The sequence below is a fragment of the Manacus vitellinus genome, unplaced genomic scaffold (assembly GCF_001715985.3).
Source record: "Manacus vitellinus isolate BGI_N305 unplaced genomic scaffold, ASM171598v3 scaffold_1_pilon, whole genome shotgun sequence".
NCBI classification, from domain to species: Eukaryota; Metazoa; Chordata; class Aves; order Passeriformes; family Pipridae; genus Manacus; species Manacus vitellinus.
The window spans coordinates 45,246,350-45,390,528 of record NW_021939396.1 but is presented as its reverse complement, the minus strand read 5'-3'; the positions used below and the strand labels follow the sequence as shown (position 1 = coordinate 45,390,528).

The 144,179-nt window shown below is 42.3% G+C and overlaps 3 protein-coding genes across 5 annotated transcripts in view; 1 reads left to right on the top strand and 2 right to left on the bottom strand.

Annotated features, from left to right (window-relative positions):
- The window catches only part of TAF4B (TATA-box binding protein associated factor 4b), a 71,605-nt gene extending 44,746 nt beyond the window's left edge, over positions 1 to 26,859 (top strand). Inside the window, 4 exon segments of the mRNA XM_029959458.1 lie at positions 203 to 328; positions 1,272 to 1,328; positions 13,730 to 13,849; positions 24,897 to 26,859. Of these exon segments, the coding sequence (XP_029815318.1) occupies positions 203 to 328; positions 1,272 to 1,328; positions 13,730 to 13,849; positions 24,897 to 25,064 (471 nt within the window). The 3' untranslated portion in view covers positions 25,065 to 26,859.
- Positions 26,860 to 53,543: 26,684 nt separating this feature from the next.
- KCTD1 (potassium channel tetramerization domain containing 1) lies at positions 53,544 to 122,064 on the bottom strand. Of its 3 annotated transcripts, XM_018080766.2 has the most exons (6): positions 121,985 to 122,064; positions 88,505 to 88,628; positions 87,872 to 88,050; positions 60,344 to 60,488; positions 57,747 to 58,052; positions 53,544 to 54,515 (listed from the first exon to the last, which is right to left on the bottom strand). In XM_018080766.2, exons 2-6 carry the CDS (start codon positions 88,517 to 88,519, stop codon positions 54,357 to 54,359), a joined length of 804 nt encoding a protein of 267 aa, XP_017936255.1. In that variant the 5' UTR covers positions 88,520 to 88,628; positions 121,985 to 122,064; the 3' UTR covers positions 53,544 to 54,356. The 3 variants fall into 3 exon arrangements, with proteins under 3 accessions (XP_017936255.1, XP_017936263.1, XP_017936246.1); XM_018080774.1 differs by lacking the exons at positions 88,505 to 88,628; positions 121,985 to 122,064 and adding an exon at positions 93,499 to 93,703; XM_018080757.1 differs by lacking the exon at positions 121,985 to 122,064 and having other exon boundaries at positions 88,505 to 88,761.
- Positions 94,547 to 121,157, bottom strand: LOC108640148. Its single transcript, XM_029959382.1, has 2 exons — positions 119,478 to 121,157; positions 94,547 to 94,724 (listed from the first exon to the last, which is right to left on the bottom strand). Exons 1-2 carry the CDS (start codon positions 121,155 to 121,157, stop codon positions 94,641 to 94,643), a joined length of 1,764 nt encoding a protein of 587 aa, XP_029815242.1. The 3' UTR covers positions 94,547 to 94,640.
- Positions 122,065 to 144,179: the final 22,115 nt, after the last annotated feature.

Here is a 144,179-nt window from a genome sequence, read left to right as displayed (position 1 = left end):
AGTCACAGACACCTAGAAACATGCTTCAGTGGAGAGGAGATGTGTAAATAACTACCTACCACCTGAAGTCTTTCTAAAACAGGCTACACTTTTCAACTTTGAAAAATAGTGTTGTTCTGTTCAGATTGTTCCCATTGGGTTTATTAGCTTTAGTTGTGTATATAAAGGCCTGGTTGTCTATAACAAACTTCTTTTTTTCCAGGGGAGTGATAAGTACATCGTATGTAGTGACACCAGAGCACAGCTGAGGTTTCTTGAAAAGCTTGATCACATAGAAAAGCAGAGAAAAGATGAAGAGGAACGTGAAATGTTGCTTCGAGCAGCCAAGGTAAGATTCTTGCTTTCCAAGGAAGTAGTTGTGTCCTCTAGATTGGTGAACATCTTCAGGTTTCTTCTATTTCCGCTTTCAATGTAGTAACCATTTAACCCTGTTGCTGGAAATTCATAATGTTTAGGACAGTTTAGGCTTTACAGAAAAGGATTTAGCCTATTTGCATTTAAAAAAAAATAACAGGAGTTCTTTGAAATGTGTGGTGGGGTGAACTCTGCTTTTGAGATTATTCCTACTGGTCAAAATTAAATAAAAAGCCAAAAATATCCTTCCTGGATCATTTTTGGCTTTGAAACTGAAGCCTGGTGAGATCCACCACCCTGCTAGATGTATTTATTTTCTGTAGTCAAGATCAGAGGGCTAGCCCAGCATCCTTGAAGCCCTGATGGAGCTGTTGTAGTATAGAATAAGTACCTTTCTTCTCCCTTCTCTTTGCTCCAGAAGAGAAGCAGAAAAAAAAAATCTGTAGATGTTGCTCTATCAGGTGTGACTTGATCATCTGTTTGGGTTTTGTTTGTTTGTTTGTTTGCAGTCCGAATTCTGGAGCCCCTTGGATGGAAGCCTAATCTAGAGTTGAAAGAACAGTGTTGTGCTTGCATGAATACAACTCCCTTTCTTTCCTGTACTTCCTGTCCTTTTTAAGTGTCTGCTGCTGACATGAACAACATCATGCCTAGACTGGACCTGACTGACAGTGTTAGCATCATTTTCAGCTTAATCTTGCTTCAGGCTAGAGCAGAGGCAGCCGGCCCAGATGAGGAGGGGTGTGCACGTATGTGCATGGAGGGGGATGGAAGCCAGTCTGGATTGAGGCATTCACCCCTGGAGCTAAATCTTTCAATCACCAGAGAAAATTGTCATTTATTAAATATTTAACGGATACGATGGTGTTTGGATGCCAGTAATTTCTGTTCAATCTTTTTTCCTCTTCCTTTGCTAGAGCCGTTCCAATAAAGAAGATCCAGAGCAACTGCGGTTAAAGCAGAAAGCGAAAGAGGTAGGACTTTGCAGTTACCATGCTTGCCTTTGTGTGTTGAGAGAAGGTTGGCAGCCCTGTCCTGGCAATTAGGTCAGGGTTTATTTTGCTGCTGCATACCATTTGCAGAGGCCTTGGGGAAGGACAGGAACTGCCACAGGCAAGGGCAGTGCTTCAAATGAGGTCAATGAATTATGAGCTCTCTTTTTTTAACATTTTATTTTTGCAGTTTCAGTCCTGTCTAGAAACAGTCCTTTGTAAACTGCAGCAGTACACTTGTTAGGAATATAATGTGGGATTAGGAAAAAAAAAAAAGAAGAAACTTTGAGATTTAGCATCTGGGACTGTACAATAGGCTACATTTTTCCAGGGTAATTGTTCGTTTTGTAAATCTGATACTGCTTATAATTCTTTGGCTGGGAGGCGGTACTGGGATTTAGTTTTAAATGGAAAACGCCTCTGGCTTTTAATTTTCTGGGCCCAGCAGTTTTCTGTTCTGGAATGGAGCCCTTGTTTCACACAGTTCATGTTTAGCTGCAGGGGTTTTAGTTTATAGCTTAGACTGGTTAAGCTTTTACTCCCAGAGGCCTCTGCATAGCAACTGTAGAAATCAACAAATAAGTTCATTTATGTCTGCAGCCTCCTCTCAGTAGCTGACTTTTTACATTTCCCAATATCCATTTCCTGACTTTTCTAGCCTGAGAGAAAAAAGCTCCACTAATTGGAGCTTATTTTAATTGAGCCTTAATATTGGATCTCACTGGAGTTGCCCCCAGAGCTACTGGGAACAGAATGAAATGAAAGTACCTAAGGTTGAAGATGTGTGTGCGTGTGTATGTGTGTGTGAAATTTTTCACTTGACCTACAGATTCTTTTCCCTGCTGAATAAATCATCAAGCCTGTTCACATTTCTGATTAAGGATCTGACAGCAGACGATAATAAAGACAATTGAGGTGTGAGACGTGTGATACAGAGCTGAAGAAATTGGTTTCTATAGTTACTTGACTGATTTCATGCAATTTTTAAGGATCTTTGTGCTAAATGAGAGTGATTTTCTGAGCAACCTTTTTCCTTAACTGTGCCTCTTGAACTATGAAATTTGTTGTTGCTTAACATTGCTGCACTTGGCTCCTAGGTGCCAGCAGCAGCAGCAGGTTATTTATGAATGCTTTAAAGGCCCTTATTGTTTGGATTAATGTAGGAGCCCAGGCAAAACAAATGGAAATCCAGTAAAATAGTATTCGAATCAATGCTCTGGATTTGCACCGTAGTAGAAGAAATTTGTAAAATAAGAGGAGAGAAGGAGCTTGCTTTACTATGTTTTAATTCTTTGTTTTCTGCTTACAACTCTTTCTTCATTCCTACAATCTGTGAGTACAAAGTTGCCCTAAAGCCCTTCCCAGTTTGCCTCTAGTGCCACCAGGATCAACAATCAGTGGGTGATGTTAATCTGTCTTGTTTTGTAGGTGACTTTACCTCTGCATCATCTCATTATTCCTACGCTTTCTTTCTTTTATTAAAAGACAGCAAAGTAATTTTTTTATGCAGCTTCTTTTCTCTTGTTCTATTAACAATAATATGTAGGATCTTTAAAAATACTCTGTATAGGTATGTGTTTTGGGTCTCTTTTTAGATTAGTTGATATTGTTAGAGATTTCTTTTAAAAAGTAGCATATAGGTGTACCGAAAAGGAGCCAACAAGAGCAAAGAAGGCATGTAAGTTAAGTGCTTGTTGTTCTACTATGTGTTGAGTTCACCTCCTTCATCTTGTGTCAGGCTAACACAGCCTGCCTCACACTTGTCCTGCATGTTTCTCCATGCTGTACTGCTCCCAGAGTGAGAGTCTCCAACTGCTTCACCAAAAGAAGAGGAGGCAAATGTGCCTCTTGGGACACAGATCTTTGTGTTGGTATTCCCTTGCCCTCTTCATTTTCCAGAGAATGAGTCAGCCAGAAGCTTCTCCAGGCTTGTCATGGAGAATAAACCCACCTTTTGTGCCAGTGATGTTTTCTTATCTGTAAGCTTGAGTGGAAATGAGGGCAAATGCAGCTGGAAAAATTTAGCACTTTATCGACAGTTTGGAGGTAAATGGTCAGCACACATTTGCATTAAAAAAATGCAAACACAAGTAGAACTGGAATAAGAACAAAATAAAAATCAACAAATATTTCAAGACTACAACTGGTAACTAAAGCATGGTGAATACTGGGATCAAGGTCTGAAATGGCTTACCCTTGTCTGTCTGTCTTGTCATGTTGTGATTATAGTCTGCTCCTAAGAAACCAGACTTGAAAACTTTGATACCTCTGTCAGCTGGAATCAGATCTTTTCCAGGTCAGTCTGGTTCAGTATCCACTGGAAAGCCTGACCTGATTGTCCGCTTGTAGTTCTTTAAGAAGGAATGTGGACCTGCCTTCATCAAAGCTGTCTTTTATATCTTTATGGTAACCCCCGGGGAGAAAGGAGAGTGTGTGGGGTAATAGCACTGTAGCATGTTCTAAAGCAAAGTTTCCCAAAATGCAGGGTGTACATCCTAACAATGAATACTTATAAATCCAGGATGTGCTGTCATCCAGCAGCTGGAGGCAATGTCTTAACATTGCTGGAAGTACATCCAGAGACTCTGCAGTGGATTCTTTTATCCAAAAGGCTGTACATAATTGCCGTGACCTTTTCATCCCTTTTTGCATGACCTATTGCCTCAAACTTCCCCTACACTAAGTCATTTACTTTCCTGTATTCTTAGTCTATGTAGCCTGCTATGAATTAAGTCTTTATTTACTTCCCCTTTTCACCTGTTTCGGCAGATTTTAATACCTATGGAAAGTGCACATTTCTTCAGAGACAGCTGCAAGGTTAGCCCCAAACTGCTGCTTTGTGCACTCAAGAATTTTGTCCTTACTCTCCTCATGGACCAGCTCTTTGTGCAACGGTGTTCCTGAAGTCTGGGTAAATTAACCCTGTTTTTCATTGTGTGCCTTATCTGCCTCTTCAGACTGACAGGATACAGTCCTCTCATTGTCCCTGATGCTCGCACTATTAAACCATAACTTTTTTAGGTGGTTTCTGCTATTTGCTGTTCTACTTTCTACAGTACTTTCAGTTACAAAGAAAATGTTCAGTCAATGCAATTCTTGAAGCTGTGTTTATAGTTCATCTGTGGCTTCATCCCTTTTGTGAAATGAGCTTACTTAAATTGAGTAGTTGTAGGATACTGTCAAATGTGCAAGCAAGTCATATGAACAGTGCATCCCAGAAGACCTGTAAAAATGTCTGTATTAAACAGTGTGTACTATAATTTTAAATATAAACCTGATCTCTTAGAATCATTGTGGTTGGAAAAGACCTCGAAGATCATCAAGTCCAACCAGCGCTGCCAAGTCTTAGACCACAAGTAAACCACGTCCCTATATGTGCCACATTTACACATCTTTTAAATACCTCCAGGGATGCTGACATAACTACTTCCCAGGACAGCCTGTTCCAATGCTTAACAACCCTTCTTGGTGAAGAAATTTTTCCTAATTTTTTTCTACTTCTGTCCATCATCTTCAAAGTGAGTAGTGCTTTTGTAGTATGGCTTTGGGAAGCTTAAGGCTGAGCCTGGGCAAACCTTTCAGAATGTTTGTGAGCAAGGTTGCTGCTTTGGGTTGAGCAGGTGAACAGGTATTTTACTGATAGCATCTTAGCTTATTTCCATAGTAGCTACCTTTATCTCTGCTCTTACTCTGTGTCACCTTGCAGCACCTATCAGTGGATAAAGGTGAGCACTACATCTCGAGCAAGGGGAAGAAATGTGTGGAGCAAGCACCTGGTGGGCAGCAGATCTGCGTCCTCCATTCCTTGCTCTGTCAGCATCTCTGTTCACTTATGTCTGCATAGATCTTCCCACTCATTTGTTCTCGCCTGCTTGATGTGCTTGTGCATTTTTTTGACACAGATACAAGACAGCAGTAGATGAGATGCTGAGAAAATTCAATACCTTTAGTATCAACTGACTGGGAGGAAAATAGCAAACCCTAGGGTTTTTATAGAGACTGAACAAACCTATCAAAAACATCAAACAGAGAGTCAGCATGATTCCAATGAGTTCTGGGTGTTACATAGTAATGACTGAATTTTAGTTGTTCTGTAGTATCTTTTCAACAGTCATCTTTTTTTCCTGTTTCATGTATCCATCCTAACTCCCTTATTTCCTGTCATATTCTCAGGTAACAAGTAACTGTAACCTGATTCTTTGCTGCTCTCTCTACCACCTCCAACCCAGATTTTCAAGCTCTTTGTTTCCTTTCCCCCCACACCTCTTGTGCTGCTTCTATATTTAGTCTTCTGGACCTAATTGTTCAAATTCTTTGACTGTTCTTGTGGCAGGGGAAAAGTTAACCATGACCTCTCAAAAAAGCAAACACAAGATGCTGCAAGCAAAATAAGATCTCATTGCTTTTTATGAGCCTTCAGTGACAGCCTGAGAGCTTCTGCTTAATTACCTGATTTATATTATCTTTATTGTTCTATAGTGTTTCTTGCCTGCTTCTGCATGGTTTTAGAGGGAAAAAAAGCACTATTATTGAAAAGACATATATTTTGTTAGCTGCAGTGTAGTCCTACAAATAACAGAAGGCTATCATCAGAGATTTGGTGTGCTACAAGTCTTGCAGAAAATCAGGGATGGAAATCCTGTAAAGCGTTAGATTATTGAGCAAGCTAAAAAGCAAACCAAATGCCTGTTTATGTGACATTCATATTGGTGTTTTGAAGAAACCTAAGAAAAGAGCAGCTGAGACACTGCATCGAAAACCATCTGGCTGAAAGATGATAACAACTATCTTTAGTGAAAAACAAACCCCCACAAAACTCCATTAAGCGTGTTTTTGCATTTTCAAATAGCCTTTTCTCAGTTTCTCTGAGAGACAGAAAATGGACACATAACCAGCTGTAAGTATGGCCTTACATTAGAAACTTGCTAATAGAGGAAATGTTAGGGCTAAAAGTACAAAAAGAAAATGATAATGGAGATCCAGAGAGTTTTGTGCCGAGAAGGAGTGTTGGGTGAAATGATGAGATGGAGAGGCTGGCAGGTGGAAGAAAAACTTAAACTTTCTCTAGCGTGGAGACCTCGTGAGTGAGTGAATGAATACAGTGTTACAATACTGTGCCTTTGGAAGAACTGTGATTGGTCTTAAAGTAATGTCTAGCAAGGGCTGGATAAGGCATGTGGTGATAAGGCAGATCTGGTCAGGGTCATTGAGAAGTCTTCTCATATATGATAGTATCTGACCCAGAAGCTATGGAACAAGGTTTTGGTGTGGTGTGCTGTAGTCTGTTTCTTGGCCTTTCAACAAAAGTAGCCTAGACAGTTCCTGAAAATGCAGAGCTTGATCCTGGATGCTAGACACCCAAGAAGTTCCTTGGGCCTCCAAGTAAGGCAAGCTGATGAGACCGCACAAGGGAAAGCATGCTCCAGGTGTTCTGGAAAACACAGGAATGTATCAGTAATTGTTAAGCAGAACAAAAAAACTGGTAAAAGGTAATACATACTCCACACAGAGGAAATTCTTAGCAAAAATGGGCAAAATAAGGAGTCCCAAAGTCACTCTGCCCTGGATTTTTTTTCTTGTGTGGAGTTCTTTATATATTAGGAAATGTCAAATATCAGCTGAAATATTATTTTTTTTTCCTTCTTCTATGGGTAGATTACTTCATGGCTACTCTGGAAAAATGTTCTGTTGTTTTCCGAAACATTTTATTGCACCCTTTAATTTTAGACAGACAAGGCATCTGGGCTTGGGGGACACAGCCACAGCAGGGACTGTTCTGCCACCAAAGCATATATGTGGAATATTATCCTGAAAGAATTCTACAGTATTACATACAGTTCTATTATAAGTTAGGACTGCGTATCAAACCAGGGCATGCTATTCTGCCTTTCTGCTGTTAAATCTAAATTACAACAGAGGGAAAAGTCAGTGGAAACTAATTGTATGGCTAATTAAAACAGTTTGAAAGGAAGCAATTGCAAGAAGAGAAATTGCATTATAGGCAAGAGGAGAGGGTGGTAAATGTTTAAATATGCAGCCTCCAAGTGTCAGTTTTCCTCAGAGAATGTCCCCCATATGAGAAGTCTGCTATTCAGCTGCATTCAACCTGTAGGGCAGAAAATTTTGTATAGGGAAGGTAGAGGCTGGAGGCAGTAATGCTCATTGAGTTTTATGACAACGAGTGCGAGAGGCTTGGGATTGAAAACAGATTTTTAAGGTTTATTTTTAATTTTCTTCACAAGTTCCTTAAAATGCTTAAAGGGACTGTGAAAAAATTGCAGTGCTTTCTTGCAAAGACAATGAAGGGAGAAGCAACTGAGAAGAGCAGACAACTTTCAAAGCATTAAATGGAGGACACAATGAATCCCAGTGAAACTTTGCTTGAAAAAGCTGGTCAGAAAAAAAGAATTAATAGAAAAAGAAGCCATTTCAGTGGAATAAGTGGCTCCACTAAAAAGGTACTTCAGTATTTAGTTCTTTAAAAATATGTAGTTAAGGGCATATGTAGGTCTTGAGGTTCCTTTTTCACAGATGCAAAAAATGGTAGATGTTGAAATTTGGTCACAGTTTCTTTTACTTACTTTGAATTTTAATATTTGTTAATTTATTGTTTAGTTTCTTTGTTGTGGAAGCTGATAGAATTGGGAGCTTCTGCCTCTTTTGTATGCCCATATTCCTTGCCTTTTTACCCCGCAAGTCTTATACAAATTCTTGTTCATCTACTTTAGTGCTTTTATTACTCCTGATCTACTTATTGCTGGATAGCACACATAACCCTTAGGCATACATTAACTTGTCTTCAGCCTTCCCTAGTTTCCTTTCCTGCCAGTTCTTCTGTTACGTTAAATATTTATTTAATCTGTCCTGTACTTTATCTGCCTATAATGTCATATGTGAAGACATCCCCACTTTTTGCTTGATATTAAACCCAGTATCTTGTACATATACTTTTTAGTCTTTCTCTTGTATTAATTATATCGAGCCCAGAATTGTGGTGTTTAGCTTCCACATCTGTCTTGCCAGCATTTCTTCTGAACTCATTTACATCCATGGGGCTGTTATTTGTTTGTTACTGCATTGCCAAGACAATTTTATGGCTTTTTTTTTTTTCTAAGTGTAAGTTCCTCCAGCATTGTGCTGGAGGAGTGCCACCTGTTTGGCTTTTCTTTAACCTTAGCCCTATTACTGCTCTGTGAGCCCTGAATAATACAAATTATCTCATCTCTGCCTTTAGAAAAACCTTCCCTGGTAAAACCATTCTTGAGGATCTAGTGAGTAAATGTTTCATGGTTTTTGTCTGCTGTGAAAGCTTTTACCAAATACGTGAATCCTGTGCTGGATGCTTTGTGACCAGACACGAGGGCTTTCATTTAGTCCTTTTCCAAGGTGAACATGTGTTCAGCTAGGTAGCACTCCTTTTCCCCTTCCTTTGATTATACAGCCACCCTCTGCTGTACACATCATGGATTAGCTGGTGTGAATTAGTTGGCTTTATTTGTAGTAGCATATACTTTTCATCAGTTGTGTCCAAGGGATTCTTCCTGTTTAGGGAAAATATAGAGATTTGCATAACTTCAGTTAGTGGGGCTTTGATAGTTCGGACAACCACATAGCATGTACTTTGTAACCGAAAGAGTTTAAAACCAATCTGCAGTGTTGCTTTAAGTAAAAGTCTCAGCATCTCATAGCATCTCATAGCTGAAGTACTTCTTGTCTTCTTACACAACTCGAAATTTATTTTTTAATATTAAAATGCCTCAAAAATGTCACTAGTGTAATAGTAAAAATAGATACTGCACATTTTCTGAAATGCAGAGTATGAGACATAAGTGAGAAAGAATTTCTGTGAGCAGAAAAAGAAATATTTTTCTCAGAGGACTGAGTGAAGAACAGAGAGGTCAATTTTAAAACCTTTCATTTTGTGTGATTACAGCCGTGCTGCAAATGCCATTTCACTATAAGGAAGGACTTTAAAACATACCTTATTTCTTGATTTGTGCTGCAGGTCAGATTAACTAAAATGGTTATTGTGTCACCCTAGAGATTCCTGCTTGCTGCAAGACCAGACTTTAAACCCTATTTTTATTATTAAAAAGGCCAGCAGCAACAAAGACTATTTTACAGGTTCTGAGACGTTTTCATAGCAATTTGATCTTTATACACAGGGTTTTAGAACTCTTTGTACTGCAATTCTTAGCATATGTGAAAATCGGAAGGGGGGGAAGGAGCATGAACGTTCATTTGCCACTTGCAAATGAGACTGTCCCCTCTCAGTGCCCTTCTTGAGGAATGAATTTTGAACAGAGCATGTGTTGGATTCTTCTAGTGGAACAGCAGCATCTTTCAGCAGACAAAGTAGGTCAGGTTGAGGGGAAACCTGGTCCTTTGGGGGTCTGATGTATGATGCAGCTTCGCCCTGCTCCTCTTGAATTGCCATCACAGCCTTTTGTCTTCAAGGAAAAAATTCAAGATGGGTATGACATTATGATTTCACCTGGGTGTGGCAGTTTCTATTTGTATATTATTGTAGTCAAAGACACCAGTGTTAATTAACTGACCTCTAAAAGGCAAAACAATAGATGCAACTTCTCTATGTTGTATTTTGATGAAGTGTATTTACTACTTTTACTGTCACTTGCTGCAGTGATTTTTCTTCCCTAACTTATGTGCTACAAACCTAACTGTTAAAGAAAGATTTGACTCTACACAGTTGCCTTTTGCTCTTTCCTAATCTTGTTTAGGAAAATCTGGCAGTAATTAGCCAGCCAGTATCCTTGGGTATCCCTTGGCATTATCTGCCTGTCTTCTCCTTATCCTGTGCTTTTAACTGCTCACACAATGTTTGGACATTTAATCTCACACTTTTTAATGGAACAAAACTTGATGAAAAGATGATTTTGCTGGCTTGAGCAGGGTAATTTGGATGCCTGCCCATATCACTTAATGGGGATCTGTTGAGTCCATTGTGGAGATTGAGTGTTTAAATTCATTTGTCTTAATTATGTTCTCAGAAAAATCCCTGGGATGTGTAGAATGCAATAAGACTATGAAGTTTTTTTTCTTTTGCTCCAAAACCCTGGTGAGATTCTGTATTTTTTGAAAAATCCTTTGACTGGTTATGAGGTGGAAAATGTATCGGAGAGAGTAGACGTTAGTAATGACATGCATTTCCAGCATTGTCTTGGGAACTGCCTGGTCAAAGATGCAGCAGTTCTGTTTCTAGAAAGTGCATACCATCCCCCAAGTGTCATCCTCTCCTTTGTTATTGGTGGGTTCTCTGCCAGCACTGCCCTCCAGCAGCAGTGCTCACTCCTGCAGGATGTCTGTGCCAACAGTTTGCTTTGTCTGCTTGAATTGCATGGGGTAAAAATGGTGATGGTGCAAAGGTACTACCCATCCTCAGCCAGAGCAGCATTCTGGTACTCCCCTATCAGAGACTTGACCTGCCCAGTCCTTTCCACCCCATGCTGATGCCAACCCAAAGCCCTCTCGCTATTTAATTCATAGCTCTGCGTCTTCTCCTCAGACTTGACCATGGCTGCCCATCAACATCAGCTGTTAAAAGGAGAGGGGGTCTTGTTTCAATGCTGCTTCAAGCCAGAAGTGTTCAGCAGCCACACGTTTCTGACATGTCTGACTACAGTAGAGCTGGTTGGTATACATTTTGTAGGGTTGAGAGAGAAGGGGGATATGTTTTCTAATGACTCCCAGGGATGGAAAAAACGTTAGGCTAATAAAGGCTTTTGTTTTGGTTTTGCTTTAAGTTTAATGGTTTTAAAAGTCCTTTTACTTTAAGTGTAATGGTTCTTAAAAGTAAAGCAAATTATCTTTCGCCTTCTGGTTTTCTTTGTCAGTGGAGCCTTTTGGAATTTAATCTTTCCCCAGAGGGATTCTGTGTGCATGGCATGTTTTAATGCCTCTTCTCATGGCAAGAAGACTGTGGTGTACATGTGACCATTGTGATGACTGAACTACATTGCTAGCAGGAAGGTGTACTTTACTTCTACAGGGATGCTCCATAGCTCCCTGTAAGGAGGAGTGGCTCCAGGTGTTGGAGGCCTGGGCAGCTGAGGCTGGGAGTCAGCACCTGCCTCTGCCAAAAAATCTCAGCATTTTGTTGCTGAGATTTGGTGCTTATTCTAAGCATTTTATTGCTCCTGCTTCATCACAGGGAGTGATGAAGACGTCACATAAAAGTAGTTTCTAAGCCTCAGCCTTTCACAGAGTCTGTGAAGTTGCAAGTTACTTTTTCAGGTTTAGTTTTACTTTCCCCCATCTCTGATTGGTTGCAGTGTGGTCCTGAATATAAAGATATATATTCAAGACTGAGACTAAAGAAAAGTTTATCTTAAACATTTTATGAAAGTAGGCTGGCTAGAGTTAACCTCAGACGTTTGCAGAACACTAGTAGTCTTAAAATCTGTAGTATGTAAAGTATTCTTGAAAGCAATACTGTATATTTGGAAAAAAAAAACCCAAGCAAAACACCAATGAACTCAGTGAATTCTGATAAAGAACCTTGTAAGTGTTTACACTGCACACAAAAGCAAGAATAGTGTGTGTGGTAAGTGAATGATTGTATCTGGCATTGAAAAAGTACTACTGTGTTTCCATAAGCAAAAGCCTACATAGTGTGATCAAAGCTGACTTGCAAATAGTGTTGCTTTCATAACTGAAACATCCCATCTTCAAAAAAAAAAAAACAATGAACACCAAACCCCCCAAAAATTCCACTCTCAATATATCTGTTAAAGTCTTGCTTTCCCTGATTTCTGCTAAAAAATATTGAGCATATGGATAATTTAGTCTTCCAGGGAAGAATGCCCTTTTAGGAAACTTGCCCTGAAATACTGGTTTTTTAAATAGCCTTAGCTGCTGCAGTACTTGATGTGAAGTTGCCAGCATTACTAAAGTCTACTTATCTGAAGTAAAATAAGACTTGTAGAAACAGCCACCCAGAAACCACCCAACCAAAAACTCTCCTCCCCAAAACACTCCCCCAAAACCCCACAGTATTTCTTTGTTGTGGATTCATCTTTAAGTGGGAGCAAGTAGGGGAGTAATACCATGTAGGTGCTGCAAGCTCAGTTGTCGTCTGATTTTTCTCCTCTCCAAATGGGATCTCTGAGAGATGAAAAGCAAGCAAAATCATAGTGTGTTGCAAACTTAATAAGCAAAATACCTGTATTGCCTGGATGAGGCACTCCAATTAATTAATTGTTTTTAGAGTGGGAGGGGGGAGGAGAGGAGATTTGGATGCTTTCCTGCCATGGTATTGTTGTACTTTTAATTTTTTTAAGATGTGCACACATACACATGCAGAGGAATCCCCATGTGAACAATTTTAAGTCCAGTGAATGGGGAGAGAATGGACTAAGGAGCCATTCTAGTGGCAAGTCAGATCATTTAAGGGTTAAGATCAAACCCAGAGGTCTCTGTTTGGAAAACCTTCATTCTCCACCTCACTCTCCAGAAAGAGTGTTCCCCTCCACCTATGCTCCAAGATGGACAGCTGGTGAATCTGAAAGTGATGTGGTTGTAATAGCAAGGTGGACAATCCAAGCTAGGAAGTCTGTCAGCAGACTTGACTGGATTGAGCTCCAGAGCAGCTGGCATCTATAGTTATTGGATAGATGAAATAGTATGGACCTTGAAATGCAGGCATAAAGCTTATTTTTTATTTTAATCCTCTTTGCTGTAGGTTTCTATTCTGTCCCAAGTTTATTTAACCCAGGTAAAGGTTGTTTCTAACGATTTCTTTGTTTTGAATGGTTTCTGGAGGTGAGTGAAAATAAACATGCAGCGTATCTCTCTACCTTACTTCAGATGTTTCTGAACATTCAAATATGTACTGGGAAAAGAAAGACTAGCAGTCAGTGGCAGCATCCTGTTCAGTTGGATGTTTCACAATGGCAATATTGAGTGCTGGGTTCAGGTAATACAGCATGAAGAAATTGAGTATCTTGCTTGTGTAGTCATGAATTGAGATTTTGAACTAAGAACGTGCCCAGTTCCCAGAAGTTGGTAACTCTGTTTTTTTAACACTAATCCGACTTCATAAACCAATTCAGATAAATATTTTCTGGTAATCAGAAATGGCAAAGCTTGTGAGCTGATAAACCAGCTGCAAGGGTCCTCTTAAGGCTGCGTTGATACCACAATATGGTCTTCATAAAAGGTGTTACATGGCGCGGTCTATAGTGCTCTAAGCATGACAGCAGTACTGGAGTCTGTCAGAAGTGTCTGTAAAGACAGGGAAAGATGCTTTGAAGTACATTGTGTCAGTAGGAACTGCAGAACTGTCTGAAGCTGCTATAAAGAGAACAAGATCCTTAGGATAATGTATGTCATAATTAACGTAGATTTTTTTTTTTTTAAATTAGATGCAGCAGTTGGAGTTAGCACAGATGCAACAAAGAGAAGCCAACCTCACAGCTTTGGCAGCCATCGGACCGAGGAAGAAAAGACCTTTGGATTCATCAAACATTGGATCTGGGCTGGAGGTACAGACATGGCTTGCAATGACTTGCGTGGTGTTATGTCTTCATACTGAATTATGTTTATCTTTCCCTGTAGGAAGAAGTGAAAATTCTTTCACACAAAATGGTTTGTTACATTCTGTAAGAAACCCAGTTTATGTGTTAGGTGCTGGAAAGGATTGTTTCCGATAAATTTGTTGGGGTGTTTAATTGTGTGTTGAAGGAAGAACTGTGGATAAGAGCACTGTGTAAAGGATGGAATGAAATGATGACTCAGAGAAATTTCCATCTGCAGCAGAGGGTAACGAGGCTGTGGTGACCTTCCACAGCAGGTAGATGTTATAGCCCCTCAGTTGAACTCTCAATGGAGTTTTGGATGACTTCTGAAATGGATCTTGATTTGACATTTGATGTGGACATTTATCCATGCACAATGCATAGGGACTCTTTTCAAATATTCTGTGAGCTTGCCTTGGCTAGACCCTCCCAAAAAGCAATAAATAAATAAATAAAGCCAGACTATTCACTTCCTGCAATGAGCCAGTTCTGGTTCACGTTGAATTTTAAAAGTGCATTGAAAGTGCTTTTAACAACTCTTTTCTGAACAAATCTCTTAATGTGCTGGAGATTAACTGTTTCCAGTACCTGGGAAGCTTTCGTGGCTGCGGAAGTTCATTCTAAGGAGACTGGCAACCTACTGCTGTTATTGTTCATCATCTTTGCTGGAGATGGGAGAAATGTGTTGCCGGCTGTCGTTCAGGTGTTACTGCCGGTTTTTCCCCTCTTTATCAGGAAACCTCGATACTGCTCAAGTGAAAGGCTGATTTGCTGCTGACACAATCAGTGAGCAGAAGCCTGGAAAGTAACTCTCATGTGGAGGAAGTGATGGTAAAGTTGTCCTTTCTGATGCACCTAAAGTCTTTTTCATTCTTGTGGCCCAGGAAGCTTGAATAGATGCTAGAATTGAAAATACTCTGTAATTTTTGCATAGTGGAGTCTAGGAGGACCTTGTATAAAGCTCAATTATTTGCAGTGTAAATGAGGCAGTGATGGCATCTGTCCTGTAGTTTTTTCTTCATCCTGGACTGTGACAGGAGACCTCACTAAGCAGGTGAGATAGACTTGTTTCACTGATTCTTTTTCTTTTTTTTTTTTTTTTTGTTCTCCTGACATGGATATTACAATTAGGTCTTTCGGTGCTCCCTGTTTACCACAAGTGAAGGGAAGGAATCTGTCTCTAAACAAGCTGCAGAAAGCAGCGTTCACAGCTTTTGAGCTGCTATTCTTCTTTTCTTTGAAGTTTTTTAATGCACTTTCACATGAAGCTCAATGTATAGTTACTTTTTTAGAATACCACTGGAAAAACTTGAAAAAATGAGTCTAGCACAAGAACAGTTTTCCCCATCCTTTTCTCATCTTCCCCCAAGCTTCTATCGAGTAACTATTCTTGTTCTTCATAGTGGTTTTCTGTAATTACTGCCGGATTTGTTTCTGAATATTTAACAAGTCTGCCTGTTAGGTACTTTTCAGTTACTTCTCATCATCTGTGTAATGTCTGCTTTATTAAAAGCTTTGTGAGATTGTGCCAAAGCGAGACAGACAACAGTGTTCCTATTGAAAAGTGGTGATCCATTATTTACATTGGCAGTTTGAAAAAAAGTGGGCATAACACACCTAAAACTGGCCATAACGTTGATAACATTTCATTGTCACAAATTTACCTGCTGTATTTTAAGGTGCTTCTTGCCTAGGTTGCTCTACTGGACTGAGTTGTGAGGGCAGTAGGGGAAAATAATTCTGTCAGTGAAACTATTTTCATTTCTTGCATGCAAGCTTGCGTTCCAGTACAGAGTACTTAGGCTTCATGCTACCAGAAAGCAATTCTCTGCAGACTTTTTTTTGTTTTCTATTTTGTGAAATTATGCAGGATAGAAAACTTGAGAAGGATGTTTAGACTTAAATGTTTTAAGTGTCCCAATATGGCTGAGCAGGATTTATAAAAGGCTTAAGACTTCTCATGTAGAATAAAGAATGGTTTTGACAAACACTCTCTAGTTCAAGAAGCAGAACATTTGTAATACATTCATGATAACATGGCAAAACATCCTGAGCAGTAAACAACATTCCATTCTTCAGAGATGAAAGGAGGTCTTTGAAACTGAAAGCAAGTACAATATGGCCTTAGGCTGATACACATTTGGGCATCTTTAAAATCATCTTTTTGGGCAACCTGTCTGAGAAAAATTTAAACAGGCAGGATATACTTTCTCGTTTCAAATTGCAAATACAGACAAAATACAGACAGCTTTACTCTCAAGTAATCTTAAATGTCAGGGCTTCCAGACTCTGCAATGGCAAGGAGTAAATCTGTGCATAATACTCCTGTGACCTTTTTTTTTATTTTTAAAACCTAATATCTTCATAGACAGATATTATAGAAGAAATTATTCCTGAATACGAATGATCCTTTGACATTATTGAGTGAAATCAGTGGTGGTAACTGTATTAAGATTTTTAACTAAGACTTCAACTTTCTTTGGATAATGTTCTTTGTTTCTATCTCTTACATCCATGTTACAGCAAAGTTGAATCTGCACAGCTTCTTTTTATGGTTGTCTGCTGCAATAATTAAAGGAAAGGAATTGTTTCAAGCAGTTATTGATATTAACTGAAGCCCTAAGGTATTTGGGGAGACAGGGAAGAAATAATCAGTTACAGTTTGTATTAAAAAAGTGAAACTCTATAAGCAAACCTGTCACATATTTGTGTTTCTTTATTCAGTACCATAACGTAATGGGTACTGGGAAAGTTCAACTCACCAGACTGGGTCAGTTGGATCTGCTGCCTTCTTTTGCAGCGAACGTGAAAGGCTAAACCCAGCATTTTGTTAGCATACCACACTTCTTTTCTCCACAAATGAGTATCTGTGTTTAACTGGGATGATTCTTCAGCCCTAGGTTTTTGTTTCTTCACACTCTGGCACCTGGCTTTGCACCTCGTCTGAAAAGTCTTTTTCCTGAAACAGTTGAATGCCTGATTCCTGCACATTCATCATTTTAATCTGGGAGCTAGATCATGTGGTGACACAAACATGTACTTTACAGCTAGAAGGCTTACCAGGAGCTGCATCACCTCATAGTGTGGCAGGAAACAACTAAGGAAAGAGGTTCTTGTCCAGATGAGTGCCTGCCAACTAGTTTGGACCTAAAACAATATAAAAAGGGTAAACTCTATCTTGCCATGATTATTGCTTATGTATCACTAAACCTGAAATAGCAGTAGGGACAAATCCCTGATGATCATGGAATGAGAAAAACAAGGCTAATTCTCTAAGCCTAATTCAGAAAAAAAAAAAAAGGCATCAGTATAATGGGAATTCTTTTTTCCTTCTTGTTGGAAACACTAGTTTGGGTAGTTTTGCATGTTCTCTTCACTGCAGCTTAGCATTTGAATGGTATTGTTCAAAAAGAGTAATTTGAGAAAGCCCTGGTAAGAAAATCCCTGTGTTGTGAAAATGTGTTAATTGGTGCTACTTGTATTCCAGAGGTGGCAATATCTTCATCTCTCTCATTCTGGTCCCTCTGGACACTTCTGGATACAAGAAGGGGGGAGACGCCTTTGGATTTGATTTATATGTGTTTTGGGGTTTGCACATTTGTTACCCACCTCTTCTCTCCCAGTTTGAGGGCATGTAGTAAACAGTAATGAACTAAAGGGTGGGAAGAATTGAAAAATAACTTGTCTTGAGAAGGGAGGACACTTATAAAACAAGTAAGAAAAAAGTAAACTTGAAACCACAAACTCATTTTTCCAGTTCTGTGTTCTGTTTCATGTTTTTATTGGTTGGTAACATGCCCCGTAATGCTTTCAATGCTGATACATAGTCAAGGATGGTTTTTTATTAAGTTTTACTGCTTTTCTGATGACAAAACCATTTTGGAAACAGCTTTATCTCATTCTCACTGTAACTGGAGTCTTAGAAATTTGAAAACCATTGTAGATATTTAAAGGTTTTTTTCTGTGAGAAAATAGACTACAGTTCTGAGTCCTTAAACTTTCTTTCCTTCTATCCAAAAGTGTCTTGGGTGCAGGGTCATCTTCAGCCCTTAACCGAGAGCAGTATATTTGTGTGGCATTGTGCAGCAGGGAGGGAAAAGGTCTACATGCGTTTTTGAAAGTAGAGTAAGGACAGTAGCTGTTATGCTTACGATCAGCTTCTGAAGACTGTGGTTGGACCATTCTTCTACTTTGTGCAGGAAAACTTAGTTGGATGCCTGTACTTCTGTGTAATTTTTTGGGGTACACTGCTTGCTTCTCATTAATTTTCTGGCTCCATGATAACGCCCTAAGTACTTAAAAACAATATCATCTGTCCTGCCCCGAAGTGCTGTTGGTGTTGTGTCCCTCACTTTCCTTCTTCCAGGTTGGTCCCATTGAACTGATTCAGGGTTATATCTCATGTCTTTTCTTTCTTTTTGCCAGATCCAATGGCAAAGGAAATTTCCTCCTTTCAGATACTGCCTGTGTCTGTTCTGTCCCCTGCCAAGACTGGCTGCTCTGTTAGGAAGTGTGGATCTTGCCTTGACACATGTAGTCTGGCTTTCTGTGGAAACTTAAGCTACTGCAAGTAGTTGCTACAGAAGTAAATAATGCAGCTGATATTCTGGGGTCAGTGCAGAGCTATTCAAGTACTTTCTTTCTGTCAAACTCCTAGCTCTGGCCAACATACTTAAAATAATGTGGTACTTCCAGGGTTGTGCACATCTAATACAGCAGTCCGCAAATAAGCTTGCATTCTCCTTCTGCAAAGAAGTTTGGCAAGAAAAAATGGGAGAAATGTCTTGTTTACCACAGTGCTCATTGTTCCATTTTTAGTATTGATTGTGGATGGAACTTGTCCTCTTCTCTTGTCTCTGCCACATCTGATCATTGTTAGCAGAACTTAAACTTACCCTCCTTACTTTGCAGCTTGGGGTGCCAGTATGCATGGTGATTAAACATATTCTGTACATGATGCTTATTTAAGCTTTGGAAATGCTCTTTAGGCTGACCAAGGGAGAACTAAGCCTTTGAACAACAAGTCCTTTCTGCAGAATGAAAGAAAACTCAACCCTTCCAAATGACTGGGGAAGAGACATGCTTTGTTTTTTCCGCTATGTGACAATCAAATGGCTTTCTTTCTTTCTTTTTTCTTTTTTCTTTTTTTTGACCATTTGCAGGATGGGCATGTGTAATTAAGGGGTATATGGCTTTATGCTCTTAACTGTAGAAGTTACTGCCACCTTTTTGGCCATAAGCTCTTCTGATGAGACAACATGCAAGCATAATTCATCAGCTTCAGTACTGGTGCCTAAGGGTGTGACTGTGTCTAAGTGTGAACTTAAAGGCATAAGTTGGCTCTGTAGCAAATGATGATAGGTTTGCTACTCCCAGTATATCCATGAGGTGCAATGGGGCTGTGCCCTGGTTCTTGGCATTGGTACATGATAGTCTGCTGAAGTATTTTCTTAAAAGCTCCAGAAAATTAGTTTAAAAGCAATCACTTCAAATTGGACCTAGATTACTTGCATATAAGTAGGTGATCATATCCAGGCTACAAAATCTCCTTTCTACATTTGAGCGGTTTCCCTCGCTTTCTCTGTGTCTCCTTCTGTCTGTCACCCCTTCCCCCAGCTCATAGATCTAAAGTGATAGAGGAGGGTGGGGGTTTTCTACTTTCCATATGCTTAATGTATGCAGACTCTTGATTTCAATTTCTGGTTCTTATTTAAGCTCCTGGAAAATTGAAGCATCTACAACATGGTCACACCTTTGGGGAAGAAGGGAACTAAAAGTTACTGCAATTATAAAATATGGCTTCAGTATCTTAGTTATCTGTTTCAAGACCTAACTAAGCACAGCCCTGTCAGCTAGAGAGCTTTAGTTTCCATGCTGAATTTCCTGGCTGCTGTCAGTCTAGACCATACACTTGATCTGAATTTTTTCCCCATGTAAATAGGCAAAAATATTCTCAACTGCCATTCACAGACTTCAGAAATACAGTTCATTGGCCCATATCGTGCTTTCTCTGTGCCAGAGATGAACTTAATTCTTCTTATGTGTGAAAGATATCTGCAATTTAAATGACTAATTGCATTGTAGCTTTAGGCTGAACATATTGGTAACGCGCAAATGTTGATGACATGTGAAGGGTCAAGAGATTTATAATTTAGTTGACAATACATTGCTTAAAATGATGTGGCAAAGAGCCAGAAAATTTCAGCTTAATAATTGTCTATTAACTAACATGACATATTTGTATAGTATTCATTACCTCCAGGTACAGATTAAGCATCTGATGTACCCATACGAAGTGACATGCGTACATGAATCTTGGGCATAATAGTGAATAAACTGACATTGCATTCGCAGTAATTTGTTTCAATATGTAAAACATGTTGTTGCCTACATTTGAAAGGACTTGTAGGAATGTTGCAATGAAATCTGAGGAAAAATGTGTAGCTGAGTAGAGTTCTCTATTACATAGATGTGACGGCTTCGTGAGGCTTTTTTGTAGGCTGCAGGTATCATCATAAATACACATTTGTTTTCAGCTGCACAAGAAGCAGCCTGAATATAGAGATCTAAGTCTTTCAGAATTGGCTTGATCTACAAGGTTAAAAAAAATAATCCCAAAACCCCAACCTAACACAACCAACTTTATTTTTAAAAAAGAATCATATAAATATTGAGTAATGTAATATGTTAGTATTGTTAATGTGGGAGTATTTCTGTCAGACCAAGGTTTATTAGAATAGGCACTATCAGTAGGCTGCCTTGTCACCAAACTAATATCAGCTTCTTTCACTTTGTTTTCTCTGGCCTAAGTTAGGCACTTGTTTGTACAAGCAAAACTGTCACAATTCTGACAGGGTCTGTTCCTTTCCCCCTTGCTGCTGGGGGAGACTCAGGAAAGTGTTTGAACACTCCACAATGTGTTCATTGCTTTTTAACCTTTTTTCCTTCTATGAGACAGGAATGTGCTTTGTGTTTTACAGCTGGGAAACTAATGTACAGTAGACATCAGTGACCTCAGTGTGACCACAGGTGACAGAGATGGGGCTTTAACCTGGATGCTTTTACTTTAACTCACCAGGTGCTCTTATGACCTTTCAACAACATCTCTGCTGCACACAGCTGTAATTTTTCAGTGCTTGGAGATGTCATTGAAAAGTGTCTCATGACCTTGCTTCCTTCTGCTGGTGGTATTTTTATAATGTGCAGCAGAGCTGCGATAATAGTTTGCTCTCTTGGGATCTTGGCTCTGGGACTAGGATGTGTTTATGCCACACCAAAAATTGAAATGAGAACTCTTGGCTTGGCTTTTAACATTTGACTGAACACTTTGCTCTCTTAAAGTGTACCACTCCCAACAGTTTAAAATTTTGAATGTGATTGGTGTGAAGCCATTGAATTTTAGAAGGGAGCATGTACTCCACCAGGAGCAGCTCGCTGAGCCTGACCCAAACTTGGTGAGAAGGAAGGTGTCTGCTGACCTCCCTGAGCTTTGTATCAGGGCCTGTAGAATAGCTCTGAGCAATTTTGATATCCGTGTCAGTACCCATGACTTGCAGATCACAGATCTCTTGCTTCATATACCTTGGAGACTAGAAATAAGGTGGTGATGGTGGCTCAGGTAAAGGAAGAGCTTCGTTTTGAGCTGTGGCTCTGTATCAACTTCACGCTTGCCTTTTCAGAGTTGGTATTTAATTCTCCATCCAACCACTAGAGAGAGCTCTAGAGATCTTAAAACAGGTTTCCAGAGGAACCCCTCAACAAAACTAGCTGCCCAAGAGCACGGGACTACAGCAGGAGCTCCACGATGTCTTCTGCTGCCAAGATGAGTGAGAGTAACCGATCTCTGTCAAGTGTGTATAAAAGGCTCTGAGGATCAAGAAGGGGTGACAGCATGCTGTTTTGGAGAAGTTGCTGACTGGACTCAATTCTGAATCAAAAGCAGGGCTGCTGCTATCGTTACTTCCTGGGACTGATTTTAAGCGGGCTGGTGATCTCGGTGCTGAGAAGGGTGGTTTACAGTGGTGCAGAGTTACATTGCTGCAGCGCCCTACCTGGTTTACTAACAGGGTCTGTCAGCTGTGATACCAATTTTGATATACTGATAGTTAGCCCTCCTGGGCTGCATATCTCTATGTCATTTCCCTTTTGGAAGGAAGGCAGGGCTGGGGGGTTCAATGAAAGGCAGGAAGTTAAGGGTAACAAAAAAAAAAAAAAAAGAGGGGAAAAAAGAGAAATTGTTAGTTAAAGCACTAATGATCAAATGTCACATAAGGAGGATAGAGGCTGATTGCAGTACCCTTTGCTAGAATTAATTGTACAGGGATGCATTTTCTATTCACGTACTTTATACTTGTCTGTGGCCTGGTTAAAAAGCAGCACTTTTTCAGTTTCTCTCAAAAGAGACTCACAAAACTGTCTTGGGGTAGGCTGAAGACCAGCAGTGAGGAATCTCACAAAATAGCAAGATGCAAGCGGTTGCTGCCCAACTGGGAGAAACATAATAGAGATGTCTGGAAGCAAGGAGTGGGCTGGTATTTTTCAGGTCTCAAAAGCAGTGTGGTGTAGCTTCTGTGCAGGAAGGGGTATATGAGATGTGTTTTAAAGAGAGGATTATTGACTGCTGCTTAGGGCCAGAGAAGGTCAACCTGCTGCCCAACAGGGTTTTGCTCAAGTGGAGCCTCTGAGAACTGAGAGGCAGAGGATCTTCCCGTGAAGTGTCCCTTGTGTCAGCTGAGAGCTCAGAGGTGGGCACTTCTTAAGTAAGGTCTTGGACATTAGCAGAGGCATCTGTGATGGTTCATTGTGGTGTGCAGAACTTGGACCACTGCTCGGTCCAAATTTCAAAACAAAACCATGAAAAAACAGTGTTTCAGTAAAACTATAGAAGACAGTACCTAAAAGGAGTTATTGCTCAACACTGCATAAATTTACTTAAAAGTGAGTTCCCCAACATCATCCCAATCTGGACTGGACTGACCTAGACTGTTTGTTGGCTGCTTTAATTTTAAAAAACCATCATGTACTTTGAGAGAAGGACCTTTTCTTTTAATTTGTGCTAGCAGCTGTTGGTTGTTAAAAAGCTCCTGGCCCCTGAAATGCTGTACTCAGTAGCTCTGATAAACCATAGTGATGCTATGTGAAACTTAGAAGTATGAACTGCCTGTCTTAGAAAACAGGACTCCAGGATAAGCTTTGGCTTTGGATGTGGTGTTACAGCATAACATCGCTTTACGTCTGCACTGGGCACGATGGGTAAGAATTTAGGAATAAACAAATCCATAACTCTGTCTTAAATGCAGGCACTTTGAGGCTTCTGCCCTATTGCAGCCAAAGCAAGCTGGGGGATTTGTGCCATCTGCCTCCTTTTTGTAAGGGAGTGAACAGGATTGAGGTGGTTTTGTTTGATGTCTTTTTAAAGGTAAGACTTCTAGTCTAATGACTTATTTAGAGAGAAAATACTTTCACCTCAGTAAAGTTCTTTGAATTATAAAGGACATTGCTGTTGGGTTACTGAAAACCCTTGGGGTTTGTTTCATTTATAACATTGCCTCAGGCGTTCTGCTGCATCCTGTTGGATTGACCTCCTTTTCAACCCGTGCTGGCAGCTGCATTGCAGAGCTATCTTTTCCCTGGATCCTTCAGGGTTGTCATATGACAGACTTGAACTGTGACCCTTTTGTGTCTTACCAGGACAGCAGTGCCCTCTGTGTGATGTGGCCAGCAGTCTTCCCCACGCACACATTTGTTCCAAGCCATTTAACAAACTGAAAGTTTCAAATGATGGCATTTCATAGTGTTTAATAGTATTGACTGTAAAGCAAATGAAATGGTGCTGAATACCCTGCGTGCTGCTTGTAAGAAATACAGCTTCCATTTCTGCAATGTGCCCTGGGTTTTCTGTGGCTAGCGTGTGCTCTCTGGTGAATCTCCTTATATTTTTTAATAAATTTCAGTGCTTCCCTCCTAATGACAGTAGCATTCACCACTACAGTCCAGCAGTGGTATTTGTTTCTAATATATGGGGGGTTTAAACAGATTTCTCTAAGCAAAGTGGGCAAAGTCATTTTGCTGAAGTCTTGCAGAGAGTGTTAGGGTAAGAATTGATATAGTTAACACTGCATCTAAGCAACACCATCTCCAAGTGGTGTTGATGCTGGCAGGCATTGCCTTGCTGAAGTTACAGAGACTGAGTACTCATATTTGTACAAATTACATTCATTAGCAAGAACCCTCCAGTAGTGATAAGAGACTAGCTGTGTAGCATAGATTGGCTCCAAGATAAGTAGCCAGTCTATTGTGCAGCTCATGGTACTCTGCCTCCTCCCCACCCCTAATAATAAATCTTGGGACATTTTGGAAAGCGTGGGGGTTGCTCATTCCAGTAGCCTGAATGCATAACTACTAAACACCATCATCTCCTACCAATTGTGTTTTCATAACCAAGTGAGGCAACTGACTGAGAGAGATAGGCTCAGATACCATGTTCTGAACATCTGGATGCTTTGACAGAGTATTTTTTGCTCCCTTAAAGGACAGATCACAGAAGATGGCCAGGATGAGAGTTTCTCCTGCCCATGTTCCAAGGCCTAGAGCCCACTCACAGTGGTGTTTTTCTTCAAGAAGAGATGGAAACATCTGGAGCTTGGGGGCTTGCAAGTGCACAACCCAGGGCTCTGTGGTAGTACCTTCTTCATAGTTAGCTTGTCCTTTCTTAGTGCAAGTGTCTGCGTAGCAGACTTCAGTGAAATAGCAGTTATTTATCTTACCATATTAATATAACTTCAAAGAAAGACAGAACTTTCTGGTTGCTTTGACTGAAATAAACCATCAGCTGGCAAGTACTTGCTTTGTCTTCTGAAGTATATAATGTGCAAGGACTTCTGGATTGCTGGTTTTCAACCTGTAAAGCTGAACATCAGCAGGATAGTTTTATACAAGTAGGCAGTATAATCCAACCAGTTTGGTTAAAACTTGTATTTACATGGAATGTTTTTTTTCTCTCTCCCCCATTTAGGGTTTGAATGGCAATGGAATTGCTCCTGGATCATCAGGTTTTAGCCTTACAAAGCCGATGCTCTGTCCAAGAGTAACCCGTGTCTGTCTCAGGGACTTGATATTCTGCATGGAACAAGAGAGGGATATGAAGCATTCTCTGCACTTGTACCGTGTTCTTCTGAAGTGATTTGAATTTTACATTTGACCTTGCTGTCTACTGCCAAAGAAAACACTGAAGCATTGTTGCACTGTCTTGAAATTCCGATTTCTGGAAAATGATCCGTTGTAAGGATAACTCTTGTTTACAGATAAACATTTTTATTAAATACCTAACTGAGCACCTGTCAGGTTTTTAATAATATTTGGCTTCAATCAGTCTGTAAACCAGTGAGAACACTGAGCTGCACACAACAAGCACCTGACTACCTGCTTGCATTTAACTGTCTTGCAGGCTCTGAGGGCTTGATAAGTGTCCCTAGTTTATGTATGTCATTTGCTTCAGTACTCCAGAGTCTGCAACATCTGTTCTATGTGTGGTGCCACCTTCTAATCCAACCTTATTTAGGGAAACAAATAACACTTTAATGGCACTGCATAGCATGGCAACTGTATTTAATTATGAACCAGCTGTCAGTCAACATGCTAATGTATTGCCTGTCTGACTCAGCATCTTCTTAAATTTTCTGGGTTTAGAATTAATGCTGGATGCTCATTTTTGGAGAGAAAGTAGCAAGCAAAAGGAATGAGGGGTCCTTTCTACCCTGCACTTTGCCTCAATTGCCCTCACACTTTCCTCTGAGAAAGTGGCTGAGGGAAGGTGAAGAAATGGGTTGCTCTTGTGATTGAAGTACATCAGACAGTGTAGTTAGGGCATACCTTGATGTTTGGGGAAAATTCGGAATTACTAAAAATACAAAGAGTGAAAGATCCTAAAAAGGAAGGGTAAACAGAAGAAACAGTCTAACTTTCTCTAGATATAAAAAATAGCATTGAACTTGAGTATAGATGTGAAAAGAAATGAACAAAAACAACCTGTGATGACTACAAAAAATGGGAGAAGTTGAAATGCATTAAAACTCTGCATCTGGAGACTCTATTAAGGAGAGGAGCAGGGTTTGCAAAGCACGGGATTCACTGCTTTGGAATATTGATTTAATACCTTAACGTGGTGTAACAGGGAAACTACTCAAGTAGAAAGTATTTATACAGTTGCCTGGTTTCCATTCAGTAAGGAGGAGGACTCTGGATTATTAAGACTGCTAGAATAGATTCAAAGATTTTTTTCCTTGCTGGTAAAGACTGCCTTGTGGTGGAAGGAAAACCCTCTGGGTTGCCCTTCTCCCCAGCCTCCAAGCATTTTGCCTTCCATGACACAGCGCTGTATAGCATGGCTATTTCCCAGGACTGGTGGGAAAGGCACTGACTGTATTCACAGAATAACAGAACACTCTGAGTTGGACGAGACCCTCAAGAATCATCAAGTCCAACTCTTAAGTTGAACGGCCTGTATGAGGATTGCACCCACAACGTTGGCGTTATTAGCACCATGCTCTAACCAACTACTGAATGGCTTCCTGCTGAAACTTTTTTCTTTTAAAGAAAAAGCTTCCTATGGTTATTTGGCATGCTGCTTCAAAACTTGAAGCGATAATTCATGCACCCTCCACTGTCAGAACCACTGCAGATAGTTACCAAATTCACTGTTTTGAATCAGTTATGTTGGTTTTTGTTGGAACAGTAGTAAACAAATCTAGTAAATGAATGCTGTAAATTATTTATATATGTATATATGGCATATATATATATATATATATAAAAGAAAAGCAGTACTTTAACTAAGCTATAGTTTGCAAGATATTGATGGCATTGGGCAAAATTGTTTTGTATAATTAAATGCTTAGCTTTACTTTTTATGTAAAGTGCAGCATTTTCCATATTTGTGTACTGTATCTTATTGATCAGATGTTAAAAATTATTTTAAATACTGCATTAAAGCGATTATTTTATTAAAAATAATAAATCAGTAACTTTGTTTCCTTACGTGAGCAATTCAGCGTCTGAAGCTGTCAGCACCATGACTAATGGTTTGACTCCGAGAGCGAGCCCCAGCTGTCTGCCCATCACAGGAGTTGGCATGGTTGCCTCACGTGACATATTAATTATAAACATCTTATTTGAAGGATTTTTAAACAGAAGTAGGTGACAGAGCAAAGGATTTAAAAGAATAACTTGAAGCAGGGGGTGGGCAGTGAGAAAAGCAACCTCTTGATTTCCCTCTCCCAGTCAGCACAGAGACTGGGTTGTGGGGTTCTTTAACAGCTGGGCAGAGGTAAGCGCTTTGCACGTGTTCTGGGAAGTGAAAACACGAAGTGTCTCAGACTTCAGCAATGCGCTGTGGAAGCACTGTCCTAAATTATTTTTAAAGCAGCTCACAATTAATTAAGTGCAGGCTGGAGAACCACAGTGAGCATCTGCATATTGCCTGCCTCTTCATCTTCTTTAACCCAATGCAAAATGCAAATGAAAGATGTTGGAGAAAATAATTTAATTGATAGATATATCGAAAGTATGATAGATGATTCAGGTGTTTTTGTGGCCTGTGATGCAGATCATGTGCTTTCATTGCTGCCAGAGCAAGTTGTCTCTCAGCAGTAGATTCTCCCTGTGTCCTACCTCTTTCCCCTGTGTCCACACCAACCCCAACCCCAAAACACCCCTCAAACCCAAAATTTCTATGCTGTAAGGAGTAGCAGATGTTTTTAGAAAGGTTTTTCTGCAGGTAATTTAGGCCTAATTTCAGACAGGGACAGGTTTGTCCTTGGTGTAAAGACTGAAGATATTTGTCTCCTTAACAAGGGTTCATCCCACCTCTCATTTGAGCTCAGCTTTGCTTCTAAGAATAGCGTCCTCTAAAGTGGCACTTAGGAGATACCTGGGCTTTGCTCAGCCACATCAGGAGTTAAAGGAGAGATGACCAGAGGTTTTCTTCCCCCCTTCTCTCTTCCTGCCCTTTATGGGAATACTAAAATCCCAGTCATAAGGTGATGAAGCCAAAACCTGCCATCATGCTCCCTTGCCTTTTACTTCCTAGTATGCTCATGTTCAAGCTTGGGAACCTAGCAGCAGAACTGTCTGTGCCATCCGTGCTCGGAGGGCTCCAAGGCTTGCTCCAGGCACTTTCTGCTTTCCAGCTGGCCAGCTAACCTAGTGGCTGTTTCTGATGCACTGAGCTGGCTGGGCAACTATCCCTGCCACTCAAGTACTTAGCCTTTAGAGAAAACAGTATATAGCACTGTGGGGGAAAACTGTTGTTTGCTCTTGACTACTACTGTCTTAGCATCATAGTATGACAAGTTTTGTGTGTTACTTGGTGACAAAAGGGGCCCCTGTACTCTCCAACTGCTGCTTTTCCCCTTTATTGCCATTTTCAAGTCTTAGCACTGAATCCAGCCCTTTGCACTGTCTTTGACTCCAGCTTTTCCCTTCTCCCCCTGGGAAAGCCTAGCTGGAGTGCACTAACACACCCTGCAGCTCTGTTCGAGGTTTAATGAGGAAGGTAGCGGGGGACCATGAGACATTGCTAGATGATTCCTCAAAGCCATTGCACTCTCTTGGACACTTTGACACGAGTAGCTTAAGGCTACTGTTTGCATCGAGTTGTTCTAGGCCCCCTCTCTTTGTAGGCACCTGTGTCCTGCCATGTGAGTGCACTGTGCTGAGCAAAAGTGCTGTCAGCTGTTCTCCAGGTTCATCTCTTTACTCTGTTCTTTGCTTTCCTCTTCATTTGTAATCACTGGGGTGAAGAGAGAAAGACTAAAGCAAATGAGGATTTCCCAAAGGGGCAGACAGTCCAAATGATTGGACTTGGTGAAATGGGCTTGCTCCCAGCAACTTTTCAAATGAGGGCTGCTGGGTTTCTGAGGCCAAGCATTGCACACTCTGCACGTAGCACACATGATGTCTACACATGCTCTGAAAGCTGGATCCAGCCATTGTTACCCCAGGTCTCACGGCTGGAGCCTGCAGCTCTGGAAATAACTACAATCTGCAGTGAAGGCTTTACTCCTTTGAGGGGTGCAAAATTGAGTACCAAGACTGAAGAATGTAGCACACCAGACCTCTCTGTTTTGCCACTTTTGGCTCTGGGCTCATCACCATGTCTCAGTGGCTTGTCCCACTGTCATTCTGTAGAAAGGCTGCCTTTCTGCAGGCCACAGTGCCAGTTCTTCACTTGGTGCAGGTCTTTTGTAAGCTAGACAGGCATCCCATTTGGCTTTGTAACACTTTGAAGGAATAAGCAATAAACTTTGTCTTTTCAGATATATCGGTCCTTGTTCCTACTGCCTCTTCTTTCCTCTTCTATTACAGGTCACTTCTTGCCTGCTCTCTGTAGCTATTCTGCCAGGTTAGCTGCTAACTTTGCTACCCAATCTCTCCTCAGGATCCCCTTCTTCACAGTTCACAGATTCCCTTGAGGCAGCTTGCTTTCGAAAAGGTTTTTGCGTGAAGGAGGGAGGAAAAGGATCTCCATCCTGGACTTAAATGGTTACTCTGAAGTGGAAGGAGGTGGTGGCACAGGTCAGCTCACAGCACTGAGACTGCTGCTTTCTGTGCAGGGAGAAGGTCTTTGCAGGAAGTTGATGTTCATGGTGGCCAAGATTTCTACCATGAAGTCCTAATTCAGTCAAGGGTTTTCTACAAGGTCCTTGCATCAGTAGGCACTTCCCACCTTCCAAGGGATGTTTCCGTGGCAGAGCCACCTAAAGGTCCTGCTGGATACCCTATCAGAGGTAGTCATCCGTTCTCTTCCTCAATCCCCATCTCCCGCAGCTCTTCCATGTATCTCATTTTCAGCCTGTGTCAGTCTCAGAAGTAGTAAAGGATATAGAGCCATGTCCTGTGTGATTCAAGTGGTCACTGGGTGGTGCAGAGGCCCCAGGGGGTGGCCGATATGTATTTCACCAAAGTTTTGCCCATCAGTAGTGTCACTGAAAGACTACCTCCCCTGGGGCTGTGCCCTGGTGAGAGGGAGCAAAGGTGGGGGGTCCTCTGCGTAGGTACTGCTAATGCAGAAAAGTCCATCTCAGCAGCTCGGCATGCATGCTCCCGCTCCACAGGCTTTGCTTGAACAACTGCAGTTATCAGTAAGCATTCACTCTCTCTCTACCAGATCACAAGGCATATTATTTTTAAATCTATTTGAAATGAAAAGTTATCTGACAGATCATCTGTATCTGTTTTTGAGAGCTAATTCATAATTCCATGTAGTTCCCCAAGCTTGAGATATTTGCTCTTCCACTTTGAAGTATTTAGCATGACGGGGTTTATTATTTACAGTTATTTTAAGGTGTTTCTTATTTCTGCTCTTAGAAGCTGGAAGGGAGAAAGGAAGTATTTTTTTCCAAGTAATTATGTGTGAATATACATGTACTCTGTGTGTATAAGAATGGCTAAGTAACTTTTAAAAAAAAAATACCCTACTTCTTTTAAAGACTGAGTTAGAGCAGCTCCCAGGTGTGAAGCTCCAGCAACAAGCAGAGAGGGAGAGAGGGAGGAAGGAGATAAATTCTCTTCTTTCTTTAAGAGGTTTCAAGTTTTAATGTGTTAAAGTCCTTTGATACCTTTCTGCAAAATTGGGCAGAGAATAAAGACTCCTTAGAAAAACTGATCAGTGGGAAGTCTCAAGAAGGGAGGGTAGGAAAAGGAGAAGGCATTCAGAGGATCGAAAACAGAGCTCACTCCTCTCTCCAGGAGCTTCAGTGATACCCCTACATGTGTTCTGGCAGAGGCTTTCATTTATAGAAACGACAGAAAAGGGCCTTTCTAGAAACAAGGTGGGTATGTGTAGGCAGGCTATGTATTTAATGAAGCAGACTCATCGAGGAAGAAATCCTTGTATTGCTGCTTCCTTCTCAATGCAGTTTTCATTTTTAACTTCATGTCTCTTAAACTTTGGAAAAACCCTCTGTAATTATCTCATCTCTCTTTGAAGGAGTGGCAAGGACTATGGCCAGCTGCAGCCCCGTGCTGCAGTCCAGGCACAGAGCTGAATCACTATGGGATGCAGGACAGGGGCCACGTGCTGTCCATGAGATTTGGTGGCCTGACACTGAAACAAGAGGCTGGAATGAGCACAAGGTCTGTAGATACAGTAGATATACCAGGAGACGTGTAGATACAGTGGGGACTATTCAAGATGTGAGAGCTGAAGCTGTTTTCCTCTACTGATGTGAATAAACCACGGTTGGAGGCTTACAGCCCTTGTGAACATCTGCCTTGCATCAAGCTGAGCTGGTAATCAAGGTTGCTCTACTTCTTCTCGGGGTCAGGTCTGTAATTTTCAGCACCCTGCCTTTCACAAGCTGATTCCGTAGCCCTTTGCAGCCTGGCTGGCAGGTGGTGCGAACTCAAAGAGGCCTCATCTCACACAGCTCTCAGAGTCTTTGCTTCTAATTTGAAAGCTTTAGCCTTCTTTATTACAGGGGGGAAAAAATTGAAAGTGACCCAAACTTCAGGTACAGAGGGCAAATATTAAAAGTAAGGTTGTTTTTGCCTTTGAAATTCCACACTTCTTAGAGACTGTTGGTGAGTGATGCCCCAGAGCTGAGGAGGATGGCTCCAGAAAGAGATCCCCTCGAGTGTGCAATCAACTCTTCACAGCAGTCTGCTGAGGATGCTGAAACAGAAATCAGTTTCGAGTCTTTTTTCCCATGCAGTAAAGAAGAACCTGTGGGAAGGTTTTGCCTGTGTCCTTACACAAAACCAGGATATCCAGTAATTAGTGAGAGATACCTCCAGGGCAAGCTCAAATTTTGCAACACTTCCCAAGGCAGGGAAAATGCCCCAGGCTAGGGCAGTCTTGGGAAGAGAGTGAGTCAGGAAGCTTTTTTTTCTTACTTTTTTTTTTCTCTGTAGTCATGATCAAGTAAAAACTTTGTGGGGAAGAAAACTTTGCAGGGACCAGACTCTTCCAGACCTCCCTGTACCTGGGTGAGGCTCCTCTGTCTCCTGAGCTAGACGTCTGCCTTTTCAGGCTTTTTCTCCGTAACAGGCTCAGCTTTCTGCAGTCCCGAGCCACAGCTGGGAGCAGGGAAGCTGAGGTGACCCCAAGGAGCAAAGGAGAGATGACTCCAAGGGAGAAAGCCGGAGAGGTGCCACCCAGCCCTTGCAGAGTGGAAGGGGCAGGGTGCTGCCTCTTTTGGTGATTCTTCTTTTTTCTTCTCAGAAACACAGAGATGATACAAAAACGGGATCAAGAAGGGATTTACAAAATCCTGTATAGCTGTCACCTGCCTTGGGCGGCGCTTGACACATGGGAGAAGTCGAGGCAGCCCAGGTTTGGGGCAGGGTGGGTGGCACAGGGGCAGTGGATGGCGGGAGCTGGCGCTGACTTGCCGGCGGCTCCTGCGCGGGGACCCAGCCCCGGGCAGGGCGGTGGGGCGGTGCTGGCGGAGGCTCCCTTGAGAAAGCCTCCTGCTTGGCGCTGGGCCCAGAGAAGCCAGCACCCCTGCTGCCCCAGGGCCGCTGGGCATGGCCCGGCCCGGCCCAGCCCGTGAGGCTGCCGCGGGACTGCCCTGCCCCTCGGCTGTGCCAGGCTGCGGCCCGGGGGCTCTCGGCCGAGGCAGGGGGGCGCTGGCTGTGGGGGCTTGGAGCCCTCGCTGAGACAGCCGATTCCCTGGGTGCTCCTCAGGCACGTCCCTTATTGAGGAGGTCTCCTTGAGGAGCCAGTTTCCATCGTGGGTGGTGAGCCATACGTCAGGGGCTTGAGTTCTGCACCTGGGATGGGGCAACCCTGGATGTTTGTACAGACTGGGGCATGAGATGCTGGAAAGCAGTGCCACGGAAAGGGACCTGGGGGTCCTGGTCAATGGCAAGTTGAATATGAGTCAGCAGTGCCCTGGCAGCCAGGAGGGCCAACCCTGTCCTGGGGGGCCTCAGGCAAAGCACTGCCAGCTGGTCAAGGGAGGGATTGTCCCGTTCTGCTCTGCACATGTGCGGCCTCACCTTGAATATTGTGTGCAGTTTTGGGCACCACAAGATAAGAATGGCATTAAGCTATTAGAGAGTGTCCAAAGGAGAGCACTGAAGATAGTGAAGGGCCTTGAGGGGAAGCCATATGAGGAGCGACTATTCAGCCCAGAGGAGACTGAGGGGAGACCTCACTGCAATCTACAACTTCCTCATGAGGGGAAGCAGAGGGGCAGGCACTGATCTCTTCTCTGTGGCAAGTGACAGAACCCAAGGGAATGGCCTGAAGTTGTGTCAGGGGAGGTTTAGGTCAGATATCAGCAAAAGGTTCTTCACCCAGAGGGTGGTTGGGCACTGGAACAGGCTCCCCAGGGAAGTGGTCACAGCACCAAGCCTGACAGAGTTTAAGAAATGTTTGGATCATACTCTTAGGCATATGGTGTGACTCTTGGGGATGGTCCTGTGCAGGGCTAAGAGTTGAAGTTGATGGTCCTTGTGGGTCCCTTCCAACTCAGCATATTCTGCGATTCAGTGATTCTGAGTTCCTGACATCGGGATGCAGCACAAACACTCCCTGGCTCTTTGAACAAAGATCCCCAGGCATGTGTGGCTGAAATGCAGGTGCAGTGGCCCAGCTCCTCTTTCTGATTCTTGCCCTTCATCCCCTCCACCTGTTTTCTGTGTTGTTGGATCTCTATCCCACCGCCCCTTTGCCCCCACAGCTGCCTTGGGTTTGCATTTTAGTGGGCTCTGAGCAACCTTGGTCTAAGTGGAAGGTGTTCCTGCTCATGGCAGGGGGATTGGAACCAGATGATCTTTCAGATCCCTTCCAACCCAAACCATTCTATGATTCTATGAATCTATGATTTTTGAACATGAAGGGAACTGTCTACTTCCTCCAGGAACTCTCCAGGCTGGCTTTAACTTCTGTGCTCTGGTGAAACCTGAGTGAAATGCTCACAGATCAGCAATACCCAGAATGGGTGTTCCCGCCCTTGTCTTGCACAGCTTGTTGGGCACTTCTGCTCTGCCCAAAAGCTTGCTTTCCTCTTCAGCTTCCATAGCTGCTCCGATTCTCCTCCTTATCCCTCAAATAATCTGTTTCCCTTGTCTGCCATCCCCAATGTGACTACAGTGTAGGGACAGCATTTTCCTCCTGCTCCCTGGGGAGAAGAGCCCTTGCCCCATGTATCCCACCCCAAGGCAGAGCAAAAGCCATGAGGAGTCACTCCAACCTGCTGTGGTTGGTTTAGACTATAAAGTTGTGGGGGATTTTTTTGGTGTTATTTAGTGAGCAACTCACTGTGAATTTAATAGATGAGTTTTGCTATCGGTAACAACTCCCCTAACCCCCAAGCAGTTTATTTCATGTATACAAGAGTAAATAGGGAAAAGTAAGAACACCTCTGGGGAAAATAAGGGGTTGGGAAATCGCTGTAAGTGCAAGCACAGGATTGCCAAACCCACACGTTCAAAAAGCATGAATCAGATCTCCAGGAATCACAAGATTGGTGGTCTGGATTCCAAATACAAAATCTGGGCTGTTTCTGAAGGGTATTTCCCTCCATGTTTTCAACGCCCTAGGGGAAGCTGCATGCCCTCCATTGGGGAGAGAGTGCTGATGGGCTGGAGTTGAGGCTTGCACGTGCTTATAGGAACCCACCCTCCCTATGCTGGTGCCCAAGATGGTCATCTCAACCTTCAAATCCCCTAAGCCAGTCTTGTTGCAGTGCTGTCCTCCATTGTGGGGCATCACTGCCACTCTCTCACATCCCTGATGAGCTGCCTGGAAGGGCGTCCAAGCCTCAATACTCGTCTTGCTGCAGTGGGGAAAAACAGCCACTTGCACCAGGGTCAGTCTCCTGCCTGTGGATAGCTGGTGAGGAAGAGGCATCTCTGTTTAGTCTCCCAGACTTTGATAAGAGAGAGACACAGCTTTGAATAGTCTAAAGATGTGCATAGCCTGGTCTGTAAAACCAATGCAGCACTGCCTGAGGTAGGGAAAGTTGCCTGCAACACCTGTTTTGGATGGATGTGAATTGTTTTCTGTACTATACAAGAGTTTGTTATAAGATATCTGGGGGTATCTGGGGGTACGAATTAATATCTGCTCCCCCAAAGTTACCCAACCCCCCTAAAAACCTGAGAAAAAGAGTGCTGTGGCGAACTTCCCCAGTACTAGACTAAGTGGCCCAATTTGTTGGTGCCTGAGCCCCCAGGCAATGAGCAGCCTTCACCCACACCTCCAAATATGGATGTGCTGGCAGGAGAGGGAAGCTTCCTCTGTCTCCTGCCTCACTTGAGGGCCTCTAGATCTATAACTGATCTAAACTGCTGTTGCCCAACTCAGCCTTGCAAAGTCAGCTTTGCTGCAAGTCCCTTCTTGTATCCCTCTGGAGTCCCTCAGCTACTGCCAGCACCATGATGTTGGTCCTTGTGAGCAATTTGGTCACATGCAGCTTCTTAGCTATAGTTGTCCCCACTGAAGGACCAATAGGGTGGGAGAGGACTCCCTAGATGATTGCCTACACAGCACCATGAGATGGTCTACTCAAGTCTACACACATTAATGTTGCCTCCCTGCACTGGAACAAACATCTTTTCTGCTTCAGGAGAAGCCTCTCTCATCCGCATGTGCTGCTTCCTTGTTGCTCTTACATCTCAGCTCACAGTTACAGCAGCATATCCTTCAGGACTCATTGGTGTGAAATGTGGGGAAATCCCAGGCTGCATGGTTCTTCCTGATCTCCTGTTGGATAGGCAAATTACCCATCACAGGGAGAGGATTTAGGAGTTATAGGGAATTGCATGCAAATGGAAAGAGCAACCAAAGAACCCCAGTTCTCCCAGATCTGCTGATGCTGAAGACTGCAGTTGGCAGTGCACCTGCTTCGGTGAGGGGTGGAGCTGTGGCTGTGCAATGGGTAGAACCTCACAGCCTTTCTCCTTCAAAGCCAAGCATCATATTTGGCTCCAAAGCACTTGTACCACCCACCTGTGGAAGAGGAGTACAGGTGACTTCCAACTGGGTGGGCAGCGACCAGTGGGTAGTGAAAACAGTCACATCTAACAGTACTGCAGCTCTTGCAGCGGTAGATGATGAGCAAAAGCTGGTCAGCTTCCAGGGCAGGAATGACTCACAGGCCATCTGTGATTACCTGTGAGTTGTCACGTCCGGCTCCGGGCTTCTCAGGGCCTGGTGCAGCAATGTCTGCTCCCTGAGTTCAGTGAAAGGGAAAAGGTGCCTCGCTCCCTATTGATGAGCGTGGATTAATCTGCACTTGTCCTAGGTTGGAGGTGATACCAATAGCACCAAGCACTCCCTGCTGCTGCATAACAAGCAAGTGCGAGAGTATCCTGCCCTGAAGGACCAGGCGTGTTAGCCTGACCTGTAAGTGAAGTGTCTACATCAAAGAAGAGGTAAAAGTAACGTGTACACACACAGGTCGTGGCAGCAGCACATCATAACTGTGCCTGCTTGCCTTGTTAGAGGCCCTTTATCTGGCAGATGGACTCATTTGCCAACATAAATACACACTTGCCAGCAGGAGACAGTGTGTGTAGCACAGGAGAAGCTGAAAGAGCAAAATGAGTCCAGCACACATGGCGATCCCAGGAAAAGACACTGTCAGAGCCCAGGAGGACAGACCCAGCCATACCACAGTGTAGCTCTTGCTTCGATTCCTCTTCTCCCATTCTCTCTTCAACCACAGCTATCTGAGTGGGAGATTAAAAAACAGATGCTGACTGGGGTCACATAGGGTACATCAGCCTACACTGTTCTGGATCAAGGTGATGAGAGCTTTGGCTGCTCCCAGGCTGACTCTCTGCACTGTGGTGTCTCCAGAGGTGGAAAATTAGCTCTCTCTTCACTCTCAGTGTACAGCTGGCCCTCACAACCCTCTCTTGCTTGCAACAACAAAGCAGCCCATATGGGTCATGCTTCCTAGGACATCTGCTAACACAAGACCTGGGCATCCTAGTCTCCCACAGCACTGGTTCCAGGAATAGAGTGTGTGGAGTTCCATAACAAAGACATCTCTGCCTGTTCCCTGCCAGCAAGAGCTGTGCTACAACTGCATCTCCATTTGAATGCTCCTCTAGGTCAACACAGTGAGCACCCTCCAATTCTCTATGGCATTCCCACTTTTCCTCAGGACCAGGAGCACACAGTGCAGGTGCAAGGTTTAGCATGCCAAGCCTCCTATCTGCATTACAAACCTACTGACTTGGTTTCTTCATATGATTTTCCATATTCAGATGCTGCCCATACCCCATCTGGAGAGCCATTCCCCACAGTCCTCTTGCACACTTCTCCCAGCTGTCTCTCACTTGGGAGTGGCATGCAGTGGATATTTTGGGACTCGAAATGTCAGTCCATGAGCTGCAAGTAAGCACTTTTACCTATTCCAAGCTCCCCATCAAGTTCTTCAACGTGTACAGGTTCTGGAAAAGCAACAACAAAAAGGTTGTTTTTATGAAGAAGTAACTGTCTGGTTGTAGCTACGTGTCCCATCACCCTGCTGAACATTCCTCTCCTTTGAAGGGGAGGGATTTCTCATCCTTCACTGTGAACTTTTTCTGCTGCAAGAGTACTTTGGCCTGGGCAAGAGGGATTTGGAGGGGATGGCTCCATTCCGGAGTTCTGAATACCGCTGACTCTTCAAAGACTGGGTTTGCTGCTGAGCCTTTGCCCTCAGAGTAGCAGCCCTTATCCAGCTAAATTCAGCTGGGGGAATTCCACCTGTAAGATGTGCAAGTAAAGGCAAAGACATCCTTTGCCTTGTCCCTGTCAAGTTTCTGCTCCCCAAGGCCTTGCTTTCTCTGTTGGTAGTTCCTGCATGCAGCAGCAAGTCTGCTCTCCATGTGTTTCACTAAAGCTGAGATGCCCACACATTTTTTCCATTGTGAACCTGGCTTCATCCCTGCCAGCTCACGCAAGCAGCTATTGTTAAGTAATTGTTTGAGTCATCTAGTGAGCCCACACCCAAGCAGGCTTTTCATATTTAGCACATGGGAGATTCGCATGGCCTGGCTTTGGGGTACTCTGCCTCTTGCCTCTGCCCAGAAGGATGACAGCAATGGAGACACTCCAGATGGGCTAAACATAGACATTTTCATGCCTATCCTCGCCTTCCCAGTTCCCAGCCACCAGTAACAGAAACTTAATGTGATATAGAAGAGCCACCAGCTCAGCCCCATGCTGGAGCAAGGGGTTTGCCTCCTGATGCTGCTAGAGATGAGGTCTCTCTTTCTTCCCCTTTTTCCCTACCCCCACTGTCATCACCAGAGCAAATATCAGAGCTGCTTCCCCCAGCAGTGATGATGCCTCCTCCTGATGCCCATGTGACGAGTGGGGTTTATAGTTGAATTTTAGTTTGGCACAGTTGCTACTCCCCAACTCTGGCAATTAGAGGATTTGAGAAGTTCATTATGGGGCCCGATTTTTCATATGGTCATTCTGGCTGACACCACTCTTTTTACTGCCTTTTTACATACACAGCCAAAATGCTCGGCACTTTTTCAGAAGAGGGAAGATTAAAAACCCAACCAAAAAAACCCCAGGAAAAAACCCAAAGTGAATTACTAAAGTTTATAAGGCTAATACTTTATAGGGCTAGTATGCACAGGCCTGGGGCCTTCAAGATAATATAATCTAATACTCGGAGATCCCCTGATGAAAGGCACTATATATGCAAAGTGCTTTATAAACATTAATTAGTTAATGTTGAAAATTTTGCCCGGGGCAAAAAAAAAAGAAGAAAAAAACCCTACCAAAAATCCCCCTTCCCTCCCTCCCTCTAGTCCCTAACTATACAAAGTTAATGATTCTGTGTGTGCAAACTCAGAGTACATTTTAATTTCTGTTTATTTCTGGGGAGATGGGAGCAGTGGAAGTACTTTCATATACATTACAGTTCTGCAAGCATTGGTAACATGGCGGCTTCTTCTATGATGTGCTTTAAGTTTCATGAACGAGGAAACCTCAACATCTACAGCATAACTTTTGACCACAGTGTTTGCAATAAAACTACCCAAGTTCTACTAGCTCATCCCTTCATAGTCTGTAATCACCAACCAACCAACCAACCAACTAGCCAACAACCCATGTGTGCAGGTCTTTGTGACAATAGCTTTCATTCCAGGCCACCTTTCCAAACCTTGGGCAATCAACAGCTGGTTTCAGTGTCATCACTACATCATATGTCACCACGTAATGTACGCACAGAGAGCAATAGACAAAGTACTACAAACAGAAGTTAGTTTAGACAGAAGTTAGTTAGACAAAAGTTAGTTATCGCAAAAGGAGGCAGTCTGAAGGACAAAGCAAGACGAGGTTGCGTTTCAAAGTAGCTGGTGTAAAAGGCAAAAAGTTCTGCAATGATACTTCCAGCAGACGCATGTTTCATCTCTCCTTTCTGATCCTTCCTGGGGAAACATTCACCTTTTGGATAACAGTAGGGGCTGCTTTCCCTGGAAGCCCACGTCTGCAGTGGCCTGCTGGATGTAGCCCACCACCGTCCCTCCTGCTCCTTTCAGAGCACTGTGCTCACCTCCACGCTTCACAAAGCTTAAGGACTCTCAGAGGCAACATTTTCCCCCCCAAAAAACCCTCTGAATCCCCGTCGAGGCCCTTTCAGACTTTACTCAGTTCAAGCAAGTCTTCACCACACATGCTTCAAACCACCACACCAGCTTCCCGACTCTGACTTCTCCATACTACATTCACAGCAAAAGACCAGCAGGATCCTTGACCCATGACCAGGATGGGTGACCACTTCCCACTGCTCTAACCACAGCTACAAGGGCAGCAGAGACCCCAAGGGAAGCAGAGGTGCAGGAAAACTCCCTCCCAGAAGTGGTATCTTCTGGAGCCCTTTTCCCTCATCTGTCCTGTTGGAACCCCAAACTCAACCTCATGCCTGTCTGCCCAGACACTGGGATGAAAGGGCTTGATGGAGCAGGAGAAAATTTAATGATGGAGTGGCAGAATGCAATCTGCCTTCAGCATCAGGGTCTGGTCCAGCAGGATTTTTCAGGGCTGGATCAACCGCGTCCCCATGGCAGTAGCTGGATACAGAGAAACCTTTCATTCTGATGCTTCTGATACCTTCCCTGCCTACTGGGTTTCCATGTGCACCTGCTCTTTTCCTAGCACCTAAAGCAGCCAGCACTCCCTCCCTGACAATGAACCTTTGTTGGGGGATACTTTCCCTTCCCTTTCTGGTCCTGTGGGTTTCGAGGGCTGCTCTCAGCATTGTGGCTCCCCAAATGCCACCCTGTGAACTGTTACTGTGCACCAGCAGCAGGACACACAGACATTTTCTGTCTGCCTGGGCTGTCTCTGCAAGAGGCAGCATCTCTGAAAGGTACCAACATTTCCCCTTAGCCTGAGGTTTGGTAACTGGTATGATCAAAGTCTTAAAGTGGAGTCAGCCCAAATGACCATAGGCATGCTTCCAGCGGCAGGCTTGTGCCTCCAGCACAGTCTTTCCTTGCATTCCCTTGCTTCCCTGGGTTGGGGGCAGGGGGCATGCAAAATCTGCATGTGCTGAAGCACCATCTCCAGCGAAGCACACCTCCAATGGGTCTTTGAATGCAAACCCCACTTGCTGCCAATGCATTCAGTTTTGCTTCAGTGCTTCTTCAATTTCCAAACTCCCACTGTGCCACAGCCATTTGTGGAGGTGCCTCTTGCCTGGCCAGAATCTTTCAGTAGTGGTGTCCTCTGTGGGAGAAAAAGACAGCCCTTAGTGACCAGGCAGATGCATGACTTGGGAATGCATCTCTTCTTCACCAGCTCCTGAAGAGGTCAGTTATCAAGCTTCAAGGCTTTTTGGCGCAGCACTGTGCTGAGCAGGTAAAATGATGGGGCCAGGAAACCGACGCATTCCCAAGGATCTCAGCCTTAATGACAGCCCCCCTTATCATTGATGGCAGCTATTGATGGCTCTTTGGAGAATCAAAGGCTGCAAAGGTTTGCCCTGGTCTGTTCCAAACGCCACCACCTCCGGACATAGTCATGGTGCATCTGAATATCCGACTCAGGCGAGTCGTCTCGGTGGAGTTTTGCCTGTACACAAATGCAAGATCAAGCAAGCGGAGAGCAATCCCTCACACACGTATCTAATGCGGACGTACCTGAATGAGCTAAGCTATACTTTCATCTCGTGCAGTTAAGGGTGTTTAATTCTAATCCTGTGTCAATGGGGGAAAAAAATGGTATGAAGTTCTAATAAATAAATTATGCCACCGAGTGCTCAGATCAGCACATCCTAGCTAGCAGCAGTACAGAAAAAGCCACCTTCCAGCACTGCAGACTGCTTTAAAACATCCCTTCAAATAGAAGTTGTTGCAAGCCAGTGATACACCAATGCTATTGTGTTGGCTTCAGATCACAAAACATTTGCCATTCTAAGGGTGTGCAACACTGAGGAAGAAGAAAAGTGTGAAATATTTAGTAGTTTTTGATGATCAACTTGAGAACTCTTGGAGAACCCTGATTTTTCAAAATCATTGTGCATCTGCTCTCAGACAGCCTGTCTGCTTTCAGGCGTATCACACTGGGCACCTGCCAAGGCAACCACTGAAATTGCGAGTCTGCTTGGAAAATCTAGATGGGAGATTGAGATGGAGGAAACTGTCTATGCTGCTATTGCTGAAGTTACTGATTTTTACCTCCTCTGTTTTTAAATTACTTTGCGGCATTATTTACTTTCAAAGAGACAACTGGGAACACAAGGAGAAACTGGAGACTGGAAATATCTTTCGTAATGCAACAAGGCAAAAGACTTGATTTTTCTGGGATTTCTTGAGTGCTCAGACCCTGGTTAAGCTCCCAAGATAGCAAACTAGCACAGGGAACTGTTGTGTCTCGGTCAGATACCACCGATTTCACCAAAGCTGTTGGTCTGTGCTGCAGCAAAGTATTTGCAATATGTATTAGGACAGAAGCTGTTTACCACCCACTGATGAACTTTTATGTGTAAAACGTCCCTTTCACTCTGAGCTGAAGCAGACACTTGCTTTGATAGTTATATTAAAAAACCCTGAACTTTGCTTCAGGATATTTATAACCAAAACATGCAAAATTATTGCAACATAAAATCTGCTTCATTGGGTCTTGCTGATATAAAACGGGTAAAAAAAAAAAAAAAGAAGAAAAGAAGGTTAATATGACAAAGAAAAAGAGGCAGATGAGTACACAGGACACAGTTCAGATCTACAGCACTTTATTGTCCCAGTAAGGCCACTGATTCCATTTAAATCCTAAGGAGAAAGCTAATGCTATTGAAGCACTGCAAATTAACAATAGCCCTGGCCCTGTACATCACCTTTCCACAACAACTGGCACATCAAACACCTTCGCGGCTCCGCAAGAAGACAGAGCGGAGGAAAAGTAGCATGAAAGTGAAATGGTTTCTCGTCCTCTGCCCTGCCAGAGGCAAATGCCAGCTCGCGCTGTTGTAAGCTGTAAGGCAAGGCAATCTGCAGTGCTATGGAAAGAAAACAAATACCACACTAGCAGGCAGGCAGGCAGGCAGGCAGAATGAGACAGAGATATTTTTAATTGATGCTAGACGAACATAAATAGATGAAGCTGGCATTAAGCAGCACAGCCCTTTTTCTCTCTCTGCCAGGTACCCATTTACCCGGGCTCATAACCAAAGGCCAACATGACATCAGAAGCCCTGTGGTGTTTTGCCTTTGGGCAACAGCCGGTAAAACTGGTTTCATCTGGCAGATGAGCGTGTGAGCTGAGGTAATTGGTGTGTTCTTTTCTGCCTCAGATTCCTTATCTCATCCTGAGTATTCCCATAACCTCCCTTTTTCCAGCCCTTTTGTTTCTCAACAAAAAAAATATTTACATTGAAATAAAGAGTGGGAGCCTCTAGATTGCACCGTGGTGTGACACAGGTGCCGGTAACTTCACAATGAGCAGCTCAGTGACAGCTGCAGAAAAGATAAGCTGGAAAAGGAGGCTTTCTCTAGTGGGAAGTTTCCTCCAGAATAGAAGGGGTTTGAACAGACACTGATAAAGGAGCCTCACTCAAAAACAGCTTCCCCTCCATTTTTCTTCCACTCCTGAGATTGGTTTGGATCCTTTTCTGAGGTGTTTTGCAACTGAAGAATAAAAACCATCTGAATTTGATTGGAGCACTTTCTTTCTACACACCGAGGTTGGAAACAACCATGGCTGCCTATTTCTAGGGATGCATTAGCAGTGCTTTGCCAGTACAGCCATCTCAGGTTATGCAGAAGTTGAGTGGGCTTCCTGCAGGCATCCCTCACATCTCTCCCTGCTTCACTCACTGCATGGAATAAATCCTGGTAGTAAAAGTATATTTTCTAGCATACCACTGAATGTACATTACTGGTGGGTTTGGTAGATTATCTTTGTGGCTGAGTGACTTCATCCATCACAGCTGTTGGTTAGGGATGGCCTCGGCATGTCTACCGGATACACATGCTCAGAACATCACCATGGGGCAGCACCACGGCTGGGTAGAATGTAAGTGTGTAACCTAGGTGATGGGACAGACATTTCTGGCTTGTTTGGAACATACTAACCTCTACAAGTTGCCCCTGGAAAGAAGCTGGAAGGCAAAAAAGATTTTCTCCTTCCTTGCAAATATTCTACTGATACATAAAAATGTAGCAGAAGGACTGGGCATGACGTAGAAGAGACACACTGGAGATATGGTCCCTGCTCTGACACATTGGTCCAAAACAGGTAGGATGATGCCTCCATTATCTGTAACCTAAGAAAATCTGGTCTGCTTTTCAGAAACATAGTTCTTTCTACTTAGGTTCCTAGGTTTCTTTGGAGCTAGGAGATACTGAAAGCATGGAGTGGCATGGGAAATCTGGCCATAAGACAAATGCAGACACTTGGGTTTAGCTTCTCACATTGGGACATTTTGAATGTTTTTTCCTCTTCTCCTATGGAAATCACTGGTGAAACTTCCCACTGAAGTCAAGCTGGATCCCAAGTTTGTAAATCCTGACATATTAATAGGGAGAAGAAAATGCAGAACATAAGATAGAAAAGGGAGCCTTCAACCTGCTAAACAAGGCTAAAACACAAATCTAGTGGTTATGTTAAACAGTCCAAATGAAAATTATCCAAATGTACAGGATTATAGGAGAAGAAAGAAAACAGACAACTGAAAAGAGATGATGAAAAATGGGCTAAGGGAGGAGGAAGATATAAAAGGTGGGAAATGAATGGGAAAATCCACGTGGGGATGAGAGGCCAAAAAAAGATGTAAAAGGAGGACACAAGTGAAACACAGGTGGTGCCGGGTGTGGAACGGACTGAGGGGCGTTGAAATCAGGGTCTGAGCATCATAGACAGTAGGAAGAGACACCTCTGAGGAGTACAGACACCTCCAGAGAGGCCGGAAAATGTCTGAGCTGTCTGTGGTCTCTATGGAAAAAGATGTAGGGGTAATGGGGCAGGGAAGGAATGGAGGGGGGTCCCTTATCTTGGCCATCTTGCTGGACGTGCCCCAGGGACCAAGCCTGGACAGGTGCTGCAGGAGACCCTGTTTTTCCTGAGGGGCTTTAGGGCTTCCTGCAGGACTGAAGAGCCCAGGGCAGGGGTATGCTGCATGGTGAGCGAGGCAGACCCAGGTGGCTTCTCCAGCACATCATCTTGCACTGTCACCACCCTGCTGCTCCCAGCCCACGATCCAGCACTGGGGGGGTACCCCTGGCCTGAGCAGGCAGCCAGAGCTGCAGCCTGTGCTGCCTCTACACCCCTACATGACACATAGATGGTTGGGAGCCAGAAGACTTAGGAGTTTCTGAGCTAACCCAGGAGGGCAGCTCTCCCCATAGACCCAGCCCCACAACCACGAAGCAGCTCAGTGACAACACGCGGTGCTCCCTGTCCACCAGGTTTTAAACCAGGTCCGTGCGTACAAAGCTGGGAGCACAGTTTTGACCTCTCCTCCTGTCCCTGTCCTCTCTCCTGCACTCAGAAGGTTTTGGCCAGGGTCTCAGCAGCAGAGGGACATGTCCCCCACTGCTTCTCCCCCCCTTTGGTGAAATACTAATCAACACACCACTTCGGCAAGGAGACAAATGCCTCAGGTTCAGAAAACACATTTTGGACTTCTAAGATGAGTGAAATGAGGCAGCTGCCCATTGTGGGCAATTTAGCTTAATGTGATATTGAATTCAGCTGTTTAATACACCCAGATGCTCCAGCAGTGAGTGTATTAAAAAAAACCTAAGTCCAATAAATAATGGAGATGTGAAAAGGGTTTTTTTCTGTTTGTCTCCTTTTTTAATGAAAATGGCAAACTCACTAATTTGCTACTGTACATCTGCATCAGTTATTTAACATGACATCTTGCTGTAGTAATAATCCATCAACATCCAGTATTACATATGGATTCATAAAAAGGTTTATGCTTGTGTTGGTGCATTTGCTGCCTGCCAAACCAATTATATACATTTTACAATAAATTATACATATTGAACTAAGAACCTGCTGTGCCAATTGCTCACATTTTTGTAGGGGAAAAATGTGGTCATGGAGTGATTTTTTTTCTTTTTAAGCATAGTGAGAACACGGCAGAAGAGGATGCTATGTCTTCAGTTTTTCAGAGCTGAAAAATCAATAGTTAGCCCTGCAATCAGTAAAACAAACAAAAGAAATCAGGAAGAACAAAATTTGGGGAGGCTTTCTCTGGCATGTTCTTGCCCCTCTTTAGGCATCTATGTCTTAACTTGGCGAGGTATGGAAATATAAACACAATTTCAGTACTGCGAGTGTCCCATTGAAATAAAGACCAAACTTCTACTGTACGACCGCTAAGGATCCCCTGAAATGTCTTCCCAAATCGGGACCCTACAAGAGAGCTGTGAAAAAGCCCTTGCATCTACCTTTCTGAAGCTCTTCTTTGTTTGTTCTTCAGCAACAGTGTAATTAGGAGCCGCAGCTTCACTGTTCACAGGATTTCCATGAGTAATACTTTAAATATATTTTATTACATCAAGCCAAGCACTGGCACCTGATGGCTTTCAACTCCCAGTAGGACAGAATCCTCAGTCTGCTCCCTACTGTAAAAAAAGGTAAAAGATTTCTCTTGACGGAAAAAAAAAAAAAAGAGACAGCAGAATTAAAACCCCAGACAATATGACAATGGCACCAAGTAAGGGGGTAGGGCCACATTTCACTCTCCTTGAGGAACCTTTCACATCTCAGTCAGTCCAGTCTCCTTGGAAATGACAGAAAACATAGAATGGCTGAGGCTGGAAGGGATCTCTAGAGATCATCTCATCCATCCCCCCTGTGAAAGCAGAGCCATCTTGAGCCAGTTGCCCAGGACAGTGTCCAGATAGCTTTTGAAGATCTCCAGGGGACCCAGAGGATTTGCTAGTGGAGCAGGGACCTGAGCACCCAGGACGCCTTGCTGCCAGCAGCACCCTCCCAGCCCTGCAGCCCCCTACAGCCCTCTACAGTAAGTATTGGTGCTGTCCTGGGTTGCAGCCCTGTCTTGCTGCTGCAGAGTTACAGCCACATACTTTTTTGGGTTGTTTCTCCTCACTGGTGCTGCTCTTGTAGCTCTAACTCACACAGAAAGGCCCCCTGAGCTGGGAGGACACCATCACAAAGGGGCCCTTCGTCACTGATGACATTCAGTCACTACATCTGCTGTGCAGAGCACCAGCTGGACCAGCAGAGGCTGGACCAGGCTGGACCAGCAGAGGCTGCTGAGGCAAAAATAAAGCCAATCCAAACATCGAGAATGAGTAAATGCCCTAATTTTTAAAGGCATGCATTGAAAGGAGTGGTTCATCTTGAACTGCAGCTGCTATTAGGCCAATGAGAAAGGCAAGAAAATAAGCAACAACCAAAGATGTGGCCAAATCTCTCAAGTTAAAAAATAGATGTGCTTTTTAAATGAAGGCATATCAACTAAAAGAGTCTATAAAAAAACCGCAAAGATAAAGAGTGGCATTTACAACTAACATGTGCAGAAACATCCTGCTCCCCATCATGCTATGGCTCTGTATCATGTCTTTGATGGAGGAGATTAGAAAAAGACCCGTAGTATACACAACAGGGAACAGGAAAGCAGCATTTCCTAAACACTTTTAAAAAATGCACTTTTTTTCACTAGCAAAACAAACTATATGCTATTCTGATTGTTTTATTATCTCAGCTTTGCCCTTTGGGCTTAGTGGATATATTAACAGTAAGCAGGTAAAGACCTAAGAATAATTTAAAATAGGGTTTACAGCAGCCACAGATCTAGATTTCTGCTGTGGTATGGTGAAAAAGACAGAAATGCTCTATTAAATTTAGTGAAAAAGACAGTTGTGTTTAAATGTGTTAGTGAGAAGAGGCTGAGGCTACATGTGGCCGTGAATTCTCTGCCAAGCTGGCACATGAACGAGGTGGTGCAATGGGTTTGGTCTCACAAAGAAGGTCCTTCCTCAGAGCCTGACATTCCTTCGCTCTCCAAAGAGCAATGGAGGATTTTTCCCTTTCAGAAAGTGGCAGATCAATCAGGAATGAACTTGAACACATGAAACATGTGAAAACTACGAAGTTACATGCACTGTATTTGGTTTTTCTTAAACATTGTTTCTTTGTACTTCCTTGCTAGCCTTCAAAGTACGCCAAGTACTCTGCTCATGCAATATCTGGTTTCAGGCAAACCAGCATGGCAGTTTGCCTGAGTTGAGAAAATATGCTTGAAGTCTGCATTCACAGGCGGCTTCAACATCCTAAGGAAAATGCTTTGTTTTTGTAGCCTGAAAGCATGTCACAAACATGAATAGAATTATACACTCGCTCTCCCTCACCCTCAATCCTCTTTACCTTAGGAAAAAATTATACACTTCCAATTACAGGGCCAGTTAAAATCAATACAAAGGTGGGAGAAAACAGATCATTTTTCTTATGGAAGTAACTGTTTTCATTAATTTTTCATTAGTCCTGCTTTTGTTGTGCTATCCATCACTGAAGGAGCTGGTATGCAGTAGATTACATTTAGGTTATCTTACATGCTTCCAGGATTTAGTAGATATTGCCCGATAAAGCTGCGAGCTTTATGGCTTTAACTTACATCTATCAATAATGCATCAGAAGAGAATTTTTCTGCAGAACAGCTGTCCCTGAGCCAAGCAGCTTTCTTTTGGAATAGCTGCACTGGTTACAGTGGAGATGATAGCACAGCTTTTAAACCACTCATCTAAAGGCTACAACTCTGAGAAAGAAGAGCAGATGCTTAAGGAGGAAGATAACCCATGAGGGTTTGAGCCCTAGTTTCTTGCTGTTGTCATTTTTATTGTGGAGCATTTGAAGCTGGGAGCCAGCCATGCCTTGCCTCATTTCAGCAACCACACCTGAAAAACATTCCTGCCATCCTGGCATGTGTCAGGATTTTGTTGTGACCACTATGTGAATAAACAAAGCTCTTTCACAAACTACACTGAAGCTTTCCCCTCCTCCCATTTTAATGCCTGAGTTCTGTATAAAGGAACTAAAACAAACAGAAAATGATAGTCCCTACTGAAGAGCTGAGCCAGAGGAAGAAGATGACGTAGACCATCAATAGACTTTACTTAAAACACTAAAGGTAAGAGAAAATTTATTTTATTTATTTTTCTCCCACTTTGGAAGGAATTAGAAAAAAACCCAAAAGGTACATTAAGCCTAACATGGTTGTAGTGTAACCTTTTAAGCTTATTCAGACATCCCAGGCATGCCTTCTATTTGCTTGAGCAGCTCGCAACTCTCAGCTTTAAAAAACCCCCCATATTTCACAGTGCCTCATCGATTCCAACCTCTTTCTATACTTCAAGAGAGCTTTTGGAGAGCATGGCAGCTAAGTGAGACTGCAGATGTGCAGTTTGCCACCCAGGTGGGTGACAGTCGAGCCTCTTCAGCGTCCCCAGCTGCAAGGTAGGTTTATTGCTACTTTCTTCCCTTAGAGGTAGAGAGATGCTTAATTGAAGGTTTGTACAATGCTTTGAAGAGACCAAGCACTGCATTTAGGGCCAAAATTATTACTCTTGAGATGCCCAGGCACAGCCCTGAGGAGAAGAAAAACAAACCTCCTGAACTGGAGAAAGCAAGGGAAAGAAATGCACAGCTGCTTTTGGTTTTAATGTGAGGCACACAGAACTACAGTATTTACTCAGAACTGAAGTATTTGTTCAGAAGCAGCAGGGATTAGTGAAATCGCAGCTCCAGATCTTCCAAACTAGCATCCATGCTCTGCTTGTTTTGCCTTTTGTTTTTGCAATTTCTTGGAGGTTTATCAAACAAAGTATCAAACATCCACTGGTGATCCTCGCTAAGTCCTCTGGTTTGAACTGAAGTCAAAATGAGTGCAGTTCATGAGTTTAGGGGACTTCAGCACATGCAGTTTTTGTTTGAAGTCAATGTCTGCCTGCCTTTTAGACTGCATCCTAATGGCAAGGAAGCAAGGCCAGCCATCCCACATTATGCACTTTCCTCAGGAAAATTAATAACAACACTGACAAGCTACATAACAGAAGCCAGACGACCATTTAGGGTTGTAGATGAGATCATTTATCAGTCCAAACTCCAGAGCACAAGAGACAAATTTCCCTTCCTCAATCTCTCCCCAAACCATCAAGCCAGAGCTATGCTCTGAGGACCACAGGGCATGGCTCGATGGGCTGGGCAAGGTCACCAACACCCCATGCTCCCCAAGAAGCAAAAAACCCCAGCCTGTTCACACCAGCAACAGCCTCTCCAGAGAGAAGAACTCATGTACAGAGGGCTTGAGTGAGCCTGAGAGAGAAGAGTCTGATCAACCCACGCTTCCTCTGACCTGAAGTGGAATAAATCTGTAATTTTAGAAGTGACAGGTAACAGAGATGACAATACTATTGCTGTTGATGCAATGATACTGACAGTCAATGACCACACTGTACCTCTTTGACTCCTAACTTGGGTGTGAGGCAAGTTCACCATGAGTGCAGATGGCAGAAGATGGGATCTGGCCCACAATCTCTGACATCATCTGCAAAATAATACACTCTTCACTATTTTAGGAGCACAGGACTTGTATTAAGTCCTGTCAACAAATGTAAAAAAAAAAAATAAATTACAGATTCAAGAAAATGTGGAATTTTCCCCATCTGTCAGAGGACATCTTCATTTCTGGAGCCCCTCCTTGTGCAAACTGAAGATACTTCAGCAGGTTGGTATTAGGGTTTCCCTCCAGCATCGATGTAGCATTCTAGTTACCAGCTAGCAGAGCTAGCTCAGCTTACGAGAGGATGAACTTGTGTACTATGAATGTACCTGCATCTTTTTTTTTTTCTTTTGTAAGGGGAGTAGGGATATGATTTTAGCAGTTTCAGTCTCAAATAAAGGATCCCATATGCTCAGTCTGTTTTGGGGTCTTCAAAAACCAGATCAGTGGGATAGCAGCCAAAGCCAACACAGGGACCTGATGCAATTTATTGATTTTTGGTGGTGGTGATCCCTCCAGACCCTCAAGAAATAATAAACCACTCAAACTGAAGTCTGAGAACAAGCAACTGGTCTACAGGCCCTAAGGATGTCTTGGTTTCATTTCCACTGTAAATAAACCTCAGGCAGCATGAATGCCGACATACAAATACCAGTTGTCCCTAGAAATAATTCATAATACAAAATTCTGCAGTGAAGAAATGACAGATGGAAATAAATGCTTTCATTTCTCTGAAAAAGGGACCATCCATCAACAAAAATTCCTTTCTCAGACCCCCAGATCCAACCTTTCCTTACTCAAGTCATACAACGTGAACATTAAAGAAGAATTCACTTGAAAAGTCATTTTGGGTGGCAGTAAAAACCCTGTTAATTAGTATAGCAGTCAATTTTTAAAGGTTGCTGCAAAAAATTATGCTCATGAACAAAATGCTTCTCTTCAAATTGAAATCAGTGCCTGCTCAGCATAAAGAAAAATAATTGAATGGGTGGCTCAACTTTCATGCTTTCAGAGGTAAGTTGTCCCCATTGGTTTTCATTATGGATTCTATCAGGCATCATAAAACAATGCCTCAGCTGTACTTGCTTGTGCCAGTCAAGCACTGAGATGATCAGCTTTCTTCTATGGACTTGTGGCAACAGAGAGGAAAAACATTCATTGGGCCAGACTACCTGGCCAATAAGTACCTGGAGACAGAATAAATTAGCAGTACCTATTTACAAGTACTGCTTCCAGAAAGAGAGATTAACCTTGTGACTAAGCAGGACTTCACTGTCTCCAGAGCAGAAGAAATTAGCTCAGTCTTCAACGGGACATTCACAGTTTTAAGGTTCATCCAAGCATGTCAGGATCCATACTTACATTACGCAGCTGTTTGGTATATTAAGAAGGCAATAGGGGAAGAACTAAACCCTGGGTCGATGATTATTGCAGAAATTCAATATTCAGAATACCAAAAACGAAGGTGAAGACCCAGTTCCTTTGCCTGTGTCTCACTGTGGGACAGGGCATTGGATGCCATCTGCAATCTCTGCACGTCCACAGCAGTGCTCCTGGCAACTGCTTAACCAGCTTGCCGAAGTACAACATTTGTAGCTACTGCTCACTGCCGCTCTTCCTCTGTTATTAAATACAGCACCACTAATTGCATAAAATGGAGTCATACTTTTTAATAAAAAATTAGATAAATTTAAACTATTGTACATGTCAAAATTATTAACCTCCAGAGACAAGCTGAGCACAATCTGGTCCTTCTTGGTTCCCCCCACTCGCTTGCCTTCCTGGATATATTGCTCATTTGTTGAGCAGCTTTTCTAAAGAACATTTTAAAAACACATGATTCCAAACCTCAGTTGCAAACGGGACTAATCTCATTTGCTCTCTAAATATCTACAGCTAGCTTATTCCTGCATACATTTTTCATCAGCCATCACTTTGAATATTCATGACCTCTTACTCCTAGACCACACTGTAACTGCAGAGACACTTACATTCAGGGGCTCAGAGTGATTTTTGACTCCATCAACAACGAATGTAGGCTCAGTGGGAGGATGACTGGCCAGCCAAGGATTTGGGAGGAGCACGGAGGTATCCTCAGTGTCATTGACTTGGACAGGTACATGCTGAGCACGCAAAACCACTGGCTGAGCACAACCTGCTGGCTTTGGGAGCTGCATGCCCCCCCAGCTCCAGTCTGCAGTGGAGCATGTGCCCATACGTAAACCTGGTGGCTAGCAGGGCAGGTCTGGATGTGAAAGTACCTTTGGGCTGAACAGTGTTAACATCCCCAGGTCCACTGCAGAGGCCCTAGAAAGTGAGGCTCCACCTGGAAGTGCAGGGAGGGTCTCTGCAGCAGTCTCTGAAGAATCACGTCGCCTTGCACCGGTACCCACGTACTCTCAAACCCCCAGGGACTGGTATCTTACTGGACATGACAAATTTCATACCACTTGAGATGGTTTGAATATCTGCTAAAAAATATTTATTTCCCAGGGTTCTAGATTTCTGACCTCTATGCAAGCTAACAACCAAATTGTGGGCAGTAAGAGCAAGCATTTGTTTATTTTGTAAGAGGACTTATTGCTGCTAATTGAAAACAAGCATTTTCAATAAGGCAGCTGTTTCAGTACTGTGAATAGACAGATCAGCATCACACTGAAGATCTAATAACCCGCTAATGAACCTTACTTTTTAGAGCCCCCTCCCTCACCCATTTTCACATTTCAGTAATTTCAAAACCAACAATATGTGCTGCCAGAGAGTTATTTAAGGATGTCCCCTAACGTCTTTTAATGAAAACCAGAAAAATTGTAACTTTTTCCTTAGTTATCAGAGTATATTAAAAGCCTTGTTACACGTATTTAACAATTTCTTTTTTTTTCTTTTCTTAAATAAATAGCAAAGTGTCACCAAAATTAATGGAACGCGAGCACCATCGCATTGATAGAAATTTCCATACTAGGATGAATACACACTCATATTCAGTAATATTGCATAAAAAGATACTTTGGAGGAAAGGTGGCAATTGCTGGTGCATCTCAGGTGGTGAAAGCATCAACCTGTGAAAGGTCTCTGCAGTGGTATCGTGATATGTTGCCTTTGCAAAACCTCAGAGGCCTGAACCAGGTGGCTGCAGAGGTGGCCTCAGTGAGATGCTGCAAGAGAGCAACTTGCAGGACATCCAACGCAGGACATAGACTTACCTACTGCCCGCTACCAAGAGCAGCACAGCCGATGGCGTGACACAAGCGGCTGTCGCTCTCTAGGCAGGAGAACAATGGCTTGAAACGAGGGAAATTAACAACATTAAAACCAAACAGGCTGACTAACACTCAGCAAGGCAAGGGCTTGGAGAGTTGAAGCTGCCATCTCCTTAATCAGGAGGGAATGATGCAAGGAGTCACTGTTACATTGACGGTTACAGAACCAGGTGTCCTTTTCTGATGGGTTTCCCCGGGCTGAGCTGGTGTTATTGTCACATTTGACCAACAGCTTCTCTTCCAACTGAGACAAAACTTAAAAAAGACACAGTGCTGAAGAAATACCAGCCACATGTGCCACACCAGACAGATCCCTCAACAGCCTCTGCTGCCTTTAACTCACTCCACCATGCGCAGGCAGCACTGCCTACTTGCTGCTTTGCCAGAGTGGCCACCCCTCCACACGGTGGAGTGTAGTGCAGTCCCACCTCTCTGCTTCTGTTGGCTTAAACCAGACCCTTGTTCTTTTAAACAGGAGTTTATTGTATTTAATACATTATAAAATTTGAAAAAATTGTAGGAAAGCAGCAGATTCAAACCAGAGCATCTCTACCAAATATTAATTATTCTGGCCCCCTTTGAAAAACACAAAACAAAAACAACAAAAAAACTAATTCAAAAGAAAAGTTAACCTTTCACATCTGTGAGGGCAGACAAAAAGTGTGCGACTTCTGTACAAACTACATTTAAAATTCAGTTGACAAGCTTTCCAATGCCATGGATGGTCATCTCCTGAACACCTCCCCAACCACCTCTAAAAAAGACAGACATAAACCTCCATATGCAAATAAAGTTGAATCAAGGTGTGTACACATTAAAAAGTGGATGGCTGTTTGGCAATGGAAAATGGGTGAAGAGTAGTCTATGAACCCCCCATGGCAATGGCTTGTACACCGTTAAGTGGGCCCGGGTAGGGCCTAGGACACTTAATGGCCATCACAGCACCAACCTCATCTACCACTTTTTTTTCATTGCATTTCCTACCCCTTGACATATACATACATATATATATGTACAGACATACATATACATACATATTTTTTATGTGTGTGTGTTTTCTTTTATATCTTGAGGTTATTATTATTATCATCACTACTATTCCAAGTGTTCCCATATGAATTCAGGTGTGGTCTCTATATTCGATATAAATGCGTCTTTTATTCAATTTTAGTTCCAGGACTTGTTTGGAGTCCAAACTGCACATGAAAAGTCCCCTTTTGTTTTCCTCTTTGCTTTCTTCTTTTTTTTTTTTTTTCTGCATAAAGAAACATGTCCATTTTAGTCCAGAGGCTCTTGCTTTATTCGAATGACAGAGGGTGCACGAGATGTCCTTCTGAGTTCTCGTCTCAGTACGTATTCACTGAATTGGGAAGAGTCCACCCCACCTCCACATGAGCCAACAATCTCAAACCCTCTTTGCTGTAACCTCTCAAGTACCTGCAAAAAAGAGGAAACAAACACTAACATATAAGTAAATAAACAGATTATTTGCTGTCCAATGATAATAACTGGTGTTTTCAAATGGATTCAGCTAGGAAACAAAAGTGGTTACACAGCCTAATTGTATTGGACTGATTTCTGCCAACTATGGCCACTGAGCAATTAAGAAGAAAAATGAAGGATTGCACAGCCAGTGTGGGCAGATTTCTCAACTAAATGGTGACAATGTAGATACCATGGTCATAATTTCAAAAAAGTTATCATGATATTTACTGGAGACTTAAAAACCAACTGTGATTCTGAAGGTTTGTGGTTACAGTTACCTATGGTAAAATCTGAGACCTTTTAACTTTAGTTATGGAACTAATGAGTTCTGTTTATTCACTTTCTTTCCTCCTTTTTCACAAAGCCAGAGTGTTGCTTCCAGTGGGAAATATGATGGCAAAAATAAGAAAGAAAAAAAAAGAAAAACAATATCCACAAGTTAAAAAGAAGAGACGGGCAGGGCTCTTGGAGTGGCAGGGGGATGCACCCAACACAGCTCACTCAACAAATGATGGTGCAAAGACCTCAGCTCCCAGCACTGGCTCCAGTGCTTAGGAGGCTGCTTAGAGCATGGTCTCCTTCCACACCACTATTCCACCTTTTTTAAATGACCCATGTTCACACTGGTTTACCGTAACTGCAGGTCTGAGACATTCTTTCCTTTATTTACACTCTTTGTTACTTTTATGATCATCTATTCTGCTGCCTGGACTTCCTTTGCCTCACCTATGAAGGAGACTCTTCCAGGGATTCACCAGGGTCAGCTGTGACAGCCACCAACCCCAAGGAGGAGGCTAATGCTCCTGGATCCCACAGGACATGGGACCCTCTGTTCAGCAGAACAGGACCTCATCAAGGTTGTGCTGGGAGCAGGTGCCTCCCAAGGCTTTCCTAGCTATTTCACCACTTGTCAAATTGGCTTGCATGGGTGCTGGGACAGCACGGGCAAGCAGAACAGCAGAAGTCTGCAAAGGATTATGGTGGGTGCAGAAGCAAGCTGTGGTTCAAAAATGCTTCAAAGACATGCTGTGTTTTTACATAAAATGCTCCAGGTCGGCAAATGTTTTTTGAAATTACCTGAGCATGGCTAATTACACAGCAGACATATCAAAAAGAAAGGGTTGGAAAAAGAGGCTCAGAAACACCAATTGAAACACCTGTGCAATTTTTGTTTACCCTGTTCTTTAGCTTTTAGCAACATAAGCCAAAATTCCCACTCCTGCCCTCCCAAATATCTCAGTGTAAGCCACCTAGATAGAACAGGAGAGCTTGGGTCCTGAGAAAAAATGTGGGGGAAGTAACTCTGTAAACTAGCACAGCCCTGGACAAAACATTTGGTCTGTACCTCACTCTCTGCTTAGACTGTCTATTGGTAGTCCCTGTCCTGTCTCACATTGTTATTAGGACTGGGAGATGCTTATGTCCCCCCAAAATGGAAGATGCAGCATTATTAATGTGAGATCATCATCTCTCTTGAAGCCTGTGCATATTTTGCCACTCTGACTCAGGTTTTTCACATCAGTAAATATGCTTGGCAATTCTTATTTGTGAAACAAAAATGTAAGCATCAGAATAAGTGACAAAACGCTGAAGGATACAACTCCTTTGAGAACTATCATATGACATGTAGCTAAATAACCCTCCTTGAAAGTCCTATCCCTTTTCAGTTGTAATCCTATATCCAAGGCTGTTCTAAATTTGCATTAATGGCTATGACAAAAGCCATTTTGATGTTTCAGTATGACAGCAAAGCCAGTAAGAGACAACTGTCCAAGCGTAACATGAGTTATCTAGACCTATCTAGATACTTTTAGACAGGTCTACCAGACACTTATGTTAAGTGCTAGCACAAGTGCAGTGCCTGGCCAGCCTTCAGTCCATGCCCCAGTGCTCAGCTTGCTTCATCTAGAGAAAAGGAGAATCAGGTTTGACCTTATCACTCTACAACTACCTGAAAGGAGGTTGTAGCCATTTGAGGGTTGGCCTCTTATCCCAGGCAAATAGTGACAGGACAAGAGGAAATAGCCTCAAGTTGTGCTGCTGGGGGTTCAGGTTGGACATCAGGAGGAATTTCTTCACTGAAAGGGTGGTTGAGCATTGGAATGGACCGCCCAGGGAAATGGTGGAGTCACCATCCCTGGAAGTGTTCAAGGCATGACTGAACGTGGCACTTAGTGCTGTGGTTTAGTTGACATGGTGGTGTTTTGTTCAAAGGTTGTGATGCCTTAGAATTCTCCAGAATTCTAAGGCATTAGCAGGACTTGGTGATCTTTTCCAACCTTAATGATTCTATGATTCTTTACCTGGACAGAAGGACCTGGCAGATGAAAAGACAGCAAGTTTAGCTTGCAAACCTGTTCTCTATAAGAATTCTCTCATGAGTCTGCAGAGTTTAGGAGGTGTGTCCAAACCTAACAGCATTGATTGTGCTAGTGATGATTCCAGATGTGAAGTGGTCACACTCCAAAGTGTCGCCTATGCAGGATGTCTAACTAGGTGCAGGTAGGTGTGTGAGGTTGGTTATTTTTAACCAAAAAAGGACAAAACACATGACCCTGTTATAATTATTCCAGAAATTACCTACATTTATCTCCCAGGTTTTTTCTTAATAATTTTGTATTTTAGACATTGCTATATTCAATCATAGTTGAAAGGGACCTTTAAAGGTCATCTAGTCCAATCCCTCTGCAATAAGCAGGGATGCCTTCAACTAGATCAGGTTGCTCAGAGCCCTCTCCAGCCTCACGTTGAATGCTTCCAGGGATGGGGCATCCACCACCTCTCAGGGCAACCTGTTCCAGTGTTTCACTGTAAAATTTTCCTCCTCTTATCTAGTCCATATCTACCCTATTGTAGTTTAAAATCATTACCCCTTGTCCTATCAATCCCAACAGGCCTCTACTATGCCATAAAAAATTAGGAAAAACCACTGGAAGTGAAAGCGAAGGGTCTTTCCTGAGACCACAGAAAATTTTAACACTACTGTAGTTTGCTTGCAAAGAGACTTGGGGAATATATGTAATTAAATCAAGAAAGACGTCCTGACGCACAGAAGCAAATAACTAGCTTAAAGCCTCCAGCTGATTTTGTTCATCAAAACACTCCAGTGACATGGACGAGGGTCAGCCCACTGGTACCTGGCCAGCAGGCTCCCTTTCAAAAGATGCATATGTGATTTCCTACCTGAACTGAGTTGAGGTGACAGTATCCGTTCAGTGGAAATCGGATGACGTGCGTTGAGTCGTGATTCCAGCCGGCGTTGACAGAATTACACATCACATCGCCGATTTCTGGAAACACTTCTTCTATCAATGACTTATCGCCACTCAGTGTAATCCTCTCTCCAAGATCTGGGGCAACCCGCACCACCAGGCACTCACAAGACTTTGTGAAGCGGCCACTCTCCCGGTCCTGTTTCCACCTTTCCATCTCTCCCAGCATGGGCTGAAGCTGGAAATACTTCGCTTCTTCATATAACAAACTGTAGTCCTGAAAGACACATGCATTACTGTGCACAATTAAGAAAGAGGCATTGCTAATGTGGCACTTAATGTATATGGTTATTCAGGCCAACACCACTCTAGGTCTGCAACCCTTCAGACATAGCTACTAATTACTGTGTAGGAAGTGTAATAAAATAACAGAACAAGGAAAAAATAACCATTAGCCACTTGAAACGGGCTGAGTATAGCAGCACTTTTGTGGGGAGGGAGAGGCTATGCTTGCTCAACTCCCTTCTGCAAAAAAATCCAGGCAAAAAAAAAAAAAAATCTCACTTTTCCCCATATTTTATCCCTATAGTGATGTCATAGAATAATGACCTCATTGAACAGATGGAACAGAATTCAATCAGGATTCAGAAAATTCATCACTAGGATCCATCGCGTCTTACAGCAACACTAGCAGGCATTGTAACAGGTATAAGAATGTAAATGAGGGTGCCTGCAATGGTTGTTAGTGTAAAATGATTCTGATATTTGCATAATGTTTGCACATATTACTGCATTTTAAAAATTAAGTATTTTTTAATACCTCCCCATTTTGCCACTAGTATTGTTTACTACATTGTCTCAATGCCAGAGCAGAGAGAATGCATTTCTAGGCATAGCCAGCACAGAAGTAATTTAGAACTGATGATGTGGAGTCTGCCTACTGCCATTTTTTAAATTTAAAAACCATTTAAAAAAAAAATCTTGTTTTTCTAGGTTTAAGAGCATAAAATTATTTGGAAAATATTTATACAGAGAAAAGTGATACATGAGAATTAGGGAAAACAGAAACAAAGAGAAGACTGCTAACAATCAATATAGTCCTGAATTTGAGCTAGAAACCACATACTTGATGTGAATGGGACACCTAAATCAAGCTTAAAATACTGCTTACGTTTAATGCATAACAAAAAACATCACCTACTCTCTATATTTCTAAGAAACATGAAGTGCTGTTTATTTTAATCGCTGATTTTTTTGTACACCTTTGAGCACCACTGGGGAAGACACCCCTTTGAACATCAGAGTTGGGTGAACTTGCCAGGAGTTGCATTTTTAATTTCGGCACAGCTACAGTACATTTATGTGTTTAAAAGGCTCTACACATGTAATTTCTTAATATTGTATGAAAGGTGGCTTTTCCTTTTCCCGTATTTCTGATTACCTCCAGGATAAGCGCCAAGAGCAGCACAAAGATGCCCTAAGACTTCAAAAGAGGGAAATTATCAGCTGGTTCCAAACTCCCACATTTTTCAGGGAGATCTACCCTTGTCACAGCATGGGAGCAACAAGGATGCGTCTACAGCAGATGACTCAAAGGTTGCTGAAATTCAGCTCTTGAACTCAACCTCACACCTATTATGCCCCAAACACCTGAAAAGCTGTCTCAGATACATGGGACAAAAGGCAGCATACCAGTGTGAACAGCTCTAACCCTTCCCCATCACTTCTCCTGTTCAATCCCAATTGCTGTATTTCCCACAGTGAACTAGGGGCACAGCCAGCTGCACTGATGTGTGTTCATTAAGTAATGATAAAGATCTGTTCTGATTGCAACTATGGTCCCCAGCTTTCTGTCACCACATATACACCCACATACCTACTAGCAGATAAACATCACATGCAGTCTGAAGCTCTGCCTCTGCAGACTAATGTCTAACATGGTGAACTACCACAAATTTGTTATTGAAAAGAAAAAAAAGCAGGATCTTTAATAAGGTTTAAATAATGAACATGGAACTACTCATCCCTGACTTCTCTCAAATTCCAAAATTAGACTTGCAGTATGCCTTCAAGAGTCTGAGAGAGAAAATATTCTATGACTTAATGCTCAAATATTACCACGTATGCAGTTTATTTTGTCAATACTGTGATTCCCACAACATTTTCTTAATTTCAGTGTGGGAATGGAAACTGGAGCTGCTGCAATCAGAGGAGAAGCATAAAAACGGATGAGAGGACAAGTCATCAGCCAAGCTCATGAGCAGTCAGTTGCAGACTGTAACATCCTTTCTGTTTCCATCAGTACCCTACAATATTAATTTCCCAAGGTCAAACCTGGCAAGGTTGCTTCATTACACTAGAGTCAGGAGGGGAAAATTTAATACTGATGCCACTCTAGGAAAGGAAGATACCACTTTAGCAACTCCATGCTTACTTTTGCCACGTACATGAAATCAAACACACCATACCCTGCAAGTCCCTCTTCCCTGTCTAGGGCTCTCTGACTACACACCAGATCCTTGCTTTACCAAGGATCATGCAAAACACCCGAGTCCCTTGAAATCTCACCTTGAAATCATCAGGAATGAGGAGTTTCGATGTCCTTAAGAAATTCAAGATATATCTGAACATCTGCCCGTCTCTGTCAATGAAATAATGCTGCTTGAGACTGTCGAGGACAATGGGCTCTGTGCCATCAAAAAGCCGGCCAATTCTGGAGAGGAAACAAGAGAAGAGTAGCAGAGTCAAACCAAACTCAGCTCAAGAGTTGCTCAAATGGCCCAACGCTACAAAACCCTCTCACACATACTTCACCGAAGCAGCTCTGTGGCTCTGCTCCATAAGAAAAGGGTTGTTTTCAAACTATGGTTTAAGCCACATTTTCCAGTATGGCCTCAGGAACTTCCAAGCAGCACAGCAGGGGAAGTGGATGGGAGGTGGAAGAAAAGTAGTCAGGGCAGCAGCTTCTTGGACCCACCTCACTGCCCAAATCTGTGTCTCATGAGATGACACAATTATTTTGGGCACCTCTTTTGATTGCTCCCTTCAGCACACCCCATCCACTCTAGATGCTCCAACACCATTGATTGACTCATTCTGCTTTCCAGAGCACTGCACAGTGAACTTCATCTAGTTTGGAAACTGTACCTGGGAAATAAGTTTGTTTTGGTTGTTTGCTTGGTTTTTGTTTGTTTGTTTTTTACACCCAGATCACCTTTTGGATACCACTACTGCAACCAACGCTAAGGCAGGCACAGCTGAGGGGCAGCACATTGTGGGAATATGAAGATGGGGGTATGAAAGTGATAACACTTCAACGTGAGCTAATGATTTAATGTAAAAGTTAACCGGTTGTGGCAGGTATCAATCAGAACTCTCTATAGCAATCTAGAAAAATGTCACAATTCTTAGAGACCACCTACTGACCACCAGAACCACACAGTTACCTAGAGAGCCTCTGCTTGCCAGCAGGCCTTGCAGCATCAACCTCTGGGTGCACATACATTTCTGGATGCGGGTCTCTCAAAACAGCTTTAGTTAGAGCAAGAGGAAGGGCTGAAAACTCCAAACAAAACCCTCAGAGTAACACGAAATAAATGTTTCAATTCTACACTGGGGCATTTGCAAAACAGTCCTGAGTCAGTGGTGGTTTCCCAATGAAATGAGCAGGAGTGACTGGTAGGTCTAATTTTGTGTGCCTGCTCATATGCCTGTACATGCAATGTGGAAGTACTTTTTGAATCTTTCCAACACCAGAACTGTAAACAAATGGTCTCGAAATAGCTCACTTGTGATACGTCAAACAGACACGCCATGTGAAACACTGCCAACAATTTGGGGCACAATTTCAGAGCTTTGTCACAACCTGCTACATTCTGTAATATTCTGCAGATACCTCATTTCCAATATTTTAAAGGAAAGTCTTGTTCATACATAGTTTTCTTTCCCAACATAACCAATCTGTTTTGAGAATCAGCACAGCAAAACCTCCACAGTTTACTAGAGAGCATACAATAGTATTACCAGACATCAGCATGGAGGTAGGGGACCAACAGACACTTTTATTTCCTGATCACACTCAGTTTGTGGTATAGGTAAGGTACAAGTCTATTTTCTCAGAAAAAAAGGATAGAGCAAGCACAATAAACAGTCATGGCATACTCTTTTTGTTTTAAAAGAAGTGAATAAACAACCATTCCCCACCTCCAGTCGGAAAAAAAAAAAAGCCACCAAAAACTCAGAGGTTACGAGCCCTCCTGGCTGCAGGAAGCATCCCATGCTGAGAGATGCCACATCCCTTGGCCAGCAGAAGGCAATTTTCAGGAGGGGTTCAAGAGGCAAAAGACAGAAGTGGTTCCCAAAGAGGGGGAGGCAGCAGGGCTTGCAGCAGCATCTCAGGGAACTGCAGAGAGTCAGAGTTCCAGGTGACTCTGCACAGTGTTACACCCACAGCCACACACTTTCCCTTTGAAAATGGCACAGACAATCCAAATTGAGTTTGGAGTGATGTCTGTGCCCTGAGCAGGTACATATACAAGTTCTGAACAGAATACAAGTCTCATCTATAGTTTCTCACCGGCTGAGAGGAGACTAGGAAATAAAATCCCATTAACCTCAGTTGGCCATTAACAATTCTGTAATAAATGCCTGAATCAAATCAAGTCACATGAAATCCATAGCATATAAGGAATGAAATATATTTTGCAGCATGATCAAGTACAAAACATTTCTGTTAAAAGCCATCCCTTAGAACTATTCAAGCCTTCTTCCTCGAAGACTTGTTACTGCCTGCCCTGCTGCTCAAAATTTAAGCTGCGAAAGCCCATATAATACAGGCTCCTGTTGACTAGGGAGATGAACCACATTTTATGTCTGAAATGGAAGTACTCAGCATTTAGAATTAATTTTCCCCTATACTCAAGCAAGTCATCTTGAAATGTATCATGGAATTCACACACAAAACATGTATTTGGCCAAGTCAGTCATTACTGAAATGTATAATTGTAATTGCTTTCTGCAGCATTTTCCTAGTTCTAAATTACTTATATAATTACATATTTTAAACCTCTAGGCTTTTTGTCTCCATTTTATTAATTGTTTAGAGAAGAGCAAGATACTATCAGAGGATGGAGCCTTCTGACAAAACCATAATGCTGAGGAGAGCACACAGCCATTGGGAATGCTACCTGGGACCTCAAAGGCTTCGGGCATGGGCTGGAAGCATTAACTGAAAACACTGCCTTAGTGCTCGGCTGCAGCAGCAAAACCCCAGGAATTGCAAAGTCCCAATTCCCTTCTGGCTCCCCTCCCAGGATCACTTTGCAATACACAACTGCACTTTCACATACTAAAACAGTTTTGGAAGGGTAGACCCCCAGCAGAGAGGCTCCTGTAAACAAAATTAAAGCTTTCTTTTCATTTTGAGATGGAAAAACATAGATTCCCGCATCCTTCACATGGCCTTCAGGGAAAAACTTGAGATAATATGGGATCCAAATCTGATGACATGGTCCTGCTCCTAAGCTGCATTTGCTACACCCATCAGGAGAGGAGACTGGGCTATGCCAGGATCCAGGGAACAACCAGCATCTTCCCCCTCCAGCCTCACCACGCATTCTTGGGTTCCTAGAGGCAGTGGCAAGCTCCCTCCTGTGCCTCAGTTGGCAACTCTTTTATATGACACAATCTGAGCAACCATCCTCCCTGTAGCTCTGCTGGTACTCCTGCTTGGTCTCACACTGCAAACATAAATGCTTAAGAGACACCAGTTTGCTGGCACAAGAAAGGACTGGTAAATCATTCTTATTTTAATTATTTTAATTTCACTTCCCAAGAACACCTGAAAGATGTTTTTCCCCATCTTCTTCTTGACAATATTGGCTGATGATTGGCAAAGACACCTTCTTTGTTTTGAATGACAAATACATAACAGCAAAATGGATTTTTGAAATAGGAAAACGCTCTGAAGGAGGCTTGCAAAATAAGCTGATAATTATATACAGAATTAGCCAAATATCAAGGGTAAAGGATAAGAAACTGTAGTCCATTTACACGAAAACGTGCTTCTGAAATATTTAATTAAAACTAACAGGCTGAAATTTTCTATGTATCAAGAAAATTAATGTCCCATGGGTTGAAAGTGCGACCTCCAATGGGTAATAATTAATGTCTGTGGCTTTAAGTATCATATTCCACTGTCAGAATAGGGTTGAAAATATAACCAGTGGAAAATCCTGCTTCCATTGAGAATTTGGTTTTACTTTAAGGACACAAACCTGGGTCAAGCCTGGTGTACGGCCAAGCCACAAGCCTGGGTTTAGTGGAGAAAAAACAACAGGGCATGTAAAAGATCATTGTTCTAATTCCATAAAATACTACAGAGATGGATCTTTCTTCCCACACACCAGCACTCCCATAACAGCATTTCTAGACCAAGAAGCTAGCACGGGAAGATGACATTGCTTACAGGATTTCTCAAATTCTTCAGAATCAAGTCCTGCTTCTCAAGTATAAAAATATACTCAGTCTGCAGCAAAACTGTATACACAGTGTGTTTATAACTTTGCTCTCTCAGTGTATAAATATTTATATATATTATTATACACATAAAGGGAAAAGACTTCGCTTTAGTATATTATGCCTCAGCTGAGAATGTGGGAAGGCAGCAACAATTAGGAACAAGATGGTCAATATAAAGTAAACAAGATGACTATGGCAAAACTCAGTGCCAAGAAAAATGACACAGTTCTGCATGGCTTCACTGGACAAAGCTAAAATTCTTCCCTTTTGTAATCAAAGGAATAAGCATGCAGAATATTACATCACTTGCAAACTAAGGCACAAATAAACCTCTTTTTTCTCTGAGAAAATAAACGTTTCTTACAATTGAATACATTCAGTATATTATTTCTCATTTTAACTTCTTTATCAGAGAACACTATGAACTCAAAAGTAACTGAAAATCTTTTGCAATAAACTACTTTCAACGGTTCCTTAGCTGTTAAGATTTCCCTGCCCCCCATGTCTTTCATAGAACAACAAAAAGGGATCAAAACTGGTGCCAAGTCCTTTTATTAACCCACTGGAGGGAACCGTGCAGCAGGAGGAGCATCCGCAGTGCCCTGCCACCTGCAATTCCATCCTAATGGTAAGGCAAGTAACTGCCTCAGACTTCACCAGGGTTGGATATTCAGCAGCAGGCAAAGAGCAAAATACGCATGAAAACAGATCTCTCTCCCCCCAGTAATGAATCACATGGCAAAGAACAGGTATTTTATTTGAAATCTTACTCACTTGGTTGGAGCCATTGTGGTAAAGTGATTAGGAGTTTGGCCCTTAGAAGTTAAGTGCAAGTTTTATTATAACATCATTATATTTACATGGCTAATGGGAATGCTTATTTAACACTCTGGGGTGCGTGGAGAGTGAGTTGAAACAGGTTTTTACTTTTTTTTTCTCTGCAACTTTTTAGTCCAAGCTGTCCTTATTAATCTCTTTTCATTTTCTTTTACTGAGAGCTCAAAGGCAATTTGCATAAGAGCCCATTATAAATCAGATCTGTTTAATAGTATGCTCATCTCATGGCTATTTAATTTTACTTCCTCATATGTCTAAATTATACAATTTTGCACTGTCCCCTAGAAGCCAGTACAGTTGAAGAGGGATCCATGCCAGGGAGAAATGCTATCCTACCCAAGTAGAGAATGATGAGGTTTCTATTCTTTTTTTCAGAGGACCACTTTGACAGTATCAGCCTGCTCTTCTTTTTTGAATACCTCACATCATTTGGATCCACAGAGACCAAATACATAGCAACCTTTATAACTCTGCATAACAAAAGTTGGCTCATAAACATAACAGAATACATTCGCAATTTTCAGGAACATATATTATGAAAACCGCATTTTAACCAAATACGCTGTTGTAATCTCTTGCTCTCAGTGCTATTGTAATTTGTTCTTATCTCTTCCTTCTTACATTTAATTTAAGGTTTCATGTCCATGAGTCTCAGGAATTCCTTGGCACAGATAGTTCCTACATTATGAGAAGAGGCATGAATACAATTATTATAAAGCACAGGTAACAGGGGAAAAATGTACTAAAACCTAAAGTCTCATTAAACCTTCTATAGAAAAAGTATTTATATAGGAGCCAAAATGACAGAGAAAGAAGAATGAACTGGCGGAGGTATTAAAACACCAGTTCTTAAGAGATTTAAAAAAAAAGTTACATGGCATTTTAAAGAAGAGATGAATGCCCAATACTGAGTCAAACAGATGTCAAACCTTTGCGGAAATATTTGCTAAAGACTAAGGAACTGAATAATCTACATGGAGAAAATTTCAAACATCTTAAGATTGTTATTTCAGCATGAAAGTAAAAGAAACAGTAGGGGCAAGTTCAGAGCGTTAATAAAACATTTAGAAGAAATCGAGATAGACTAAAATAGGTGAATAATCTTAAAGACAGAGTAAAGCATGTGAGAAGCAGATGGGAAGGATCTGAAATGATGAGTGATGTGGTACCATCAGGGAATGCATCAGAGACAAAAAAAAAGAAAAAAGAGAAAAACATGGGATTTGCTATAACCTGCCTGATCAGAGGCAGCATCAGGAGTAGAGATGAAAGGAAATCAGACATATTACAAAATGAACTAATAGTCACTGGATGTAATCCACACGGACAAACTGACACATTAACTGGAAAAGGATAAATTGCACAACATCATGTAGTCATGTTGCAGGAATGCTACTTACACGAGAACAAACTACGTCTTTCTACGCCACAGATGATCATGGAACAAGCAAGACATTTAACTTAAGGACAGTTGACCAGAAGTGGATACATGGGTCACAGGGAACACTGGGGTGCATTGAAAAATTGATGGCCAAGGCTCCAGAAGTCAGCAGAAGCACCTTAATCTCTGTTTTTACTGAAAAGGAAGTTTTTCCAAGAAAAATTAAAACCTGTATTTTTCCCACTAAACAGGTGACCCATCTACCTAGGAGATTCACAGCAGAACTAATAATTACACTATGACATAGAGCTGATACAGTAACTTCCCTGATGTACATAACATACTGATTGATGACTAGTCAATTTGGTGGGTGCGGGGTGCCTGAATGTTCAACAGAAGCAAATCAAAAAACATAGGCTCTGTCACAGCCTTCTCCTGGGATGATCAAATCCCCATTCCCAAACTTAGGACCATCATCCACCCAGACCCAAATGGCATTTGTAGAAATGCTGACATTTGAGAAAAGAGAGGAATAAATAGTTGGGATGGGATGTCAAGAGCTAGTGACTCACGACCAGAAGACGATATCTGTGGGCAGATGGAAACCATCTCCCACATGGTACGATGGCAACAAGGGTGAGGCCAGGAGAGCACTACTCCCAGACCGCGAATGGGCCAGGGAGTTTCTGTTTACCATATTCCTTCTCTCTCTGCTCTGGTATACTAGGGAGATGCAGACTGATAAGAGGAACAGGCTAAAACCTAATCTGCATTTTTTCACACAAGGCTGGGAAAATAAGTGCTTCAAAAGCAATTTCAATACTGTGTCAGCCAAACCTCCCGAACCTCTAGACTGCATTACAGGCTTCAGATGTGGCTGAGAGGGGTCTATCCTCTGCTCACCAGGTGTTCCCCCACCCCAAACCAGGATCTTCATCCCCACAATCGCCATCACTTTTCAGAAAGTAAGGTTCCTCCATCTGACAGACACTGAAGTTGCTGACACTCCTGAAGATGTGTATGGGCCACCTGCTTAAGAGATGGACTTGATGATCCTTGTGAGTCTCTTCCAACTCAGAACATTCTGTGATTCAGTGACTGAACAAATCCTGACCCTCACAGTTTTGCTTGTCTCCAGATACCAAGCACTCCCTCAACCCATTTGCTACCATACACATCTGTCTCCAGAAAACTGAAGTCTTGCAATCCCAAAATAGATTGTTCCTTCAGCCAAACCACTATCTACAGATCAGTACCTTAGCCCCTCTCTTCCTCTAGGACTTTGAGACACCTCTAGGACAGGCCAGCTCTCTGACTGACCCACCCCACATGACCAATTACAGAGACTCAGAGCCAGGGAAGAGGCTGCAGATACCTGCCATCATCCCTCTCATCACAAGGGGAAATTTCCTCCAGGTATTTGTGAGGACATCAAGCAATAAAGCAGCCACACACACGGGCTCCCCTGCATGCCTGCTGGTTCATAGCCACAGCTTGACCACCTGCATTTTACTCTTTACAATGCCATCTTTCCTTGCTCTTTTTTTTTTTTTCAGGTTTGCTCAAGCACTGGATATACTGAAGAACAGACTACAAGCGTTTAAGCCCCACATCTCCTACAGTGTTTGGTATCTTGCAAATAAGTCCTTAAAAACTTTTTAGTTTTCCAGAGCATATCAAAACCACTTTTCCTAAAATCACTTAAACCAATGAAATGTTAAATCAATTATTCATGCAAATACTTTTGCCATCTCTGTTTTTTGTAACCAAGTTTTCTTGGCAATGATAACATTTCACAGAAAAATTAACAAATACTCTCTTTGCTTGCCAAGATAATTTTACTAAGCTTGAATCCGATTTCATTGAGGTATGTTATTTGTTTTATCTTGAGGGAAGCTGCCTATTAAGTTAGTAGCAACCGTGTCCTTTTGCTTGTGATACGGTTATTACCAAGTTATCAGGAGTACCTTTAAGTTATTAGGGTGCAATGGCAAATTAAGTACTTTGCGTCATAATTAGCTAATAACTTTTGAATTAAATTTTAATCATGTTTAAGATGGTCAGGTTTGCTGTGAGTACAGATAATGGAGGATAGGAGCAGAACAGGAGTGTTTATCTTTCAATACCAAAAGCCAGAAAGTAGGTAAACCGGTGGCTGCACAACATCCCAAAGGCCATGATAATCTATATATTCAGAACACTGAACTCCTTCACAGGCAGCAATGTAAAAAAGTGGAACTTGTGTCCTAGGATCACATTTAAGTAAAATGCAAAAACATATTAGTTTCAAATCAGGCTCCTTTGAGCCTGCCAACTTTTCTTAAAAAAAAAAAAAAAAAAAAAAAGCTTGTTAACAATACCCATCTTCAAATCCCTATAGATAAACCTGTAAATGCAGATTCCACAAAGCAAAGACACTGTTAAAGCATCTCAGAAAAAGCTACCAGAGCCATTTCTCGTCCTACTCATGATATTAAAAAAAAAAACCAAACAAACAAACAACAAAAAACCTTCTCAGAATGGAGGAAATCCTTTGATGTATTCATTCGTACATCAAGTTTGCCCCTCAGCTTTCATGAATTTCATTCAAACCACTATTAGCTCTCAAGATTTCCTCGGTACCCTTGAGAAGACTCAGCATCAAAATTCCAAACACAAATCACAGGCAAATAGGAAACAGTCTGAGATTCTCCCTGAAATGCCTTGGAAAAACAGCAGCAAAATAGTTCTGGATTCAATCTCAGCAGAGACCCCAGTTTAGCACATATATGCTATGCAAGAAGCTCTACGGTATCCCTAACTCTGTCCCTTTCCAGGATGTTACTTCGGGAACAAGGCATCACACTTCATATGCGTGGAACCTGTTTCCCTATAAATGACAAACCCTGTAATGAAACCATAATGAACGGAGCTTTCCAAGATCTTCGCAACTCTGACTACGTAGCCAGAAATCACATCTATGTTGTTTTGCTAGCTGCTGCCTTCTCTAAGAGAAAGGACAACACGTTTTCATAGACAGGACAAGAACACACTTGCCTTTCCCTTTGCAAGAGTTGCACAAGCTCCTCCTGCACTGCAGCCCATGAAGGCAGGAGACTGTACAACTAACTTCTGTGTAGAACCTCTGGGGATTGCTTCCCAAGAGAGAGAAAGAGGTCATGTTGAAGCTTAAGTAAAACTTCTCATTAATGAAAAAAATGCAGAGAGAAAAAATGCTTCTAAAACTTCTACATCTGTGCCTGTGTCCCCAGAAAACACCATCCTCCAGAGCCCAGAATGCAGTTTTCCCAAACATCCTTGCTCTTCTGCTTTCAATAAATACCAATGAAAGTCACACACAAATTCTGTAACATCCTTCTCAAGTGCAGTTCATGCAGAGGACAACAATTTGCTGCTGCTAGCTTGTGCAGCAGAAGCCTGTAAAACACATTAGTGGGTCTTAACCCTGCTGTTGAACTTGGGCTTGGACTGACCAAAGAAAAATTTGCCAGGGAAGGTAGAAAGGGTGTTCAGCCTGTTTTTTTAAAGCCATATAGGAATAGACAAAGGAAACAAAAAAATACACATGCAAAGAACATTATTAAGGCAGTCAAAAGCAACTCCACAAGTTAAGATATGTCAGATATTAGAGATGTTCCTGCAACTTGCATTTGCAAACCTCCCTCTGTATGAAAGACTTTAGACTATGTCTTTAATGACCTACTGCTTTCTCACAGTACTCTCCACTTGGCACATAAGCTGAGGACAAGCCAGGGTTGTTACACCTATCAGACTGTTGCCCACAGGACCCCTGCTTCATCTGCTGGAATAGAAGGTCTAATGGATGAGGAAGGCGCTGCAGGAAGGGAACACGGGTAAGGCAGATGAGGGCTGACCAGGAGAAATTAACTCTGTCCAAGCATGTGCCAGATTTCTAGTGTGATGCTACCACTAAGCAGACCTGCCTTACTTTTTTTTCCTCCTTTGAGTGAAGCAAGAAGGTACCCAGACTAAGGAACGCTGTAAAGAAAGCATGACTCTTGAGAACAGGACTTGAATAACACGCAGAAAATACAGCCCAAGGATACACGCTGAACTGAAGAGGAACAGGAGATGCTGATGACATGTTTAGTAAATAAGCAACACATTTCTTTGCACAGTGGCAGGCAAATGTATTAGAGATGGTGTTATTACACATACACCATGAAAACTACAAACAAAGGTCAGCCTGGCTGCTCAAATAATGTTCTTTTCCTATAAAACTGACTTTATTTGCAACTAGAGAAGCTGCAAGGCCAGCTACAAAATCGCACATTTATTACAATTCTCTCAAATATTTGTGTTTTCCTTTACTACTTAGCCCACCTGATCAGAGATTCCTCTACCTAGAATGAAAATGGTACTTTCAGGCTGATATCCTAGATTACAAAGTCTTTGAGAAAGGCAATCCAGATAGCATCAGAGCATACACAGTAGAAGCAAGGAAGCAATGGGTGTGATGAGCACAGAATTTAGTATGAGAAACACAGGACAGTACACTGCTCTTTTGATTAACTCTAACTGTGAGGGTGGTGAGGCACTGGAACAGGTTGCCCAGAAAGGTTGTGGATGCCCCAACCCTAGCAGTGTTCAAGTCCAGGCTGAATAAGGCCTTGAGCAACCTGGTCTAGTGGAAGGTGTCCCTGCCCATGGCAGGGGGGTTGGGACAAGATGATATCCCTTTCAACCCTTGACATTCTGTGATGCTATGGCTGAACTTACAGACATTACAATTATATTGTTGTGATTCCTAGTGTGGACACATGCATGTGTCTACATAGAGAGGTGTGCTTATACCCGTATTGTGGGTGAATGCAATCAAGTTATGTTACCTGCATAACTCATTCCCATATATTTACATGTTTAAACGGTTCTATGCTGGAAGTTCAAATGATTTAAGCATTTCAGTAACGAGAAAAATCACACCATTAAACAAATCAGCTCATACAGAACCTGTGTGTTAATCAGTTAAGAGGACAGGAAAGTCCACCTAAAACATCCTAGACAGTGGCTCTGAGCAATAAATAATGCTTACTGCATAGGTTAGAAATGCCAAAGCCACACCTCAGCATTTTGCTGGTGGTGGGGTGATAAAAAAAACACACAGATAACATTATTTCCATTGACAAACTTTACATATACAAAACAGTGGCTTTATTGTTTATTAAATTAGATGCTGTCATGGTGTAATCATCCCTGCAGCCATACCAAACCCAACAGTAGGTCAGATGCAATTCTGTGGAGGAGGTAGAGGAGAAAGGAAGAGAACTGACATACAGCACAGAAGCAATATGTTCATGGGTCTATCCCCATGAACTAATGACATAAGGAATAATTAATCCACATATGTGAAAACAGTGAAATCCTCAGTAATACCACATGACAAAAGTAAATGTTACATCATGGTGCCTTTAATACACAACATCCAGGATGTGATTCAGCTGCCTACTGCCACTTGAGATACTCTAGGGCACCCCAAAGGGCTGCGGGGATGGCACAGGGACACTACTGCAGGCTTGTGCTCTGTTGGAGTAGCCACAGGAATCCAGTCAGGAACTGTACACAGGCAGTAGCTGTCCATGTCAAGGTAAGCATATCTCACTCACAAAGTGACCAGAAACTAACTGTCCCAAAATTCATATATTAAACAAAATCTAACACTATTCTTCCTAGATACTAATTTCAATTAAAAAAAAAATCAGGCTCTGTTGAATAAAAAATCACAAATTTATATGATATTAAGTTCAGAGCAATAGTTTGTAGTGCTCCTAAATTGTGTTGGAACTTGTAACATTTTTAATTTAAGCACTAATTTACCCTGCAACTCAGGTTACCCTCACCTAGAGGAGATGACTGCTCTTAGCTTCTTCCTGAGCTGCAGCTTCACTACAGGAGAGCGTCATCCAAAGTCATATTATATCGCAAGTGTGTTAGGATCCCCATTTCCTAAATGCAGGCAGTCAGCCTTGAGTGTTTTAGCAGGGTGTTGAAGTGAGCTGACTCTAGGACGGAGCTACAGCCTACGGACAGACACAGACTCCCACGGAGGGCAGCCCACCCACACAGGACTGGATCTCATTCCACGAACACCTTGTACGCCACTGATCACACGGCTGAAAGATTACAACAGCCCTGTCACATAGCAACTAATAAATTCTGAGAGCAGGCAAACAAGCGGGAAATGATCTGTGGAGAAACAGTCAAATAAGCATAACTCCATCAGTCTGGAGGATTTACAATACTTAGGATATATATATATTACATCTGCTGTGATCTTTCTGGTAGAAACCAGCACAACCCAACAGTCAGAATTTCCCTGTGGCAATTCCAGGCTGCTAATAAACAACAAGATGCCTACCAAGCTGAGCACTGCTTTTAAACTAGTAGAAAGATGCTGATGATGAAGCAGCCTACTACTGCTTGAGTTTGTAGGTTTTCATTATTTCATTCACTTAATTGTGAAGCTTTTCTCTAAAAAGCGCAAAATTTAACTACCCCTGGATTAAAAGAAGAGGAAAAAAGGAGTTTTTTCAACTGCATCTGCCCTTTTCCACAGACACTGGTAACACTGCACAATTTTCATATCAATAGATTAAGTTGCAGCTTGCGCTAATACTGAAAAAAACCCTGATCAACCACCCAAGAGGGTGTGAATGCTAAAAGGCTAGGACTCCCTTAACAACAAGAAGAAAAAAGAGCTAACAACACTGAATTTCAAACCTATATCTTTTTAGAACAATGCAAGTTCCAATACAGGCATTTTCAGGGACAGAAAACTGTTTCAAGAAGTCCTCCTCCTCTCTGTTTGCTGAAAAAAACCCATATTACAACCACCTTGCACTATCCCCTCCACTTTTGTAGCTACTTAATACTAATGATTTTTGCTCTATACATGAACATAATAAAATTTTAATTTAGCAGAAATCCAGGTGTCTTGGTAGATTTCTGGGTTGGGTTTTTTTTTTTCCTTTCATCACCCCAAGGCATAGATATAAATTGTTTTCCACTATCTTCACAGGAGATCTACAGAACCACGTTATCGAAAGGTGCAGAAGACTGAAAATAGTTTAGGGTAATCAAGAGCTGCACTGTTTCATCAAAGCCCCATCTCTCCAGAAGCTACTACTGTTACAACAAACAGTTTGGGGCTATAGTATGATTATTTTCCACTACCTTCCTAAAAACCTACTTTTTTAGAGGCAGGCAGAAGCCAATTAGCACAATGAAGGGAAGAAGTTTGGAAAAAGACAATGTCTTAAAACAACCAACTCTGACTAGGAAGTCAGACCACCAAATCATATATTGCTAACCACCTCATGCACAAAAGTCTACATTTATTTGAATTAAGCTTGCAGTCCTGTGATGGAAACCTATGGTGCAGTCCTTGGCCACTCACTTTTGCACAGCTTTTTTTCCTTGAGTGAAACCACAAGATGACTACCAAAAAATAATCACAGGAGACAAAATGGACCTGAGTTGCTCGGCTGTGGAGCAGAAGGCACCTGCTGAGCACCAGCTTCATGACGGGTTTTATCAGGAGGGAGAAGGCACCTGAGGTCAGACTGGGCTCTGTGATATTACCACTGATACTGCAGCAGTGCAGTCAACAAAAGCAGAAAGACAACAGGTATTTGCTTGCAGCTGCCCCTGAGATCACATGCTTGCCCCAAAGCTCTACTGCTCATCAGCTGCACCCATAAGCCCCACTCCATCCTTGCATCCTGCAACCCACCCAGAGCTCCAGCTGCAGTGGACAGCCATCTCTGCTGCCTTTAATTGCCACCAGCCACTATCTACATTGCTTTGATGTTAAAAGACCTCTGGCAGAGATACACCCTGGGGATTTACACTGCTGTAAAGAACAAGTCTGCCATATTCACACTGGTAACACAAAGGCAGTCAGAGACAGCTTTGCAGGGATTGGTGAGAAGCTTTACGAAGACTTGAGCCTCACAACAGATGACAAAAGGAAGGGGTATTTCTCCACTGTGCTTCAAGGGTTGGTTGATCTTCAAGGCAAGTCCTCTGCTAAACAATACTGAGGAGCACAGAAACAGCCAGCACATGACTGTGGACAGCAGCTCAGGCTACTTTGCAGGATCAAAGTCAGACAAGGCATGTTTGCTACTCAGTTTGTAAACACAGGCAAAATTAAATTCCACATCTAATTTTGGGAGTACATCACTGGCTTATTATTTACTATAACTAGGTACTCAGGCAAGACAAAAGAAGGAGTTTCACCTCAACTCTGAAGCAGAGAAAGCTGACAGGAACACATTCATGCTGGCTGAACCACGTGGAGTCACTTCTGACCAGGGGCATTGGCTCCCCCCACATTACCCGCCCTACCACCCCCACGTGTTCTGTTACTTCAGCAGAATAATATCAGGACAGCAATGAGGAAAATAAAGTCTCTGTTATGATGGATGTGCCTTCTTTTCAGATGTACATTTAGTCAGAATGTGCTGCAACAAACTTGACCTTTATCAGAACTAGATTTCACTGGGTTTTTTGGGACTTCACCCCATTAATTTTGTTCTGCTTCTGCAATTTCCAGCTGATAAAGCTTTCATCACCGCTCACCTTTCCCAGTGGAAGCACACTGCAAAGAAAAATATTCTGGCATGCAAGGTCAAGAGACAGAGCCCTTTCTGTGGTCCTTCATAGCAACAGAAAGGGCTCTTGGAAGAAATATTCCCAGAGGAGCCACAGACGAGCTATCCCAATTGTGAATCAGCCGGGCACAGCCCAGCAGAGCTTCTGCAGGATCAGGGTCAGGTCTGCAGAACAACATGACTAATTCTTCTTCTTCGAATAGGAACTGCACTATCAGCTTTACAGTTTTTACATGGTACCAAACCTGTTTTATGTTGTTCATCACTCCCAGGGCCCTTCATGTTTATTGTATTTCCAGGATTTCATTAATAAAGAGAAGGAAGAAGGGCTTACACCTCTGATTTAACTACTTCACATTTTAATAGGAAATAATAAACTGACCCACATGGAAGCTAAGCACACCCATATCTGCTGTTTCTATTTTCAAACCAGTGCTTTATGCCTTGTAATGATACCAGACAGCAGCGACTTTCAATAGCATCTTTTTCATCCTTTCTTTTGTTGAGCCTACCCAGAGAGATGCACGAAACATTCCTGATTAGGGCTTTTATTTCTACCTCCCAAGAGGGGAATTAAACGCTCACCTGCAACCAGACCTCTGTGGTCTAGAGAGCAGCATCCATTCAGTTTCAGAGAGCTACACCATTAATCCAAAGTAAAAGCAAGAAAGTGCAATTGTAGCTCTGCTGATGAGTTTATCAGGGTTAGCTACTAAGCAAGAGAAGGCCGGTATGAGAGGCATGGCCCAAGGCCCAGCTTTATGAGACAGCAATATTAGAAACTGGGAAAATGAGAATGCCTGATGAAAAGTGGAGCCTCCAACTGTGCTTTAGCTACAGAAAAGCAGCACTTTTTATCCTTTCCCTTTCCCATAAGGTCTTCCAAGGGGGAAATAAGAAAAGCAGGAAGGTATCCTTCCTGCCACCGTTCCATCAACTTAGATCTTCCTAGATTAACATTTGCCATGACTTCCCTACTCACGCATCTCCTTCGCACCACAAAGTTGGATACTGTCACAGAGCTTTTCTCTGTGGCAGCATGATGCAGCCAGTGTGACTCCCTACAGTGTTACTGCAGTGGAGCTGGAAGCTGGTGTAAGCAGGGGTATGGCACACCACTTCTGTCAGGTTTTGAAAGGCCGGGGGGAAGATAAACATTCAGAGGAGCTTATTCACAGGAGAAGCTAGTAAAGTAAAATTAAATCATAATACTCTGCAAAGGATAAGGACATTGTTTTTGATGACATTAGCAAGACATTAGAAAAGCATATCTAAAAGTCAGTGACTGGCATATCAGGAGCCAATCATGATGGGCAGTAAAATATTCAGAAAAAATATAAGATGAACATAAATACAGTCTACATGTTTGAAAAGTACATGTGATAGATGTCTGCTTTTCATATGCTTGATGACAACTTCAGTCCTATGCAGCTGTAGCCACAGCACTTGGGAAAAAAGCAAACCATCTCATTATTTCAAACAGAACATGAATACATTCATGTGACAAGCTCCAAGTAGATAAAAAAAAAATTCTTAAAACTCCCACATTATACTGCTAGTAAACTAGAATTTCATAGCAAAAGTGAATAAACAATAGTTTTTGAGGCTGGAGAAATTACCATCATGGTGTTATCTAATCTCTCCCCAGAAGTCAGGAATTATGACTAAACCCTTCCAACATAGATATAGCCTGAAATTCTATGTCAGAAGTATGTCCAATTGCATTTGGCAATCCTTAGCCAAGAGAGAGGCTGACTATAATTGGATGAATATTCGAAGTGCTTCATTATTCATGTAGGAAGGCTAGTTAAAAAGTGTTTTGTAGTCCCAAGACACTGGAGGGTGTGTGTTATTGGGTAATAACCAATTAGGAATGTTGACAGCACTGTGCCTTTAGGATCACTCTGGCCAACAAAGCACCTGGGTGTATATGTTGTTGTGCAAAGGCACACACCCACTGCCTACTACTCAGTTTATTTAAGCAAGGCTTTCACCAAAGGAAATGGAGGACACCCCAAAGGATGTGTGTTTGACAGCTCAGTTACATTCAGAAATACTACTTCTTCATTGTTCCCTTTCTCTTCCAAAAATGCATTTTTTTCAATAGCCCTTCTGAATTACTGATGATACTAATTAATGAAAACAAATCCATCTACTTCTGTTTTATTGCCTATCATCTACATGGAGCAACATCCTTACTATTTTCAGTAAGGAAACACCAACAGCAAAAGATCAGCTCCTAACTCCATAATCTGGTAGAACACTCCACTGTGCCATTAAATAAATACTGCAAACTCAGAACAAGAGAAATCAATTATTTTCCTTTTATGCTAGTCTAAGAAAAACATATGAATCGTTAGTACAGGCATACAAAAGATTTAAAAAGCATTTAAAACCTAATAATTCTGACACTTGCTCACATGAACTAGAAATTCAACACCAATTCAGCTCATGATAGAGTAGTTCAACCCTTTCACTACCTCCCATAACAAGGGTAGAGTGTATTGATGATACAAACACCTATATTTATTTCCTCCTTTATTTTCTTTACCATTGTAACGAAAAGAGAAAATCTGAAAATTTGTATTCTGATTGGAAGCAAAGCGATTATTGCATGAGATGCCCAACAGGACTTACATACCTACAAAAGCAACATTCAAAACTTTTCCTGAATGATATCCTTGTTTCAAACACGCAAAATTCAATATGTTATAAGAAGGAACATATCAGTTTTTCTGCAGCTCTCATTTTCTGGTTTGTATCATATTTAGTCTGTCCTGTGGCACTGAGAGTACTGCAGCATTTTCTCTGAAATCCCCCAAACGCCAGCTCACCCTCTCCCCCATGCATCACCAAGACGATGATGTTTTGATGAAGTATCATGCACGGGCCCTCGAGATAATGGATTCAATGGAATACACTTAAAAGATCATTTTTCTCTTTCGTATTGACTGCTTGCACTGCTCTAAGACAGGAAGGGCTTTCATTTTTTATGTAAGCTGCAAGACCCCGAGGGCCCTCTAAACTGTTTAAAAGGGATCAATTTTCAGATGGGTAGAAGGGGCCCAGCAGACTGTCATGGTTTGGAACGCCTTCTTCCCCTCACATCACTGACGAGTTTGGGTGAACCTAAAACCAGCTCCCAGCTGAGCCACTCTCTGGCATGGGAGCACTTCCTAGTGTTTGGGATTTGTGGTTGGCGTTTGAACAGAACTATGATTTATAGCATGCACACAGGGAACAAAATAAGAAAAAAAGTTTTGCAGAAACAAAATAATCACTACGGCTGATGGAGATAAACAGCAATAGAGCTGCTAAGCAAAGCAGTCCTTGGCACTGGCGTAGTGGCAGGAAACCATTACCCCATGACACGGGTTTAATGCACTGACATTGTTGCAATTACATCCAGGCAACCTAACAAAACAAATTCATTGTATGGCACAAAATATTTCCAATTCAACATTGCAACATTTATTTTTTAATTACAGCACAAAGAACAACTTTTGGGGTGTGGAAGGACGTAATCCATCATTTGCTCTGAAGTGACACACTTATGGCAAATGCTGTATATTATAACTTTCTATGCTACAATAAGCAACTACAAGCAATTTGTTAGGCAAGGAATGCGAAGGGTTTGGGTGTGGACCTGGGAGATGCTGCTTATCCCTCCATCTCCCTCTGTGTCAGCGGGAGTCAAAGGCAAGCCAAATGTTGCTGCACTGGGACTTCAATCACTCCTCCTGTTTCACATGTGTGTCACACAGCTTGTGACAGCTCTCTACCTGCAACGTGTCTCATATGAAAAGAGTTTTTACCATTCAAATATGGCCTGTGCGAGAACACAGACACAATTTTTAATTAAAAGGAATGGGATTTTAATAGGTCACTTAAAGAACAATTATGTCTACCATTTGATTGACAGGCTTGTCACATTTTACCGTGAAAACCCCATTGGGGTCTAGGAGGTAGAATTAATCTTTATCTTTGCAAATTGTTGAACTACTGAAATATGCCCCATTACATTTAACACTGTGTTGCTCAACCATCTCATCTTATGTGCAAAACCTTTGCATCTTTGTATTACTCTCCCCTTTTACCTCTTTTAATCCTTTGCAAACAGAAAGGTTTTGATTCACAGAAACTGAATTGCCAGTGTTGCTCTCCTTCATCAAACGCCTGTTCTGCAAAATGCAGCAGTGTGTAGAAACATAAAAGATAGGTCTCCAGTAATTAGCTTGGGTACCAGACGCAGCACAGCTGAGTTTGCTGGAAGCAGGATAAACGAGTCCAGGTGGAGAGACGTACTATACTGCTTTGAGCACCTGAGCTGGCTCAAGTGTCTACACACACAGGGCTGCATGGTGGAAGGATTGGGTAGGAAAGTGACCGCGAGCCCATTCCTTTTCTAAAGGCATTCCCCTTCAAAGCAGTCTATGAGTAGCAGCTACAAGCTGAGCTTAAATGCTTTCAAACTGTTGCAAAAGCCCATTGGTTCTCTCAGGCAGGCAGAAAGTGCCTTGAAAGTGCCTAGAAAATTGTCTAGATGAGGTGGAGAGACAACTGTGCTGGAAGAGTCCTACAGACCCAAGCTAATGTACGCATCAGGGCTAGAAACAATTTATTTGACTACTGATTCAGAGACTCAGTGAAAGAAGAGATCAATATCAGTGAGTCTCAGAGAATCCTTTCAATTGATGTCACCAAGAGCCAAAGCATCATCTGAGATATCTATAAAATATGCTGGGTGCTCACCTACTCAAAGAAAGCTCACCATTAACAGGAGCCAGAAAACCAAGCATGTGTGTAGAGAAAAGGACAAGCAAGCAAGCAATGTGCTTTGATTTGGTCAGGTAAAGATCACTTATGACCTTTGTGAGCTCTGACCCTTTTCAACAGAGATAAAAAAATGCAGATGAAAAAGAACTGAAGACAAAGCAGTGAGGGAATTTAGATGACAGAAGTAGGGCTGATGCTCAGAGCAGAACAGGGACAGAAAAAAAGACACTGCAAGGCAAGAGTCAAAGAGACAGTGACATCTTGAGAATTGTAGACTAAGGGGAAAGAAAAATTGAGAACAGAAGACAAAAGGAGAAATAAATCTTGCCAGATGACACTTGTCTGGTTATGACATTTGAATAAACTGCAGACTGGTTAAGTTAGAGGAAAAATTCACATAACAGGAACTGGTGTCGTTCCCCTGGCCAACACAGCATTTGTGCCTTATTTGCATTAAAATAACTGCAGATAACCACTGTGTCCTAACCAGTTTTCACCATTTTGTATGTAACCTTTGCAAATACATCTCCAAATGGCAAGCACACTTGTATACATGAAACCCAGCCAGGAGGTTGATCATTACCAGAAAGAAGTAAGCCAGAAGTTGGAATCTATATCCTAAAGCTTCAAACACACCCAAGAGGTGGACGGGTGTTGACGGTAGAACTGGAAGCCAAATGTTTTCTTGCAATTACGTATATACTAGATGCCAATTTGCTTAGCAACTACATTGCAATTTATGAAAGACCAATGAAGTACAAACAGCTTATGTGGGAGCAGAGTGAGAACCTTGTGCTAACATACAGAGATTCCTGAGTGCAAGGAGTAAGTAAAGCAAAAGGCAAAACAAACCACTGAACCTCACGACTATGATTAAACACGGGCCCTACCAGAAATGACCAATAAGCAGAATACTTCACTGCCACCTCAATTTCTAATGGGCTTTTGCCCATAGACCCACAGACTCAGCATTTTGTTTTACCTTCCCAAATATTTTCTTGGCCAGGTAGAGTGCGAAATAACTGCTTGGGTGCCTTCAGTCTAGTTCATGAAGCCACAGTACTGGCTAAAAATGTGCAGGCATTGTAACAAATTGTTTCTTACCTACAGATTTCCACTCACCAAGCTGGTATCAAGCAGCCTTTGTAATGAAAGGCTTTCTCAAAACACAGACCTTTGAGACAGTTATTGCCAACCTCCCCTGCCCTTTCCCTGACTTACAGGTTGATCCAACCCATACAAACTCACGTCAGCCAACTGGCAAATGAATGTACATACTGATGATATGGATATGGATTTTCTTCTTTCCCCTCAAGAAAAATGACTGTTATTTCTGAGGATTACTAGCCTCAGAAATAAGAGGAAGCCCTTACCTTTCCAAGACTCCTGAATGTAGACGCGTATTCCTCTGAACATTTCTATACACACTGTCATAGCCAGGTAGCCATAGATAAGCATGGTATGAACCCCTGTGATATAAGTCTGCAAATCCATTTTCTCTGGGTCTCCTTAAGTGCAAAGAATACCCTAACAATTCACTATCTTGATTTTGCTGTAATTTTATACATTTGAGTGCAAAAGCATCAAACAAGCACAAACCACTACTTTTTATCCTCCAAATAAATAATACACAAACCCACTTTGACTGGTATTTAGAGCAGGAAGACAAGCATCAACTCCATGGTCCCTTTCAATGATGACTCACCACCAGTTACTGACCAGGAGATGCGAAGACCTGCTAATCTGATGGTGATATTTCTTTCACTAGTCACCAGCTACGAGCAACAGCAGTAACTTGCCGACCTTGCAAGTTAGACATATTACAGGACCACAATTTGGAAAATATTTACTTCTGCTGAGGTGACAGTGATGACTGACCTGTGGTGATCATTAATTGAGGCAAAATTAGGTCAATATATACCTGAAGTTCCCTCACTGCTTTGTCTTCATATACCTAGAGCTACAATTAATCTTGGTTCAGCTAGGACCAGAAAATACCCCTCTGAACCCTTTATTGACAGATGTATGTTACAAAAAATTTCTCTTTACAGTATCAGTTGTGTAAATTCTCTGATTTCTGGAAATAGGTATGAAGTATAGTATCATTCACAGTTCTGTTTCTATTTTCTTCTCAAGTCTCTATACATGGTTACACCAACCAAAAAAACTGTACTGCCTAACTGTATTGAGTCTGGTCCTCATGAATCAACATTTCATTTTTTACTAATACATGTTACTGATGATACCAACATCATAAACCATTTCTATCTCAGTTACTGGCATCTATAATTATTTATGCTTAGAGATAGTAATCTTTTACATTTTCAGTCATCATCCCAAAGCACTTTACAAGTTGCTTTTATGTTAACCTTGGTAGGAAGCAACTGAAGCTCGAAGTAACTTATCTTGGGTCACAGAACAGGTCAGCAAGAGTCAATGTATTTCCCTATCCCAAGCCCTCCCTTTCCCTTGCCACAAGACAAGCAGTGATCAAATGATGAAACACAAAAGGTGAATAATTAGATGAGTAAGACGGGATAGGTAATGAAGACTGAAATGAGCCTCTGCCAACTACTTCTGCCTATTTCCCTCCCGCCAGGAATGTTACAAAATATTAAAAAGCTGCGACCTGGACCATTCATACTAATACAGCAGACAGAGCTGGTGTACAGCAATACTGCAAACTCTCATGGAAGCTTTCGCTTTACAACCTGCAACACAATATTTGTTCTCAAAAATTGCAAGCTTACTGTAGTCTAGCTAATGCAGTATCACGTTGATTTAAGTATCACCACCTCATCAGACTTTGATGTTGCTACTCCAGAAAGGTCACCAAATACCTTCACAGATAGAGATGTACCTCTCAGGAAGATGAATCCAAATAAGAATAATGGAAATAAAGATGTAGTAACACCCACTCTCTCAATATTTCCTTAAAAAAATGTCCCCAGATGTTCATTAAGTTGGAAAATTTTGGGTTTATTTCTTCAAGTCATTAGCATAACTTACAGCAATTTGAGAGGTACTATCCAAGGTGAGTAGGAAAGTTGTGACAGGGTTGCTTTCACGGAAGTGTTACAGAAGGAGCCCTATACAAAGTGCAGACCACCCTTACAGCAGCACATCTCCTACAGAGCCAGAAGTCTCCAGCATGGTGTTGCAATCTGCAGAAGTTCAAATTAAGGGCCATGCCAGTGCCTTGTTTTGGAAGTGGGGACAGTCTACAGACAATAGAAACTGGAGCTTTGAAACAGGCAAGCAGTGTTAACCTGTCTGATTCATACCACCTCCTTGAAAGTTTATCTACACAACCTATGAAGGTTGTGTAAGTATAAGTCGTGCTTGCAAACTGTCAAAAAAGGCCAAGGACAGTCTGGGTATTCTCCTAAATAATTCTGTGCTCTTGATGCAAAAGAAACCCCTTACCAATAAAAAAAGTGCCAGTGTCCTAACTGGATCCAAGTATGTGAAATTTAATTTCCCTGAGGGCTGAGAGTAAAGATTGGGTAAGAAAACTGGGACACGAATGGATTGGTTCATACGAAAACCTGAAATAGCCCTGGGCAGAAATTTGGAAGTATTGTGAAATACTGCATAAGAAGAATCCATCTTCATATGCAGGGAGTAACTCTAGATGGGAGATGTAGTAACACAAGCAGATATCCAAAAAGGTTGTACAAAGAAATATATACAATGTTTTAAATGGGAATATAGGATGCGGCAATCCAATGCCATGGCGTTATGCAAATATTTGTACCAGATGACTTGGACAGAACTAATTAAAAGTTCAAATGCTTTGAACACATGAGATAGACAACAATGCTGATATTGCTGATATCAGAGATATCAGACAGTTGATGCTCATATGATCAAAGTTAAACATCTTCCCGTTTAGTTCTGATAGTCAGTTGAGGTTGCCACAGCCTGATACACAACAACTTCTGGTAGATGCCACATACAAGCAGCATTAAGGTTGCAAGATGTAGGAATGCCAGCTCCAAGCAAAGGGTTCAATCATACTGCAAGATGATAATGCATTGGAAGGAAAGTAGGCTCCTCAGGTTTAAGTATCAGAACTAACAGGCCAGTGCTTCCTCTGCTTATAACCATAAATCCTAACACCTCAACCTGTTCTCATCAGACTCTCTGGTGATGATACGGAACAACAGGATGGTATGCATGTGCCTCAGCTCTCAGGGGAGAAAAGCTCCTTTAGCAGACCCTCATCTTGGATCCATCTTCCCTGGAATAATTTTTTTTTTCCTGGGCAGTGGAAAATAAAGTGTTTTTTTTTTAAAAAAAAAAAAAACTTCATTTGCAAAATCCAAGTAATAATAATAATAAAAAACTAGTGCACACAAATCTTTAACAGGTAACTCTGTGTGTTGCCAAATATCAACCTGAAGATCTGGGAACTTAAAGTAAACCAAAGACTGTTGAGAAGAGGAAGGTGTGACCCCGAACAAACCAGAACAAATTCCAAAACTCTAAAATCCCTCATAGAATACAAACAATTTTTTTGGTCCATTCACACTGGCATATGAATAACCGTCAGTCAGTAACTCACAACAGAAGGAACAATCTGTATATGGGTAAATGCACCAAGGTCTACAATCTCGGTGGAGAGAGCTGCATAAAAGGACACCTGCCCCCTGCTCAGGCATTCAAAGAAAACTGCTATTTATTTCAGCAGACTGACCTTACATTAGGTCTTCCTGGTAGATATACTGATTCAAACTGCCTCTTCTTGAAGCCTAAGTCTGGCAAATTTTATTATTCAGCTGCATGACATAATGTCTGAGGCATGGTCTCACTGGTGTCTTGGGAGAACCTGAAGCCTGTTGATGAGATAAAGTATTCATATGGGATTTTCCTTGCGAAAACAGTAGGTCCTCCTTGGTCCGGAATATAACTGGGTTCTTTCAAATGATATGCTACTGGATTTTTAAATTATTTTGAGGGTTTTTTTAAGCATTACTTCAGGTTCAGAATTTAAAATTCTAGGATTACTCAAAACAAGATAAGCTGCTTGTCTGTTGGATTGCTTCACTGTGTCAGCCTTTGACCAAACCACAGATACGCTCCAATTCCCTGGGTTCTTCAATCACAAAAGCATTTGAGAGAAGCCCTCAATGGTCATTCCATAGCAAAGGGCAGGGATCCAGCAGCAGCAGCAAGACAGTTTTACAGTCACACCAGGGTTTCTTTGGAGGAATAAATATATCTACCTGTCAGTACATATTTTGCATTTCAAGGCACAAACTAGGTTGAGGGATCTAACAGAAAAATTATGGAAAGTGAGCCCTGCAAGCTACAAGTCTTCACCTGATATCATTTAAGGAACTCTCTTTTAAAGTAATGTCTCCAATTTCCACTCTACTATCCAGGAAGGAGAAAATAGAGCGGTACAAGATGAGTTGCTATTGAGCCCAAAGGAGAAAGAAGAGTATACTTGCTCCAAAGCAGAGACTGCTCTATCAGAAAAGGTCTTCTTCACACCAGCAAGTAATAATGACTCCAAAGCTGCTGTTTTGGATATCACCCTTTCAATCTCACAAAGAAAGATGACTCTGGTACCTGGCCCATAGATGAAAGGTTCACTTTAGGCTTCTGGCCCTTAGACTACATGTAATACGAGTCAGAAACCTAATGACTTTCATGTCTCAACCTGTTAGATGCTGGAGCTTGCAACCTATGCCTTGACTCATCCCCGGAGCAGTGCTCTTTCAGGTAAGATAATCAGACCTTATTTTTCATAGACAACACTTCATATGACAGTAAGTCTCAGGAGGTTTCAACTAGCCCAAAAATATCTATGAGGTGTTGACTTAGTTTAGGTATCATTCAGACATGTGATATTGGGCAGAAAAAGAAACATACAAGCAAAGTTGACCAAAACCTTGTTTTAACTTTGTAAAACAACGTTAGACTCTAGATATAAACTGACCAGGTCAGGCTCCAAGAAACAATTTGTATTAATGTCCAAATATTACTGGACAATTTTTGCCTAGTACTCATTATATATAAATAAATATATATATATACACCCCTCATCCCAAACCCCACTGGAAAACAACTTTATGGTAAAATCTCACAGACAAATTCCAAACAACTATATCATGATTTCTGGCATATTGCTTCATGCCATTGTCTTGACATTCAAATGAGTTTAATAATTGCTCTTTTGAAGCTGCTAATGTTAAAAAAAAAATCTCTCAAGTTCTGGAATTGGCTGGGAATTCCAGGTTCTAACAGCTACACTGGAAATATTCACTCATCAAGAGGTTCAAAAGACACTGTCAGAACTGAAACACAAACACATGTCAGAACGACTTGAAACAGAATGACTATAACTCAGAGTTTGGTTTTTCTTTAAATTATGTTTGAAGAGCTTTAAAATGTTTAATTTATTAAACTGGCTTTGATACTACAGGCATAGCTTTCACTTTCAAGTGCTACAATGGCTCAATGGGACACAGAATATATTAAGCTTAAATTCCACTGCCACCATACACACTTATGAAAGACATTTTAGTGTTTCTTCACTTGAAGTAATATACTGTCTCTGCGAATTTGACATGAAAACTGAAGCAGCAGCCTCTCATACTGCACAGACAACTCTGTCAGACACCATCACTGCTCCAATTACCAAAAAATCCACTAAGTAATCACAACTAGTAGTAGCTGAACACAAGGAACTCCTAAAAAAATTCCCCAAAATGACAGATTTGGTTTTCGAAGAACAGTTCAAGTTTTTCCAGACGCTGCTTCAATCTCTCCTGGCAGATCTGGCCTTTGGCATGGCTTCTCTTTTACTTCCCTCTGCCTGGCCTTCCTTGAGGATGTTGTCATAAGAAAGACCATGTACTCAGCTGTTTCTCTTCCATATACCTGTATTTACTGTTCTCTTCCTCTATCCCTTTCAGCTCCTAGTGTCTACCAGGAGCACTACTTCAGTCCACTCAATACTATGAGCCGATGCTGCAGACGCAGTAATACCAGTGAAACCCAGGCTTTGAACAAAATCACATCCCATGAAGCATGCTTTGTACCCTTTGCAAAGGCAAGTCAGAGTTGTGGGATCAAGAAACTCAAAACCTCCCCCGCAAATGCTGAAAAGAGCACAAATGTAACACTGCCTTCCCTCCAGAGCAGGACTGGGCGGTGAAGGGCAATGTATAGACTAATACAGTGGACAGAATCAACGCCTGCTATCTGATAACCAACTCTTAGAATTACAGCACCACTACAGTGTTTGTCTGCCACCCCACCATCTAATATCCACACACACTGTTCAATGCACTGTTGTTTTCTCAAAGATGCACTCTTTATTGTACATACACCATTTCCTTACATGTGCAGCAGTTTTCTAGCTGCTTAATACCAGTAAGCTACCAGAGTCACAAATACTTCATTCAAAGGTACGTGAGAGGTAAGAGAAGTCCCAAGCTTCCATAAAAAGTATTCAGTTAATACTGTGCTGTATTTTATTACATTCAACCTTGCCTTCACCTCAAGTGACACATCAGAGATTACATGCTGACAGTGCAGGAGAGCGGTTACTGCTCCAAAAGAAACAAAACAAATACCCCAACACCCCCACCTTTGGGCTTAAATGCATTATCACTACAGTTTTTGAATGTAACAAACCACAGAATGGGTGTCCTGGCATAAAACCAGAATCCTAGGTAGTAGAAAGTAAGTGCTCTTTACTATCAGCTTTATTTTAGTACATACACAAAGGGATTTGCAGAAGTGCCATTTGTTGGAAACGCAGCGGCGCAGGGAAGGAAAAGTCAGTCTCTAACTGCCTACGAACAAAGAAAGCTAATTTAATTTTGAAACAAAAGGAGCTAAATTCATCATTCTGAGACAACCCCAGGACATGCCAGCATGAAATGGAAGAAAAGGAGTTGCCAAAGACATGCAGAAGAAGCTTTTTAAAGTTACCTGGAATCGGGATATTTTGTAAGCGTGGCCAAGCTGCTGGTATACATGTGCCCACCCACATCAATGTGAACTGGTGCGTTGGATTTTGTGAGCTGTGCTGGAGTGGGGATGCCTTGATTGTTCAATGGAGATGCAGGGGATCTAGTGATCAGAGGTCTTGACATATTGGGCCGACTGTCCTGTGAAGAGATAGACCTGGGTTAACGATCTCCTTAAAAACCTCACAGAACCCCACAGTCTTGAATCAATAGCACTGTCTCGTAGTCTTAGATTATGACTTTTATCTCAGTAAAGCACAGACAAGTACTTGGCAGTTTTTAAAATGAATCTAGCTCTAAGAGTTTTAACTCGCTACATTTTAAATAAGTGGGGCAAAATGCACTCATAAAACTCACAAAACAGAAATCACATTCAATAAAACAAGTTTTTCCTGAATAGTATTCGTGACAGTCAATCCATACCATTGAAAAACGTCATTCTCATTTTGAAGAGTTGATAAAGACCCCGCCAGAAAGAGCTGCAGACAAAAAGACCAAGAACAATATTTTCCTTAATTAAGACAACCCCAGGTAGACTTTCCGTTCCTTCCCAAGCCCTCTGTCACTCTCATACCACCAGAACAAAAATACAAACCCTCAACTCCTCCATCCTGCACACTCTTCTCTCGAATTCCCAATTCACATAGCACGGGAACAGAAGCAGAAACACCTGGACTAGTCAACTGCTCATGGACTGCAGACCACTGGACATCGACAGCCTTTGAGAGAGACATTTTCCATTTAAAAGTTACACGTATGGCGACAGCTGCCCCCGCGTGCCCCACATAGGCTGCAGGTCTGAGCGGCTTCCCGAGGCCGGCGAGCTCCGAGCGCGGAACGGGAGCCGATGCTCTGCTGGTGAAACCAAGTTTTGGTCACAAAGGAAGCGCCGCACCGCCAGCACGGAGCAGCGGCCGCCTGCGCGGCGGGTGGGGCAGGGCAGGGCGGTGAGCTGGAGCCAGGAAGGCAGGCGGCAGGCAAAGTTGGGGATTAAAATAGAAATGCATTCGAGAGCGGTTTTGAGACAGCCCCGCTCTCGACTGAAGGAAAGCCCCGTACGGGGTGGAATCTTATAGGGATGCCCTGAGAACTAAAAGCCCTTGCAAATGACTAAGTTTTACATTTAAAAGGTAAGCAAAGCAGCGAGAAGTCAGATACACTTCATCACAAAACTCTCTTTGTTCTTTCAACACTGTCTTTCAGCTGCACAAAGAAATGGATTCCTTGTAAACATCTCCTCAGAGCCAGGCAGAGCAAACCTCGCCAAAGCGGAGCGCTGCCGTGAGAGAGAGTTACGCGGCACTCGGACTAGCGAAGTCCGCCGCCGCCAAAAACATCATTTCTCCATTTTTCACGGCCGCTAAAAGACTCAAACCATAAAGGCAACAAGAGCCAGGAAAATGTCTGACTGATATGATTTACAGGCCAACGTTGCACAATAAATCCAAGTAATATGTAACAAAAGGCATCTATAAACCACAAGGTACTTAACTAATTTTCTCTCATACACAAAAGCAAGGTAAGGTCTAACACTGATAAAAACGAAGGGAATGAAGAAAAACATCTAGTTTAGATTTGGGGGAGGGGGAAGGGTTGGGTTTCTTCTGTTTCTTTACAAGCAGAAGTTAATATAAATCTGCAGAAATACCAGGCTTAATCACTACAATTGCTTGAGGAGGTGCCTGCAGCGCAAAGAAGACAAGTCCAGACAAAATAAGGTACACACGCTATGCAAAACTAATGTCTGCTACAAATGCTATGTGGTACAACCACCACCCAAGATGCTACTGATCTGCAGTACGGTATTTAGTAAAATAATGAAGAAAAAATTGAAAAACAACAACTGGAAAGGTGAAAGTAAGAAGGCAAGGACTGATACAAATTGGGGGTGGGGGGGAGAGAATGTGCTGGACAATTAGCAGGAGGAAAGCAGCAGGTCTGAGGAACACATTTCAGTGCTTAAAAGCAGACAAATGGTTTGGCAAAAACAAAGATAAAATCACAAATGAAAGCTGAGACTAAAATGAAAAACAAATTCTGTAACTTGCATGAGACAGACACCACCATCTCCCTTAGCAGGATCCTCTCTGGCAGAAAAACCACAGCTCTCTTGCAATTTAACACACTGCAGCACCACCGAGTCTGTAATAGTTTTTCAATTGGACACATTCTCCTGTATACCCTGCCTGGGGCTGCTCAAGAGAAAATGAACAGATTTGCAGGGTTAATATTGTAGTTAGGCTGGGACCTCATTCAGCATAGCTGCGATAGCACTGGCTGTACAAAGCAGTAGAAGAATGTGTAGTATGAACACCACTGCCAGGATGGGAGATAGGTCAGAGGACTGTGGGCATTTTACAAGGCAAAAAGCTCCATAAAACATAAGAAAAGGGAACCAGTTTCCAAACCCAAGTTGGAACCAATCTGCCATTTACACAGTTTGCCTACTTAAACTCCCAAGAAATAAAAGTGCTTTATAATAAAACCATTTGCTCTCTTATTTCAGCCTGCTCCTTTTCAACATTTCCTCTTCAAGTTACCTGCATTTATTGCATCTCATGAAACAATGCTCATCTTCTCCATGTTTAGTTATTAAGCACAATAATGCTAAGATTGCTCGAGTCTTAGCTCACAAAGCGTATTTCCCTGGATAAAACCAGTTCACTACTCTTTTGGAGACCACTTTGAAATTAGGCAATGGTATTTCTACTGCAGTTACCCCAGAGAAATTAAAGCAGAAATGGGATTCGGAGAACCAGGTACTTTAAAAAAACCCAGGTTTTTTAATGTGGCACAATGCAATATCACAGAAGGTCACCATCCAATGGGTACGGCATTTAACAGACCAAAGCTATATCATTGCATTAGTTAAAATCACTGTTTAGTTCAGCTGTGGAAAGGATAACACAGGGACAAACAGTCTCTCTGAAGAAACACGTGCCTTGCATCGGATTACTGCAAAAATGGAAGTGAACAAGTTTTGGTAAAAAGTGGTAATAACAAGGTATTGCTGGTAAATTATTAATCTTCTACCACCTAATGTGACTACAAATATAATTCCTTAGAAAGAACTACAGGAGGAGAGAAGGAAGTCATAGAAACTAAACTCAGTGGGATCTACTAAGCTATCTAGAACAGTTGACAACAAAAAGAATCAAAAAGCTCTTCAGAACCCTTTCTTGAGATCAGGCAGGTGAGACATGCACCCAGAATTGGGTTCAGAGCTCAGCCACGGCTGTTCCCACATGGGAGATCCCAGAGGCTGTTGTCTGCCTCAGGAACTGCATCAGCTTTGTTCATGAGTGGGACACAAAGTAGGGCTAGCACCTGCAGTGGCTGGATGGCCAGTGACCTTCCTGACCTGTCAACAGCCTGTCACTTGATAGCTTTTCTTCTCAAATATTTTAGTATTTATCCTACAAGAAAAAAAAATGAAGTAGGAACAGGAAATTGTCAGTTTTACAACAGTTCCCATGAACCAAAATACTACAAATACCCTGTAAAACATTTATCATTCTTAGTATTCAAAGATGATCCCCCCCACAACAGCTTCTCATAAAAATTAGTTCCCATTTCCACTCAGATTTAATGTATTACTGAAACTATGTACTCAAAAGGGCCAAAATCTGTGTGCTAGGTTAAAGGCATTTAGGCTGTATAAAACTTTTCAGTGTTGGTTCAGCAATCAGAAACACTGCTCTATTAACACAGTTTGGGGCTCGTCCACTTTCTTGATGATATTTGAAGGAGTCTTTCCACAACAAGTAGTTCACAGGCACAGGTCTTTTGGGTATATCTGAACCTGCTTCACGTTTTCTGCTCTAGGCAAGCCCTCTTATAGCCTCAACAGAAGCAAAAGCAGCCCTCCCTGAACTACTCCTCCTAGTATTTACTAAAATCTGTATGATTTAGAAGTTTTCCTTCCAAAGGGGACTGAGGGTCATTGAGGAGAGCTTTTAGATCTCTTCTCCTCCCTGCCTGTTTCTTCTATACCATCTTCTCCTTAACTCCATTCAATAATATTGTTAAAGAATAAGCCTTTACACCTGGGTTGAAAAAACACAGTAGTTGTAGGGCTGAGATGTGCACTCACGCAACTGGTCTACCGAGCAAGAATAATATAGGAACCATATCAATTTTCTGGTAGCAAGTGGAAGAAATAAGAGATATCTGAAGAATGTGAGTCATTACAGTGTCCTAAGTGTACAAAATTTAAGAGACAGGAGACTTACTCTTCCCCTCAAAATATTAGCACTGTTGTCAGAAATATTATTTACACTCTGTGGTCTTGAGTAAAGTCATCTCAGTTCCCCTCTTAAGTCTGAAACCTTGACAAAAACCATGCCATTACAAGACAACCTGAGCTCATACACAGAAGAACTGACATTCAAGTACATTCTACCTGACTCACTGGAAGTGGGGATCATTTTAGGTTGCAGGTCAAAACACTGCTGGCTGGGGTTATTATAGCCAACATCTTCCCTGCTGTGAGAAAGCCCAGCTCAAGCAAGAGTATATATGCTACTCAGTATTAGTTATTGGATATTCCCTGTCACAGCCCAAGCAATTATTTCTGCTGAGAAACTCAAATTTATGTATTTCAGACTCTCTTGGATTTTTCTGAGGGGAGGTGAGGACAAGCTTGTCCTGTTGTTTCTAGACATTAGAAAAATAATCGTGCAATAGTTTATTTTAAAGCATCAAATCAGCCTATGTTCATTAGCCTTTTTTCACAACAGAAAGCCATTGGAGAGATGTCTCTCCTTACAAAAGCTTGGTGCCCAGAAGAGCTGGAAAAAGCTGTTAGCACATCCACATCGGCCACCTCCAGCAGAAGAGTCAACTCTGAACACACACACATCCCACTGTATAGGGAATGAATCCAAACAGCAAAAAAACTTTAGAAGTTGGTGACAAATCTCTTTTCCTCCAGTACAAAGCAGAAATCGCTCAAGTATCATGAACAGCTATGCACCTGCACTCTGAAATAAACAGCAGGCTGATGCTTGTGGGATGGGGAAAGCCCATCTCAAGACCCTCATCCAAACCAGGAACATTAGGACTACTGTCAGATTTGGCTCCTGCACAAGTGTCCCCATTTTGAAGATACACTTTTTCAAAACAAACATTTCATTAAAGATTAAAAATATAATCATGGTCACATCTTACCACAATGCTTAAACAAGTACCCCCCACTTTTTTCAATTCAGCAAAAACAGTTGCCACAACAAAGAAGCTGGAGAAAGCATTTATTCAACATAAACAATATCAGTACAGTACAAACAGCACTTCTGGAAGGTGTAGCAAGCAGGCAGATATACAGAGACTATGTGTCCAAGAAGCCCAGTTGCTTGTCCTGCTGGAAGGGGAAACTGCCACCATGGGCATCTCTGTGGGTTGGTGATGTCCTCACATCATATTTTCTGGCTATGGCCCTGGTACTCTGCATCCACAGATGACACCAGGTTGTGCTGGCCCCTCAGACAGAGACCTGCAAGATGGTCAAAGATGACCCCGTGCACAACACAGAGCATACAAACTGCATTTTGGTCTCAAGGTGTGCATGCCATCACGGTGCTTTCTCTTCACCTTCATTCTGAAGAGCCCAGAAGCACAAAGAAGTTGCCCAGATCTTTGTCAAAAAGTCTTTACACGTGAGCAATTCACGTCTTTTCTTCTGTTTCTTCACCATTACACCAGTGGCTGGTAGCTCCCTGTGGACATGGCTGGGCTTTATGGCTGCCACTGGGTCTGCAAAACAAAGAAACAGCCCATTGTTTTCCCCAGCGAAAATATGCCGATTGCACTGTCATGTTTTGCCTTTCATCAATATAATCCCACTGCCTTCCTCTTGCAGCTGCAAGGTTTAGGATTGCTGAGTCTGAACATTAGGAATTATGTTCATAAGGCAAAACTCCAGAACAATTGTGTTTGAGTGTCACAGGAGAAATGGGCCCAAAGCACAATCAGCTGCAACTGAGTGGCACAGCAAGCCGAGATACCAGGTTCCCTGAGACTCAACGATAGTACTAGAATTAATATTTTAGATCTCTGAAAGAAAAGCCTCATTTTAAACTCTGAATGTCTTTCAACATATGACAGAAGGTCAAATTATCCTATACAAGACAGTCAAATACAATGGAGAGCTTGAGAAGTTGGAAGGTTTTTTGGATATGCTGAGGCACCTAAGGGCAGAAGAAGACCTGCAACTATGCCGTGCAGCTGCACAATCCTCTCACCACAAGTGCCATGCTTGCAGCACTCAGTATTATTTGCAGAAATACATACAGCAATGCATTTTAGAAAAAGGTGGATGCCACAAGGCTGCTTGAGAGAGGGGACAGAGATACCCAGAGGGGTCCATCATTGCTGACATATAAGGTATAGGTCAGCATGAAACAAAACCTTGGCTGAAACCCTTTCCTGGAGGTGTCAGTAACAGTGTTAGGCTGCTCTCTGTATCCTGCAATAGTCCAAATGCAGATCAAGCCTACAAAGTTGATAAATGCACCTCTTGTCACACCAGAGTGGCTACAGCAATGGTGACTGAAGCACTTACCTGATGGGACAATTTTAACTGGTACATTCTCCTTGTCCCTGAAGCACTGGCTCTGGGGTGGAGTGCTGATCTGGCCCATCAAGATAGGGGTCCCTTGCTGCACATCCCAAATGTTGGCTGCTCACAGCCTTCTCCTCCTTGAGATGCTGGCACTGCTGAGCACATACACTCGCTAGGTGCTGCAAGTGCTGGAGAGACTGTGGTTGCATTTCCTTGGTAAAATGAGCCTTGCTGGGATTTCAGAGCAGATCGGGACCTAGAATAAATGACACAGGTGCAGAGAACCAAATGCGAGGCAAGGGGCTGAAGGAAGTGAGGTATTTGTGCTGGATGGAGAAAGTTGCCTACCTGGAGATGCATGACAGTAAAAAACCACCCTTGGACAAGAGCTTAGAGACACTTTAATTCCAGTGTCCAGTAGCCAAGTCTATAGCACACAGCTAACTTCAGCAGAACAGCTCTAACCATACCAACAGAAACTAGTCACTGAGACCTAACTGGAGAAAAAGAATTAATGGATAATGGCAGGAGTCAAATGAAGACCTGTACTTATATCAGTGCAGCAGTAAAAGTGAGCTCAAAAAAGTGGAAAAAGTCAAGTTTACAGAGACAGGATGTACCTTCTCTAATGCTTATAAACTTCTCTGAAGATCTCCCTAAGCGTCAAAACTGCAGACAAAAGTTTAATACCTCCCTTAAGATATAAGTTTGTACTCTTACTGGAAGATTAACTCAGCCCCTTGTTTGTTTGGTTAAGCAGTGCTGAGGACATTCCAAATGTTGTCATTTATTATACTCAGGTCCTGCAAGTAAAGTTCTGTTCTTCTGCACTGCCTGCCTATTTCTTGCTGAGCATCCCTTCTATGCTTGGGTCAAGCAAGTCTTAACTTAAGCCCATAACACAAGCAGGATCTTTGGAATACATCCATCACAGTGTACTATTAAAAAAACCCACAAAAACCACATGTAACTTGGGGGTCCAGCCCAGATTCACTATCCCCAAATACACACGCTTCCACAAGCCACTTTTGCTCTCTCAATGGAAGGAGACAACTTCTACAGCTTTCAGATGTGCTGATTTGATTCTCACTCAGTGAAAGCACCCATTTAATTCACAAGCAAAACCGGATTTGAAAGCTGCTCTCAATTACTGCACAGCACACCACTGCCCACCTAACACTGTATAATCACAGGGTGTTTAACCCAGGATGCAGCAAGCAAAAAGATCCCCTAACTATGCTGGAGGACATGGTTTAGATGCAGGAGGACATCGAACCAAAGGTCAACAGACCTGCTGTGATGCTTCTAATGGTGTCTTATGACAGGAGCAGACTGGATAGCCAGCATTTCAGGACACTCACTCTACCAACAGCTTGTCTGTTCTGCACCAGCTTCTACTCAATTAGCAATAAAAGTGAGTTAGGAGTGACCAAACAAAAGCATAACTCCCCAGCCTGAGCCTTCGCTAACTGGACGTGCCCAGTTCAAAATATTTCATGAAGTATATAGCAGAAGTGCCTCAGTGACCTTCACTCAGACTTCTTTATTCTCACATGCAAAAGGGAATCTTGTCAAATACTGCAGAAACAAGCCAGTAAGTTCTAAGAGATCCCCTGGTCTGAGCAGAGAGAGGTTGCAATTATTGTAGACACTTAAAAAAACCCAACCAACCACTCAAAAAAAACTAACAAAAAAAACCAAACCAAAAATGCTGTTAAAAGATGAACAGTCCCTGGGAAAGGCTGCCAGGTCTGAAGAGCCTTTAGCAGCCTGGCAGTCCTGCCCACAACACTACAGCTTGACACAAAAGTCTTTGCTTCTGCTGCCCTGAGGACAGTTTCATTTACTTTCCTTTAAATCTGGAAAATAGGTCGCTTTTCTTCTCGTACTTCTATCAAACATCGGGTAGCAGAATTTACCTGTACTTCACAGGAAAACAAGCACAAAAAGGGCAGAGATGACAGACTAGATCCCCTCCATACAAGGCTTCATTCATTACAGCGAGCAGCATCGATCCAAATATCTTGGACCATTTCATCCCTGCTGCAAGAGATGCGGCCTGCCAGCTCCTTTGCGGATAACATAGCTACGTACTCAGGGGCTCCATTCAGAATCTACACCTCCTCCCTGAATGAAGCAGCCACTTGGTCAGCTCTCCCCAGTCTCTGGGAATAGCCCAGCACAGAGCAATCAACAGCTCCCATTGCCTCTGTTAAGGGATGGAGAATCTCCCAGCTCATCTCCTGCACCAGTGAAGCCAGGAGTGTGACAGACACCTCCACTCCATGCAAGTACATGGGGTTTGGACCAGGAACAGATATGCAATGGAACAGGGGAACACTGGAATCCATCTTCCAACTGCTCGCAGATAGCTACTTCTAGGTTGAGATATATTAATAATGTAATTTTTAGTCAGACTTTTCATTCAAGTGCTGTTGCCTTTTATCCACTTCTAGCAGGCACTCCACATACTTTGTAACAGTTTTTACATAAGAAAAGGACAAGGAAAAAGAAAAAAACACTCCCTCCTGGGTTTAGAAGGAAAGGACTTCTGTTTGCCAGAACCATGCTGGTTTATTTGAATGTAAAGTTAAACAAATCCTTACAAATGGTGTTCAGATTTGAGTGGGAAAGAAACCAACAGGTAACTTTCTTCTTGGACCAAGTTTGCAATTTGTCCAATAATCTTCTGGTGAGAAGCAACACTAGAAAACAAGCATTGCTAAAATCTGACTGTTTTGTTTGCAAGGTAAGATCCTATCAGCAGTACCCGAATAAAGATTAATGTCTTGAATTGCAGTTGCATCTGAAGATTTTAAAGACCCATAAAAAGGTAGACTTCAGTGGGATAACTGGAGCGTTGTCATGAACTGTCACAATTTGTGAAATGGCTTTTTCTTCTTTAGATTTGACTCACAAACTGAACAAAAATAAGCCTGTACTGCCTTACTTGAAGTCAATTTATACTCCAGTTTGAATAGCACCTGCCCTTGGGTATGTTCCAGAAGAACATCTACCTTTCCACAAAAGGAGGCTAACACCCATCGTAAAACTTCTAGAGGCACATTAGATGTCTGTTCCCCCCCCAGCAATTTCACCCTTAGAAGTAGAAGGAACGCTGCCAGTTGCAGCCTGTGCTGAGGAAACATGAGTTATAATTTTACCCTGGGAAAATTGCTGAACTGGGAGCTTCTGGTGTGGCATAGGTCTTGCCTTCGCAATCCAATGGTTCTTTTGATTCAGAGAGGCTTTGAAAGGGTGGTGATGAAAAACATAGCCTCTCCCTTTGAATCAGCCAGCTGCCTGCTTCCCTCTGCACTTTTAAATTTGGTTTATTAATTTGCCTAGGAGCAGAAAGAAATAACACTGACCCATCTAGAGAAGATATGTCCAAAAATGTATCAAAGAACATTATCTATTTCAGGCTGACCACGCAGACAACAAAACCCCCAACTTTGTACTATCCAAAGAATTTTGTATGTAGAATCACCTTACCAGGCTTAAGAAAGTCTCTATTAGCTCTTCTGGCCATATGAAGAGGAAAGAGGAAAGGGACAAAATACAAGGGTCTGATAAAACCATGTCTTTGAAATGTTCTAAACACACAAGAGCTTTAAGCACTCTCCAGATGTTTCTTGCAGCAACCAATAATAAAATATTCTCAGATGGAATTGCAATTTTGAAGACATTGCATCCACTTGGTAATTATGAGACTAGCTAGTAAAACAGACAGCTTCATCTATAACCTGACTGCAGAAAAAAGGCACAGAAGTGCTTTAAAGCCATACACTTTTAATTATCTAATTTATTATGAAGATGTAAACAAAACCACAATTTTGACAGTTACAGCTCAGTCTGGTAGAGAACTGGAAATAGGGTGTGAAACTGTAATCTTATATTATACATCCCTTGCTCCAGTATTGATGAAACACCATGGGCAAAAAGAACTGACATTTAGGAGCTCTGTGTCACTGCTCTGTTTTCCTCCTGTCTCATCTACTTCCCCTCCCAACAAGTCTCTGAAGCTGAACTTAGCAAAGCAACATCCCTGTCTCTCAGAAATGATAATCTATCAAAACCCCAGCAGAGGGATAGAGACTGCTGAGAGGGAGAACAGTGCAAGGAAAGGGTAAAAGTTGAACTTGCTGAGATGACGGGCTTTTTTCGAAGTCTTTGTTAAGATGGACTGCAATAGGGAGTGTTTACCCATCTCTACGATGATCCCATGCATTTCCAGGGCTAGCTGGGAGTTTTTCCTCTCCTCTCATAACTCCCATTGAAATTATCAGCCTACAGATTTCACAACAAGCAGGAGAATGAAAAAACCCAAACACTATCACGAGAGAAATCGTATTATCATTATCTATTTCAAAATGCCTGTGGGTTACTTAATACCTTGGGACAGGCAGCATAACACCACACAGGTGCTCACTGTATGGGGTCAGGAAACAGCCTTCTGCTAAAAATACACATATGAGGCAACACACAGCACCTCTCCCCAGAGCTCTGGAAACAGGCTATCCATGTGACACATGGGACCTGAACCCAAAACCATAAGAGACCCAGATACTGCTCTATCCCCACCCCATAATAAAATCTGTCCATCTTTGGAATTTAAATCCCTTAGAGCAGCCAGTATGTTTTTGAGTGGCTGGTAGGAAGGGGCTGAAGCCCTGAATTAAGCTAAGTACAGCTGTGGCTAAATTCAAAAAGCTCCTTCAAAGCAGTAGTGCACAAAGGCTTTTACTTCATTTTACCTCTTTTTGGGTGTTTGAAGTTTGCTTAAATGCTGGAAAAGTATTTAGGGATGAAGGGGAAAAGGGAATGGTGAGCATATGACTACGGGGGTCACGCAGCAATTTTTTTTTGTTAGTGTGAAGGGCAGGATTCAAGGAAAGAAGAACACAGGAGTCTGCTCTGGCAGGCAAACAGAGTGCTTGGCAAGACAACGACCATATGGCATATGAACAAAGCATATTTTAGATTTGGTTCGTTTGATTCCATTATATGTAAAAGATACTCTAAGATCCATGGCTAAGAAATACAATTTTGATTATTATTGTTTTCAAACCTGTAGGGATTTCTCCAAGTAGTCATTGTAGCTCATATGATAAACACATCCATTTGGCAGCTAATTTTAGCATTTTTTGCCCACAAGGGTGATTAACCCTGAATCTATATAACCATGTGCTAACAGAAGCCATCATTGCCCCCGCCAACCTCATGAAGCAGCAATCCACTATTTAATTGTAGATGAACAATCTCTGCTAACTACCTCAGCAAACTCTTTATTTTATATTAGAAGTTTTTACTTGATCCAACGCCAAAACAGATCGTACATATAACCTTAGAAGAGTGGATGAAATTTACGTTACATGCGATATGCACTTCCTTGGACTGCATGGCCTGCTTCTAAATCTGCACTTATTCTTCTCTGGTCATTACTAAACCACAAAGAATCAGTTGTTGGGCAACAAAAAGACATTAAAATATTTAAAGAAGCAGAAAAGTCTATGCCTGTCAATCAATGAGAAATGCCTGTCTCACTTTCTCTATCTATTGGTTTTTATTGCCTCCAATGTAACACATTTCAATAAAATTGAAAATAACACATTAGCATAAACTGATAGTAGATATAGCTATGTTATGGCACAGAGAAGAATCACATCATTAGATGATTCCAAGGGACAGCTCAAAATACAAACAACAAACATCTGCTTCAACAAGAAAATGAAAGATAAACATAATACAGTTATCTCCAAAACATACAGAAATCAAGTGAGACAACTCTGGACACAGACTGTCACTTGCCACAGCTGTGGCAACCACCATAAGCATGTAGATATGAAGTAAATGTCTCTTTTGTTAGGCTGTTCTCTAACGGGGCTCTTGGAGAAGCTGGTCCTTGCCAGAAGGCTCAGATCAGGTAATTCAAACTGCTGATGAGGCACTAAGCTTTATATGAACTTATGCTCATTCAAAATAAGACTTGAAATCTTTTGTTGGGTTTGTGGGGAAGCAGGGGAAGACTTCATTTACAAACTCACTGAATATCTTGAGTGGTAAAAACCAGTAAGACCATGCTGCTAAGGGTAAACATCTTCTATAGGCCCAAACTGACAGTTTTGAACTACACTTGTTTTCTGCAATAGAGAAGAAAACAACTTTAAAGAAGGATCAAGACTGAGGATCAAGACTGGGGAAAAAAGATCTAAAAAAAAAAATGAAAATCATTTAAAGAGCAGTTTTGAGTATCAAAAGTACGAGAAGGTGTCAGGTACAGACAACCACCAAGTATGATGAAATAAATATTTAAAACCATATGCAAAAAACCCACCACATCCCAGTAGAGACATGAGAAGTGGAAGAAACCATCCCAAGAAGAAGAGCTGACAGGTAAAGGAGCAGATAAAGGGACAATTGTAAGGGACACATGACACATTTGGAGTCTTTAAAGACCAATTCCAGATAAAGTCTGGGAGATAACTGCAAAGGATTTTATCTGGAACCATGTAAGTTTGAGCGAAACATCAGGAAGGCCTTAGAGCTTGTGTCTCATTTCATGCTTGTCCTCCTGCTGTTTTACTTGATGCTTGTCTCCTATCCAGGAGCAGTGCAGGAAACCATCAGCTCCCTCCCTAGTGCGGAAGGGGAGGAAAGCAGAGGCCAAGGCACTAGCATTCCTGCAAAGGGCAAGGAAAGGGGGCAGGCACACCCAGTGAATGTTGGTAGTGGGAAAACCAACCTTTTGGAACAACAAAGCCCTGCAAGAAAAAGAAAGGAGCAAACAGAAGAAGGAGGAGGCATTAAATTGGGAAGAGTGGAGAAAAGGGGTGTGTCAAAAAAAACCCAAAAGAAGCCGTCCAAAAATGCCAAACATTTAAGTTGACAGGTCTCCCCTTCAGAACAAATATTTGAGAAGCTTAGCTTCAGCAACAGAAGAACTGTAATGTCAGAAATAAAAGAGCATTTGAAATAAACAGGAAAGGTTTCGGGGTTTTTCTGGTGATCATCTAGTAGACTGTAACAGAACTTAAGTTCAGCAACAATTCCTGAATTTTAGATTGTCTCAGCTATCTTCCATCCCATTACAAACACATTCAACTGAACACTTGACTTCTGATGAACACCAACCTAGAGTTCAAAAACTGAAGGGGAATAGCTTGAGGAGAGGTTTATCCGTGTGGAGAGGGGTTAGAATGGAAGGATGTGATGCAAGATTCTTTTGTTTTTCAGCAAAAACACTAACCCTCATCATTTCCACCTGCTCTGCCTTGCACAACGAACAGAAATTCAATCCGGAAAGTAACAATGGGTGAGGATATATGTGCACCTTATTCCACATATTTGACAAGCAGTGTGGAATGAGGTGTGGCAAGAAGTGGAATTCCTAACTCCAGCCCTGGTCAGGAAAGACGGCTGGATGCCAACCACGCCATGAAGGTCTTGTCATCTAAAATTCAAGTAAGGTGCTGAGAAGTCCAACACTTTCTCATATTGAGGTGTGCCACAGATACAGAAAAAATTTATATTACAGTCACAGGGTTTGATAGCCACAGGTGTCTTGCCTGCCACGCATTCGCTTCAACAAAACCTCTTAACCCATCTCGCAGTGATGAGCATTACAAAGTGTTCAGCAGCAAGTAGCTTCACCAAGAATAATACACTCCTGCCAACACCAGCTTCACTTGACCAGAAGCAAGTCTGGAAGTTTCTAGGATGCTGACGTTGTGGTATCTAGTAATAAGGATGGAGGTTCACCTAGTCAGGGTACAACGAAGCAAGCCAGAAGTTCATCTGGGACTAAGAAACCCAGCAGAAATCTGAATGCATGGCTGAGCTTAAGCAGTAGCAGTTACATCAGAAATGGTTTTAAACACAAAAAGGGAATGGAAGACAAGCAGATAAACTCTAATACTCACATGCAAATTAGAATCAATGATGACAATTGATTTTTATAAAGGGTCTAATGATACAATGTCAACTAATTCTTCCCATCTGAAGCCTGGCACCATTTAGTATATTTAATTCAAAAAAACCCTGAGTGCATTTTTTTTCTTCCTCCCCTTCTTCTGGCTCTTTTGCCATGCTGACGCTTGTTTGCATTACATCTATTTTGAGCTAAATTAAATAGGAGAAGCAGAGTTTTGATTCAGTAGTAGCAATAAATGGGGTTAGCCTGGCATTGATCTGTGTAAAGGGGCCAAAGCTAGGACTGCCAGAAGCAAAACATGGCCAGTGAACTCTATAGCACCAAGAGTGACCCTGCAGCTGAATTCCTAGCCCTGATTACAACAGAAAGAGACTTGCTTTCCTGAACAAAGAGTATTTCAGGCAACAGATTAGCAAGAGAAAGTCTACTTGCAATGGCAGACGGAGGAAACTGACCAAAAATAAGAATCACAGCACAGTTTGGAGGATGTTAGAAAGCTTCTGAACAGCGCAAAACAAATGCCTGCCTTGCGCTATATTTTTTGTATGCCCTCATGAGGCCCAAATGCTGAAAAAACGGTATTTTTCTTTTGCATCTCAGTTAAATAGCTTTAAGTTAGTGAAGTGTACAGCGGGGAAGATGAGCCAAAACCACACTAATGATAGCACACTGAAAAAGTTCCCTTGCAGACTAAGAACATTTGTCTTGCAGCCCTACAGAAAGGGCAATCACATTTACTCTAAGAGAAAAGGCCCCTTTTATAAATCATGCTTTAAATTCAGCCTGCAAATCTGTACAGAAGGAGAATTTCACAATCCTTAGGAAACACGGATCAAATTTGCTCGCTCTCTGGGTGTTTGTGCTGTTGTGCAATGCCAAACAGCGAGAGCACAGCAGTAAATCTGGCCTCATGACTACTACCAAGTTTAATCACGGTGTATCTACAAGGGAGAACAAAGTGCCTCTTATTCCTGCTGCACTGTGATCCCTCTGGATCTCAAACCAAGCAGGGTCAGTTCAGGCCAGCATTTGACTAGAGGCCAGCAGAGCACTGGAATCAGCCGCTTCCAAGGTTGAAGTAAGCTCTCACCTCACCTCTAGTGAGACCACATCACACAGGAGAAGCACACAAGATGTTGGGCACTCAGTCATCCCCATCAGCACCTTCAGTCCCTGCTCCTAATGCTCTGGCAGGTCCGCTGGCTATTCACAGGTCCTGTACACAGCAAGAAGCTGGTGAGAAGCATAGCAGTGTACTGACAGCCTGCAAAAAATTAAGTCAGAAATCTGCAAGACATCACCTTGTTTTTTTAATGCTACTCATTTGGCTTGCCACTCTTATTAAGGGTTGATTACATCCTTCTCTTGAGTTTCGTGGTGGCTGCAATGTCAGAGTATGGGACATGTGGTTGTCATGACTGGGAACTTGCTGACTGATTTATGAGAACTTACAAACCCACAAAACCAGAAATTTTTTATTATTCACTTACATTCTGAATGTTCCTTTCACATTTAATTGAATAAATCTTGAGCTAATGAAAGTTTATTTCTAGTTCAAAATTCAGTTTCCCTTCTGTAGAAGGGTGCCTAAGCCTGATATACCTTTGCTATAGAAATCACCCCACAAGATCTTCCAAACAGATCAAGTTCAATATACTTACATTGCTAAGAGCATCTTAAGTTGTCATTTTAACTGTTTAGCGGGCATTGAGCCATGTCAAATAGATCAGTTCATTATTAAAAGTGGCAATTACTGTAAATTACACTTTTCATAAGAGCAACTACCTAAGCTTTAAATATGTTATGATACCTCCCTGACCATTCCCTTTAAATGAGGATAGCTGAGGGCTTAGACATCATCATGCAACAAATAGCTGTGCAATTTCGGACTACTCTTTTTTAACCACTCCTCTCCCCAGGGCTACCACCCCCATGGCAAAACTGGCAATACAGACTACATGCTCCTGCCTCCTCTGTTCCAGTTCACGGACTAAGTATGGCAACTCAATTTGCTGGTGACAATGACAGCACCCAAAAAATAATCCCATGACCAAGGTTTGCTGTAGCTGCTGAAGTGCAGGCACACAGTTCCTTTTGCTGACTCCACAAGGGAGCAAAAGCCTTCCACAAAGGAGGAGGGCAGCCGAGGGCAGTAACATCAAGCTAAGATTTGCCAGGGCTTGTCTGTCAGAGGACAAAGTTTTTCATTTTAACCACTTTTGGCACATTCCACATTCAGTATTTTCAGGAGCTTTCTAGGATGTTTATGAAACAACTGCAAGGTAGGCAACTAAATTGATGGCGGCACAAAGAATTCCTTCCCACATTCCTCTCCCATGCTCTTACCATTGAAATAAATGAAGATGTAGTTTATGTTTCTGTAATTACAGTTTGTATAAAGGAGAACAGGTTGCTAAGTTATGGTAAGGAGCCCGTGAGCCTGTCCTCTGCTTTGAATACCACAGCGATGCAGATTTTACCGAATAAAAAGACCAGTCAAAACATTACTCAGAGGGAATCCACACTCTGATATCATCCAGCATAAAACGAGCTACTTTTAAACTACTCACGTTAATCAAACCAATCAACTGGAAATTGTGCTTATGAGAGCTATTTTAACATCGGTGACATTCAGAACACTGTCAGGTTTCAGTCGTTTAATATTAAGTACCAAAAGGATAATATTACAGGTTTGCTTTATGACATTTTTGTACCATATATCATCTGTTGTTTGCTTCTAATCCCGTGTTTCCTCCATTTAAGTTCTTACAGTATTTATATAGCCTTGTAAAACTCCAGTACAAAAGAATAAGCAACAGGAACTTTTCCCCATACATTACTTACCAACTTAACTATGTAACGCGATGTGAAAGGTTTATGCACACCAGCTGGATCTCATTATAGCTAACTTTCTGTCTTTTTAAAGTGTACTTTATCTGGAATATTGAAATCACTAAGAATTTCACTTAAAAATATGTTGAGCTGGCATACACACAAGTTTCTACTGCAGGATGCTAACTCATTCAATAGGTTCACAAGTCAAGCTTGTGGACGCTAATTTCTAAAGTTTAAAATGCATCAGCTCCAATTTAAATATCTGAAGCCAACAGAACACCTCAGCTTAATTCAGTCTTCCCTTCTAAGCATCACAGTAATCAGAGACACTACTCCTTGTATAGTAAGAAAACCAGCAAGAAAAAATAGGAAAGGAAAAGTTGCAAGAGGGCAACTCTCTACTGATTCGTGCTAAGACTCAGAGGTACGGCAGCTTTATATAGCAAGATACATCTAAAACGCAGGAGTCTGAGCTGGGATGAATTCAGCAGCAAGACCATCAAAGAGGTTACTAAATACACAGATGAACCAAAGCAAGCTTGTCAAACAATTTGGTATTACCAGTTGAGAAATTCCTGTTCAATCGTGAGGCAAGAATTGCGGTTTAATAAAAGCATAGAACAAAACCGAGCATAAAAAAAAATCATGTGCAGTGATTTTATTTTTGTTGTATATTTGACTGTAATTACTGTCTTAAGTACTTTAATTGTCTGGCATCTCCTCAAGTGCCTTGCCTGTGGGGAGGGGAGGCAGGGCAGTTTATAGTTTGTTATTAATGAATGAAGTACAAACAAGTTTACCTTGTCTGTAATCAACATTCCCATCAAAACAGTTTGAGAGGAAAATGTAAAGGGGTCCATTCATCCCATGGACCCAATGTGACTCTGTTAATATCTGCTTTTTAATGATTAATGTGCTTCTGCCATGTCACTTCCACCTCAGAGGGGGAAGTGGCAGATATGTTTATAACACCCGCGTGAGAAGCACCACCTATGTGTCCATTGCTGTTCTCTTCTACAGACATCTGCTCTTGGCCACTAACTTGGGGATGGGGTATGGGGACAGCCCCATACGACCTTCCTTGCATGCATTCTAGGTTAGAAAAGGGGATGTGCAGGCAAATCTGTAGGGTCATTTACAATAGGTCTGGAATGATGCACATCCAGCCCATCTCCACTGTAAATAAATTTTGCCTGGAGTAGAAATGGAGTGGAGGGAAACGAGAATGAATGACGAGAAGAAGCTCATATAGAATAAAATAAAATATAATTGTCTGCTTCATTAAGAAATTATTAGAGCCAAGAAGCCATAAGTAAAAGTCAGTGGAGTGATACGAAGAAGATGGTAAAGCCAGGAGGATGGAGAAGCAAATTGCTATTTTTCACAATTAGTAAAAGACATAAAGAGTACAAATTTGGCTGTTAGTCTTGTTTTTCCACTTAAATTGGTACAGAAGCCTGCTGCTTTTAGATAACATCACATCCACAGCCCAGCAGACCATCCAGATAGCAAGTGTACCACCGGCAGAGCAAGCTTTCTCTTGTGGCTGTCAGCCTTGTCCTGCCTGTCAGGAGCTCACCTCTGGGGCCAGAGCAGCTCTTCACCACCCAGGCTGCCAACAAGAGGGACAATCAGCGTGAGTTTTAGTGGCCTATATTGCAAGGATACTTGTCCACTAGGATCTAGACTGAGACTGCTAATTTTCTCACAAGTCACCAAAAAATGTACTTTAAGAACAGCTAACAACTTTCTCTTTCTACAGGTGGGCACTTCCCCCCCCCAGCCCTTTTTTGGACTAGATCACTAGTGCAAGCAGAGTAACATCACAGTCATGTAGCCTGTATACTCTTTATTGCCTTTCATCACTGTCCAACACTGTCACCTCCTATCTCTTGAAACACAGCTTCTTACTTTCACGGTACTGTCTTGCTGGCATACAGGCAGCACAGTTGTTGCTCCAGGGAGGCTCTATGTTGTGGTGGACACTTTTCATGTACTTTTTTTCCACAGTAAGACACAATTTTCAAGTCACAACATGTGTGACAATTTCTCCAAAGCACAATCCTACTGTTTCTACAACAGTGCTCAAAGCACCCTACCATTGCAAAAAAGCAGATATTGCTGATCAGATGAACACCTCCCCTTGAATAAGTTTCTTATAAAGTGCATAGCCATGTATTTTGATGTAGCTGCATATATAAAGCATGGAAGCAGACCCTGTAAATATTGATTTGAGTCTCCTACTCATGAAAATGCATAGGAAGAAACATGTGAAGAGAGTCTGTATAGAAGTTTAAAATATATTTATTAAAAAAAAAAGTGAAGTACAGTATGATAGCAGCTTAACTTCTTCTCAAGAATGGCTTGCGAAAAGCTAGCACCCAACCATCTACCACCAGAACCGATGAGAAATTCCTGGCTGCTCAGAGCTATGACACTACGTTTTTTTCCTTAGGGAAAAAAGCATTTTGATCAAGCACACCACCGAGGCATTTAAGGTTGTCATGTAACGTGAACTGACTATACAACAGAAATACAGGCATTAACATACACAGAATAGACTAGCATACACAAGCCATTTTGGATGCAGACAGCTATTCATGCAAATAATTCAACAACCCTACTATTCCACTAGGAAACAGAGTCAGATAAACATGGGAAAAAACCAAGACTTTCCAACTGTTTCCCCTCGACCATATGCACTTCCTACATGCCCTCCCACCACAGAGTGGAGCTGCTCTCTCTGTTTGGCATCCAGGTGGGATGAAGCTGTCTTTGAAAGCAGGAACCCACTGGGATTCTTCTCAGGAATTTTATGAAGTATCTTAAAGATTAATAGAGTATATGACAAGCTTCTGCAGTGCTTTGATCAAAAATATGTTTTTGCAACTTCCTCAGTGAGTTTTAATACGATGTGAATGAGAAATTGATCCGGACACTTTAGTTTACAAGGAGTATTTCAAGTAGCTTCAGGAAACTACTTTATTGTCCATTAGGCATAAAACCAAACACAATGTTACAGGCCATTTTACCACTGTGCTGACAGGGGATTTCTTTCAGAATATGTACCCAGGAACCAATGACTACTCTGACACAAAACTCTACAGGAAATCACTGGTTTAAATGTCACATTTTTTAAAGTTAAGAAAAAAAATTTTAGATTTTAGTTCCCATAAGAGGCAATAATACAATTTAAGTACTACTTATTTTTTTAACTGACTCTAAAGTTGAAGAAAACTAAGACTTCCCTCCCTGCCCCTTTGCTGTTCTTTTATATTTTCCTCTAGCATTTCTAATTTAAAGAAAAAAAATGCACAGTTCTTCTTTGCCATCCCTCTGGTCTATCTTTTCCTTGATCAAATTTTGTTTCAGTGCAACTATTACATTTTTAATTTAGTATTAGGAGAGAAGGATTTCCCCCCTGCTAATTTTTTCCTCCAATTTCAGCCCATCTCCAAACAGAGACATTATTTCTTACTCCTTGAATCCATTAAACTAATCCAGCAGAAGCACACTGGTATACAAAATTAATCTGGTTCCCAAACAGATATGCTGCAACAAGATAGTTGATAAGGTTTTGTCACCCTGCCTTTCCTCTCCTCATTTTCCATTTCAACTTATTACTTCCATCTTTTTCTTCTCACAAAATTTCCATACTCTGCATCAAAATTCTGCTAACACAGCTATTCAACTCTTGCTTTCTGGCCTCCAGATAGGTTGGAAAGCTCATATCTGCTCTCCTACCCTCCTAAAAATAGGTAACCGCTATTCCAGACCACTGTCATTAATGGTAAAGAGAATAAAAGGTTTTCAGATTGGGGCTTTTTTGGAGCTTTTTGATTTTATAAAGATTGGGGAGGAGGGACCAAAAAAAAAAAAAAAGACATTTTAGTTTTTTCTTACAGCATTGGTTCCCTTTTTGGGAGGAAAGCCTGAGAAGACCTGCAGAGTCCTGAGCGGTGGGCTGGCAGCAGCAATGCCCATCATCCCCGTGGCAGGGCTGTGTGGTCACTGCTCAAGTGGCAGCGTTCCTTTGGTTGGAGCCTGAACCAACTCCCTACAGGAGAGATGGGGCCCCAGAGGACTCACCATGCCAGGCTGCTGCTGCGAGGGTTAGGGTAGTAGGGTAGCTGCTGCAGCTCTATTGCTGGAAACCTTTACAGAACAATGCCAGAACACCACCATACCAGAGCATTTTACAGCAACTAACACTGGTAAGATCATAAACTTGTAGCAAAAAAAGTGTCCAGTGGAAGCAGTGTAGCACTTTACAGAAATAGAAATGCCTTAATAAGTTACAGTAGTCAGCTAAGCTGCCAAACACAGAAGGAGGAGAAGTGTGTTTTGCTGTTTTAGCAAAAATTTGGACATGGGTCTTGTGAAATCAAAAAAGAAAAAAAATATTTATCAGCTATTATATTTTTTCCTGGAAAGATACAGATTTGACCTGATGCTTTGGTACCTCTCAACAATCAAAACAACATACATGAACTTCTGAAGGTATCTGCTGCATGTTTGACATGACAGCAACAGTTAGTACAGTATCATTACCCTGTACTGCAAATCTAACGTACTACTATATTCATGATCCCAAATATGTCCACTAGCACTTTGCAAGCTAATATACCATACTGAGAAAAACTGACTGGTTAAATTTCTACTTTAGCACAGGCTTAAGGAATCTTTTCTTAATGAATTACAAGAGTAAACTTTGAAGGGTTGAATTATCCTCCTCTGTACCATGGGGATAATTTTACCAGTTACAGAGTAGTCTAGTGCTGCTTCCATATACCAGTACAACATATCAGCAACTCAACTAATACTATATTGAGTCACCATACATTTTACATGCAATACCCATTTTGACACATTTGTAGTTTCTAGTTACAATAAACTTGGTTTTCCATTGTTGTTTTTTTTTTTTAATTCCTTATTTTTGATACTTTTCAATGTCTAAAACTGAAGGGAACAGCTTGTATCTAAAAGTACTTTCAGTGGAAACATTTGCATTCAAGTGCTACATAAAAGATACCAAAAAGACTCAGTATTTTACTTGAAACCAACTGACAAACGCGGGTGCATCTCAAAAATAACACACTAAAAGTCCCCCAAAAAAGGTAACTTGCAAAGAGATAAAACCAGTAATAAGGTTGCTTTGGAAGTATGTCAAATGCCCCAAAAAGAAAGAAAAACTACAAAGTTCTGAAAGAACATTAAAGTTGTTTCTGCTTTTCAAAAATCAAACTGTAACTGTGTTACACATACTGCTTTAGATTGGCAGCAGCTTCAGAAAACTGATTTTGCAGCAGTTTGAGTCTGACACAAACCACGTTAGTCCCACTCTGCCTATTTTATTTTCAAATGGTACTTGTGCAAAAGAGCCAGATTCAAAGGCTGAGGGATTTTGCATTGCCATCCCTGCTAAGGAATATCACTTTTTAAAGTGTTTGTGCTGGGGGGAAAAAAAAAAATCATATTCCTACTAACATCCATCAGTTCTAGAGAACCTAGTTTTCCTCACCTGGTTTCACGAACAACATAGCTTGCATGCATTATCCATTTTGCCTCAAAGAACAGTTCCTTTTCCACTCTCAAGTTTGCCAGTCACTGATCAGTGCGTGAATTCAGAGGAAGTGGTGGGTTTTTTCAGAGAAACTGTATTTTCAAAGGGAAAATCAGCAAGATACCTACTTAAGGGTTACTGAATTAAGAGGCGCGACAAAGTGTAAAATAGACTGAAAAGCTGAACAGTTATTTCTGAACTGCTGATTAGCCAAACTCCACAAGCTTAGAGCATCCTCTTACTTTCCCCCAATCCCCTAAAAAGCATTTTAAAGAATTGAGCAGAAATGTGAACCTGGTTTTGCAATAGTCTAGGGAGAGTTTCCAGAAACTAGTGTATTATGACAAGAAAGACACAGCATGTTTTCTAAACCCAAGATGGAAACTAATACCGATCAACTTGATAAAGGTTTACAAAAAGCATCACTTCCTGATCACCACAAACAGCCAGTACTGATGTCATAGCTGAGATGAGTAGGAAGAGCTGAGATGAGGAGTCACAAGCATCCTTTATGACTAGCCAATGCTGCCAGTTATAAAATTATTAGAAACACTGGGAAACGCTCAAAAAGGCAACCAATTTAAGCATGTTTCCTCTTTGTCTGAATTTCACACACCATTCGTACTACAGACACAGGATTCTGTTAGGACATCTGTGCTCCAATTTACACTTTCCAACTTGTTGACCCAGCTCTCAGTTACGTCCTCCTAATTTGGCATCAAAACTAGGTGGGTTAATTACAGCACTTCAGATGACTCACATACTTCGGAACCAGACAACTTCAATACAAGGGAAGGAATTTATCAAGCGTGTCACAGGTAACAGCCAGCCCTTGTAAGAAGGGAGGAAGGAAGGAAGGAAGCTATTTAAGTCCACTTCACTTTCCTTGCTTCTCCTCTTTCCCCCATTTCAGGAACAAGAAGAAAATAGTCTCAACCCACACCAAGTAGAAATAAGGTGAGGAGGGCAATGTGAGCTGATTTCCCCTTCTCTTTTGTGCTAAACCCACACACCTGTGCTCACCACATGCTTCCGCTGCTGTTTCTCCAGGGGAGCCATAAGCCAGAGGATGCTCAGTAATTAACCACTGATGCTTTCCTATTGAGCCAAAGAGTTTCGGTGGTGTTCCTTCAGGTGCACTGCAGACACCTCATCCATGCAACAAGAGCTCACACCAGCAAGGCGAGGACAAGCTTCCCATCTGGTCACCCTGGATCAGTGTAAGAGCTCCGTATGATTATACTGGGCCTTAATAACTCAAAGTCAAAGCATCAGACACAGTATGCTGCCCTTACTGCAGGCTAGTCTCCCTCTGCCACTTTTGAAGCCTACTAGAAACATACGGAGAAAAAACAACACGGCAAAATAAGCAGCTATATATATATCGCTGTGGTGAGTAAAAGCTCAGGAGTAAGCTGAAGGGTGTTGAGAAATCAGTCTTGAAATTTTTCCAGAAATGTTTAATTTTAAATATACATAAATGGACACACATCACAAAAAAAAAGGAGCTTAAAATAAAGCAGTATTTTAGAGGAGTCATTCACTTACGCATTACATTTCTGACAGACTGACACAGAAGTAGTAACAGCATACACAGGTGCCAACTTGCAAAGAAGCTTGAGAGCTGTGGCTCCATTAGAGCTACCAAGCATAAGAGTTTCAGCTACCCATCCTCTTCCTCCCTCCACTCCCCATATCGAAAAACAAACTAAAACAAATAATAGCATCATCAGATCTGGTCCCTGGGCACTTCAAGGAGGAGAGTGGGAAATGAAGTGCTGTGCTAGAAGTAAGTTCAGCTCAGAAATCACCCCAGCACTTCCATAAGACTTCTGGGATATGAAAACAGAAAGAAAGCCAAAATTCAGCTTCACACCTCGCCTCCCGTAAAGAGATTTCTGCCCTCCTCCCTTTGCACAGAAAAGTGCTCTAGCCTGTGATACCTGAACAGCACCTACCAACCAACCTCCCTCCCACTGTGAGCTACCCCCACTACCAAAAAAGCTACACTCAAACCCCATCTCCTACCCCTTGGGGAAGGATCAGTTTCCTACAGCCGGTACCACTGTTCGAAGAGAACTGATTACCTCTTGCCAAAAGCTACACAATAATTCATTATCCAGACTACATGACCCATTTTAAGTACCAGAAACACCTCAGAACACTCAGGCTAGGACTTGAAGCAAATCAGAAGTACCAAGAAGGTACCAGTTCAGGAGTGTGCTACACAGAGCAGACGTGTCCTAAACATACAGTGAAAAAAGAAAATGTCTTCATATATAGGTGAAGTGAATAGAGTTTTAAAATTTCACTCCAATTCCATTCTATTAAAATGATCTGTCCTAGCTACAGAAGTATACAGATGCATACAACTGGTCACATATCAATTAACTAAGAATCTATTAGAAATGTATATATTGCATCTGTGCACTACAACTTTGAATACTTCCAATACTAGAAATTGCATTTACAAGACAAAGGCACTTGTCCTTATAGGGGATTAAGTCCTTAGTAAGTCTGAAGGTTTCCAGATCAACTAACTAAACCTGGCTCAGTGCAAAAGCATACGAATGTCTAAAAGCCCAGAAGAGCCACTTTTCCTTGTTGATAATCCCCAAAAAACAACCAGAACAGAATTCAATCGTATGTCTTCCAATGTTACTTTTAGATCAAGGTATTATGAGAAATTCCAATCCCTTCCTTATTACCCCCTTCAAAAGCCTAGAAGAGACTTAGAAAGCACTCCCTGGAAACATGATTATATATTTTTACTATCACAACACTAATAAATCTCCTCTACATCAGATAAAATGCAGTTACCAACACTTGTCCCTTGAATCCAAAATATGATAAAAAATTATCTTGCACATACATATTTGGCTACATGCCCTTAACAATTTCCTTCTGAAAAGAAGGGTGCATTTATTGCTTCAGAAACAGAAAAGCAAAATAATAAAAAAGAAAGGACACAGGGGAAAAGATGAACAGAAGGACTTCTAAAGTGACTGAAAATCTACAACATCTCTAATTAGGTTCCAGCTTCCAACACAATAGTGGGGGTACCATGGTCTGTTATCAAGTTTATAGCCAAAGGCACAAGACAATACAACCCCACATTCAATTTAATTACAGCCTATGGCTTTTGCAGTACTGGTGTGTTTCAAAGGGTTTAAGCACTCATTTATTTCTACACCATACATGAAATAAGGCAGCTCTGTGTCATATAGACTCCCCAATTAGACTGAACAGTTTCTGATCTCTTGCTCTCTAGAAGCAGAACAGTGGGCACTGGGAGATCTCTTACAGAATAATCACAGAAGACTTCTTATTAAAAAAAAAAACCAACAACAAAACAACCTCTCTGCTGCCTTTAAGCTTGTGCATTTTATCTTTCATGTGCACAGGGTAGTAATATAGTCATTTCACAATCTGTAGACTGTAAAAGAGTGTCAAAATATAGCAGCACTTCAATGATGCTGGTTTTGCTCTTAATTGTATTAAAAAGGTCATCTTTATTTGAGCTACACAAAGCTGATCACCTCTTCCATTTTTACCTTCCCTGAAGGCAGGACCATCAAGTTCTCCAACTAGTTCACATGATGCAACTAAATAAAAGCAGTCTAATTTCTAAAAAGTAAAAATATTTTGAAAATTAAAGTGATAGTAGAAGAAATCACCATCTGAAATAGTTACACAATTTATTACCTCCAACATATCATGTCAATGCAACCAAGAGGACCTACAAAGACAGTAGTGGACTTTTGAACTCCACAGCCACAATTCTAAGAGTGTGTATCAAAACACCATTCTTGGATCTTCTCTGAAATACTCTCCCAAGTCACCTTAAATCAACTCCCTCTCTAACAGCTGATTCAAAATGGACCAACTTCAGCCTAGGAAAGAAAAACCAGTTCCCTTCACTCCTTTCAGTGTAGGTACTGCCTCCAAAGCTGTATATGATATTATTAAGCTTATCTCTATTCTGCTTTTCTTGTACCCATCTTTGGAAAGATTCACATGCCTTCCAAGTCTCACGTTTGTTATGAGGAACACAGCCTGGGATATCCTTAAAAAGAATATATTCTTAAAAAGAAAAACCCTATCTCTCTTCAACAATCTTTAGAAGCACTCAGTTACAAACAGCACTGACTTCCACCAAATAGAGCAATAGCCATGATTCATAATTCATGTTTCACTATGGAGATTGACAAGAAAGCTATCTTTGGGGACCATACTTGACACCACTGCTACCCCATCCCCCTGCCTCCCAAGGATTTCAGAACAATTTTGATGACTATTGACTATAACAAGTCCCTTCTACAGTTAATCACTTTCCACATCTCTAACTTAGTATCAGATGCAAATCTCCTTACTTAAAACCCACAAGTACCAAAGTAACAAACAGTACCCTTCAGTAGTTACAGTTTCTTAAAATGTAGGTTAAAGGTCCCTTAACCCCCATGTTTTTAGGATTTTGAGCTCAGTACTTCTCTTAAAAAAAGACACCAAGAAAATCCTGGGTTTTCTTGCAACCTGGGATAATCCATTAATCAAAGAGAAGGGCACTAAGTAGGCAGTAGGGCAGCCAGCACTAACCTCTGAAACCTGATCAACAGCAGTACTGCTACAAGAACTTACAAGGTATTTAGCAGTCATAAGTCTTAATAGCTACTGTACTTTAAGCCCTTAAGATAGGGATATTGCTCCATGTATTACCCTTGCAGAAATAAAGCCTAGCATCCTAACACCACCATCCTAAGCATCCTTCCCTGAAGACGTCTGATGAGTTCTCCTGACCAGTATACTGGGAAAGCACCTAGTGATGATTCTGGTTAGAGATATTTGTACAGAACGTCTTTTTTGTGGCCATTTAACAGAAGTGCAGGTTGTTCCCAGCTCAAAGATCAAGCAGAAGGATTCTTATCCACATCCAAAAACCAAGACTAAAAAGAGCTAGACTTACCAGCTACTTTTGATTTGTTCCCAGTTGTGCCTGCTGCCTACTCATATTCATCAGGTGCTACTGTTCTGCCTTTTGCAAAGAAGTCAGAACTAGGGTTCTGGTTCGGGTCAAAGTAAGCCCTTCAAAGAGAGTGTAAGGCAACAAAAAGACATGTGCCAGATCAAAGGAAAGCAAAAAGGGCAGCTCTGAATTTAAAGAAGGAGGAAAAAAAGCATTTAAGGATTTGCCAAAGCAGCCAAGAGAAACCCACATGGCTCAGGTTTTAATAACCCAGTGTTTGGTAGATATCTTAATAACTGACAAACTCTTCACAGGCAGCCCAGAGAAAACCAAACAAGTTAGAGAACCAACATAACCAAAGCATTTGAAAGTGACAGGCAACTCTCCTCCCTCATGGCAGAGGCCAAACTATTTTCCTTGACCTATTTTTGGGTATTACTACTGTAGTAAGTTCAGCATGTACCAGATCTGTAAACCTCCAAAGCTACCACCATACTGTAGCATCAAAAGTTAAAGCTTTAGCTATTGTTCATCTTTCAGCAACATGAGAGATGAACAACAGCCAAATTACATCCCTCTGTCATCAACTTGAACTGGTGTACTGCTGTCAGTGGCAGGAAAATTGCTACACTTAGAGCAAATAAAGATTGAAAAGAAAGTTGTGCCACGATGGCACAGTGCTGCATGCTTAAAATACACTATAAATGCTACTCTCAAAGCTGCAACCTAAAGCAATAGTTGCATTAAGATGAACATTTAATGTACTTTTCTCGAGCTCTGGAAGACGCTTCTACAAACCCAGTGTTGAAAAGACGTTTTGGGGCTAAAACAAAAGATGGGAGCAACTACAAGAGAAAAACATAAAATTAACAGTCTTGCTCAGATAGCTAGTGCAAAGTGAGGACATCCCATTGAGTGCTTTCGTTTAATCTTTTCCATACCTTGCTTACTGCTATCAGTGCTATTGAAAAAATGCAAAAAATAAGCATGCAGTATAAAGATGCTAAGAAACCTACATATCACACCATCACTTTTTCACTGGAGTATTGCACAAGTCCATAAGTGCAGCAGAATCTGTTCCCTGTAAGACTAATTAGAAAGACAACCAATAAACCACAAGCTTATGACCTTCATGTTTTTAAGGAATCAGAAATATTTGTTAACAGTGGAATTTAGTGTCATAGCACTTGATGAGATGTATTCAGTAAAAAGGCCTGGAAACTCTGTGTTTATAATTAAGCAATAATGATGAAGGCCAGGGAATTTCCTGGGGATTAATGACCAGTTTGGAGAGTCGATGGCTTGAGGCAATGCCTTGGGCCATTAACCCCAACCAGTCATTAATTCCCCCAGGAAATGCCCTGGACCTCGATTAGTGTAACTATTATAAAAGGTAGCTAGAGAGAAAAAGTTTAGCATTAACATTCTCCCAAGGAAATCCATTCCACAGCCAGTATTTTTTCATTTTGTCACATCCCAGAAGTGCATAAGTTAAAATTGACACAAGAAGAATCGGTGATTAAAAAGAAAAAAAAATAAAAAGAAACGCTTTTCTTTCTCCTGAAGATTTAAATTAATGAGTTTTGTAGCAAAGGCAAGATTCAGCTACCAAAATGACTGGGCATCTTGTTTAGCTCATGTAATTGTGAAGGGAGGTGAACATTTCTGTGTAATTACTGAAAAATCCCCACACTGTGTAGTATCCTTGCCGATTGCTCATTTTCTTTCTTGATACACTTAAGAAAACAGCAGATGCCTGTGTAGTCTATTTTAGTTATTTCTCCCTTTCTCCCCATAGCCTGCCGCTAATGAGAATTACAGCTCCAAATGCTTCACGAAGGAAGCACACCTTTGCAACACACAGTACAGCAGCTGGATTTCTCCTCACCTAAGTTTTATTGCAAGTGTGAAGAGATTTGTGGACCAGGGTGGAGACTGAGTTCTCCAGTCTGATGGCTGAAAGCACCAAGACATTTAACAGGTTAGACATGCATGCTCCGTAACCATGGACTGACTGCATCAGAACTGCTCTGTCCAGTTCCCTCTTCCCCTTCCCATACGCACACGCGCTGCTGCTCCTAAAGAGCTAAACTATGCCTTAAGTTTCAAAATTACTTTCAAGGTCATTAAAAGCAAGGGAAAGAGGAGTCTAGGGTTAAATACAGCAAAGAGCATTAGCTTTTACCTGAAATAATGAGCTAGAACAAAAACATTATCTTCACATTATCAAGCCTCTAAGCCATCCACAGACACCAGATACACACAGCAGGAGATCAAGCTACAGTACTCCACTGAAGTGGTCCAAAAAAAGCCTCCCTGCCAGAAAGGAGAGGTCACAGGTATCTTAAAGAACACAGACGCTTATGCAGGCATTCGCTGGAAGCCCTGCTCTCCCCTCCCTCCCCCCACGCCGATTAGCCTTCAGGCTGGTTGATTAGCTGGCAAACTCTTTGAAAGGGTCAGTCTGTCCAGAACTGGTATTTCCACTTGGGAAACAGCTCAGGCATGTCATATACCTGTGCTTGCCCAGCACCACGCTCTCCGGCTGACGGCTGCGATCCCTGTTATTACTTGACACAAGAATGTCAGAGAGGTTTTGTAATCATGTAAGGCAGCCAGCAGTAAAGTTCTTGCCTGAAACACGGTATTTTATGGGGCACAACGTAACTGCATACGCTTTGTAGATTTAGTTAGAACGACCTCCAAACTTCAAGCCAATTGCAGAGGTGCAGTGAATCTTTAATTGAAGTAATTTAGCTCCAGCGCTCAAACACCCAAGAGGAAAGTACTTTTGGGGGAGATGGGGGCGGGCAGGCACGAGCACGGGCTGGCACACAGCAGAGGGGCGTCCGCAAGGCACGCATTAAGGCACACCTCAACAGCGTTTTTGACAACACCGTTTTACCTCAGTGAAACACACCTATTGAATTTGGGTGCGTTCCACAGTCAAGCTACACCTAAACCTGTTTAATTGTGCTCTTACTGTATATTTTGCCACTATGGTAACTAATGCAACTAAAGCCAATTTGCCTTTAAAAAAAAAAAAAAGAAAAAAAAAAAAGGAAGAGGATCACTGCCAGGAAACAGAGCTATTTTAAATAAACAAATACAAGATGAATGCAATTGCCATATTAACCCTCTTGTTAACTTCTGAAGTTTAAAATTACACCCTCATTACTAGTGTGTAATTGAGTATTCTCCCGGCTGTTTCCTGCATTTGAGGTTATTCAAATAGTTCATTAGCACATCAAGAACACCACACACACTAATGATACCTGATGCCCCTATCTACTATTCTGACCCGACTTTCAGAACTCACATCTCCCGCAAAAAGAGAAATAAAAAAGGGAGGGAAAGAAAGAAAAAGGAGGGAAATGGGGAGCCCGCAGGGCTGAGCCGTCGGTGCTGCCGCCGAGGGAGAGCATGACAGCACCCAGGCACCACTCAAGCCCGACTCCCAGGCATGCAGTGAGTGGCCACCAGACCAGTGGCGGGGGGTGAGGGAATTGAGGGGCAAACAAGGTGGATAACTCGCATCTGGGCTCTTTGGGTGCCTGACGAGTGAGTGTGGCTCCAGGAGCCACCCCAGGCTGGCAGTGTGCATCGGTGCCCAGCCTTGGGGAAGAAAGGAGGGGGACAGTGCAGACTACGTGGGACAGGGTGAAGGGTTGCCACTTTTTTTTTTTTCTCCTTTCTTTTTTCTTTTTCCGATTACCTGTGTGGGGGAAACAATAGCAGGTGAAACTACTGTGGGTGAGGTGGTGCTTCTGTGCCCATTTGCTTCGGGGAGGAGGTGAGGCAAGGGGTCATGTTTCACTGAGACCACCACCACGGCGGGCGCAGTGGCGTCCAGGGGCTCAGCGGGGCGGCGGCAGAGTCTTTTGGGGGAGGCAGAGGGCCCGCATGCGTCACCGCCGGCCGCAGCCCCCGCTGGGAACACCGCCTCGTAGAGCGCCCGCTTGGCCGGGGCCACCGCGGCCGCTTCTGCTTTCACTGGCGCAGCATCACCATCTTTGGGCAGCACGTAAGGGTTGGCAGTGGGCGGCCGGGGCCGTGGTCCACCATTGAGGGCAGAAGGGGTGTAGCAGCCCCCGCCAGCGGGGTGGAGGAGGTGGTGGTGGTGGGGAGAGGGGTGGTGGTGGGGTGGCTGCAGTCCTCCCAGCTTGGTGCCAATGCCAGCAATACTGTTGAGAGTGGCAATGGAGACGGCACCAATGCAGTGGTTGGTGTAGGTCTTGGAAAGCTTGGCCGCCTTGGAGAGCATCTGCATGCGGGTACCCAGGAGGTTCTTCCCAATGGCCTTGTTCTCGTACCAGGTTATGTCACCCTCACTGCAGTGGTCCCGTGGGCGCTGGAAGAAGGCCTTGCAGAGGGGGTTGCGTTTGGAGAGGTACTTGACAAAGCTGGCATAGGGGCAGAACTCTGTGCCAGTCTCATACATGCGGGGCAGGTTCTCCTCATCGCTGCTCTCTGCCCGCTTCTTGCTCCATGAGGATGAGCGTGACTTGTGGTAGGGCCCCAGCGCCTTGAAGTAGACGAACTTGCGTCCGTCCTCATCCACAGCCAGCCCAAAGGAGTCCTCCTCCAGCTCCCGCTGGTTCTCCCGGCCCCGGGTGCAGAAGTACATGCAGGTCTCAAACCAGACCTTGTTGAGGAGCCCGAAGGGGCTCTGGGTGCTGAAGACGCTGCACGTGTAGAGCTTGCGGAGGTCGGCGCGGGTGATGGCCTGCTTCTGCACCACCGGCCCGGCGCCCTGCTCCTCCAGCTTGCGGATGACAGCAGCCAGGGTGAGGTTGGCGGCGCGGAGCTCGGGGTCCTTGGTGAGGTCGAGGGTGCGGCAGTAGGGCGGCTCGTTGAGGTAGCGGTTGAGGGAGCTGCGGATGCTGATGAGGGAGGACTTGGAGTAGAGCTGCCCGCTCTTGGAGCGCGCCTCGGCGTAGAAGGAGCGCAGGACCCGGCAGAGCGCCCCCTTGTCCATCGTCTCGAAGTCGGGGCTCTGCGCCTTCTCGCTCAGGTACTCGCGGAAGATGCGCACGGCGTAGCGGGTGGCCAGCCGCGTGTGGGTGTCTCGCTCAGCCGCGGCCCGCTCCGGCCCTGCAGCAGTAGCAGCCGCCTTCCAGCTCCGCGTCCTGCCGCCGCCCCCGGGGCCACCGCCGCCGCCGCCCCCGGGGCAGCCGGCCGCGCGCCCCCCGGGGCAGCCCGTCGACCCGCCGCTGCTTGCCGCCGCCCGGCGGACGAGCCCGGGCGGCCGCGGCAGCGGCTCCGTCTCCTCCTCGCCGTCCCACCCAGGACCCATTCTCCTCTTCCTCCTCCTCCTCGTCCAGCAGCCAGCCCCCCATCGGCTCCGTCCTGTCCTCCTCCTCGTCCCCGTTATCTGGCACTCCTGGAATCTCATCCTTCCTCCTCGCCCCCTCCTCCTCCTCGCACCGGCGCTGCAGTAGCGGTCGCGGGCGGGGGGCGAACCGCCGCTGCCGGACGGGGCCGGTCCCCCGCATTGTTCCCGCCGCCTCCGCCGCGCCCGCGCCGCCCCCTCCGCCGCCGCCGCTCACTCTCCGCCGCCCGCCCGCCCGACTGCAGGCATTCTCGCCATATTGCCGTCTCCCTGCCAGTCCTCGGGCAAGGGCGCATTGCGCTATATTGGACCGCAGCGCTGGAGCGCTTTTTGTGTTTTAATGACCTTCAGCTTTACCGGAGGCAAAGCCGGGGCTCTTTAAAGGGGCCGCGCTCCAGTGGCGGCGGCGGGGGAGGCGGGAGGGGTTGGCATGAGGGGGAGGAGGCTGAGACGCGCTACGGGGGTACGCGGGGAAGGGAGCGGTACTTACCGCAGCCCCGCCGCTCACCTCGGGTTCCGTCCCGCGAGCAGCGCTCCCACGGGCGGCGGTGGAGCCTCCGGGCATTGTGCGGCCCTGGCTGAGGTCCTCCGCCACCACCCGGCGCCCGTCCCACCTCCCCATTCCCGAAATAGAAAGCGCTCCGTGTGCGGAGCGGCTCTTTCATCAGGGATGGACCGCCACCGAGCAGCTGCGACGCCTCGCACCTCCTCATTCCACAGTAACTTAAAAACAAAATAGACCCCCCCCAAAAAAAACCAACCAAAAAATAAAACAAAACAAAAAAAAAAAAACAAAAAAAAAAACCAAACCGGAGAAACGAAACAAAACAAACAAAAATACCAAACACCCAAAAGACTCAGACTGTGCTTGTCCGCAGCACGGCTCAGACCTCGATAGGATGCTGCCGGGGAGCGGGCGGAGGACCCGGCCCCGTTCCCCGCCTGTCGTACGCCGCGGCATCGCCTGCCGCCAACCTCGCACCTTTAGTCGGGCGCCTGGATTTCGGTCGAGGGGCTCGGGAGGAGGCGGACGCTCGGGGCTTTGCATCCGTGCGGCTTGGAGTCCGCCCGGGAAGAGCCAGTTAGTAGTCGCGGCGCTCGCTTGGCTTGCGGGAGCGCCGGCGAGGTTGGCTGCGGAGAGGGAGAAATAAGGACTCGGGGGCTGACGGGCGCTCCGGGCCGCCCTCTCACTCTCTGGGGCTGCCGACCATAAGGGCAACCGGAGGGCTCTCGCCCCCCCCCCGTGCCGCCGCTGCTCCCGACGCTCCTGGCCTCTGCCTCAGCTGCCCCTCCTCAGCGACGGGGCAAACCCCGAAGGGGTTCCCGCAACCGCGCCGCGTGTGCTCCCTGACCCAATAAGGCCACTTTGCGGGGCTTTGGCAGAGGGAGCCCCGAAGCAGGCCAGCGCGGGAAGGGGGGGGGGGCGGCGGAAACTCTGGTCTCAGCTCTTGCCCCCGCCGGTCGCGCCCCCCGCCCCGTGCGCGCCGGCGGGGCGCTCCGTACGCCGCCCGGCTCTCCCCCGGGGCACTCGGCTGTGCTGCACACTGCCTTACCCTTCCTTCCACGGCGAAGGGTCCTTGGCCGGGCTGGGCTCGGGCAGGAATGAGGGCATAAGCCTACGGCCGCGCACCGCGGGGAGAGGGAGCCTGTCCCACTCGGGACGCGACAGGAGGGGACGAAGCGGCTCTCTGCCGGTAGCACCCTCATTACCCAAACCAAACTACCCCGCAGAGCTCCCCATGCCACTTAGCCGGGCGATTTCTTTTATTTGGTACGTTTAAATAAATATTCATTACGACTGCTGGCTACACCTGAAATTATAGCCCTAATTGTAGAGCTGCTGGCCTGAGTTACCACATTTGCTGCTTACTCATCCGTAGGCAATTGTTCAGCGCCGGGCCCCAGCCGTGGTAGTTACCTCTGGGGGGGCTCGGTGTCTGCTGGTGCTGGGCAGCGCCGAGCGCCGTGGCCGAGACCGACGGCCACGGACGGGGCGTCCGGGGCAGCCTCGGCTCTCTCCGTTCGGAGAAACGTGGGATCCCAAAGAAGGGATGCCCAAGCTGTTGAGCAACTTAGGCCAGTTTGAAATAAATAAGCAATGCGGGAAGAGAGTCTGCCACTCCCGGGAAATAATTGAAGAGAAACCCAGCACAGTTACATTGATGTAAGCCTGGAGTAATTACGTGGAGGTCAAAGTTGTTGCACACACTACAGAAGTTGTGCTCACTCTGTAGTTTGGGAGCGGGTTATATTCTCTGTTAGGTCAATGGCAGATATGTAAAATTCTGGAAATTTTGTTTTCCTATGCATGTAAAGAGGATATAAATAAGGTGGGTTTTTTCCCCGCCCTACTCTATCTGCAACCCAATTCTGAAACAGAATCTCAGAGACCTTCCCATGAGATGGACCAGATGCTGAAACAGATAGCTAAAAGGAACAAGACCTTGCAGTTAAGATCTAAATGCCCCAGACAGGGTCCTTTTAGGGGCTATTACAACCTACGCTAGAATACAGAGAACTGCAGGGCTTGCAGCATACACCTTTTCTAGAGAGATTGTTTTTTCCTTTATTGCTCCCATAAATGCTAAAAGTTACATGATTGACATTTACCTTTGATCTTGATTCTGTCTAAAGATTGTAGAAGAGATGAAGCCCCCTTTTTTAAGACCTTTTCAGAGCCATATGAGTGCAAACAGTAGTTGAATATTTTTTAACTTTAAAAAAAGATGAACACCAGGTTGACAGCTTCTGTACTTGGATGTTCATTTAATCACCATTTTCTGATTACAGGAGGTGAACTATGTTGACAGACTTGGAGAAGAATATGCTGCCCAGTATACTAATAGTAAGTATAAAGGACATAAAGAACTCACAGTTAGGTTGGAGGGGAAAAATGTATACGGAGCATCCATATTACGCACATCAACTGGAAGCACCTCAGCAGCCAAGGGGAATTCAGAGAGTAGCAAGTGAGGTGTTTAGAGTGCTGCAGTTGCCTATAATTGGGAAGATACACACAGAAGGTATATATACACCTGTATGACCTATATGTATATATGTAAGTTAATCACACACATGTTAACTTATCTATCTGTCTACATTCCTAAAAATAACATTTAGCCTAGTCAGTTGTATTCCAGAAGTTTAAATCCTATTGTTCAAGCTCTCAAGTTAGATAAGGTAATCAAACTGCATTCCATAACTGCCAGAGTTGCACAAGGTTGTCTAATGTGAGTTGGCATATAACATTAAATTTACATCCACTCCACCCTCCACATCACTAATCAGAGGTTTATTCTGATGAGAGCTCTGTGCAGGCATAGACAGCATTCTGCATTCTCCCCTAGGACTCAAGATTTGAGGCTGATTCTCATATAGGTCCTGTCCACATTTGGAGAATATTTTATTACTGCTGTGAGTAAAGAAGATGTAACACCCACAAAACACTAATAATAGACTGGCCTCACTAAGGATTATCTTTCCTTGTGCATACTTGAAGATCAGTTCATATGCCACAGAAATAGCATCCCAGGTTAAAAAACAAAACCAAAAAACCTTCTCCAGGAATTAGTTGGTTTATGATGAAGGTAGTTCTCGTTACCACATTAGCAAATAGTTTCAGGTCTTTCCTTACTTCTTTTTTAAGGTATTCTTCCCCTTAGCCTTGCTCCTGGTAAGTAGAGAGCTTGCTAGAATTGTGTTCTTTGACAATCTAGCTATTGTGCTAAAGCTTTCCACAGCCTAAGTCTCCTTTAGACTAACACAGTTTAGTACTCCTGTAGCCTCTCTAAGTGGTTATTTCACTTACAGCCACCTAAACGTTCATGGCTTGGTGTGTCTTGGTAGGTGTTTCATCATGAGGCTTCACTACAAACTAAACTAAAATACTCCCCAAAAAACAAAAAAGAAAATCCACTGGGCATGTTGCTTCTCAGGATTCAGTATAGGCATCTAAAAAAGATTTTTTAAAAAACATGGTTTAAAACAAGCTTCCGTGGGTTAACCCTAAGGCTGACCACCTGGCATCTTTTTAAGAAAATAACTTTTTCTCCACGTACACTTTTAGTTTAAATGTAATAAACATGTTCTTAAAATGTCTTAATATGTTTTCTAAACACAAGATGTTTTCACTGTAGAGGCAGGCTATGTGGAAATTAGTATGAGAAATCCACATTGACACTACAGAACTAGAAGGCAAATAACACTTGGGACTCTTGGAAAATTCAGTTAGGGAAAAAGCATGTCCTAGAAATCCTTCTCCCACCTAGAAACATGCAGTTTTGAGATAAGCTTTTCTAGCATTTCAGAACTGTCACTTCAAATGCTAATTCTATTTTTATTTTACTCTTTCACTTGTGATATTTCTAGTTGTTTCATTACTTCTTCATATTAGGGACAGCTAATGCTGACATATAATGTACTCAACAGATTTTAAATCTCCTTTATTTTACCTTTTTTTTCTTTTTTTTTTTTAGCCTCTCTTGGCATGGCAAACGGCTTCATATAACTCAACAAAGGAGACATTGATTTAGTAAAGTGAGGATGTATCCATCAGCGCTAAGTTGCAGCTGTTCTTAATGAATTTTAAAATACAAAAGCTATTTCACCTCTTAGATTGTCATATTATGAAATGTTAGTAGTAGTTGCGGATATCAAAGCACCAGCTACTACCAAAACGTTGTGAAATGTGAAGGCAGCATCAAGCCAGCCCCCTTGCAAAGCTCTGTGGTGCCAATCGAAAGCGTATTTCCCAAGTACGCTCCCACTTTCCCCCCCCCCCCCAGGTATTTGCCGTTACTCACTCGACTGCTGCTTTTTTTTTTTTTTTTAACTTTTACAAAAGCAGTATTTTGCTGCTGAGGCCACGCTTTGTTTCCCGATTGCTCCGTTTTCAAAATAAACCAGAGAAAACCTGAGTCATCATCTTTGTAAGAAAGCACATGTTCAGTGCTTGGCAAATTAAAAGGCAAGATTTTGTGAATCACCGTTATTTTCGGTGTCAGGCAGCTGGAGCATTTTTTGCTTCCAAAAATGTAGAAGAGCTACATTGTCAGACAGCTTGGAGAGAGGCAGGTAATAAATTGCATTGTGCTGCATAAAGGTTTTAAGGGTCTTTTAAAATGTGCTGGAGGTAAGTTGCCAGGAGATATATTAATAGTTTTATTTAGCTGTATTTCAGTTTATGTTTATCTTTGTTTCTGTGGTGATGAGGGCACTTGAAACAAATTGGCTGGTCTGTGTGGCACAGTGGTAGCTGGTTATAGTTGCTCTAGCAGTTGTCTGATCATTTCTATGAACTGCTGATACCAAAAAACCCAGTGTGTTAGTGGCATAATGTTTATTCTCCATGGACAGAAAAAGCTCTTTCCATCCAGGCTGATAATTGGTCAGTTTTTATTTCTTCTCAACTGAGTCCATAGATTCCACGTGGAGGTGAGGGGAATTTAGAAAGACCAAGCCAGAAACTCAAGAAAGGGAGCTCCAAAGAGAGAGATCCCCGTGAAACCACAAAGCCTTGTTTATAGGTGCTGTAGGTCTGTTTTCACTTCACACAGTGTTTTTAGTACTATGTAACAGAGCATAACTTAATGCAGTATTGGACACAGAGTTCTTGAAATCCTATTTCCTGATCTTAATCTTCCAATAAAAGTTTATTTTGAGCTAAAAGTTCAGGCTGGAAGTCACACTGGGCTGGATGAGGTCTAGAAATGCAGGGAGGGATGAGTGGTTATGTCACAACAAGATCTGGCTAAGAAAACTTCTTAAACATTCCTTTAAGAAAAAAGGAAGGAAAAAACTGAATCCAAACAAAAATGTAATGTCATGAGACTCTGAAGAAGTGCACTTTCCAACTTTCTTCTGTACTGTATGGATTTTATTTTTGTTCCTTTTACCATCCCCATTGCATGTTCTGAGGTTTCTGTGTTGCCAGGAGGTGTGCTTTGCACTTGTTCCTATGCAGGGCCAGAGGTAGGGCTTTACACCCCACAAAACTTATTCACACCAGGCTTTTCTCAGAGCTCAGGGTCCTCAAGACATAGGGCAATAGCTGGCCTTCAGCCCAGCCTGGAAAAGGGAATCTTCCTCTGGCCCTTGACTAGTGGCTTTAAAGCCTCTTTATACCATGAATTCACTGTCAATATACTTTTGTTTTGACTTAGTGACTGAAATAAACTGATTATTCCCCTTTTCCACCAGTATTATGTCTGTGTCATCATGAATTTGGAAATTCCCTTTCAGGTATTTATGTAGCAAAAACCCCAGCACCAATGGTCTGTCTTCTTGGATTTTCTTTTCTGAATTGAGTTATCTCAGCCGGGTTGACATAAACCCAGTTAAAGCAACTTTAAAATTGTGTGAGTTCAAAGGAAGCCCACAGAGGGTATAACCGTACTGGTAAACAGCATCAGAGCCCCACTCAAGCTGTCACCCAGACCCACCTTTCCACTGCTGTTGAATTGTTACACTAACTTGTAAAGCAGTGCTTGAGTAGAAGGGAATAAATTCATAGGTCTTATGAAAGAAGAGTACAGTGATAAAAAAAGTATATAATGTTTACTGCCAGGCCCCCCCACATCCATTATCAGCATGATTTGATTCATACCAAGAAAAAAGTTGTAAAACATACAGCAGAATGTTAAAAAATATTTTGCTTTATGCAAAAGCATTTGCATGAAGTAATGTTGCCACTGTATCTGATTTCAGGTGAAAACTGGGGAAAAAGCTCCAGGATATTGTCAGGGCTTTCATTTAAGGTTTAAAGCCAGAAGCCATGGAGGACCTTTCAGGTCTCTTTGCAGTTTGCACCCGTATTTTGCTGTATATTAAGTTATAGAGGGTAAAGCCTGGAAAAGTAGAAAAACTGAAATGATTCGGAGAAAATATAAAGAAAACTTACAAAGTTTAGTGAAAAAGGCTAGATGCATTGGATGTACTTCTCTTGGTTTTTCAACATCAGATAATACAGCATTAAAAATACCTTCTTACAGATGGTAACCATCAGTATTTTGTTATAGTTTGGCATAAAAAAAACCCCAACAAACCACTTCTGCAACTGTTGAGAATGCTTAAGTATAAAGCTTTTTCATCCATCCCTGAGTTGTACTGTGCTTTGAATAGCTTTGCCTTTTTCTATCCATGAAAAGTTGAGCTGGACTTGAATAGAAGTTTTCTTATTTGATGATAAAGGCTAAAATTCAGTTTCTTTTCCCAGCACTAAAAGTGTCATCAAATAAATAATTTTAAAAATCCTGGAGCCAACACTTTGCATGTTCACGGACTCAATTATTTAAATACAAACAGGTTGTTATTTGTTAGTAAAGACCCTGCTTTTAGGAACAATAACCATTGTTAAAATAAGCAAGAAACAAATTATAAATTCTTCTTTTGCCTTGGACGAAACAAGGTCACATTTGCAATTTGCAGTGCATGATCTCTCCATTAGCAATCTTGGCAAAGGTTTATCAAATTATTCTGAATAATTTCCTCCAAGTCAGGAGTGTGTCACTTGGCCTGTTGTGGACCTGTCCCTACAGTTTACTCTGCTGTTTACCTGTGAATTGTCAGACTCATTCTTGCTGATTAGTGTCAAAGCAGAAAAAAAAAAAGGCAGTTTTTAAAATCAAAGCTTCAGTGTGGAAGGATATAAAGTGTGAAATCCAGACCCATTGCTTTCATTCTGGCTTTAGTGATCACAGAAACCTGCTGTAGGGCAGGACTAATCTGCCAGAAAATTATTATTGAGCCCTGGTAACTCAGATATATGTGCAGACTTGAAAATGTTGTTCTTTGTGCCAACTCCAGGTCCTACAAGAACCTCACATGGTATCCTCCACCTGGCTCAGAAATATGCTGCATTCCACCATAAAGAGGAGGAAGCTTGTTAATTCCCAGGCAGCTGTGAACAATTTAATCTCTTTCCAAACAGCCCAGCATCCTATTCCAATTGCGAGTTTCTTGGGGGTTGGATAGTTTGAAGAGCTGGTGAGAGATAACAGGGCCTTTCTTTCAAGATCATTTCTATGGATTTGGCCTTGACAGTAGCCTCTTGATAACAGGGTTGCCAAATCTCACAGCCTCGTGATATTTTATGGGTTTGGAGTTTCCTCCTCCATGTGCTGGAACAGAGGGCTCGAAAATTAGTCTTTGGAAGACAACTTTGAAACTGTGTAAAAACTTGGAAATCAGGTGGAGAACCACAGTTTTGTAATTTTAGGAAGACGAAATCCTTGTGATTTTTCAGATATGATTACGATTTTATTCTGAAGACAGGTGGTTGGAACTCCTGGGATTTCCCAGATAAACTCACCTCTGAGAACTGAGCTGGTAACTTAAATTGGTTTTCTGGAACAAGTCTCTACTGACTTCTTTACCTCATCTAATTTCTTTATCAAAAAATCACCATCCAAATCCTACACAAACCATTTTTGCTACCTCACTGGCAATATGTTTAGAAGAGTCAAAGAATCACCAAGAACTATTTCAAGAAATTCATATCCAGATTTGAGTTCTCAGAATTAAAAGCTTTGTTCTGATTATTAGAAGGTCTCTGCATTCAAAAATTGTTGTACAGGTATTTTAAGCCAGCTGTACTTTTAAACAGGCTTGCACCTGATATGGTTTCCATGGGAGTTGCTTGGTGCTTAGGCATTTGCAAACATGGCTGCTTATGTAGATAATTAAATTAGAGTTAGTGAACACAGTGTTCTTCTGAACGGCTGACCTTTGGCGTTTCTTGCACATTGTAGAAGAGTGAAGGGAAATACGTTTTGTCTGTGCTTTACATTTTCTGTACTGCATTTTTTCTTTAAAACTAGCTAGATGTGACTGTGACCTTCTGGATACTTTACCAAAATCTCCCACAATTTCACTGCATTTTCAGCAGTTACACTTGGACTGTTCTGCACAACTCTAGACAGGGCATTTAATCAGCTTAGTTCTTCTATTTTCACTGGAGTTCTCAAATTTTAAAGCTTTTCTTTTGTGCAGCAAGATATACTGGGTTTGGCTTACACTAAAATGTTTAGTAATATTCCCTAAGAACTAGTTCTATTCCATCAGAAAGTAGTGGTGTTTAAGTACTTAGGAATCTCAGTCATATGTAAGTGGAGAGGCAGAATTACAGGAGCTCTGTTTGTGAAGCTAAAGGGATCAAAGTATCTGGAACAATTTGTAGTGTTTTTTTGGGGCAGGCAGTCTTTCTGAAAGGAAGTTATAGATTCATTTTGTTAACCCATTGCTTCAAATGAGTTTGTCAGATCCCAAACAGGGAGGGACAGGATTTTGGCTTCTAAATTTCAGTTTGGCCACTAGTGCCTGGGCTAATTAGGGCCGACTAGAGAAAACCCCACACTCTGCTGAATAAACTAGAAAAATCCCGATGTCCTACTGAGGACAGCAGCACTAATTAGCATCCACAGACAGAAACCTACCTGGTGTGCTTCCTGTTCATATCCAAAATCATACCGAAAAAATATTCTGGTGCTATATCATGACAGAAACACATGGTGGGATGCTCATGGGTTAGCCTGTCCACCTGGGACTTTTATAGTCATTCTCACTTACTGGGGTTGCTGTAATATTTTTGTATGGAGGATACAAGCCCAGAGGCTTTTTGTCTGCTCAACAGAACAAGTTTGACCCTTGCAGGGGTACCTGTCTGCCTGGCTCTTAAACTATGTGAGGTCCAAGAAGCCTGGTACTATTTTAGAAAGTCAGGCTGAGAGTTCCAGCCCTTGGCAGTAGTACCAGCAACACACAGAAGCTACAAACTACCTCCATTTGGGGCAACTCTGTCAGGTCTCAATTTCTTCATGTTTTCTGGCCACAAACTCTGAATTTGCATGAAGGTTCTTCCTAATTCCATGGACAAATGCCACTACTCCACTTCTCTGTCCTGCTCAGAAGGACAGGATGCTGAATTCTGGTTTTGTGCATGCTCTCTGAAGGACCATCTTTATCTAGAAGGACCTCTTTATCTAGAGCTGCATGAGTGTTGTTAAAACAACAAATATACCTAAACGTAATACTTTTCAGTATTTTTGGATATTTTGTAATACCTGAAAGCTTACAGTGTTTTTACTTTTTATCTGCTAGTCAATAGAAGAATTTTGAAATAAAGAAATAAGAAGAGCTTTCACCTTCTGAACATTTCCAAAAAGTAAAGCAACATTTTTCATCACAATTTGAACATAAGCACTATGATATTTGTATTAGGCAAGTCTCCTCCACATAGTACATCGGTAATAATACATTTTTAAATGAAAGGTTGTAAATATTGGCCCTAGAGTAGTAGTTTCTCAAAGTCCTATGCATAAGTGATTATTTTAATAGGTAGTAGGCAAGCAATTGCTTGCCTATATGAAAGGCTTACCCTTCATTTTAACGTCAGAGAGAGAATCATTCCATTCAATTTGTTCTGTGTTGCAAAAAGGACATGAAACAAACAGAAAATGTTCTGAATGTTCTACAACTTCAGATAAGTTTTCAACCAGAATAAAAAAAAAATATGAAAGCAAAAAATCACTTAAGCTGAAAACATACTAATGTAAATAAGTAAACAAACAAAAGAAGTTAATAAAACTTCCGGCTTGGATGACATAAGAGTTTCACACAGTACTAAAAGTGTGTGTAAAATGTCACAAAAACAGTAGGCAGAAATGGGCAGTAATCGTATTGGCATAACCAGTTTGAAGACATTTGGCTGGATAATGAAGAGGAAACATTTGTCATGTGGAAATTCCCTATTATTACAAAGCACCTTTTACCTAATCCTGCAAAGTACTTTAAGAACAACTCCAAAAACAAGAAAACAGAAACCCCTGAATCTAAGACCACTGGTTGCACCTGTTCTTTTTGCAACCAAGCATGAAGAACATCCTTCTGTTCTGGGCTGACATTGCCTGGGTTGACTCTACTGAATCTGCCAACAGAGTAAGGCTTAGCAAATAGACTGGGAAAAGGAGAATTCAGCCTCATCTGTTTGCAGTCATCTGAGAGCTTCTGGTGATCCATGCCACTCTGTTTGTGCTCACTGCAAAATGTATACACCTTGGGGGAAAATATTAGTAATCTGGGCACAAGAGCTAAAAACATTCCGGTAGAATAATCTGCATCACATATTTGGCTTAGTTTCCTCATGGAAGAAATAGGAAGCCCCCTTGCTCTCTGTAGTCAACCATCATTCAACTTACTATCATATTTTTAAAGGACATTTTCAGTAAACAGCAAGAATGCCAAGACTGCTGCTATGCCCCAATGATATATGGGAGACCCTAATGTTCCCTTGTTAATATAGAGCAGAGGGTCATGAAGATTTTCTAGGAGAGAGCAGGAACTCTAGAAAATCTCCCACTACATTAGCAAAACCAGCAATATCGAGGGGAACTCATCTTGGACTCATGACAACCAGTATGACACATAATAACTTGCGAAGTCATAACAGATAGAAATAAAATTTCACCATTGACATTCCTCTTGATTAAAGACCTCTCCCCACCCAAAAAAAAAGAAAAATAAAAGAAAACAGAAATCCAGACCAAACAGATGGCTCTTTCCTCCATTAGCATCCTGTCTTGCTTCTTTTGAACCACTGCCACAGCTGTATCAGAAAAGATTTGATACCAGGATGGGCTGGGTTAACTAAGCCAAATAAGATGGAACAATAGTGAATTATATGAAAAGTTGAAGGACTGGAGTTGGACTACAAAAGAATATTTTCCTCCAACAATCCCTGTGTGCCCTCTAAGTTTGTTGGCAATTAGCCAAACCCTCAGAGCCCTAAAGCCATCCTGTTGTCAAACTGTGTGCAATTCATCCTAAACTTTGCTGAGAGGAGCATTTAACAGAGGAAGATGTGGTCTGGCTGCCTGCAGTTTTCTCCCATCAGCAGACGCAGTGGATAGAAAGAGTCGCTGTGGGAGCATTCCTATAGCCCTGATCCATCAACGATCCTTTGGCACATATAGGCATATTCAGGAGCTCTATACCCAAAACAGGTGAATGATTCTCAGTAGCACAGCTAAACTTGAACTCTGCTGTCCTAGTGAAGGGCAGTGGTAGAGATGGTTCAGGGTAAGAGCACATTTGACACAGAAAAGAGAGGTGACAGAGACACAAAAAGGATGCTGTAAAACCAGATTTCCTTCATCCCACAGCTGACAAGAGGTGGGATCTGACTTTTTCCCCTCCCAGCAATGACTCTCCCTTGGTTAAGGCAGCAGCAGGAGCAAGGCTCATTTCTAGGGCTCTGGCACAGGTGACATAGAACTGGGGCCAGAGCTGATTTGTTCAAGGCAATCTGCTGCCCTCAGCAGCCTCTGTGTTGCTAGAGCCTCAGGTCAGCTCTGTTCAAAACCTCCAGCAACCTTCTCTCAAGTCAAACTCCTGAAGTCATGGGCAAAGCTAAGTAAATTTGCTGTGCCTGCAGAGACAAGAGAGGATTTCTCCTGAGACACTGAAGAGGACTCTAGGCAGTGGTGCCAAGCAACACATATCTTGCAGTTCCCTTCAGCAGACGGAGTCACTTCACCCCAAAAGTGAACAAAAGTGAACAAAAAGTTGGGTTTTGAGACAGGTTCTCGCATTTTCATAACCCCCAAAGAGGTACAAAATATACTAGTTTTTCTTTCTTCAATCCAATCAAAAGAAACTGTGGAGAAATTTATCTTCGATGTCACTCTTGACAGTGCAGACTTGAACTGGTAAAACTGGCTGATAAATGTCCTGGGCCTGGTACTTTTCTTTCTGCTGTTATTCTTCTATGAGAAACTCCCTAGTTTTTCCCCTTTCCCTTCTGCATCACACCCAGGTAATGGAAATGCTGCACATCAGTCCCAGCTTGGACAATGCTTCTCTCCTCATCCATCCTCCACTCTCTCCGAACCATGCCATGCTGTCTTTCATACCCTCTCCTTCACCACCTGCCCTTCCTTTGCAAATCAGCAGTTACATGCCCAGCTGACTTAACTGTTTCCTAGAATTCTGTTGGTGGGGATTGGAAAGATGAAAGACACTGAAAAGTAGTGCAGAAAATACACTAAGTTGATAAGCGAAGCTACCCTGAACATCTCTTCTACAATCTCCTCCTTCTGCTTTATCTCTTCTCATTTGCAATCCCTTGGAAACCAGCAGGAAAAAAAATGCATGGCTGTCAGCTTCAAAGCAGAAAAGAAAAACCGCTTCCTCTCTGAGCTGTGATTATATCTCAGGATAGATGACTTCCCACACTTCTCTGGGAGAATCCCTGGCTGCTCCATTGTTCCTATGGGGCCACACAAACAGCTGAACAAGCTGCGGTAATATCTGTGGGAAAGACAGGATGATCCTCCCCCTCTTTCTCAAAGTTCCTCCATTTTTGTATAACCCTGCCTGCTTCTTCAGGAGGTTCCAGCTCCCCATCTTGGGCACATGGTGGCAAACAACTGTGATGCTCTACTCAAGGTAGTACTCAAGGTAGTACCAAGCACTGCTGTCCTGCCAGTACTGATTTCAGCAGCCACGTGTGGTGTGAATCTCTGTGATTTCAGCCACGCGTTCTTGCTAGTGTTTGGGTAGAACAGTGCCCACTCCTTGCCGATCTCAAGTATACATGACCACATGATGTTCCAAAATAAAGCAAGAAAAAGGAGAAAAAGCCTGAATTATTTTTTAAACAGTGTATTCATTTAACTTCTGGTTTTGAGTTTTCAGATTGCAATAATTTTCAAGTCCTGTTCTACCTTCCCCTGTACTACTTCTCTATCCATTTATCCTCCGTCACAAACATAAAAGCTGATTGTTTTTCCCTTTCAAATCCAGGAATCTCTTCATTCCTGGATATGAGGCACTGGGAAATATACTGGAAGGTGAGGGAAGAGGCTTGGCAACCCAAGAAAGAATGAAATAAACTAGTCATTTCCTTTCCAAGCATTAACATCCACACCCTAGAGTTAGTGGTCTTTATGACAGCCTGGTCAAACAGAAAAAGACACAGAAAAGCAGTGGAGAAAGGTCCTATGTTTCCAAACTGATGCACGGACAAGGTGCCAAATGATTGCATTTCGTTCATTTGCCACAAACTGGGTTAGCTTTGAGCTTGAAGGGGAACGAATAGCAGGTTTTTAAGTACTGCTTCTGGGTCTGGCATCAACATTTCTGTTGCCATAATGAGTCAGACATCAGAGGCAATATACATGAAAGGATGCAGGCCAATGCCTAGGCAAACAGAAGTGGGAAAGGAGGACTGAAAAATAACTGCATGTGGCAGGGAAGAAGGAGTCCATCCTTGCAAATGTTTTGAAATTATAACCTTAATTTCCTCCATTTTAGCAAATAAAGTCACTTCAAAATAAAACCAACAAAAACCCCCAAATAAACAAAAAACCCCAAACCCTCTAGAATTCTGGGCAAGGTTAATTTGCTAGAGGCAGAGTTTGTTCTGTTAATTGCCATTTGCCATGTACCAAAGCCACAGTCCCCAAATGCTCTTGCACGTTTCCCATCAGGCAAGCACACACACGATTAAGAACATTTGAGCAATCATCCTTAGAACTGTGAAAAATAGAAATCCGTAAATGAAGGGAAATCAGTCTTCTGAGCCACAGAAACCACGGCCTTAGATGCTCCTTCCCCTTGCCATCTACCAGGGCTCCTGAAGGGCTGTTGCATGACAGGGGGTAGATAACTGGCTCTGGGGACAGACCATGAAATGGAAAGTGTATTGATGGAAAACATTTCAAACTCTGGGCTCCACTGGGAATTCAGAGCAGTCCAGAGACACATATTTGGCACTTCTCAGCTACTTCAGCTGACAAGTAACTCCCTGATTTGCTATTTGCTGCCTTACACTTCCACTGCCTTTTCTTCTTCCAATATATTTTCAGAACTTCTCCTCTGCCTCCTCTTTCAACTTCTATCAGTATGACTTGATATGCATTGCCCAGTGCTCTTTACTTTTCCATGTTCTCTCCAACACTTTATCAAACATAATTGTCACAAAGAAATATTTACTACAAGAAGTTACAGCTATCTGCTAATCAGCTAGTACAAAATGAACAACAGAACTCTAAAAGACCTCCCATGTCCCTTCCTGTCCTCTGTTACTAGGCTTTTACTATATGAGGGCTTGTCTACTCCTGACAGTTTTACTAATGTGACTGATTAATGGAAAAGTTTTCGTTTTATTTTGATCAACAATTGCACTGATAGAGTCTCATCTCTGTTAGCACAGTTGCATTGCTGTGAAGATGACCTACATGAGCCACCTCTCTGATGCAAACCCCACCACCCAACTGCTGTGCAGCTACAAGTGGGCATCACCACTTTGATCTTGGTCAGATCACAGAAGCTGCCCTCCATCTTAGGAATTAGACCAACATACTGCCAACTTTTGTCTTACAAAATTGTGTGTCATAAAAAACCTTTACTAAAGCACACAGAATTCAATACTCACGTATAAAAATCTCTGGTATCTCCATTTCTACATGTTAGACAGTGTAGATACAATACAAGCCAAAACATTGAGGTCACTGCTCCAACAGGAACGTAGTAATGAGGTCCAATATCTACAAAGAACTTGCATTAACATGTTATTGTTCTGGAGTCAGTTAGCAATTAACATGCCTTATGGACACAGTATCAGGATTTCTCAAAAATGCAGGGATACACAGATGTATTGTAGGGATTTTGAGACAGATTATATTCTTTAAGATTACTTAGTGGTAAAAAGCAGAGATCTTACAGAATATTGTATACAATTCCTGACTTTTCTGCCAAGATCCAGCTATCACATTACACATAGTGCCTTGGTATTTCAGGCCATGCCTGCCTTGTGTGATCCCACACATGTGCTGAAAATAAAGAGAACGTGATAAGGCAGCAGGAACATGATTAAGCTTTGATCTGAAGATAAATTCTGACTCTCTTATGCTGCTGAGAGTTTGTGGGCACTAAAGAGAACATGGTAAGTTTGCTCAGGAAATTAAAGGTTTGACATTAATACAAGTCACCCAACACTGGAGTCTTCCATACAGCCCATCTACAATAAAACCATTTCCCCACTAATTAGATTAAAGCCAGCATGGGTATGCTGCTTCTTCTACTGCCACATTTTCTTTAGCACTTAATGATCTAATCACATTCTCCTTTTTCTACAGGGCCTTTGCCTCATTCAGTGCCCAGGATGGATGCGACTCATTGAATAGGCATCTGTAGTCTGACAGTTTGTTTGCAGATTTGCCTGGAGCTGAAGATACATCCTTTGATTATATCCCTGGCTCTGCCACAAAGTTCCTATGTTAGAATACTGGACTAGTCACTTAAACCAAACAAAGTGGGCACGAAGACCCTCTTTTTTATGCTGTGGGCACCTGACTATAATCATTTGTGATCTCATTTGTGAAAGAGGTATGAGCTCATTGCATGCAACTGAAGCAGAATGCTCAAAAAATGTTAAATATTCTGAAAAAGATAGACACTCAGCAATTCAAACTTAAAATTAGTAAAACAGTTTCATCCATGATCTCCCTGGACTTCCTTTCCTGCATGCAAAATACTTCTTCCAGCATAGGGACAATGTGACAGTTACAGGTACAAGTCTGGGTAAAGGTATTTTTGAGGTTTCAAATCCCCAGTAGGACAAAAGGAAAACCATTTTTAGTTTGGAGGGGAGAACCTCTCATACAGCTTCCAGGTGTTCAGGCTTTCCTATGTAATTGCTCAAATCAGAAGACTTTTGTTACTTCTAGGTCATTTGTACACTCAGTTTAACTGAAAAACCTTTCCCCTTCATGAGTTCCAGCAGAAAGCTTCAGTTTTGACACAACTTTTCTTATCAGACAACTGTTTTGTACACATTTCCTATCTGAACTGCTCAGACTATGGCAGAAGTCCCTCGCATGAGTGTGCCAGTCCCATTGAGCAAGTTTCTGTTTCCAAAGGTTTTTGCTCTGGGTGAAGTCAAACTAGGCTTGCAAAGGCCCATCTGAAGTTCATCTGAACTCTTCTATACCAACTATGGATGCTCCACAGTTCCAGGGGAACTCACGTGGCTCAGGTCATTGTGACCAATTTCCTTGGTAAGTCCAGTAGCTCTGAGCCATCTATCCAACACGCAAGGCTTCAGACCCACACTAGTTGATGGATACAACATATAAACTATTTGAATGAAGCTATCACCTATGTAAATGTCAAAGCTTTACACCTTCTTCACATACATACATCCCTGTCCATGCTACATCAGAATCTCTCCATCTTTCAGGAACAGACAATCTCTCAGAAGAGAGGTCACCTCTCCTTCAAGGCCGATGTCTAAGGCCGTCAAGGAGCACTTTAAGCAGCCCTGTTTACTAGGCACTACAAAAGCAGGTGTAATCAAACTCTTCCAAGGAGAGGAGACACTCATCTCATCCCTCTTGGACTCCAGCCAGGTATTTCTGTATCCTTTTTCTGCAAATCTTCCCACCCTTGGAAGACAACAAAATTTAGGCAAGACTATTAAAAGAGATGGAAAGATTTCAGGAGGTTGTGGTAGCAACTACAGGCTTTGCTGTCTGGTCATGTGCACATCACTTCTAACAGGGATCAGTGCAATCTGGCATTTAAATAATGTTACCGTGGGAGCGGTTCTTTTCTGCAGCATGCTACAGTTTCGTGTGCAGTGTCAAATTTGGTATCATTTTGACATCTGGTCTGTGGCACTCATCCATCTGTTGTAACTGAGTAGGTGTTGGGTGGGGTTGGCAGGAGAGGCTTGTTTAAGTGTTTGTTTTCATCCTGTAGAGGAACGGCAGAGCTAGCTTAGTAATTAATTGAATACTCATCTTTAAAAAAACCAGTGTGTGCTAATATTCTAAAGAAGTGGTGAATAAGGCAGTTGGTGCTTCTTACTGCTGAAATGCGGAGACTTTGTTCCTATTTCTGCTTGGTTCCATTTGTTTTAGGATGCCTTCCTCATTGGGCTGGCACTCTGGTTTCTATTCTTGACTCAGCCAATTGCCTCCTGGCTGAATTTGGATAGGTCACTCCATCTTTTGTGCAGCAGTTTCCCTCTCTGAAATGTATCCAAAGTAAAACACCTCTTTTTCTTATAAACTTTGAAATCTACTCATAGAAAATGCAATGGGAGAGGTGGCCATTATCATTACTATCATTATATTGATTTGTGGTTATTCTATTCAAATAATCATGGTTTTAAAGTAACCCTTGGTGTCATCTGTTCATAGTGAAAGACAGGTTCTGAGCACAGTGGAAACACATCCACAACTTTCATGGCTGACTGTCCAGCTAAATCTGTGTGTTTTGGGAACTTGTTTTTCTCATTTCACTCAGAATGGAGCACAGAAGCACTTCTCCCTGCTTATCTGCCTAGCTATAACCTTCCCACCATTCACAAATGCATGGTGTACCAAGCAACCATTTCCTTCCCTGTGAGTGACTAGGGAATGTTCCACCTGCTCAATTTTAACTTCTGGACAGTCCCTTTCTTTGTCTTAGGACAGTGACTCCTGCTGTTCTGTTTGCCAGTCTACTGGGATGTAGTTGTGCTTTCCATTTAGGAATCAGTTTTACCCTACTCTGTGATCAGTTTATGGACTGAAGAAGTTATTGATAGCACTTATTAATGCCTTCAGCAGAGCATCTATTTACAAATGTACTAGATAGTCTAGGAAACAGGGAACTCACGATGCATAACTAAATCTAGTTGGTTTTGTCCAGTGTGTCTAATCCTGTGAGATTCTGACTACCTCCACAAAACCCTGGCACAGGGAGGGATTCTTGGAGCAGCTTGCAGATTGCTATTTTGTGACTGGCAGACATGACTGCCAAACTCATTAATACCCAGAATATATTTAAAGATGTGCACTGAGCTATAGTGATTACACAGTCTGCCCTTGTGAACAGAAAACTGTGATGTGGCTTTTCTCTTTCCTCCTATCCCCTTCTCATGTACACACAGCAAGAGGTGTTACCCTAGGAGTCTCTGTAAAAGCGCTTGTGGATAGTTCATCAGATACTGAATGCTTCGTATTTTCTGGTGGCCTCTGTAAGGCCTGGCATCTACAAACTCTCACAGGTTAGCAATTTTACATCTAAGATTATCATTCCCATTAGAAAAAAACAGAAGTCAAATCCTGGGGTTTCAAATACAGTTTCTTATAAAATACTCTGTTAAGAGCAAGAACAGAAGCATCCACTGAGAACACTGATTAAAAAGGACAAAATGTGACCTTTTTGTTTTGTTTTGCTTTAGATAAGTAACAAAAAAATTCAGTGTTGACAATATCACCTAAAATTCACCTACCATTTTACCTACAATGTCACTCTTTAGTGCCAGGGAAAGGTGAAGGAATTAAATTGATTTTATTTGTAGATCAAGTTAGGCAGAGAGGTTTCATATTATTATTTCTTAGCTTGCAGACTAAAGCATGTACTGCAAGTTGGAACAAAATTTATCTTCCATTTCTCCACTGTGATTTGTCTCATAATAAACTTTTAGCTTCTTCTCTAAATTATTTCCCTCTCTGTAATTTCCTCTGGTGACTCTTGGACCCTGAAGTGCCACTAGCTGCAAAATTACAGATAGGAGTGTTTTGAACTCCAGTCACTCACAAGAAATTCATAATCCTGACATCCCACAAATATTGTATTTGCTGTGAGATGAAAGGAACTTATTCTCTGCTTTAATCATGTCCTATTCATTTCTATAAACTAAGATTTCTCCTTATTCAAGTACCTTTCCATTTCTTTCTTGCCCACTCCAGGACTGGCACATTTCAAATGATTCATACCAAACTGAACACTTTTTGCAGCAGAACATGATCGCTGCAGGGGTAAGGGAAGGAAAATACAAAAGAGCAGTGAAAGGAACCTCTGGATTACAAAATTTAGTAATTTTTATAGAAAAATAATACGAAGGGTCCAGTACAGTTCTCCTTAAAAAGGGATCACAGATTTGTTGTCAGGCACTAAGTCCTGTCTTTGCACAGTCTTCTCTCCTGTCTCTGTCCCAGGGACCAGCCCAGATGAACCTCACTGTGCCAGCCTATGCTGAGCTGAATGATATTTGCTGTCCATTACAGAACCATCAAATCACAGACTAGTTTGGGTTGGAAGGGACCATTAAAGGTCATCTGGTTCCTCCTGCATCAGGGAGTTTCCATTTAGTATCAAAATATAATTCCTCTTACCAGCTTTAGACTTTCTGGCTTTATGTTACTTTTTCTATTTCTGATCTTTCTGAGCTAATTGTCCTGGCTGGTTCAGTTTGCAAAGGCAAGGAAATATACATGGAAATGAAATATGCTGCAGCTGGTTCTAGGCAAAATTTAGAAAAGCTGAGTCTTCCAGGAATAAGACCAGTTTCTTTTTTACAAACTAACACTGCTACAGAAAGATTTTCCTAATATTATGGAAGAGTAAAATGAAATATATAATTTCTCAGCTGTATCTGTTATATCATTTACCTTTATAATATTCTCAGTCTTCTCTCTAAACAAACCAGCTCTTTTGGTGCATTTTGTGTCCCTTCTGTGTTTACTCTAACTTTTGCTCAACAGTGTGACCAGAAGAGTTCACACGTGTCAGACGCTGTCTCCTTGCAGGTCAGGCTTTGTACCCCTCCCCGATCCTGGGAAGCAGTCCAGCAGAGGGAGAGGAGCCTGGCTGCATTGTGGGAGGCCCCTCTCACTGCCCTCCAGGTCCTGGTGCTGCCTGGAGCCTCTGCACCACAGTCTGACCCTTCCACTGCAGCTCTGCTCTTACATGACACAGAAAACAAGAGGTTTCAAGAGGTTTTTCATAACCTGAGAGTGTTTTCAGAGAACACAAAATATTTCTACTCATATTTGGCACTTTCTATGTTGGCAAAGCAACAAAATTAATGCCATCTTCCTCTTTATGTAAGTGTATTTGGGTCCCCAAGTATTTCAGAGTCTTGTTTTCCCCTGGGCTACTAAGGGGTGAGATAATTTTCACAATGTTTTTACCTCTATATGTCCCAACCTATTGTTCTGACAATTCATCAAAGTATTCTACTGCCTTCGTTGCCAACTTTTCACTCTTCGTTCCTGCAGCACTTGCTTTCTTTTGTAAAACAGATGCTAAGGCAGAATTTTGCATCTCACCTCATGACTACTAGATTTTCTTAACAATATCTTCTGAGAAAACCTATCAACGACTTTCTGAGATTTCCTTTAAAATTTATATTAAATGGTTCTGCATAACCCACAGCTTCATTGAGATCTTCAAGATTTTTTTAGGAAGTTAAAATAGGCATGCTTCACTGTCACTGAATCAGTCATGCTTAGCATTAAGCAGATTTTGGAACTTGCTAACTTGTATTTCAGCCTTTCTTTCTTTTTCATTTGGCTGAGATGATCTTGATTTTAAAGTAAAATACATGCTGTGTTCCAGTGATTTGGTACAGCAGAATAGTCTATTTTTAAGGTAAACTTGCATGATTTTGTTAACAGCTATCAGCCTTGATTGATGCCATCTGCTCTGGGAGGTTTGTTATTTTAGTATGTCAATCATGGAGTTTCTCTTCTGATACCTCAATGTTTGACAGGCACCCATCTATAGTAATTAAATAAAATATGTAGAGAATGAATGTATTTTCAATCGATAAAGACTGATGAGAGGATATAATGCAGTCTCTCTAATTGTATCTTGTAATTTTTAACTGCCCCTTTGATCCAGCAAATCCACTAATTCTCTTTCAGGTATTTAAATTTCTCATTTGTTTGTAGAGATGTGCCTCTTTGCATTTAAAATTTCCTCTGAGTTCTCCCATTTTCCATCTCTCATTTTCCCTTGCCAATTTATGTTCCTTTCTTTTGGGTTAGCCAGGGCTAGATTTCCTTTTCCTGAAGGTTACCTGCTTGGTTCATCCTACTTTGTTTGTTTTTTCCTGTCTTCTTACTTCCTTTTTGGTTTCGGGGTATGCATACCTTCTGTGATGCAATTATGGTATGCTTAAGTAGTTCCATGTTGAGGGTAAAGACTGTAATGCCTTCAATTCTGACTCCTTTTATTCTCTGTACCTCTTTCCAACCCTCTCCTCCCTCCAAATCCAAGAAATTTAAAGGATTATATTTTAATTGCAGTGCAGTTTAAGTGTTATCTTGTTATTAGATTTCTATCTCCACCCTAGAAGGCTTTATATGATGTTTTGTGTTTCTTGTGTTTCACCAGGGTGGAGGAGTATTTGTATTAGCTTCTTTATTTAGGACTGGCCCAGGCCCAAGTCTCTACACTTCTAGAAACTCCATGAAATGCAGTTGTGACAGAAACAAGTGGCAAATGCAATTTCAAACAGAGGTCCTGCCAAGGCATTTTGAAGGGAAATGACAAATTCAGATTGGTCAGACCATTTGATGATGTAGCATGCTTCAGTAAGTTCAAGGGCACTAGCAGGGTTCTGGAAAAAAGCTGGATGTGTTGTCAGGCTGGTGCTCTCTAGAAAGGGAGGAGTTGCTTTGCTTTTTTTTACACCACAATACTGTTTAACCATGTTTGCTAAACAAGAAACTGAGAAAAGAGTAAGAAAAATTCTGGTTTAAGACCAAGAGACACACATGCTTTGTTTTAGCATCTCCCTGCCATGGTAGGACAAACTGCTTTAATTGGTTTCAAAATCCATGCATAGCTCTGGAACCTAGAGGAAAAATTGAGGCATTTAAAGGAAAATGCCCAGAGCACTGAGAACGGGGGAAACCAGAGGATCAGGCAGGAAAGAAGCAACATCTTGCCTTCTGCTCACACACTGAAAGGAGGAGTATGATCCATACAGAAAGTAAAAATTAGGAAAGGGCCAGGCAATGCTCTGAATATGAACAAATGGTTTGCATTTAGAGGCTGGCCATGAATGACACCAAATCACTGGACTGCAAAGATGCAACCAAATCCACACAGGTCCAGCTCAGAGTGGGGGATCTGGGAGTGTTTCAAATCTGGATGCCTGATCCAGTCCCACCCCAGTTCTGCTTTGGCAAAGAATCTGCTTCCCTTCCCTGCAAGTCGGTGCGGCAGCCAGGTGGGAACTGTGCACCCTTCAAGCCACATCCCCAGTTAGGATGTCTGAGGAGCACAGTAGGCATCAGTGCCACC

Coding starts and splice junctions, on each gene's coding strand:
- KCTD1 (XM_018080766.2), bottom strand. Junction 60,489..87,871: donor ACAAAATATCCCGATTCCAG/GTAACTTTAAAA, acceptor TTTCCTCTCCAG/AATTGGCCGGCTTTTTGATG. Junction 58,053..60,343: donor TCATTCCTGATGATTTCAAG/GTGAGATTTCAA, acceptor TGTGTCTTTCAG/GACTACAGTTTGTTATATGA.
- LOC108640148 (XM_029959382.1), bottom strand. CDS start 121,157: ATGAGATTCCAGGAGTGCCAGATAACGGGGACGAGGAGGAGGACAGGA. Junction 94,725..119,477: donor CTATTGTTTCCCCCACACAG/GTAATCGGAAAA, acceptor CATTTATTCTAG/GTCCCGATCTGCTCTGAAAT.